The sequence below is a fragment of the Crocodylus siamensis genome, chromosome 4 (assembly GCF_052110815.1).
Source record: "Crocodylus siamensis isolate JL-2025a chromosome 4, ASM5211081v1, whole genome shotgun sequence".
In the NCBI taxonomy this organism is placed as follows: domain Eukaryota; kingdom Metazoa; phylum Chordata; order Crocodylia; family Crocodylidae; genus Crocodylus; species Crocodylus siamensis.
Window position 1 is genome coordinate 82,918,044 of NC_143398.1, and position 115,900 is coordinate 83,033,943.

Here is a 115,900-nt window from a genome sequence, read left to right on the forward strand (position 1 = left end):
AGCTACTGAGGCTGCTCCTGCAAACTACTGCATGCTGACAACCACTCCTGTGGGCCCAGGGACATGGGGGTGGAGGGGACAAGCCAGGCTGCAAAGCATGGGTTAAAATTGTGAATCCACCTGCAGCAGAGTGCTTTTAGGAGTGTGTTGGTAGGGGCCAGCAGAAGCAGGTCTCCAGTGAAGCAGCTGCAGGAGTAGGTGGAATAGGTACAAGAAAGCATTTGCTTCCTCATCACCCCAGGGAATCTTGCAGCACATTTCTGTCACACACGCAGTACCACCTTTGGGAACCACAGGCGTTGAAACTGGTATTTTTCAAGTAAGTATTTGGAACTTAGTCAGCTTTGGAAAAATTTCTTGGAGGCAGAGCTAGAAAAATCCTCAAGTCCTGTTCTAAAGCAGAAAGATACTAGAGCTTCAACAAAATGGTATGGCTTCTTTCACTATAAGCAAAACAATGTATTCCCACCCCTTCCTCATCTCATTTCTTAGAAATGGTTAAATCACATTACCTGAAAACTAACTGCATTATAGCCAAAAGCAAAGCACCAACACAAACTTCTGAACACCAATAATCCCAAATCCTTAATAGCTAGTGGTTACAGGCATTCCTTTTTCCTGGTGGAGACTAAAGTTTCCACCAACAGACATCTTACCGGGGAAAGCAGATGGATGCTCAGCATGCAGCTGCTTTCTCTCCCCTCTACTCCCTACCTTCTCCAGACCGGGGTTCCCCGAGTGGAGCAGGGAAATACTCCCACACATTCCCTAGATCAGCATTTCTCAACCCGTGGGTCACAACCCAAAAAGTGGTTTGCAAGCATATTTCAAGAAGTCGTGAACTGCAGCAGGGCAGAGGGAGGGCACCTGCCCCTTCCGGTAGGGAAAGGAAGTTGGGGGAGAGTTGGTGGCACTGGGGCCAGTGCCCATGCTCGTAGGGGCAGAGCAGCCAGGAGACAGTGGTTGGGGAGGTGGGAGGGGCCATGGCTTTCTGGCACTGCATAGCAGCCCCAGCCCAAGGCAGTGGGGACCCAGGGTGCCACAGGCCTCCTTCCTTCAGCTTATGTTGGGGGTAGACTGGCTCTGCTGCCATCTGCATGAGCCAGAGCCACCACAACAACTGTGCTCCGGCCCAAGAGAAACAGGCAGTTGAGGGCCCCTTCCAGCAGTTCAGGAGTGAGGGACACCAGAATAGCTTCGGGGGGGGGGGGTCAGGAGGTAGGGGGCGGTGCTTTTCCCTCCCCTCAGGTCCCAGACACATGGAGCCAAGTGGACCGAACCCTGCTGCAAAAAAAAAAAAAAACTTTCCATCTGGTCCATACACAAACCAGGGACTGGAAGCAGCAGTGACTTGACCCCTTGTCTACTGGACCAGTTGGGAAGGAAGGAGAGGGGAGCAGTGGGGCAGGGCCCCAATCTACTTATCACTCCAGTCTCTGTTGTGAGAAGCAGGCAAGGGGCTTACAGTGCTGCTGCCTCTGCTTGGCTACCAGTGCCCAAGAACAGCTAAGCCTTTTGCCTGCTTCACACTGGAGTCCCCAGAAAGAACAGCTGGCAAGAAATAGCTGGTGGCTGCTCTTCTCCCCCACCCCTCTCAGTCCAAGCCCCCATGCCTGCTTGAAAGCAGGGTCATCTTGGGCTGCAGAAGACATGGGAGCCTTTCCCTTGGTCCCCAGGAGGAGTTAAGGCAGGAAAGAGTGTACAAATGTCCATTCTCCTAGGAATAACTCCACCAGGATTAGCTTCTCCTTGACTGGAGTCTGCTTATTTTTGTCTCACGGTTTGTACACTTTTGGTTTCTACCAGGAGACTGGCTATTGTCAGGAGAAAACTAAACATCTGTTGGCCAGTGCTAGTGTCTCTATGAGAGCGCTTTACTACTACTGCAGTTGGCACATTAAAAAAGGACTGCAATACAGTTCTCGAACAGTATTGATTTAGCTCTTTGTCAAGTATACTTTAAACACCTACATTAACATGCCCATGGCATTAATATTCCATACAGGTATGGAACTAGTGTTATATTTTGTGCATATTATAAATGCAGAGTAGTGTGGAGAACTGTAATAAACTCCCTTACTAAGAATAACTGCAGCTTAGTTACAGAAACTACCAGTCCAAGTGCTTTTAAACACCAGGAAAAATTCCCCATGACATTACAGTCTGATTTTTGACCCCATGGTGTTTAGTCCTGGGTCCAACTGCTGGATTCCTTCCACTGTACACTTGACCACCACAATCCAACTGTTAAAAGCCTTGAACAACCAGCCTGCACCAAGGTATTTTCCTAGTACACAGGTGACAAAAGAATTAACTTATATGCATTTAACATGAATGCATCTTAAAACAGGAAGTACTGTTCTCAAAACTGAGTATTTAAGGTCCTTTTCGGAGAGACAAATAGAATACCCCCAGTATATTCCTTTCCCTAAAGGAAAGGAGAATACCGTGATCACCAAAAAAAAAAAATATATATTTCTTTGAAAGGGAGAAAGTCAGTAAAGCTTTTGAGCAGGTTGCCAATACAGTTACATAAACATATGGCACAAAATCAAACTTGAACATCTTTCCAGTTTTAAATCTGATTTTATGCTACAGATCAAAGATCAAAATTTTGCATCTAGCCAATATTGAAGTAAGGTAAGGAAACCATAAGAATACTTACCCTACTTCTGGCAATATGCCAGAGTGACAGTTCAGAAACAAGTCCTGTGGCCTAACCATTTAATTTATGGTGATTTTACAGCTGAAGTACAGTACTTTAACATTAAAGTTTATTACCACATCCACTAGCAGTTCTTACATTTTCCAGCCTTACTGAAGATCTACTATGCTGTTTGGAAAGTGGAAAAATATGCACCCTTTATAAAATAAGAACAGAAGAGGCTACTGCAACCTTAAGAGATCATATACAAGTCTAATGCAAGTGGCTTCTTATCCTTGACCAAGGAAAACCAAAATCAGTAGGTCTACCAGCTTCAAGCATGAAACATTGTCAACTGCATTCATGAGTGTCAAGCTTTCATGTGATAACTTAATTGCTAATCAGGTTTGGAGAGAGGGAAACAAACAAACAAACAAACAAACGTGGAAAAACCATACAAGAATAAATTAAATGCACCCAGTCATACATCAGGTCATATTTCAGCACAGCTACAAGTATATCATAGGCATGGCAGTTACTAACATGTACGAGATCTTTCACGATGAAAAGCATTCTAAAGCATTAAGATTCCTGTAATATTTACTGGATCCTTTAAAGAAATCCTGACACCTTTAAAGTGAATAAAATGCAGAACAGTACTCTGACAGCACATGAAATTTAGAATGGTGATATTGGTACCTTTGGGAAGACGGAATGATCCAGAGCTGGTATGTAGCCAGGACAGAGTTCTCAGGTATTTTGCTGTGTAGGAATTTACCCAATTTTCAAACCTAGTAGAACTGAGTTTCTCAGTTGAAAAAAAGCTTTCTATAAATAAATCACCATTGACAACTGTTTGCCAGATATTCTGTTCATATGTTTTTCAGATGCACCACACTTGTTTGCATTATCACATATTACTTTGTCTTTTCCCTATCCAGTAATGCTCATCATCTCACTTAGTCATTTTGGAGCATGGTTCAAATACCCAGGATGTGTGACAATTGTGACATATATGACTGAATACTTAGGAAGTGACAGGATATACACCAGAATCTTAATGCTGCAACATTAAGAATGGAATAACAGCTGCACACAGTTGGGCTTTGCCTAATTTACTGTCTGGAAGTTCCATATTAGAGGAGCATACACAATTTTAACACAGTATGTACTTGATCCCGCCATGGAATTTTGCACTTGTGGCTTAGGACAATCGTCATCCTCCTACAGGGCATTTCTACTGCTTGAGACAGTGAAAAGAAACATCTGACACCCCTGCTGATATATAAGTGTTCTATAAAATTGTAGCAGCCACCCTGAAGCCTTTATCAAAAGAAAAAAAAAAAAGTGGCTTCTCAGCCCAGTTTCATTAGTCTTCCTGACATTTGTTGAGGGGCACTGTATATTTCTGAACAATGTAGCATGGCTATTACACACGATAGATTTTATGCACTTCATATTTCACATGATTGCAGAAGAAGAGGCTTAGAATAATCAAGCTCTGTACATAGCTGTGAAGGGCTTCAAAACCACAGCAATATTCATGCTAGCATTACTGTATTGGACTAATCCTGAGAATCATATCCTTTAGATGCAAGCAGTTGTCAAAAGACAGTCCGACAGTAAGCGTTTATTTTAAAACTAGCACACAACTCCTTACCTTGTCATGGTATTTGATATAGAACCTCTGCCAAATGCTTTATGGGGAAAAGAAAGAAACCACTAACTGCATTTCCTACTTTTTCAATAGCTGTGGAACCTTTGAAGAACTTTAATGCAATGTATTGAATCTCTTTTATAAAAGTTGTATCTAATAAAATACTCTTTGATCTGTAAGTCCTGCATCCTGCACCTTAGCCATAAAGTGGTGAACAGAGGTGCCATGGGTGCAACATAATTGGGGGGGGGGGGACAAAAAACAAACAAACAAAAACATTTCTCATAGCCTTTCTTGAAGATTTGGTGTTAAAAGTTACCTGGATTCTAAATCTGTCAAATATTTTCCCAAAACAAACTAAGCCCATTTTTCTGATTTTGGAGCAAGTAGAAGGGTCAGCTACAGGCTTGTTTAATCTTTCATTTTTAAACACCTAATGAAACACACTGTACTTGCCTGAGTGTTGGCATCCACACCTCTTAGGTTACAGAGCTCCAGGCAGTCTTCTTGAGAAAATACTAGCATAACTGAGCTCACCAGAACTTGATTACTTTTACTGTTACCACAACATCTAGAAACCCATGTCTTTCTGCTGGATACTGTACAAACACGCAAGTCCCTGACTTGCAGAGAATTATTTCACAATGTTCTACATGGCTATCAAGACTACTTCAGAGGCCAGACAATTCCTCCTGAATTATAGTTTTCTTTCAAAACCCAATTTTGAGTTTTGGAAGACGGTTTTGGATTCTGGGTCAGAAAAAGCAGCCGTTTATTAGGGCTTTGTTACACCTTATGCTGCGAGCTGCACCAATGTTGATCGTTAGTGCTAGCTTAGAGTGTGGTGCAGTTGCACCTTTCCCCAAAAGCCTTCTCTGCCCATCTCCCACCTGCAGAGTTGTGACTTGCCACTATATAGTCCTTGTGAGCAGAGGCAGGACTAGGAGCTGTAGCTGTGAGTTACCACTAGAGGGCTGGTGAGCCAGGACAGACTTCTATCCCTGCTCTACTGACACTGGTAAAAGATCCTGGAATACTAAGAAACTTCAACTTGCATGGCATATTTGTGGAGAGTAGATACACCTTAATGAAACGGGTGCTGGCTACTGCAGACCAGAGATCATACTGTCCTGGAATGATACAACTAAGCTGCATGACAAGGTTTAAAAGCCAGTGGTAGTTTTTAAAACCACCACTTCAATTTAGGGAGAATTAAACTAAACCCCTGTGGCACATACACAGAGGTGGGGGCCTGACCCTTACCTGCTTTCTTGGCGGCAGGGAGGAAGGGAGGGCGATCTGCCAGTGGGCCGAACAATCCTCAAGCTCTCTCGCCACCGCCTCCCACCCACAGCCACAAAGGGAAGCACTGGGCCCCCCACTGCACAGCTCAGGCCAGCTTCAGGGAGGCAAGAAGCTAGGGGGATTCCCTACCCTTCAGTGGAACCTGCCTGCACAGGCTGCCGCTGGGTCCCACAACCCCCAAGCTGCACAGGGCCTGTCAAGCCCTGAGTATGTCAGGTTCCAGTGCCCCGTGCACAGTTGCACTTTAAGTAGCAAACTAAAAACACCTTGGAAGTATTTTATCTTGCTACATACCAAAGTCATTATATGCCATTGAACATGCAAACAGCAATGCTATTAAAGCAATGCAAAAAGGCATTTAAGCCACTTTAAAAGACAATTTTGTGGTGTGTACAAAGGCGCTGAGTGCTTAAAACCACTTTAAAAGGTGCTAATGTGCAGTCAACCCAGGAGTTAAGAGCTCCACAAGCCACCCAAAATTACTATGTGGCAAGGCCTTTAGTGCCCGAATAACTTTACTTGAATCCTTGGGTCTTTGATCATACTTGATGTTCAAAGTCAAGCCCGAGAGATTAAATCTACCATTAAATTACCATTAGCAAAAAGTAAGGACCTAAGCTGTGAGAGACTTTGTATATCAAGTCAGTTGCCATACAAACTCTCAGGAAGGGGAACAGATACAGCTAATACAAAGTTTGTGGAAATGCTATTTTCTTGAGCTTAGGTATGGTTCTACAGAACATAGGAGATGAAAGCAGAAACAGCTGTTGTAGCCTGCCTCAGATGTGACTCTTATCAAAGAGAAAGATTTGATGTACAGCAGAAGCTCGCAGATATACCGGAACAGGCAATCTGGAAGTACAGATTGTACAGCATTTGAGGGGTAGATTTCTTGGACAAATCAGAAATCACTACCACAAATGGTTGGAAGGGAAGGAAAAGCAATACTGGAACTTAGAGAACCTGATGCATTAGCGACCAATAGGGGAAGAGAATTACCAAGCAACTGAACAGGAAGTTGTAGGAAATGCATCTTGTAGTACAAAACAAGAGATCGAGAGGAGAAATTATCCATCTTAAGGTGGCAAGCAAATACTAGTAACCTAGCATTAAGAATGAAGAGAATTCAAAGAACAGGAACACTAGGACAACTTACTGTTTCCTTACAGCTGCAAAAACAAGTCACTTGACATCACTCATTCCCCTGATGAAATGCACAGAGCAATAGAGGTATTGTGGAAGACTTGAGAACACTTAACTTTGAAAAGCCAAGCTGATCTTTTCCAAGATCCCTATGGTCCCTTAAACAAGGAAAGGCAGACTTAGACTGGTGGTAAACCACTGACTGTACAATGCACCTAGTAGTCACAGGGGTATAAGAAAAGCAGCAAGTCCCTCAATCTTCTGGCACACTGGGGGGGGGGGGGCGGCGGGGGGGGAGGGGAGCAGGAGAAGAGAGGCAAGGGAGGGAGCCCTAGCTGTTTAAACACATACTGCTGAAAGCGGTTGAAGAATGATAAGTAAAATACTGTCCAAATTTGAGGAGTACTGCATACCAAAGAGGAACCCTTGAAAGAAACAGATTTAAAAAAGTGCAAACCACAGAACAAAGCATAGATCAGTATGTTACCAAAACAAAAGAGAACCGTGCCTTTTGAAATGCGACAGAATCTCCGACTAGAAACAGAATTTTGTGGTATTGTTAATCCTGCATTTCAAGGCAGTATTGCGTTAGGGAGATTGTTCCCTAGGAAACACTATCCAAAAGTACATGGCAGAAACTGTGAAGCCCCAGGCTGAATACAGTTGGCATGAAAGAACATGACCAGAAGCAGCCACCTCACAGGGTCGAGTTTTCCATTGGCAAGAAGAATGCTAAGGAAAGGGAATAAGCAAGCAGATGTACCAAGCGCAGAAGGTAAACGTGGCCCCAAACATGCTGCATTTGGAAATCTGTTTTAATTGCACCAAGAGGAACCATTTTGCCAGGTGTTGCAGATCCAAATACAATACCCTCAGGTCCATACTAGTTGAGAGGATACTAGAAGCATTTTATATAGATATGGTAGAATCAAGAAAACTCGAGGAGAGGGATTAAATTTTTGAACTGGACACTAGAGCTTCGGTTAATATTCTACCAGAACATGAATATAGATGATTAAAATAGATACCAAAAGCGAGTCCAAACAAACATCAACATACCTGGCTATTCGGAAACTAACATAACGCACATCCTTTCCACTAGTATTATATAGTGGAGAGTATAAAAACGTCTAGTCATTGCGGTACCTGGGGAGATGACAGCAAATTGAGTCTGGCAGCTTGTGAGAAGCTGAATTTTAAGTGTGTGCTTGAAGTACAAAACAACATTTGTGCTTCCTGATGATTCTCTTGGCCATGACAGCCCAAATATGCACAACCTATTTTTAAAGAAAAAACCAGTTGTTCCAGAAAACAAAGTTCTTATGGGAAGAAATGTACCTATGGACACAAATGTAAATACATGCAAATGCAAGGACTGGGGGGGGGGGAACATCCCACCAGAGCTAAATTAGGGACTGGTTCTTATACTTCAGTTTAAGAAAGAGAAGCCTCCTGAAAGACTCGGATACCTGCTAGGAGAGCTGCAGAAAAAGGGAACACAGGGAAGTGACCAGTAAAGACTCACTCCGGGGTGAAGTGCTACTAACCTCTTTGATGTACATGGGTGTCACAACTGTTGTGTTAAAAATCGATTCTTCAGTTATTGTTAAAAAGGAACTGGTAGTGATAGAACCTATAGTTAGTTTAGAGATGCTTCCTTACTTAGAAAGTTATAGAAATTGGGAGATAGTCCCTCAGTTAAGCTAGCTAGTTATAAACAGAAAGGATCTGCAGAGGTTGCATGCTCCACAATTTTTGGTTTTGGTTTGTTCTTTTCATTCGTGTGTGCCTGAATTTATTGAACCCAAACAGTCACTACAGGCTGGAGGAAGAGCCAAAGTTCCACAAGTGAGAAAAAAAAAGGACAGCCATAAACTTATCTACCAGCCTGGTTCAGTGATAACCAAGTCAGCAATTAGATGTAAAAACCAAGAAAGGAAGACCATAAATAGCAAATGATACAAGAAAAACAATGGGTAAGAAGTAGGAAGTGGAACTAAAAACCTCTGGGAAAAAGCTATGGCTGTTGGGCTAAGGCCAGTAAGAAGAAGAATGTTCTAGCAATAGCATAGTTCCAATTTTAGATGGATCACAAATTGTTAATTCTATGGACAAGGAAAAAGTCTCCAAAGAATGTTTCTTTTCTGTATCCCGGAAGCAGGATGATTGTTCTTGTATCACATGAGAATGGTGACGTATTTTCCAACTGATTAGTGTTGGTCTATACCGCACATTGCCATATAGTCTAGAAACGCTCAAACCAGCTCTAGTACTAAAGATAGTCTGGGTACATCAACATAAAAGATCTGGGATGGGCAGAACCATCCTTAGGGGTGTGCATCAGCTTGTGCAAGGCCAGGGGGTGGTGACAGCCTGCACGAGCCAGCTGCAGCAGGACCTGTATGGCACTGTCCCCAGAGCCCCCCCAAAGTACAGGGCACCTGGGGCAGTCCCCCCCATTCATGCCTGCCCCACATGGATGGGCTATTTATCACAGCTTCTCTGTACTGCTGTAATTACCAATTCTAATATTATACCTAGCAACAGTATTTCTGTAGTGCCCTTAACCACAAAAGAAGTTAAAATTATTAGCAGTAAACCTCTTTTTTTTAAAAAAAAATCTGCAAGCCCAGATATAATCTCAAAAGGGCCAGTTAACCTAAAATTTTATTTGGCCCACTGATCAATTTATCAAATAAGAACAAAAGAAGTTCCACAATACTAGGAGTGCTAAGATTCTGCAAAGGAGCAATTTGGGTAACCGTAAAACAGGTTTCATCTGACATCAGGTCACAGGGGAAGGCCAATTCCAACAAAATGCTTTAAACAGTATCAAATACAACATCAGACATTGAGAAAAGAGGTACAAGTATGCATACAAAGTCTTCATGAACATACTTATCTGTGTGTACTGCAGCGGTAATAAAATCATAACCTATGCACAAGTGTCTAAAATGCTATTCATGCAGCTAAAAAACAACCCAAAACAAAACTAATCTTTAGGCACATAAGGTAACAAAATTCCACTCTGTCTTTTGATATTTTGAGGAATTTTTTTTCTTTGCCCGAGACTTTTCTAGCTTTCCTTGCAAGCTTGTATCCTCCTCCCATTAAACGATAGTCCCTTCTTGAATGCATTCATAGTCAGTGGATTGCTAGGTTCACTTCGGTGAGGCCTGAGGCCTATTCAATTCAGCATTCTATGACTGACTCATCATTTGTGAAGTCCAATGATTGCTAATTATGAAGGGTATTAACTACACTTTACTGTTGCCTTGTAGTCAGAGCTAGGATACTGGACATCACAGGTCACACTATGTATTATGTACACCAATACAAAGCTCATTTTAAAGCAACATAAAAGTTATTTGGTAGTAAGAAGGGGCTTTTCATCCAGGGTTTTCTTTACTAGATGATTTTTTGGAGTGAGGTTTTTTTTGACTGATTTGCTAGTAGTTAACTTTTTATACAAACATCAGCCTTTTATCTGGGTCTTTTCAGGTATTCCCTTCCAAAACCAACTACACTGACTGGTTGGGGTTTTTTTTTTTTTTTTTTTGAAGTTACCAGTTTTCTTTATAGGTCATATATAGACATTGTTTGTTTGTGCTGGAAGAAAGGTTTCTCTCCCCAGAATAGAGATGTACAGATGGTAAATAACTTTCTTCCAAAAGAGAACTGGCTCTTCTGTCTAGTTAGATCGGCGACTTCCAAGGAAGATTTTCCTCCTCCCTGATCCAACTTGAACACCTCTTAGGAGACACAGATACACTCTCCTCTCAGTCCACTGTTCTCCTTACCTTCTCCAAGTAAGAAGGAAGGAGGGAGAGCACTGGCTCCCTGACAGCTGTCAGATGCCCCAGGGGAACAGGCCTGCTCCTGTCCTGCCAATCCACTAATTGGCAAGACAGTTCTCTTGGGGTTTTGGGACTGTTCCTACCACAGAAGAATTTGCACCGAGGGAGAAGATCCCCGACCTAGTGAGGCCTCCAGTTCCACACGGGCATGCTAGGCATGGGAGACAGCTATGCCACTGCTGGAAAGTTGCCCAGGCTCAGACAGCTTTGGAGCTTCCCAGAGATCAGGCTTGGGGCAGCTTTAGAACTCAGGGAGCCAGGACTTGTGGCTGGCGTAGGTATCCTCAACCCCACTTCCTCACACGTCCAGCTTTGGAATTACCCAACGTGCAGCCCATCTGGACTGCACACAAGGCAATTTAAAAACAGGAGGGCTGCCTATTGCCAGCCTGGTATCGTTCCCAAGCAGGGGACAGAACAAGCTTTCAAATAATGGGCTCCCTTAAAAGGTGTAGGTGAACCAGGCAGAAACCCTCCAACTCTCCCTGGCTGGAAAAATTGCCTAATGTAGATCTCTACCCAGGGACTGGAACATACATGGTCCAGCTCCTAGCCTAATTTTCTACTGCTAAGAAATGAATGTCTGTACCCAGCCATATTCCTGTATAGCAATTTTTGGTTCCTACAAGCAACTAACATTGTACTCTACAGTCCAGCAGACTTTTTTTGCTGACACACGGGTATGGACATGGATGAGCCAGATTTAAAAAAAAAAAAAAAAGACACCCCCCACTGGGAACTTCTGCAGGGCCAAAGTTCCAGCCGTCTCCTCTTTTGGGAATGGGGAGAGGAAAACCAAAGAGCTCTTTGCTTGCTCATCAACAGCTACCATCTTGTGGCATGAATGAATACCTTGCCTTTATTGGGACTTAAAGTTTTTTAACGTACAGTCTAAGCACCATGAGACTACCTTGATCCAGAAAGGGGAGCCTTACTTTCAGATGCCAAGCCCCCAATTTGGTATCTTTTGTGGGAAGAAACTATGGACCTTTTCAGAAGTTTCTTTGACTCATGCCTACTTCAGGACTGGCTGGATCATATATCATCCTTGGACTTGCTGGTGGCAACAATCTCTTGGTTTGAGGATGCTCTCTACTACAGCTCATTGATATGTCTTGGAGGTGACTTAAGAGTCCAATCCTTGAGCCACAGATCTATCCGCAGAACTTGCAAGTCTTTCTACACAGGAGAGTAGGCTGCAGGTCAGGATTCTTCTTTTTCCTTCTTCCACTCTTCTCTGCTTCAAGGCTGAGACAGTGCCTCAATACAGGCTGCTGCTTGGTTCAGGTTACAGCACCATTGGGAGCCAGTTGGCAGCCAGCTCCTCCCCAGTTCTTGATTTCACAATCAATGTTCTTGATGTATGCCTTCAAAGCATTCTTGTAGCATTTCCTCTGGGCACTGCAAGATCTCAGGCCATTACTAGGCTGCATATAAAATGCTCGTTTTGGGAGCTGAGTCAGGCATCCACACACAATGTCCAGTCCAGCAAGGTTGGTAACAGAATTAATAACTCCACATTGGTAACATTGCCACAGGCATGTCAGCATCTTTTGAAGCCAATCTCATCTGAATAGAGAGGATTTTACAGAGGCAATGCTGGCAATACCTCTCCTGGCTCCTGAGATGGTAGGTAACCCACATTTCACATCTGTAAAGGAGTGGAGATGGCTACTGCATTATAAGCCTGGATCTGTGCATCTTTCTGAAGATCGCAATGAATAAAAGATGTGCCAAAGAAATTAGCAAAGGAGGCACTTGCACACCAGATCCTGTGCTGGATCTCCTCAAAGTTCATTCATAGGTGGCTATCAAGTTGGGGAAATTGCTCAGCTACTTCCAGGGTCTATCCCCTCAAATGGTAATTTGGGAAAGAGGACAGTCATGGCCCAGAGCAGGCTAGTAGAACACTTTAGTCTCAATGTTGAGAGAGACCTGCCCAAAGTTCAGCAGGCTTCTTTGGAGAGGTCTAGAGCAGGCTAGAAGTTTTCCTCTATGCACAAGGCTGGCACAATGCCATCCTTATACTCAAAAAGGCCCTGAAATAGGAAGAAGCTACTGATCAGGTTTTCCTGTATTGAAGCCATGTCTCAGGAATGAGGAGGGGGTCCTCATGATAATTTAACACTGGGTTGTGATGCATGCAAGACAAATCACCCTCTCTGTCAAGCAGTAAATAAATTCATCTTCTCTCAGGTCCGTAAAGGTTCTCTCATCTGGGACTATTACTTGTTTAGGCCAGTGGTTGCAGAACAACTTTGTCATTACTGAAAGGGAGTAGAGTTCAAGAGACAGCATTGTAATAGCAGATCCAGGTAAAGATACCATCCAGCTTACTGGGAAGAGAGAAAATAAGTTGCTATGGTACAAAAGCAAAAATTGATAATTATATAGCAAAATCTTTTCTTCTCATCTCACAGTCCATTTACCATACTGTACAGTAGATAAATGCATGGTCTGCCATTTTTAAATGAGGTATTACCAGGTATCCTTTGTCTGCCACATTTCATATTCAGGCAGCCAGAGCTCCTACCTCATTGCCAGATCAACAATATTTTTTCCATGCTCCCCCCTCCCCCACTCTCCCCATCATCATAATGATGTAGTTTTGTCAACTGGCCACAAACAATTTTCTAATATTTTATTTATAAAAAAAAAAAAAAAAAAAGTCAGTAGTCTTTGTGCATTGGGCTTTTGAAGGTGAAGATCTCCCACATAGATAAGTTTTAATTCCTGCTCTCTGGAGTAGGTTGTCAAGGAAGATTCACATCTGTATGGTTTGAATTGTGGCAGTTGTCTTCCAAGATCTCATCACAGCAACTGTGACTAGATTCCCAACTAGACAGATGCCTATATTCCACACATTTTGACACTTTAAAATGCACCCCCTTACAGAAGGCCATGGGCGGCTTATCAAACTAAATTGCTGTTTGGTCCTATGGAGGAGAACCGACCCGTCTTTATGTTTAGAGAGGTCATTGGTAAAAAATCAGGCTGTTCATCTCCTTGGTATAGATAATGCTTTTCTACCCCAAAGATCTTAGGCTATCACAATTCAATTTTCCAAGAAAAATTAGGCAGGTGGAAGGTAACTGCTTGTCGCATCTCCTATCAGTCATTATGGCAACGTAGTTGCTCAGTTCACAATTGACTAGGACTGCCAGTACCACCTCTGTAAAATGGTTTTCGGTAGAGCTAGCAGCTTTTTGATCACCTCAGAACAGCCTACATTTTTTCAACTCTAAAAAGGAGTTAAATGTATTGTGTGGAACCATGGACTGACCAGCCTCTAAAATACAGGTTTTGCCAAGCCATTACTATATCCTTTTTAGAAACTAGCCTGCTGCTCTGACAGGTTTTTGTTTGTTTGTTTTTAGATTCAAAGAACACCTTTTTATTGATGAAGACCCCAAGGTGGACTTTGAAGCGAGCACCTGTCAAAGCAAGATAGTGTAGTTGATGCAGTTGCGTAAGTTTTCTTGTGTATTGCCATTAAGATTTAAAACTTCAACATTCAGGTATTTTTCCACTTTCTTCTAGGTATCTTTATCAAGCAGATATGATGTATGCAAAAGTGATCACAATAAGCTCTGCCACCCATTCTGAAACATTTTCCTTCATTCTTCTGACCAGTCCATCTTCTATCAAGAGAAAAAACACTTTTTCTAGTTACAATGGAGCTTTGATTTCTAGATCTTTGACCAGCTCCTTGTCTTTTGAGCCGTCATCCATGCAAAGGTCCTGTAAATATTCAACCCACCTCCTGACAGTTTAACGTATATTTATTTAAAATAGTGAGCATTTCTTTTTATTATAGTCTAGGCTGGTACTTCCTGGAGAAAATAAAAGGACAGTCTGCAAGAAGTTAGATACTGCAACATAGCTAAAGACTATCACAACAAATCTGAGCTGCAATGTTGGCCTTTCCACAGACCTCCTCATATCCTGAGCATGACTGCTTAATAGAATCCTCCTGCATTTAGTCTTCTGCTTTTCATTAGCCAGGTAAAGGGGATCTTAATATCTAGGCTTTTGCATCTTCCTTCCTGCTCTGCAGCATATCCAAGCTAGCCAAGTACAAGGCTTACTTGATTTTTTTTCTTGGCTGCTCTTCAGCACTCAGTTCTTGGTAACTTTCTTTAGTGCTTCCCTGTTGACCTCAGACTTTGGCATTCTCTCACATGGTACTTGACTAGCCCTTGCAGTTCACACTTCAGATGAAAAAAAGAGATGAAACAGAGCTTGATGTTGCTGAGGACAGATACTGTGATCCAATAAAAATGCTTAGCACCATTACCACACTCTGCATTTATCAAAATAAAGTCAATCCTTGTCAGGGAAATGGAGTTTCCAAGGTCCACTTTATACTCGGTGCTTCAATCTGCATTAAGGCCACACAGTTTCCAAACTAGGCAAAATGAAAAAAAGTTAACACAGAAAACTGACCCACCAATGTTTCACTAGAGAAAGAAATATTGGAGTGAGGGAGAATTTGTTGCCTAATTTAGCAATCCTTGTACGATCTCTGAGCTACTTGATGACAACTGAAACAATCCTATCCTTCTATAAGCAATCCTTTAGATGAATAGTGCCCAGAAGTGGTGTATTTGAGCTTTTGGTTTCTTCTTACTGGGGGCATCGACAAGACATTTACTGCAGAGGAGACTCCTAATTAGCTCCACAGCAAGTATCTTATGTCTACATGTGCAGCCCTAGTTTCCTGCGGCCCAGTAATCAACTCTGCTGCTGAGTAGAACTCGTAAATACTATTGTGCTGTGGAGTTGTTTTTGTTCTGTTTTTAACTCTGCAGTGCTGCACTTCAGATACCGCTGGCTGAGATGAGGCTACTTCAGTGCAGGGGCTGCCTACTTGCTATCTTTGCACTGGAGCATCCTTATGCCCAAACCAGCCCCAGGCTAGCACATTGACCCCCTGGGTCCACTGCCAGCTCGGACTGCTCCAACCCAGTTTATTGATGCATGTTAATAGCATGTGTAAACACAAACCACCACTTATCTGAAAGAAATGTAAGTATTTCCCTTTGTTCCTTTTAAGTGTTAAAAAGGACAAAGTAAATATTTGAGGTTTGAAGAGTATAATCATTTCAAAGCAAATTAAGCACTATGGACAGCCTTGGCAGAATTATATTTATTTTTGTAATTGACAGTTGATAAATTTTCCAGCATTTATTTTGCTTTTAGCAATTTAAATAAAATTAAGAAAAAGATCTTCCACCCCTGGCATGGCAAAAAGGTGGCCAAGAAAAAACAAAAACAAAAACCCCACCAATTACTTGTATCCTGAGAGAGATAAAGAAAGAACCGTCTCACCAGTAGTCTGATTTGCCTCCTTTTACAGTCTCTCCCTGCTTCTCTGCAGCTGAACTGTCCCACTCATGTCAAGAACGCCCCCACTGCTGCTTTCAGTCAGTCTCAAAAAACTACAAAAACAAAAACAGAAAACACCCTCTTCTTTGCCCCCAGCCCTCCTGGGGCTTCAAGTAAAGGTTTAAGTAGCCCATTTTCTCCTTCCAGCCTGCTTACCATACCTGTAAACAAATACCTAATTACTTAATTGATGCATCATTGGGCTGCCCTCTGTTTTCTTCTTTAAAGACTGCCCCTCACCCCTCAATTTTCTAGCTTGCAACTCCCTTCTGTTATTCCCTTTGACTGAAAAAAAATTTGGCTGGTTGGTAAGTGGGGGAGGGCAGTGGTTGGTGGAAATTGACATTTACAGATAAAAGTCATATCCTGCCAAGCCCAGCTACAGAATACAAAGTGACACTTTAAAAGAAATCAACTTTCAATTATAGCACCATTGCTTGGTATTTAGATGTATACAAAGGTGCTACCATGGCTGAAGTTCATCCTTGCATTACAAGGACAAATCATATTTAGCTCCAGAAAAGTGTAATTTTAGCCACATACTAATCAAGAAACAATTTGCATAATAAAGGAAAATTGTAATGCTCTAAAATCAGAGCACCTAGAATTTATTTGGTTTTTAATTTAAAAAACTACTTAGACAGCCAAGTTCATTATTTCTACTAGAAGTATTAGGTCATAACCAACTGCTTCCTACTTTGTTTTTCAAAAGGAAGCATTCTACAAAATAGGGAAACATTAGTTTCCCTAGTATGAGAAAATCTGGTTTTTTGCAAGGGCAGTAGAATGAGAGTAAAATTTAAGACAATGCAAGTTTGAAGGGATAAATTGAGACATTTTATCCAGAATCTCTTTAAGACTTAATATTTAGAACCAGATCTTTTCATTTGTTAGTTCTAACTTGGATGTACAGCAAAGAACAAAAACAGAGATATGCGTCTATATTCTGAAATCAGGCCAAATCCACCTCTCCCAAATACCTGTTTAACATCACCACCACCCACCCACCCTATAGACATGTTGCTTGTACACACCCTTTTGCTTCTCTTTCTATCTAACAACTTATTTGTGATGGAGAAAAAAAGTAGTCTTAATTTAAAATTGAAAAGCCATTCACTGTTTCTCCAATCCATCCATCCTCTCAGTATTAATGGGCAACCCATTATCTTTGATCAGCCCATTGTCCATTTACCTTTTTTAAAGCATCTTTGTGCTTTCTCTTCTACTCTGGCAGGATAACCCTTATAACAGCTGCCTCATTGCAACTATAAAAAGAACAAAAAAAACCACACAAATGATTGGCACAATTCAGCGCAAGTAGTTTTTTCAAACCAAATTTGCAAATCTCTTCTTTTAGCAAAGCCATTCTATAGTAATGCAAACATCATTAGCAAGGCAGACTATAATGACTAGGAGTGCTAGTGGGAGACCAGGACTCAACTGTTCTTTTTATAGCAGCCTCATAGTTTGTCTAAATTCCTCCTTTAATAGTAGTTAAGCTTCTGATGTTCAAGAACTACCAGGTACATGCCTAATAATGTTAACACATGGTCCTTTTCCCCCCTCCCACCTCCCTTTCCATATGCTTTTTCATAAAAGAATTGTAAGCTTTTTGGTGGGTACACATTCTAGTGTATAAAATGCATAGCACAGTTGAGTCGTGGTCTGACCAGGATTCCTAGTCATTATGGTAATGCAAACATTAGCAATGCAGCATTATAAGGCTAAGACTATAGAATGGCTTTGCTATATTTTATAATCAGTTTGAAAAACTTCTCGCACTTGGTTGTGCCCATCACTTGGGTGCTTTTTTGGTTTATTTGTTCTTTCTATAGCTAGAGTTGCATTACTGGGGAACTGGTAGGTTAAGGAGGTACTTTTAAAAATGTGCGACATGGAAGACTTCATGACAAGAGGTAACTGCAGCAACATAAAAAAAGTTCTTGCTTGTCACTCTCTCAAGGGCACATGTAAATTAGTTGTACAAGTTACATTCCACATGACAGGTGGGTGCGATTAGAGCTTTACTTGGCCTTAAACAGCAGACAGTGTCCATTAGAGGTCCATACAAGAGTTACAAGGGACAAACATTAAAGTCCTCTGTAAGGACGCTTGAGGAATTAATCTAGTCTTATGATGGACTTAATCTTTGTACACCAGAAAGGAGACTATAGAAGCAAACCAAGTGACCAAAAAGGAGAGTCCTGCATGATTAGTGATACTTCATTTCTTCTCCAAAGCAAGGCCTCTATTTTTGTACCTCGAACCATCAGGAGTTGAATTTAAATACACATTTTTGAAGTACAAAAGCAGAAGAGATGACTAAACTTCAAAACCAGGTGCTCTCGGGTCACTGCAGCTTAACCCAAATTGGATCTTCACTGATCACCTGGTTTTACTGTAGTCCATGCAATAGAAGTTAAAGCAAAATCAGTGACATCCTCCTTAAGAAGTCAAGCTTAAGCAATGCGCAAGCTTGCTGACTTCTGTGAAAAAGAAAGAGCTACAGATTTGTTTGTTGGCAGATAAAATTTAAGAAAAGCCGACCCATTTCTTATGCTACATCCTATAATGTTGTAACAGATCCCATATGTGTTTCTCAGGGTGCAAAAAGACTTTCCATTTAAGTATCACTGCAGTGTTACTTTACACATCTGGCAATTCTGGGATTGTGGGTGGCCTGCTGCAATAAAAAACACAAAAAAAAAAAGTCACATTACTTTCCCTGTGTAGTTTAGTGCATTACACTAAAGGCTGTTTTGGGGTTGGGGAGGGTTAGGGAGGGGACCACTAAATCTGAAATAGAAAGCTAAAGCTTCAGAAGCAGCAATAGCTGCTCATATCCAAAAGAGGTTTTGCTTTCCCTTCTTGAAAATAAACCTCATCTTGGAAGCAGAATCTTATAGTTTCTGGCCAACCTTTGTTGAGGGATCCCTTCAGATCGTAGAGAATCAAACCCTTCTCTCATTCAGGCTGCATTTGGCATGTCTAGGGCTAACAGTAGTCTGATAGCATGGGGAAGTTAGTTTTTATACCAACATAACTTTGAGGGTGTTAAAAGATCATACAATTAGCTTTCTTCTGTCCTGCTAACAAAACCCTTCAAAAGGAATGCATCATTTCCCAGCAAAGAAGTCTGAGTATTTGGATTTCTTCCAGGGTAGAACTTCACCATAAACAAAATCTAGTTCTTAAGACAATAGACACTGAATTGTCAACTACACATTCCAAGCACACTCACCTCTGTTAATGGCAGTACTCATTAGGGACGCTCAGACAAAAAAAACAAAAGCGCACAACTTAAAAATTTATTAAAATCTAAACACTAACCCCCCCCCCAAAGAGACACCAAAAACAAGAGCAAAAAAAACCTTTAAAAAATTAGGAACTTTGCAATAACTAGCCTGAGTGCCAAGGCAGTGAATCTCAACCAGGGTACTGCAGCACTGGTATCATGAGATTCTTTCAAGGGTGCCACTCACTATTAGCACCATTTGGTGTGTGAACACCTGCACACGATTCACAAGAAAGACTCAGATTTCAAATAGTAAATTCAGTGTCAAAAAAACTTTGACCTATTGTGGTCTCCAAGTTGTTTTCAAGAGAACTGCTCTATTATAGTTTCTTGCAGTCAGAAAGTGAGCAAAAGCTAAAGAAATGAAATTTTCTGAGATGTGACTTGAACCCAATGAGGTTGAAAAACACTGAGCTAAAGAGCTTGGGATAGATACACAACACTAGGAAAGAAAGGAGGAGTTTAGGTGAGAAAAAAATTAGTCTCCACAAAAATACTGACACTTCTAATTTCTCATTTCACAGTGCAAGAGGGAGTAAAAATTTTTAAAAAGTCATCCATACCAGGTGCTTAGAGGGAAAAAAAGTACTTTAAGGTTACCAGATCTCCTAAAAAAACAAAAACAAAAAACAAAAACCAAAAATCAGCAAGGTCACATACAGTTTCTAGAAGCTGCATCAGGCATTACAAGACATATTGAGGAAGAGTCTGTTAAGGGGCATGTTTATTCCCCCCACCCCCCAACATGTGCATGAATCTACAGATCCTGTTGACACAAGGAAACATTCATTCATTGAGGGCCTCCTGCCCTAGTTTTGGACGAGGTTGGAATTCTTTAGTGTTCTGTCACCACTTTTGCCAGGCAAATTTCAGAACACTCCCATCTTAAAAAAGGGACAGTAGGCACCCCCCCGCCCTTCTGGGCTGCTTTCCAAGCAAATAGCCACAGATCCCTTCTCAGTGTAGCAGTTACCACAAAAAAGGTTGTAGTCAACTTAAAAGCATTAGGAAAGGACAAAACTATGGAAGGTTTCTACAGATAGAGTACACGCTTTTACAGTGGGCTTAAGATTTGTGCATTAAGCAATGGACATCCTACTAAAATCAGGAGACAAAAAAAGGGAAGCTTTTGCAGGATTACCACACTGCTTCATTGTGTGCACACACACTCAATCAGGAATTGTCACAGGACATGGACATTACTTCCATGAGAGGTATTTTTGTCCCTCTACCAAAAGGTTTTAGCTCTGCTTCAAAGATGTACCGAATCAGGCTGAAGTATTAGTTGTTCAAGCTGTAATACTAGGTTGTCATTTGAACCAGGGTAAAATATTCCTTCAGAGATTCTAGACAGTTAATTACAGTCTACCTGGATCCAAGGGGGGGGGGAAGGGAATCCACACTTCTTTCATTAGGGGGAGTTAGGGAGGTAATAAAGGAGGCTGCTCCCTTTGCATTTTAGGAACCTATAGTTTGAGAGGACAAGGGAAGGGGGAAAATAAAAAGGCATCAAGTGATTAATGTTCCTCCTTTACCCCAGCATCTCTTGCTGTCAACCAATGAAAGTAACAGGCCCAAAAGCACAAGCGGTTCCTGGAACCCTCACTAGAAACCATGCATCATTTCTGGAAGTAGCTATGCAGTAACTCTATTAGACAGACCAGAAGGGCTTTTCTGAGAGAGGGAGAGAAGGAGAGAGAGAGATGTTTATGATCTTCTAGTAGTCATTTTTCCATTATGGCACTTGAGCAGAGAGGGAAGGGAGAAAAGACGGCACAAGTACTAAGAAAGCCATGTGCGAGACCCCAGGTCACTGAGGAATGCGCTTTACCTTTTCTGCTAGGTTTCACTGTCCTCATTGCACTCACTCTAGTGTTGCCACAGCTCCTGTAATCTGAGTCAAGTATTGGTGTTGTCAGACTCTGCCTGGGTTTTCAAATCCATCCCAGTTAGCTTGAGCTGAAGGAAAAAATAATGCCTGGCTTAGAAAAGGACTGTATGAGTGGACGAGGCCTTTACATAAGGAATATGCTTTAGCTACAAGAGATAAAGCCATATTCTTGAGAGTTGTTGGAGCAGACTCAGTTAAAACAAACAAATGATGAAAAACCACCCTTGTACTTCCTATACAACATGGAAGTAAAAATAAGATAGGAAGACATGCCAAGAATTTTCTTTGCAGTAGTTCTGTCGACTAGAAAGCTGAAGAAAAACAATTAGTCCTCCTTGCTCATCAGGGTTACTCAAAGAGCTAACTATTCAGACCAATCTCAGAAGGGACTCCAAGCAATGGGAGGATCAGCAGACAGCCCTCAAAAAAAGGGGAGGCTCATTAGAAGTAGCTGCATTAAAAAAAAAAAAAAAAAAAAAAACCACCCTGCATTTTACATTCTAGTCAGAAATTTCCTTGCCAATGGCTCCAGTTTCTCCAGAACTAAAAAGGTAATACTTAGTGTTATGACCCTTCAGACAAGCTTCTAACTAAATCCCAAACACCGTCTTGAGTCTGCAGAGACTTTTGAACAGTAAACTGACAAGTATCAGTAGAGTTTGGCATTAAAATTCACTGAATCATTTCAAACATGCTTAGTTCTAGAGGGGGGAAAAAAATTGTTCCATAAGTATTTATTTCCATTTTGGTGGACTTTAAAAACACTCCCCAGTAGCCCCAATTTCTCTGAAGAGGCTATTCCATAACTTTGATCTTAACATCATCAGGGCAAATGTACACAAAAAAATCCAGGAGGTCTCATGCAGTCACCAACTCTACTTCTGCCCCAGTTAAATACCAAATTTTAGATCAAATGCAGCTTGCTGTCTTTATATAATTCTTCGCATCCTATTTACAATTATTTAGGTTAGTAACCACTCTTCAGTGAACAGAGATATAAACATTAAAGTCTTATAAAATGCGAATACAGTACAATATACAGAGTCACTGTTGCTTGATCATGGTACAATTCACATTTTACAGAATAACCAAATTTATGTTAAACATTTCAGATACTTTTAGTAAAGCTATGCATTTCAAAAAAATATTACACAGTACTGTATTTGACATTCAGATATTCCAGTCCCCATTCAGACCGAGATGAACAGCACATTTATTTCATTTACAAATGAGCAAGACAAGTAAACCTTACAATCAGAAAGGTAATGAAGGGCTCAGCAGTCAAGTGATAACTATTTTTTCCTTTTAAAATAATCTTAGTAACATGTTATGGTTTGTTGAAATCACAGCAGTAAAAAAGGAATTCAACTCCCTTTTAAGCAAGTAGTCCCAATTTTGGGTTTCATTCATACTTGCCAGTGTTCATGTCCTGCATGTTAAACAGACTCAGACAGGATCACTGTGTGCAAGGCCTACACATCTGTGTTTTCCTCAAAAGGCATGTGTACAATCCAGTCTTAAAACAGTGTTTAACAACCATGACTACTAGACAGGAAGAAGTTACTTAGCAATACTATTAAGCAGTCATGTTCAAATGACAAGATACTCGAGAGGTCAAAACAGCTTTTTTCCAGTTTAAGTTCATCACTTCAGAGGGAATTTTTGAAAGGCTCAGAAGACATTGCCAGATAAAAAGAGTACAAATCCCATGCCTGGAAAGGAAGGCTCTCTTTCCAAGTCAGATGCATTTAGTTGACTTAAAGTAAGTTGAAGGAGTGGTTGACAGTGGGATACAGTGGCTGAAGCCCCAGGATGAATGCAAAATTGCCCACTCAAGGTCTCCAAACCCACACTTATACACATCACCCAGAGGATGAATCGTCTTCTCACTCTTAAGTTTAAAGCCTACTAAAATTGCTTCTGCAGCATGTTTTAAGTTTCTTTCTTCCCCCAATAATTAAGTTAAATCATTCAAGGCTATCTTCAAGGCTTGGGCAAAAGATGTCCTTTGTGCGGCTAGTTTAGCTATTACAGAAGTCTACAATGGTTGAAAAAGTTGGGTCAAGTGTGAACTCTTATTGTACTCGTTTCCATGGTTCTGCAAATTAAAGAGGGGAGAGGAGTGGAAGAGATGAAAGGTGAAACAAAAATAAATAAATAAATAAATAAATAAAAAGGTTCTCTTCTACTAGGCCACATCAAATGAAAATTGACAATTATCTGAGCTAATGAATATTGCTAGAATTCAGACCGATTGGTTTCCCCAACAAAAACAAGCCTAGAGAACAAGGTAAAATGTTACAGACAGAAAGAGTTAGGAAGAAATAAGATTATTCAATTATCCAATTGGTGCAGACAATGACAACTGTAGTGCTACTGGGACCAGATCAGGATTTTGGCGTCAGGGTTACTGATCAACTAAACATGCAAATACTAGTCAGATAGCTACAGCCACATTAGTTAACCCAGTTCATCTGTTATTGAGGAGTGAAATACACAATGCATTAAAGTCTCTAGATACATTTTTTTCAGCCAGAACTATTCACCAGAAGTATCCTTTTCAGCTCAAAAGAAGATTTTTGGGACATCTTAAAAATTTACTTCCATCCTGTAGGGCAGCCATCAGCATGCCAGTTTCAAAGTACTACTTTTGATGGGGCTGTTACCATCTTGAAATTCAAATTGACCAGTAATATAAAAAGTAGTCTTTCAAGAAATTCCAGTGAAGGAGCTCAGAAAAATCTGTTAGAAACCATCGCTGCATATTTATTTTAATAAAAGGGCAGATTTATTCATGTTTACAAACAGTTCAAAAACAAAAAGAAAAAAGAAAAAAAACCTTATGTAAGCTATCTACCAATAGCCTTTCAAAATGCCAACAGCCCTCATGCGGTATGAAAGGTTCTAGAAGATTAGGGGGGAAAAAAAACAACAACAAAAAAAATCACCGTTCCACTCACAGTTCAAAAGACAGCACTAAGCTAAACATGTTTAGACAAAAACAAAAAGGACTAAGGTTCTGATGTATTTTGATTTAATCCATTTTGCCTGAGATAACAAAAGTATTTCAAGCAAGTTCCATCACACTGATGTCCTGCATTAAACAATCCTACTAAGTTCGAAACAAAGTTATTCAGTAAGTTTCTCAAAATTTAAAAATTAAGCAGTTGTTTCAAAACCATTAAGTAGTAAATGTATTTAAGAAACTAATTAGGACAGAGGCCATAACTTCATTAGAACACCACTGCTCATGTTTTTACAAAGCATTAGTGTCATCTATTTGGCTATTAGTAACAGCAATTTATCTACAAATATTTAACAAGGTAAATTGCAGGCAAAATTTAGTACAGTTTCAATAGAAACACCCTTTTCCTGAAAATACAGCAGTATTTGAAGGACTAATTTTTTCTTCTTTTCTCTGCATCATTTATAAGGAAGCTTCCCATCTATGAACAGGAACAAAAAAGTATCTACAAACCTTGTAAACAGATCTGCATTATTTATAAACATAAATAATCCAAATTATTAACAGCCAACAGCAGAAATTAAAGTATTAATTCAATGATCCAGGGCCTCCTTGCCCTTCCCAGCCCCCCGCCCCGCTTCAAAAGGATCAAGATAAACTAAAGCCCTGTTAACACACTGTTCAGGACCATTCTTAAGTACAACTGATGATCCGCAGGTCACTTATGCCGAGTTACTGTTTCTGTCAAAGTTCATTATTACCCCCACCCCCAAAAAAAGCACCCTCCAGTCTGGCAGAAAGCTTCTTTAAAAAAATAAATCTACATTCATACAAGTGTGTCTTCTGTTGAAGTCCAGGACAAGAATACAATCTTGTCCATCACAACGTGTGAAAAGACCCAGTTTCAATTTCTTTACAATGCAGCTAGTGTGTTAACATTCAGCTTACAATCAGAGTGATGTTTCCAAACTATGTAGCGGGCTCCCTGGGGATGAAGAGGTAGCAGACTTGTTCATGTCTGTTGTAAGGTGAATTCCACTGTCAACCGCATTGTTATTTTTATTGGGAGAGGGTGGGGGAGTTGAGTTGCGTTTTGTTGGAGCATCATCTTCAGCATCAGTATCATCAATGAGGGGAATATGAGGCTCGGAATCTTCTATTCTAAACTCGGGATGCGTCATAAAATTGTGAATTGAACTTCGTGTCTCAGGCTTTTCTAAACCTTCATATAAGGAACTACGAAATGCATTCACCACTCGGATCTGTAAAGACAGAAAAACTCTATTAGTGGTCTGCAGGTTTGCTAGCAAAGAGCAGGGTTCTTATGAGTTTGAATCCACAAACAGCTAGACATGAGTGAATCGAATTTGTATGTGATGCAGTGGAACTTGCAATAAACTGTAAAAAATGAAGAGCGTTTCAGTAGAGCACTGCCAGTCTACTACAGGAATAAAAATTGTGTAAGTGTACTGTAAAAAATTAAAGTATCTAAAAATTCAAATTAGCACTAAAATTGCTGCATTACTTGATATGGGCTAAGACTTTTTTTTTTCTTTTTTTTTTCTTTTTTAACTCAAACAATTCTCCAATTTTTTTTTGTTTTGGTACTTATTCACAAATTCAACAAGCTTTAAAGAACATTAGGGAGGGGGAGCTAAAATAAGTTAGAGCACACAGGGTTGCTATTTCTCATGCTAGGAATCACATCAACTATGAAAAAGCCAAGCAAGTGTAAGCTGAATGTCACAACGACTGGACATTTACTCAAGTGTCATGCAAGCAATTCTACAACAGTTGTAAATATTCGAGTATATACCTGTTTACCACAAGAAACTAGTTTTCAATATTGATTCACGATCTATTTTACAGCTTAACAAATATTTAACTTGAGAATTACACAACGGACTTAATGTAAAAGCATTTTCCCTTATGCACAGAAGTTTTTCTTGATGCTTTCTGGAAAGTTAAGCCATCTGAAAGGCCTCCACAGAAACCAGGCCGCATACATTTGCTTCCTGAGGATCTTTCGTCTCAAGGATTTTTCATCCGCATGGATTACTGCATACACTATTAAAGCTACCATAAGAAACAGATATACAAAGCAAGGATACAAAGAAAAAGGGGGTGGGGAGGGGCAGAAAAGTGTCCAAGCAAGCCTGGCTAAGAAAGTATGTCTATATGTGGACACAGTCTTTTCCTCAGAAGCCAGTCTGCAAGAGATATGCACAAGTCCAAAAAAGCATCAAAGTGAGAACATACAACTTGTAGGTTGTATTACGCTGAAGTGCAAACTGCATTTCACCATAAAAGCCATGAAAGTCATTTCCACCAATCATGTGATAAACTGAAAAAGCTGAACACATTACATGCACATTTTCTTAACAGGTCACAATGATCATGGGTAACCCATGTTAAAAATTCCAGAAGTTAGCCCTTGCATTCAGAAGTAGTTTGAAATTGCTTTAACATTGCAATAAGTGTTACACTCAAGGTTGGTGCAGAACTGGTAACCTTAGCTAGAAACTGAAAAAAAGTACAATAAGATTCTCATTAAGATCAAATGCCAAATCACACAGATAGAAGGCAGATATATGTACTAAGAAAAAGTATTAGGAAATCTCCACACTTAAATCGTTTATTAAGGCTCTCTAAACACTGTAATAAGAGCTGGGTATTAACCTCACTTTATTAGCCAAACCCCTCCAAAAACCTGAGGAATGTCAGTTAAATCAATCTGTTCAAGACTACACAATAAAATGTAGAATTTTTGAAGACAGAACACCTGCCCAACCCCAAGTCCACTGAATTCACCAGTACTGTCCAAGGATTTATGGCAAAATAAGTGAATTGATGTTATGCACTTTGAAGTCTCCCCTTACCCCGCCCAAGTTTAGAGACTTCAGCATCTGTAACTGCTCATGAACAAATCCAACTTAAGCATATTCTATTCTTTTCTTTGATGTTACTAGCAATTCAGCAGTAACTTCCATCCCCTCCATTTGATGCATTTCATTTTAGGTGTAAAAACAAACAAACAAACCCAAAAACAAACAAAATCACTACTACAGCTGTACAGGTAAAAATTTACACCTGTAGAACCCAAGATGCAATTAGTGAAGTTGGCTTAATTTAAGAACTTTTGACCAAATCGTTTGTTGAAACTGAATCTGAAAATAGATACTGGTTTAAAAAAATAAATAAATAAAAAATAATCTTCTAATTGAAATTCTCAGAGGGAGAAAGTTTGGGGGGGAAAAAAGTGTCAAAATGTGATACTGAATACTTGTAAACTAAATTGCTTTGCCTGTGTCAAAGTGACTTTATATTACTTCTGTAAAAAAAATTAAAAAAGAAGATTAAAACCAAAAATGTTACCAACCCAAAAACAAGTTTCTGGATTTTGAGCTTACCAAAAGTTTGAAGCAGGACCTTTTTAAAAAAAACAAAAAAAAAAAAAAAAAAAAACAAACAAACAAACTTCAGGGAGCTTCTCAAGATTACATTTCTGTAGGACAGAACTAGCTTTAGGAGGCACTGAAGAAATGCATGCATGAGAAGTCATTTTCTAAAAGGACAAAACATACATGGGCAAGACCGACATTTCTTGCCCAGTATTATGCTCCATCTAGGTTTAGTACTAAAAAAGGATTTTTACCTAGCTGGAACAAAGATCTTCAGGCAGCTTACTGCAAGTGACAGTATCAGTAAACGCTTCAGGTAAAACCTTCCACTATTCAGTGAAGCTTTATTATTGAAAATTAAGGTATCAGGGCCCTTCATTAAAAATTAAGATTCCTGTTTACAAAAGCTTCAAGGAAAAAAATAAATCCAAGTATTTAAAACCAAGAGGCCAAAGACTGGAAAAAACATTAATAATATGCCAAAATGAAACCTAGATAATTAAAAAAGAAAAGCATATACTAGTGTACCTCAAAAAGTAACCCAATTTTTTTTTTTTTTTTTTTTTTTTTTTTTAAAACAGGATGGTAATACATTTGAATACAGGCAACAGTGCTGTTGTGCACTGCCCGTGTTGAAAGAAAAATGAGAAATATTGAACATGCTCTGTTTTATGCTGAGGATTCAAGCAGCTTCAAAACAAAAACAAAAAAATCCTTTTGATGGTGACCTTTTTCTTCAGCTGCTGTGCCTAGGTGGGGTTTTCAGATTGCAGCGTAACAATTAAGGGAAGGCCAAAGAAATATGCTGCCCCCACCTCTTTTTTTTTTTTTAAAAACCACCTAAGGTCACACTAGAGGTGAAAAAAACATTTGGCTATATGTAATGTAACTAGACCTAGATGTTACAATAACAATATTCAAGCGGATGGAATACCTTTACAAGGCAACCTCTTTGCCACAGTAAAACCCATAAACATGAAACCAATCTTCTGGCCTAGATATCAACTTATTGTAAACATTTTTACACTGATCCAAGATTAGCAGAAAAGCATGAAGCACTTAAGCATGAGGGTACAAATCAGAGAAGAAAAAAATTTTTGTACAGGCATGAATTGTCCAGGTATAAAAGGTTGTTTACTTATGGAGGTACAGCTTACTTGGGAAGCATTTCAACACAAAGGGTTTCTGGGGGAACTAAATATATATACACACCTCAAGCAGATTTCTGAGAGACAGGCATGCTGGAAGTAGTCGAATGTTGACTTCTCCATCCTTTAAGATGCAAAAGCTATCAACAGGTTTACTGGGGGAAGTACACTATACGCCTTAAAGGTATTGTAGGAAGAGATTTTTTTTTTTAATCATACGGAAGAGGTGTGCGTTCAACTAAAAAGACTACTCTGACAACGCAAAGGGCAGCTTCTCCAAACTATCATGTGCCCTAAAAGTTAGTTCATTATGTGAAATAAGAGGTTTTACCTGGCTAATAGACTAGTATCAAAGAATAGTTACCCACTAGCATTCTAAATAGCAAAATGCAATCCTGCAGATCCCAATCCCCACAAAAGTTAGGATTATACTTTATATAGCACCTTGTGAAAAACCACTTTTGAAACGCTAAATCCATGATTTAAGCCTTACAACACCACTGTGAGGTAGGGAATTAGCCTCATTTTACAGACGGCAGGTAACCCAGGCTCACATAGGAAAGCAGTGGCTGAACTCACAAAGCCAGAATAACCATCTTCCAAAACCATTCTTGAAAGCCTTTAAAGAGTGGCTTTCAGCCATTTCAGACTTTAGGTACCCCTCAAAGATGCCAGCTCTTAAAATTTTTACTCTATTACAGAAGCAAAGCAATTCTTCTGTTGCAAGGAACTCAGAAAGACCACCTCAGATTAGAATAGTTTTAATAGTATATAATCCTATTTGAAGTATCCGAGTTTCTTATAAAAGTGTGCTAACACAATTTAACAGTGCTAAGTGTGTGGCACCCTTGAAAGGATCAAGACACCCAAAAGGTGCCATGGCACTCATTGAGAATCACTGCTTTAAAAAAAGATACCTTTCCATGAGTTTCACTATTAAACTGCTCCACTATAAAAAGATACTTAGCTAGCTAGTAACAATGATCATTTAGCCAGACTGTCTTAAAGTGACATCTTGTTTAAAAACATTAAGGTCAAATCATTAGGATGGAAATAAATCCTCCTCATACCCTTTCCCCCACCCCACAACTTTTTTTTTTTTTTTAAATACACACAATTGTGTAAGTTTGTATACTACTTTATAGGCACTAAAAAGCTTGATTGTAACTGTTGTACATCTTCAATTCCCCAAGCTTCTAGATATTAGAGATTAAAATGAATGTGCTTCGTCTCAACTGAGGAAGGCTGAAACTAAAGTGCCACTTAGTTATGACAAACATCATTTCTCACTGCTGTTGAAAAAGCCTGGAGAAGTAGTCACTAAAATCTAAAGAAGGTTTTACAATTCAATGCTTGACATTTCTTAAAGTGACTTAATACATCCGTAGTTTTGCACCAAGTTTGTAATTTGTACTACTATTTTTAAGCATGCAGAGCAGGCATTTTACCAAACCCTGGAATTTCTTAAAATGTCTGTATCTAGTTAGGAAAAAAAAAAATATCACACCCAACGAAAGCAAGCCACAGTCCAGGAACAATTTTGATAGGATCTGTTTTTAGAATTTTTTTTAATATTGTCTATAGTAGTGTTATAAGCTTCAAATCAAATTTAATCATAGCAGAAGTAGGAAAAGTTAATATTGTATGCATATTTTTTCCATGTTAGTTACAGATGCTATTGCTTACTTTTGTTGGCTCAGTTATGTTCCATCAGGTATAAACATTTTAAAATAAATCACCGTTAAAGGCATATACTCGAAAATTTACAACAGTTTTCCTACTTTGTTTTTAAGATCTCCCCTGTACACAAATGGATGAAGGCACAGTATATGCAGGCTCACAGCTTTCATATTTAAGTCTTTTGTTGCAACTGTTCCACCTGTTCTCTAGCCCTCTAAGAGAAAGAATCTTGAGGACTCCACTTTGTGAAAAGAAAGCTTTATGAAAAGCCTGAACGATGAATACTAAGGAGAAAATGAGAAACATTAGGTGCGTGAATTAGGAAATGTTAATTTCATGCACTTTAGGAACACACACTCACACCCCACAGTAGTAGAAGTAGTAGTAGAGGAAAACACTACATGTGTAGGGGTAGAAATATTTGTTACATCATGATGCTGGCTGGCGATGGAGGGTTGCCGCCTTAGAGCCCCCTGAATGGTACTTCCACTCTGGAAAGCATTCACTACATCCATCTGCAAGGAATCAGAGATTGTGACAGCTTGCTCAGCAAGAGAGAGAGAACAAGAGAAAGGACCATCCCATCTATGACACACAAAAAGTAAAAGAGAAAAAGGCACTTTTTACAGAGTAGATATACAGGCAAGAATTTTATTTAGAGCTGAAGAAAGTGAGAAGAGAGAGCTTGAGGAATTACAGAGTCATCCATACGCAATCTTGAGGAGAAAAAGAAAGTCACGTAGTTTAAAAGTCACTTTACTGGGTGAAAAGGAGGGAGGGGGCAATTTATTTAGAAGTCCCTCAATCCCCAGGTCCTACCTTTTTCCAAGACCATACCTGAGTCTGTATCCTGTTCAGGCCCCTAAACCACAAGATCTGACCACGACGCAATTCTCTTTCAGCATGATCAATCTCCTCTACATCTTCTGCTAATTCTTCTTCAGGAATCTCATCCTTCTGTGTTCCATGGCCAGCTTCTTTAAGGAATTTCAACCGGCTGGTTGGAATTGTTGAAATCAACTTAAGAGGGAAAGATGCATAAAGTAGTAAAACATTTTTTCCTTCAATTTAGTTACATAATAAAAAATTGTTTCAAGTTATACTGAAGATTACTTCACTTTTACAGGCTTTGCTTAAAAAGATGCAGCTATGTTACAATATAAGAGCTAACAGCCCAATATTATTTATTCAACATTGCTGTAAACCCTCCAGAGAGCTGCAAAGCTGATGACAGAGTGAGTTAAGCATGAGAAAGCCAAAAATCAGCTTGTGCATAAGATCTTCCAACTTGCCCTGCATTTGATTTCAGTTTCTCATACTACTCCATTAGTTTAGCATACAACTGCATTCCCTTTTTTTACTGCAAGTGACCAAAGGCAAAAATATTAGATTCTATAGATTGCATGTGTTGGTCCATTTAGTTTGGGGGTGGGGCTCATTTAAAAAAAGTGAAACAGGAAGTTTCTGGCAAGTGGTAGCTCCACCCCCCCTCCACCCCCCATTTAACATGAAATGTCTAGTAGGGGGTAGTAAAAGGGACCATACGATTAAAAAAAAAATTAGATTTTGATTCCTCTGTAAACAGTTCAGAAGGTACTGAAAAAGCAAGACGCACATACAAGTTCCACTGAGAATTTGCAAGACATGACAGAGCCCAAAGCATGGAACAGCCAGAATGGCTGTCCCCAGGTAGACTGTGGTCCACAGCAGGATTTGTACCAGCTAGCACCCTGGCTGAATTGGACAGTCAAGAAGCCAACTGAGAGGCTGCTCTTGGCTTCTTTCCCTGCCTCAGACTCCCTCCTTGGACAGCTGTAAATCTAGGAAGAGCCAGATAAAAAAAATTCAGCCTGCTCTACTCTAGGCTTCCAAACTCAGAAAGGCACAAGAAAGCCAGATGCTCCTTTTTTTCCCCTTAGCCATGGAGCTCTTCAGATATTGCACCAGAAGATGGAACCTTCTGGTAGCTGTTGTCACAACCTCGCACTAAAGCTGCAAGAGGACAATGGTTGATAGCTGGGAATGTAATACACTTACCTTTCCATAGGAATATTGGTGGGAAAAGTGATATGGGAGGAAGAGGTGTGACACAAGCTTCAGTTAAAAGTGTTTCAAGGCACTCAAGAGAACAAATTCACATTTGTAAATTGAGTATAAGTAACTCAAAAACCACAATTTGATCAAGAAATTTAAGGCTTTGGTTGGACACAACTTAAAAAAAAAAAATTGTACTAGTTACATAGTTACTTTCAAGCATATAGAATGATTGTGTAGGCCAATTTTATAAAAAGATAATCATGTTCAAGTTTGGCTGAATAGTTCTCTCTTTATGCATGTTTGCAAGTATCATTGATAAATAATCAATTTTGTTATTTCTGCTCAGACTCTGGACTATAAGCCCATTAGCCCCTTTTTGAAAAAACTGATGCAATTGTGCTACATGGAGGTAAATCTTCTCATCTCCACCCACTTTGCATCAGCTGAGTAGTATCTACTGCCATTTCGTCTAGAAGTGGGCAGATGTAGTTCTCCCATGATCTTTAACGAGCCCAGTGGGTGATGGAGGTCAAAGCCAAGCGTCTTGCAAGGCAAGGTCACTAACCAAGGACAAGAAAAGGCTGAAGTGTCCAGATCCTTCATCCACAGTCACCAATTCAAGCCCCAGGAGTGCTATATGGCTCTTGTCAAGCTCATTCATACACAAGATCCTGTTCTGCTGCATAGGAATTAAGTTCTGTGCTTTGAATGCAAGGGCAAGCCATTTGTTTCCACATCATGATTGTGCATGGATAATATATGCACAGTTTATACTCAAGCACAAGTCTGTTGTATGTGAAAGTGCCCCTCGCACAATATGATCAAAGACCTGATTAAAGAACATCTTGCATGACTAGCGGGGTTAGAGTTGTAGCTGTGATGTCTAGGACATGTAGAAGAGGCAAGGTTTGTGATGCCCAACTATCTGGTTGGTGAAATAAAAAGCAAGTCAGACAATCCTTTGGGCACTTCTCCCAACTATGCAATTGGTTCAATAAAGATCACAAAAACCCTCACTTCTAGTATATGGGTAGTGAAAAGTAGAAAAGTTTTTCCAAGTTCAAAGTGTAGTCACAGTTACAGTATGATGTGGGGAGGGCAATTAGGGCAAGTTTGCTTTCTCTCAAGTACATTTATGGATATGTATGTACCATAAGAAAGCTCTCTCTTCATTAACATTCTACTCATGCAAGAAGCTTCCAAGTACTTTAAGAACAGCTATAAGGACTGAAACCTATCAACATGAAGTGCTGAAAGTTATTTTAGGTAATCATAGGAAACAAGTTTTGAAAACAGTATCTGGCTATAAAAATCAACTAAATTGTGTTGATATTTCTAGTTTAACTATTCTTAATATCAGCACAGTCCCTTGATACAAAAGGATGGTGGTCTTGCAGTAGACAGAAGAGTAGTCTGAATTGATAGAGAACTAGGGAGACTAATCCAAGAGCCACATGTTAGGAGTGTACACATGGCAAGTAGTTCTGAAAAGAGGCGTAGAACCCGGTAATGTCTGGCCACAGATTCCTTCCCTCTGTCCCTCCATAGTGATGAGGCAAGTTTGCTTGAAGTAATAATTATGGCACCTCACGGGATGATTTAGTTCCTGAGTCTCATAACATTAATCTACATCGACCTTCAAGGCATCCTCTTCTTTTGCCCACCTCCAGAGCAGTGACCATTGGTGAGTTGGGAGCATCTTTATGACACGTCCTGTCTAATGGAGCTGGTGCCATAAGAACATATTCCACATCTTGATGTGTTTGCTTAAAAATTGAGAACGCTGCTGTTCATTTTTCTGTTCTTCTAAAAAAAATTGCTGATAATAACATCTAAGAGCTTTCAGGTGGCTCCATGCTGTTCACATTTTAATATCACCCACTGTTAACTGGCATTGCCATTGGTTTTGCATACACTGATTACATTTACATACCTTGAAGCTTTGGTTCCTACATATGTTAAAGCTGTTCTGATATTTTTAGTAAACTTCAGATATTTGAGCAAGACACTACAACCGAGAGGCACACTATTCTAGATCTGGCACTGGTAAGTTATGCTTAACCTAATACTTGAACTAAAAAAAAATTGCCATTTGTTCACTCCAAGGCTATGTATATATAAATGCATAGTCTACTGCATTACATGCAACAAGCTTTAGTTTTGTTTAGATGCATTGATGTGGTGCTTATATGCAGGATAACAACCTAAACATGTTTATAAAATAAAGTTAAAAATTTAGTGACTTTCATTCTACCAGGATAGTTAGCTTGTACTAAAGGTTTACCTGGCCCCAGAGTAGTGTTCCCATACCCAGGAAAATGGACCACAGCCACTGTTCTACTGTAAGTTCTGAGCAACTAAAAGGTTTCCCACCAAACTGTACAATGATTATCTGTGGGGGGGAAAAAGGCATAGTAAGAGACCATTTGTAGAATACTGGGAATCAGTAAATCTGTGCAAGTCTTTTAAACAAAATTTCCAAAACTTTGTACATTAAAGTATTTGGAACCTTACCGTGAATACCGTCTTCAAACAAAGAACAAAACAGCCTTAAGTTTCTAAAGCTAAAAGAAAAATAATTCTCCTTCTTGTTGCTTGTACTTTTAGTTAATTTACTTTACTATTTCAAGTTAAAAAGTATTTTTTCTTCAGTCCTGAATTTGGAAACAGCTAGTGGCCAACCACCACCAGATTTTAGGCAGGTAAAAGCCTTGTGATCAGTTTTTGTTCTTCATTTCTAACGTGAAGAATTTATAGCACAGAACACAAGTAGACTTCTTTATACAAAAACAGACTGTAAGTGGACTTTGTTACTGTTACTTAGAATGAAACTGGTCTAGCTAGTTCATAATACCAGTCATAGTCCATAAGCAGGTACAAGCATTCAAACATCATTTCTGAATCTCCAAATTTGAAGCTTACCGTCACTATGCATGTACAAAAAGTTAAAGGAGTTGGTCAAAAAGCAGTGGCAAACCAGAAATGTGAACTGTGGTAGTTATTCATGCATTGTTTAGTAAAAGGGTAGCCAAATGTTTTTGCTTTAACTAAATTTTCCACAAGGCCCTAAAACAGTGACAAAGGTCAACATTTGCTTACATCTGCTCAACTGGCATTTAGTTATCCCAAATACTTTTCTTTTCCCCCCTTAATCTTCAAATTATATTTTTTTTTAAAGTTACTGCATTTCAGAACCTTCAAATGTTAAAAGAAAACAAAGGCATGAAATCATACAATGACGATTCAAGAGAAGAGCGAGCCAGCTTTGGCCTTTGTTTACCATTACATGCATTAGTTTGGAAAGAACACATTGGGACTTAGATGAAAATGTATTAAAGATGACCTATACTAAAATCTGACCAGTTCTCTATACATTTTTGTTCCACATACAAAAGTGCCTGTCATCATAAATACCAGACTAAATTAAACAGTGCTTACAATTGTAATTGCAAGACACACACTCAAATTTTGGTCTTGGCTGGGTAATTTGGTTACCATTTATTAAAATTAGAGGCGGTAAATAAAACAATGCACACAAAAAGGCTGGATTTCATCACAGCACAAGTTACTTCAAGATTCTGATGCACACTGTTCTACATAAAAGACAATAGCCAAAACCTGCCATTAAAAATCTAAAATCTTGTAAAATTCTTGTGATTTACAAGAACACAACTAAGGCCTGAAAATTACAATATTTCATTAAAAGGAATAAGTGGTTTTGGACAAAAATTAAACTCTACAAGAAGGAAGAGGCAGGGTCCTTAATTCAAGGAAGCATTTGATATTAGCTCTTTCAAGTATTATAAAATTGAATACTGCATAAAATAGGCATCTAAAGCCTGAACAGTTTACTTTTGAAATATTAATGAATGTAAGTAACAATCAAATTGAAACATTAGCAATGAACTCTTTAAAATGACCTACCTGTACAATAAATGTGCCAAGAACAATAATACAAAAGATAGCATTGTTGAAAATTCCTTCAAACACATTTCTTTCACCGTGGATTTTTCGAGCATTAATTTCGTTAAAAAGCTGCATCATCACAAATGTATTAAACACAATAGTGTAATGCTCTGAAGGAGGAGCATGAAGAGGTGCATTTCTTCCACTATCAATATCAAACATTTTCTCACCTGTTTATAAAAAACAGTATTGGAATTCAGGTGCACAAATATACACACACAACACTAGATCATAACTGTCAAAAACTGAGGTTCCATAACAAGAGCTGTACATCTAGTTTTTAGTATTGAGATAATTTAACAGCTTTAACCTATAGAAAGTTAAACCTTTACAAAAGAAAAAATATTCTTACCAGCAAACAGGAGAGTAAAGACTACCACAAGTTGATAGAACGCATGACCCAAAATATTCTTCATCATTGTACGAGAAATCAGAGGTTTATTTCTACCATAAGGTTTCCGGAGCAAGAGAGATTCAGTAGGTGGTTCCGTTGCCAAAGCAAGAGAAGCCAATGTGTCCATTATCAGATTTACCCACAACATCTGCACAGCTTTAAGTGGAGAATCCTATAAAAATATAAGTTTCCTAATAGATAATAAATATCCTAAAAACAAACAAGGTACAACCATCAAGTACATTTACTATAGAGAAGTTTGGTGGTGTGCTTTTAGAAGAAAAAACATTCTTCAGTACAACACTCAAAATAAAGGCAGTTTCAGTATGAGAGTCTTAACTACCTAGTTATAATCTTTAAATTATTTCATACTACCATCAATACCTACTTGTGTTATACATGCTCCTGTGAAAGCAACAATTACTGCTACTACATTGACAGTAAGCTGGAACTGAAGGAATTTGGAGATACTGTCGTATACATTTCGTCCCCACATAACTGCTTTAACAATGCTTGTGAAGTTGTCATCCGTAAGAATAATATCAGAAGCTTCTTTCGCTACATCTGTTCCAGCAATACCCTGTTAGAAAGATACATAACATTGTTTGTTCCATGTGTTGTCAACAAATCAGCATGATTACATGCAATATTATTATATTATTAAACTGCAATTTAACAAGAAGGATATTCTCATGCAGGCATTACATATACAAGAAATGAAGAATGTGTTGTAAGGAGAGAATCAGACTTGAGATCCAGAAAAGCTGAAGACTGTTAGTGTTCATATGGCATATCATGTTAAAAGAGGAAGGAAATTTAAACTTGATGATTGAGGCAGTCCACCTTTAGCTGACTTACAGCCAGAGTAAGGTCTGTAAGTAAATCCCCATTTAAGGCAACTTCAAGTGCTCAGAGTCATTAAATATTGTAACATGGCACTAATGTATGTTCGGGGGGGGGGGGCAGGAAAATGTATTTTGCAAGTCTACTCCCCCCCCCCCCAACTCCTAAAGCAATAAAAAGGAAATAAAAGTTCTCTACCAAGATTCAGTACAAAGCAAACTTTACTTGAAGATTTAGTAAACACTTATTTTAAAAAGTCAATCTTCAGCATGTATGCCAGCACAAGGTTTTCAAACAGAGATGACCAGTTAGCAGTTTAGGACTACTGAAGAATATTAAAAACACACCACAAAACCCAACTGAAGACAAAACAACCCTCCCCACCCAAAAACCCAGAAGCTTTACATCTTCAAATTTGCTGTCAATGAATTCACACACTGGAAAAAAGTGTCTTTACAAATTCTAAGATTTACACTACAGCACTTCCATCAAGCAGATGCTGTTGAGGTTTTGCAGTAACAATTACATCACTCTCCCATTCCTACTGTGTTATCCCTTTGAAGTGTGTTATTACAAAGCTAGTTTGGCACAGTGATTCTCAAACCAGGAAGGTGCTACTAGACACTTCTATGATGCTGCACTGCCCCTGCTCCCAGGTCACACTGTCCTGCTGCACCTCTCTCTCTAGAAGATATGGAGCAAAGCTAGAGTAGGAATCTGTTGCTGCAGTTCTGTGGACAGAATCCTCACTTTAGGCAAACACTTCCCACAAGTCCTCTTCCTTTCTCTCTTCACAGGTTAAAGTTATGACTGTGAAGGTAAGAGTGGCAGGAGCTCTCAGCTAGGGAACCTGGCCCATCTTCCCCTGTGCCCCAAGAAAGGCTGGGGGTACTGCTCCAAGGAAGTCTCTCTCAAAAAGGACTGTGACAAACTGTGCCGCACAGCATGGAGCTATACCACACCAGCTCGACCCATCCCACAAGAGGGACTCTGCAAAAGCACCACCATCCTGCAAGGAGAAGCATCCCTCTTTCCCACCCCCAACTCCCTCTTCAGGCAATATGCTGCAAATGAACAGTTTCCACCAAGCTAGGGAAGCCTGTGACCTTATGAGTCTTAAAGTGGTTTCCGCCCCCCCCCCCCCCCACACACACAAAGCCCTTCTTCCTAGACGAATCTCATTTTGCATTAAGAGAATCAACGATTTCTAGACCACACAACCTTGTAATTGATATTTAGACACAGTGAAATACAATGTGACCCTTAGTCTCTGCTTATACTATTACTTAGCTTCAGGGTACTGCTCCATAGATAAATACATTACAGATCTGGGGTGTTCAGACACCATCTGTCCAGAGTAATTATTTTTTTAAACTGGGGCACTGTCAGTCAAGTGTTACATTAATGAAAAGGTTATTCATGCATTTTTGCCCCAGATAGTTAATCAAAAAATTATGGAGGGGTACATGCTTAAAAAAAGGTCAAGAACTACTGGGTTAGCAGCTTAAAGTATACTATAATCCACCTGTGTGCAATGCTGTAGGGAGGCACCTTTTAAGCATCAATGGGTAAAATGGCTACATTAAACTCAGAGCAGGCTTTCACTACTCTGATTCTAAAGAATGTAAAAGCAGTCATTCCCCCTTGCCCCACACACAAGACAAGACATGTTTTTTATTGAGAAAGTATGAGTGTGTAACATAAGCAGAGTTCCAGTAACTTGCTAGTTGGTTAACTAGAAAGTACAGTAATAGCATCTTAATAGCTGTTTAAGAGCCACCAGATGGTGCAATACCACAATGCAGAGTGTGCTCTAAATCTGCTTATATGGGTCACAAGACATAACTCCACGTAACTATGACAGGATCCTTTGGAATACAAAGTTTGTATTACTGCAAAACTGTTTAACGTAACCCAATGCAAAATTTCATCTTTAAAAACTCATAGTACTCAAGCTCAGAGGTCTGCAAGTTTTAAAAGATGGGGGTTTATATTTAAAAGATCATGGCTACTTGAATGCCATATGGGATTTCTGGCATCAGCATTCAGTGACCTGTATTTGTACTTTTCCCAGATAAACTCTAGGTCAAGAGATTAACTATGTAGATGACTTTGTGCAGTCTAACAGATTAGAACATTTTTAAAGTTCATGTACATGAAGCTGTAGAAACTAGGTTGTACCAAAAACCCATTATGTACAGGTTAACTTTTTTAGTCAAAAAGGACCAAAAAACCTCATATGATCAATGCAATATTGAAAGCAATGCTGAAAACAAAGGGAGGCCACTTAAAATGCACAAGCCTTCCCTTGCTCTTTAACAGAAAAACACTGCTCAAGTATCTCCTCTTCTGGGAGAGAAGTGGTGATACCTTCAGCATTTGAAAAAAAATAAAAGCCCCAGGATCGTGTAAATGATCCACTGATACCAAATTCTACAGACAGGTACAAAGATAAAGTAGTATACATTCTCATCTTTAAAAAGGTGGTGTCAGGATTCTACTAAAACAAGCAGCTAGAAAGACAGACTTGAGTTCAAGTTTCTTCCAGGTACTTGCAGAGTATCAGTTTTGCATGGACCACATCTCATGGGGGTGAAAGGGGAGTACATGTGCTAGTTACACACACCCTTAAAGCCTTTATGCCCCTAAAAGTTTCAAGTGCAGGGATAGCAAATATCCTATGCTTAAGATGTTCAGCAAGCCTTCCCTCACACTCTTACAACTTGCCTGCTTTCAAGGCAATGACTATATTCCAAGTTATTTAGGAAAAGCATGTAAAATATTTCACTTAAATGGAAGTTCATTATAAATTAACATAGCTGGAAGCCAATTAAAAAGCAAACAAAGAAAGCAAGCAAGCAAGCATGGTGCCAGACAAGAGCAGGATGTTATTCCAGACAAACATTAAAAAAGTTCTGTATCAACATAGGAAGTTGCTTCAACTTTTAAGCACATTTAGTGTAGCTTTAGTCAAGAGGTATTAATTGACAGTCCTGGAAGTTAACACATTTGATCTACTGACAGAGCAGGCACAATGTCAAGCAGACAAGCGCATGTTTCTGTTCCAATGTCCCTTAAAATTAGAAGAGTAAGGCTTGCCTACAGGACACGTAATTAGTTTATTTTGCACCCATTTAGATCCTTTTTTTTTTTGCAAGGGTAATAGACAAGGACCAAAAAGGAGTTTTCAAAAAAATATAACCAAGGTAAAAAGTAAAAATTTAGCAGATCAGAACTATCCACTTATTTCTTGTCAACTAGGCCTAGCTCTACTCCACCTACAACAGGCAAAGTTCCAAAGATCAACACTATCAAGGACTCAGCATGCGCCAGGCAGCAATACAAATCCCAGTCATTAACACAAGATAGAACTAAGATTCAATAATATAACTAATAGCTAATCCTCCAAGACCTTAAAATCAGGAATTAACACCCATTCCAATTTAAATACTGAACTTAGTATAAAGTTGGTTACAGTCAGTTCACCTTAAAGAATTCAAGCCAGAAGAAAAAAAAGATAATCTCTTCTTCAGGGACAAACAAGTACAGACACCTGGTTCTAATGAGTAGAAGTACACCAATACATTGGTGTCATATTGTACCAGCACCGATAAAAAGGAAAGTAACATTATCAGCTATTGGCTTTTTTTGGCCAGTGTAGCCAATAATGTACCAATAAATATAGTGTGCTTTCTGGCTGGGGCCCCAGACATTGTGTGTGCATGCAGCCACGGCATGCCTGTGGTCGGGAAGGCAGCTGGGCAGCCTGGAGAGCAGTGCCCTGCAGGTAAGTCTGTGGAGGGGAAGGCAGATGGGGGAGGGAGATCAAGGCTCCCACTGGGAGGGAGTTGGGCAGGGAGTGCTGCCCAGCCAGGATGGTGAATGGGACCCAGGTTTGGGGCAGGGAGTGGGACAAAGCCACCAGCAGTGGCTCCCGACTGCTACTCACACCCCTGGGTGAGCCATGGGGGGGGGGGGGGGGAAAATATGTGCAATCCTAGATTTGTGCATGGGGTGAAGGTGGATGTGGGCTGCCTGCCCTGCCTTTGCCATGGGAGCTGCACATCCCCTGCCCACCCAGCAGAAGGAGGCACAAGTTGCTGTCACTATGGCTGCTGAACAGGTAGGGGAGGGCAGAGGCAGCAGGGTGGAGAGCACTGAGCCCACAGCAAGCATCTGCCCTTGCCCCACTCTGGTTAGAAGCATCCACACAAAAAAAGTAGCAGCAGTGCTTGAACTAAAGCTCATTTCATGAGCTTTAGTTCAAGCACCCCGTCATTTAAGTGCCAAGACACCGATTTCCTGAACAAGCTGCCTGTACCTCCATCTTGCTCCCTGCCCTGGGCACAGGGTCTCATCTACCACCCAGGCTGGAAAGAGCCCCCAGCCTCAGCCTCACTCCCTTCCTCACCATGGTGATTTTGATCTGCACCCCAATGCCTCTTCCCTCCCCCACAGACTTATTCACAGGGCACTACTCTCCAGTGCCCAGCTGTGCTCCTGTAAAAATCTGTTATTAGATCCGTATTGGCCACTATGCCTGGTGAATAAAATCAGCTACCTTTAAAAGGAAAAAAAAAAATGAAATGTACCCTTACTAATAAAGGATGCTCCAAGTTGGATGATTAAATCTCTCCCTTCCCACCCCTCAAAAAAAAAAAAAAAAAAAAAAAGACACCAAACATGAGTAACATAATTATTCTGATATCACAAAATTGCTATCATAATCTGGCAATTCATACTAGATTTCATTCCTGCCCAGTAAGAGCAGGTTATTTAGACAAGCCTGCAATTTAGCACAGAGCGGAAGTAGCTGCATTCAGTTCATCACTTAAAAACAAGCTTAAAAATGAGACAGTCCAGTTGCTGGATCTCAAGCAAGGTAAAATTACACTAACATTAAATGTTTCAAGTTTTCCCAATGCCAAGTGCTTCATATTGCTCTACTTTGCCAATAACTGCAATCCAACCAACTTTCAGTCCAATTTCAGGATGGTAACTCTGAATTTTATAGCCAAGGTAAGCACAGTATTTAACACTAGAAATATTACAACATGACTACTGAAAGAACTATTCCCAAGGGCTAGCACAGGCAATTTTTTTTTTTTATTTTAAAAAACACTCATAAGCCACACTACAGTATCAGAAGTTTTCATGACAGGAGCAGAAAGTAATGAACTTCTGCCTGACACCTGACCTGCAGTGACTGATTGACGATTGCAAGCATGGCATTAAAAGCAGGATGTCATTTCTCAGGTCAATGCCACAGAGACCACACATCCACTTTCTCTGGGAATGAAAGCCTGACCTTCAGGTGGGAAAGGTCAGAAAGACTGAAAGGAAAAAATGGAGTAAGAACTATGGGAAATGACAACTAGGAACTTCTAGATCAGTGGACTTCTAAAAGCTGAAAGCAAGTTGTTTTTTTTTTTTTTTTTAGTTCAGTCAAATAATATTCATCAGGTTACTCTGAAAACTGAAGGCAAAGAAATCCCTACCATAGCAAACCCAACATCTGCTTTCTTCAATGCTGGACCATCATTCGTACCATCACCAGTTACTGCCACAACTTGCCTCTGTTCTGAGACAGTGCTGTCAATTATGCCTAAAAAATTAAACATGAAATTCAATATTGAAAAGTTTGTTTAAGTATATGAGCTAATTTAGATGATAATGCTCTGCTTTAGGTCAGATGGTTCTAGCATTGTTTCACCCTTCCTAAACCCCCCCTGATCCTAAAATCTCTACTGGAGCTAGAAAGCATGGTGACCTGAACCTCCAGGCTGGTCTTAATAATAACATTAAAGCCAATACAATCAGCTATTGGCTTTTGTAGCTAAATCAGAAATAGTATTAATAGATGCCCCAACCCTTGCCCTTGGATCAATGGACTGTGAAATGGGATTAAATAGTGAACTCAAGACTTCAAGGAGTTTACTGATGCTAAAAAAGGGCAAGCTTAGCTTTATAGAATTGTAGGCTTTGTTAAAGTTACTTTGATTGATATACCACATTTACCTTTTACCAATGTATGTTTGTCAGTGGGGGAAGATCTTGCAAGCACACGCAGCTTTGGCCAAATTTTATCTATTCTCTCTTGCTCTATCTGTACAAAAAAAAAAAAGTTACTTATTCCCAAGCTACAGCTTAAGACAAGACAAAAAGCCATCTTGAAAAGAAAAGAAATGTCACCTCTCCTTTTTCGTTCCGTATTCGCCTATTAAAATCTTTGCCCTCTAAGCATAGAAAATCTTCACCCGGATTCAAAATGCCACATTTTAATGCAATAGCACGAGCAGTATTAATGTTATCACCAGTGACCATACGAACAGTTATACCAGCACGCTGACATTTCTTTATTGCATCTGGTACCTGTTTATGCAAAAAAAACAAAAAACAAACGACAGGTATGTTACTAAAGTTCACATTTACCTTGTGCTTGTTTTAATGCAACTAAAAGAAGCACTGCACTTAATTCCTTTTTTTTTTTTTTTTTTTTTTTTTTTTTAAGGGAAAACATTATTGACAACAGATGTTCTGAACTTCTGATATGACCCATGGTAACTTTAGCTTTTTGTTTTCCTCTAGGACTGAATGAGTAAAGTTAGCACTATGCAGCTGAGCTAATGGAATTGACCCTTTAACACAAGGATGGGTATAACTTTTTAAGATTCAAAGGGCATTAGTTCAGTCCAAGAGATGACCTACCCAGTATTCCATCATTAGAAGTTTATCTATAGAGTCCTGTCCATACACCCCACCCCCATGAAAAATCAAGTGAAGTATTTCTCCCCATGATACCCCACAAAAACTCCCCCATTAGTTGCCAAGCTGGCAAGTTTAAGTACTGTAGTCTACAAAATGAATTTCATTACACTGGGCATATAAGGAGCCTCATTGCAGATCAACACCCCTGACTGGAACTTGATATTGTTGCTTAAAGATGCCAGCTATGGACAGGAGCCATATCATCCAGACTGTGACACTGCTTGATACATTACTGCATGTGGTGCCCACACTAGACCAACCCTGCACACTGGATCCAGGTCTGTGGACCTGATATGGACCAGCCAAGACCTACATCCTGGATCTGGTCTGCTATGGGCAATGCATGGAGCATACACATCAGAACAGCTCCAGGCTTCATGCCAGGCTAGAGCTGACATGACATGCAGTGTGTAGGGCCAGTCTGGAGCATGTGGTGCCTACACGAGCACAGCCTTGTGAGCTGCATCTGCGGCCAGCAGAGATAGCCTGTAGACTGGCTCTGGATGCCATACCAGTTCCAGTGCACAGGGCTGATTTAGTGTGTACCAGACCAACCCTGTACACTACAAGTGGCAAGTGCAGCAAGCAGAACCCATGCCAGACCAATCTTATGGTCCCCATGGGGCCAGATGAATTGAACACCTCTCGTTTAGACCAATACCTAACTCCACATTTCAGGAAGTAAAATCACCCCCAGTTGTCAAAATGCTGCAGCTTGTTACACTCACTTTCCGAAGAGGTAGATTCAATTTCCACATGGGAGTTGGTCTTCTACACAGTACCTACCAACCACTTCACACTTCAGGAAACAGTCACGCTACATTTTGGATTTACTATCGTGTCTTTCTTTACCTTTTGCACTCTCTCCAGGTGACAGACCCCATACAATTAAATACAGGTCATTACTACTGTAGGTAATACTATTGCCTAAAAGAGATGTTTCTAGTGTTAAAAACTAATGCACTAGCAGTATTTAGGTTATTCATGTATACAGTGTTCTAACTCTGCAAGACAGGACTACCAAATAGGATTTTTGTTTTTGTAACTAGCAGGCTTAAAACTAGGTTCCTTGTATTCCTTGTGCTAAAAAGAGGTAAGTGTTAAATCCATATTAGCTATTAAGAATGCCAACAAATCTGGACTGCTAACAAACTTAAGTGAAGATTTACTTTACATTAAGCTATAAGCTTTCTATTTCAATTACTGGTTTTCCTTACCTCAGGCCTCACAGGATCTTCAATTCCTACAACAGCAATGCATGTAAGACCAGTAACAATATCATTTTCATTGTCCCATTCTGGCTCTGGTTCTCCAGCTGGGAAATCCCTGAATGCTAGACATATGGTCCTGAGCCCCTCAGAGGCCATAGGTTCAATTACAGTTTTTACAATATCATCACGATCTCTAGGTCTGAATACCTTTGGTTCACCATTAGCACTCAGTATTTTGAAGCACCTGAAAAGCAAGAACAAAAAAATTTAAGGAGGTAGTTAAACCCGATAAAAGCCACAGATTCGGCCATGGGAACTGAAAGACACCCAAGAGAGCGAAGCTAGTACTCAGACTAAAGCCAAGCAATTTTCTCAGTGTTCTTTTCCTTCAGTTTCCTTAAAAAAAAAAAAGCATCAAGGTAAAAAGTCATGTTGGCTTCATTAAAAAAAAAGTTCCATCTAACTACTCGGTACTGTGCAGGCCCTTAAGAGCAAAAGGTATTATTTGTGCTTTTATAGCACAGTGTACCTCTGGCTGTAGGTTCTACTCCTGCATACTGCAGAAAGTTAGGGTTGAAAGGGGCCTCAGGAGGTCTAGTCCAACCCCCTACTCAAAGCAGGACCACCCCCAACTAGATCGTCCTAGCCAAAACCTTTTTCTAGCCAGAGGTTTTTAAGACCTAAAGATGGAGAATTCATAACCTTTCTGGGCAACCTATTCTAGTGCTCTACTACCATCTTTGTGAAAAGTTTCTCTGAATGCATCTAGCCTAAACTTCCCTTGCTGCAGCTTGAGACCATTGCTCCTGGTTCTGTCATCTGGCACCACTGAAAACAGTCTACCTCCATTCTCTTTGGAACCAGCCCTCAGGTAGTTAAACACTACTAACAAATCCCCTCTCAGTCTTCTCTTCTGCATAGTAGTAAGCCCAGTCCTCTCAGTCTCTTAATTCATATGCCCTAGCCCCCTAGCCATTTTTGTTCCCCTCTGCTGCACTCTTTCCAGTTTGCCCACCTCTTTTCAGTGGGGCCCCAAGACTGGACACAGTACTCGTAGAGGTGGCCTCAGTGCTGAATACAGGGGAAAAGAACTACATTCCTCAATCTGTTAGCCACATGCCTATTAGTGCAGCCCAGTAGGCCGTTAGTCTTGAGAAGGGCACACTGTTGACTCATTCAGCTTCTTGTCTACTGCAACTCCCCCCAGGTTCTTTTCTGCACAGTTGCTGCTTAGCCAGTCAGTTGCCATGTCTGTACTAATGCATGGGACGTTTTGGTCTAAGTACAGGGACTTGGCACTTGTCCTTACTGAACCTCACAAGATCTCTTCTGGTCCACCCTCCGATTTGTCTAGGTCTCTGGCCACATCTACATGAGTGGCAGACTGTGTAGTCATTTAGTACTTGCATAACCAAGTACTAAATGACTGCATAGTAACCAGCATTATTGTGCAGTAGTGTTCCTGCACAGTTTTCACCCCCCACCAACACTACTGTGCAGTAGCTCATTGCTACGGTCCTGTACCATCTCGTGTAGACATGGCCTCTGAATCCTAACCTTGCCCTCCAGCATATCTACTAGTCCCCTCCACACTTGGTGTCATCTGCAAACTTGCTAAGGGAACATTTGATCCCACCTTCCAGGTTTCTGTCTACTGAACAAAACCAAATGCCAGAACCAACCCGAGGCACTCCACTTGATACTGGCTGCCAGCTAGACAGAGCCTTTGATTACTATCCTGAGCCTGACAATCCAGACAGCTTTCCATCTACTTTGTAGTCCATTCATGCAAACCATAGTTCCTTAGCTTGCTTATGAGAATGTTTAGCAAGAACAGTCTCTCTCAAGTCAAGGTAAACTATAGCCACTCGTCTCCCTGCATCCACTGAGCCAGTCATCTTATTATAGAAAGCAAATAGGGTTGGTCAGGCATGACCTGTCCTTGGTGAATCCATGCTGACTTTGTTCCTAAAAAAAAACAAAACAAAAACACAACACCGCACAAATCACCTTCCCCAAGTTTTTAGAAGTGTATTCTTTACCCACTCCACAATCTTTCCAGTGACAGAGGTGAGGCCAACTGCTTTGTGGTTCCTTGGCTCCTTCTCCTTCCCTTTCTTGAAGTTGGGCACTATATTTGCCCTTTTCCAATCATCCAGGGCCTCTCCCAACCACCACAAGTTCTCAAAAAAGTTAAAAAAAAAAAGTTAATGGCCAAAACTTCTGCAATCACATTGGTCAACTCTTAGCACACTTGGGTACACTGCATCCAGCTCTATGGACTTTTAGATGTCTGCCTTTTCTAAAAAGGTCCTAACCTTTTCTTTTACTACTGTCAGCTGCTCACCTCCTTCCCAAACTGCTGCTGGATGCAGTAGTCTGGAAGCTGACCTTGCCTGGGAAGACAGATTGGGAAAAAGAAGAGCAGACTTTCACATTTGTCACTAGGTTGCCTCCCCCATTCCGTAAGGGACACTCCTTTCTGGATCTCTCTTCTGGATCTTGCTGACATACTTGTAGAAGCCCTCGTTGCCCTTCAAGTCCCTTTCTGGCTGCAACTCCAACTGAAATTTGGACAGCCGAAGCACATGTGTGCCTGAGGAATACTCCTAAAACTCCTCCCTAGTCTAAGTATCTACTGCTTGTAAGCTTCCCTTTGCGTGTTTCAGTTCACTGACAGAGTTCCCTGTTAAGCCAAACTCGTCTTCCTCCATACTTGCTAGTCTTCCTGCGCATCAGGAGGGTTTGTTTCTGCACCCTCAATAAAAGGGTTTTGAGGTTTGACTGGCTCTCCTGGACTCCTCCCACCCCCAACACCACCTCAAAACAGGCCTCCCAGAGGATCATGCCCATTAGTTCCCTGAGGGAGTCAATTTGCTCATCTCAAGTCTAGGGTCCTTACTCTGCTGCTCTCCTTCCTTCCCCTCAATCCTGAGCACAATCATCTCATCATTGCTACTGCCGCTCAAGTCACCATCCCCTTCTACATTCCTCACCAGTTCTTCCTTGTTTATGAGCAGCAAGTCAAGAAAAAGCATTGCCCCCAATTGACTTCTCCAACACTTGGAACAGCTATTTGTCCACAACACTAAAAAAGCCAACAACAAAACTTCCTGGATTGCCTGTGCACTACTGCAATACCCTCCCACTAGATGTCAAGGTAACTCAAGTCCCCCATGAGAACTAGGACCCATGATCCAGAAACTTCTGCTAGCTGTTTGGAAACAAAAAAAAGAGAGACAGAAAGAATACTTTATCATCCTGGTCTGGTAGTTTATAGTAGGCACCTACCACAAAAAACCCCTTCTTGCTCTCCCCTCTGACCTTAACCAAGAAAGTTTCAAAAGACCCTTTTCAAGTTTCCTTCTGGAACTCTGAACAAACATACAGTTTATATATAAAGTACAACTGTTCTCCCCCACCTGTCCTTCCTGAACAGCTTGCATCCATCCATGACTATATGCCAGTCATATGAACTATCCTACTAAGTCTGTTATTTCAATCATGTCAGTTTCATGACTCTGCGAGGACTTAATTCTTCCTGCTTGTTTCCCAGGCTCCGTGCATTCACAGAGAGCCCAGAGTTCACTAGAACATTGCCTTAGTTCTTAAGGAAGAATGAGGCCTCACCTGTTGCCCTTACCTACTGAACACAGCAAAGATGCCAGTTAATTATGACTGAGTGCAGGAGCCATTACTAGGGACCTACTGAGATCACAGGAGGAGTCAGCGATGCAGCAGCACTTTTAAGCCTTGCTCTTCTCAAAAAAAACACACGCCCTCCCTCCCCTGCATTCCAAATCAAAGGCAAAAACCATGGTATTAATTGCCTCTGCCACTCAGCAGTGCAGCATCCCCCCCCCCCCCCCGGCATGGCAAACAGTAAAATTAAGGGTGCCACCAACTTCTGCTACAATTGAACTATTACCAAAATATGAAAATCTACTTTAACATGATTTAGATTGGCTTGGTTAAAAAATAAAATATCAGACCAGATGATACAGAAAGTCAAGCAGTCAACTGTGTTTATCAGCTTGGTCTAACAGCTGGCATTTCAAGCAGAGCAGATCACTAGATTACATGAAGCCTGAAAAAGGTATGCAGTCACAAGGTCACAAATAGTTTAAGAGTTTTACATCAGAAAAGCAATAAGATGATATTTCCAATATTTCTTTGAAGGAGTTTTGTTGGTTTGTTTTAGTTAAATACTGCTGCCTGAAGCTTTTTTCAGCCTAACCAGGAAAAACAAAAAATTAAGTGCAAGACCTCAAATACGTATTGCCTGCATTGCAAGATGCAGGGTATCCTTTCAGAGCTCAGAAGCTTCAATTGTAGACTTAAAAAGCCAACATACAATATTTATTATACAAAAGAACCCAGATCTGTTATATATGGGTCATTTGCAGCCTGCTTCATGTACACCGTCTGGCCAAATTAAGGATGACTCTTGGCTATTTGCAGTGGCTTTTACTTCAAGAGGTCACCATTTTTCTATTCATCTGAAATTCATCAGCAGCAGTCCCAAGCAGCTAATAAAAAAAAGCAAAAATCAGTGCCCTTAGAAAGCCATAGCAAAAGCTGGAGCACTTAAACTCTCACTTTGTAGTTTTAGGTTCTTCAACCCCACCCCTATCCTTCCACTCATGAAGTTAACCTTCTGGAAGTGAGAGCAAATCCAGGTAACTCAACTACATGTCAGTTCAGTAGATGGTCTGCTCAAAATGAAGCAATGTTAAAAAAGATATGGGAACATTCCAAATCAAAATGTTCTTTTAAAAGCATGTGGAAACTGCAAACTATATTCTTTGTGAACAGTCAACACCTCATTTTAAAAAATACACACACAGCTTGACAGTTGCCAGTGAAGGAAAATTTTGCAGGTCTCAACAAATTGTAAAAAATTCAAGCTTCAGTTAAATTGTTCCTCCTCTCTTCCTGTTAACTCTTCAAATACAACAACATATTTTAAAAAGGTACAGAACACATTTTCTTACTCGCATTAAAACTGTGAATCAGTCTAGTCCTATTTTAACTGTCTTTTTAGAAATAAGAAAAAAAAAGTTTAGCTCAGTGAAATTTAAGATCACAAAAGGAAAAAGAGTGCTTAAGTGCTGACAGAATCAAGTTTGTATGGAAAAAAAAAAGTCATAGCAGAGTAGGCAGTCACCAACATTCAAGCAATTAGACACATCTAGCACAGCCAATGGCTTTCCCTACCCATTTCCTTGTTACTTTTTCTACTTGCCCAGACAGTGGGGTAAATTTCAGATTTTCAGCTACTCCAAGTTTTGATAGTCTTACAAGAAGGCCCTGCCCTATCAGTCTGGCATTTAAAAGAAAAATGAGCAAGTACCACAAATTTTGGTGAGGAGTGAAGACGCTACCCAATTTCAAAAAAAAAAAAAAAAGTCTGATAGATGTAGATGCTGGTAAATTAACAGAGAAGGTACTGCAGTTGTTTTCTTGCTTCTGACTATTTTCCCCTTGTTGAACATCTAAAAAACACAAAACTTTATCTGTGCTGGCATTCAAACTAGCTATGAGATTGCAATACTTCAAAATGGCAAGATTAAGTCATTTGTGTCAAACAAAAAGCCATGTAAATTGATACTTCCCTATTCTGTCAAAAAATGGAGAAAAAGATGTTTTTGATGTTATTGACCCTGCAGTAACTGGAGAAAAGGATCTTGGGTTTTTTTTTTTCTTTCACTATGAGAAATCTAGACCAATTACAGGAATACCATGCTGACCTGTTTATTCACACAACTACCCTAAGACAATAAGTTAGTCTGAACATTGAGACTATCCTGATCTAGCACCAACATGACAATAAGAATATTAACTGGGTCCCCAGAACAAGCAAGATTAAAAGAGCCCATACTAGAATAAAACTGCTAAAGCAGACTGGAGTTTTCTTTAAGAGAAAAAACAAAAAAAAACTTGGCAACAGCTCAATTTCCTTCTTCTAGTACAGAGAGAGCTCAGTATCTGCTAAAAACTTCCAGAAGTATTTTTAAATTCCAGAAAAAGTATACTTAAAAAGTATTTCCTGAGGCTATATGCACACAAAGTATATGAAGCCAGTCTGGAAAAAACACTTAAAAAAAAAGTTCTGCTCACCTGTTCTGCTGAAAGGAAGAAACAAATATGCACCTACCACAAGCCTCAGTTCAAGAGAATATGGAAAGTTTGTTACTATCTTGGACTAATAAAAGTGTAACCCACAATCTGCATTGGTGGCAGCCAATGCAGAAGAGAGAGTCAGTCATTTTGCACTGTATAGCTAGTAGTTTGCCCAAAAATAAACTCAAACTAATTGATTTAATGTCAGTTTTTACATTGCTTTTAAGGAAGACAGTTTAATATATCTGCAACTAGTGACTAATACGAACACAACTTTTGGATTACTCTTACTTTTTAAGTACGATCTCAGAGGCACCTTTGCTGAATATCCGGAAGCTGCCATCAGAGTTTTTTAATACGGTACTCATTGATTTTCTAACAGAGTTGAACGTGTATACTTTGTACAGTGCCTCTTCTGGTATCTCGTTTCTTACATCCTGATAATCCCGTTTTAAATCCAAAAGCCATCCCAACAAGGCACATTCAGTTTTATTACCAACATGACGTGGTAGGCCACCTTCTCTCTCAGGAGGCTGTAAAAAAAAGAAAATATACACAACTTTTAGGAGGAATTGTTTCAGGTTTGCAAAGTACAGTCCTCCAATATTCAAAAACTGAAAGAAAGGCCAGCAGTAAAAAACTTACTCCCCATCTTTCCTCACCATCCAGTTACATATTCTTGAATAATTGAAATTTGAGAGCAAGTCATATTCCATAGGGACAAAAAACCTGGAAGCCAGAGGCCCAACATCAAGGACTGTACATCCTGTTTGACCACCTTAGCACAGGGTCAAGAACTTCAACAACAGTTTATTATTAGGTAAAGTTATGATTCAATATTTGTAATGGTATTTATTATCCAATTTAGTTCAAAGTTTGTTTTACCTTCTTCCCAACCACAATATTACTATGCCTTTCTTCTGCCAATTTAAAGCCCACTCCTACAAGGTGTCCTCCCCATAAAAAGGTGACTGATTATCTGGGAAATCTTCTCTTAGAGAATGAATTTAGAAGTCCCATCATAAAGCTGTTTTCCAAACCCTGACCTAGTTAGTATTTTAAAAGCCCTTTTTTGTTTTTCTAGCATTTTTGAACTGATATTTCAAGCGGATTCAGTGTTGAATTCCATTACTAGTCTCACTGGGCATAAGCAATAGCCCTTCATTCACACTAACAAAATATTGGAGAAGCACTAGTCTGCCCTCTTCAGCACTGCAAATAAGCTTTTACACTATGATTTTTAAATACTTTCTTGAATCACTGTTTTACATCTGGGCTGTAAATGGGCTCCATTTTGTTGGTTCCCAAGGTCTTGCATTCAGCCGTATTCAAGACATGAACATTATTCCAACTCCTATAGGAAAGAAACCATGCCTTCTTTTGTAAGTGAGGGAAACCAGATTTGTACCACTGTGTCAATATGTCAAATTTTTAACCAGTTGTATGTCTGCTATTCACTAACACCAATATTAAAGTTGTGTTGAGAAAAAGATCACTTTGAAATCCCTTAAGGTATGCAGTCAGTATATGAGGACTCCATCTCCCTGTAACCACTTGCATGCAAAAAAGGTTTAAATTTTTTCTTAAGACTATTTCTTAAAACATTTTCCAACTCAGACTTGAATGTTGTAAAAAGCAAATGAAATATACAAGACTGGTTTTAAAATTTTAGAGCTGCTTTCAAAAGATTAAGGCAATGCCTCTAATAGTTTAGAGAATATCATTTACTTCTTGTAGTCTGACATCTGGCTAAAGTCTCTCAGAGCCTCTGACAACTGTCAAAATCAGAGCACTTTAAAAATACAGCAATTTTTTTAAATGAGGTACATACAGCAGCCATAAAACTTAGTTTTCTACATCAGTGTAGAAAATGTTAGCTTAGAAGCGCCTGAATCATTCATACAAGACAAACTTGTACATTGTAGAACAATGTATATTGCTTCAAGTTGAGGACCAAGTGTGCTCACTTAATATTTCTCTTGTATCAGTTATCATTTACGTCTACAAATGTTTTAAAAGAGTTCTTCCTACACATACAAAGTTTGCAGCATACTTCTAGATGGCCTTAATTCAGAAGTGGAATTTAACATCAGAATACTGATACAACTCAAGTAATTATTAGAATAGTCGAGAAAAGCTGCAAGTGCCATCAGACTTCAGTTTGTTGACTTAAGAGGGACAAATTCTATACAGTATTGTGTAAAAATGAGTCCGAGACATCCGTATCCATCAGAACAAGCAGACTTAGGCAAAGCAAATATAGTACGGCATTTATTCATGAGTTATGTAATAAATTATGCCCCACACTATAAAAAGCGTCAATTAAATAGTAAAACTATTAACCCTTAAATCCAGTATTAACACCTGGGAATAAAAATAAAAGAGGCATTATTTATACTTGCATTTTTTTCATCACATTCTAGTAAACATTTTTCATTACATTCTAGTAAACTGCTCTCACATTTTTATATTGCAGTAGCACCCAAAATGCCCTAGATTCTTTCCAAAACAAAGAAAGCCCCCAGCCTGTAAAAACAAAAAATTCATGATGGTATCCAAGAACTAGCTTTTCATTAAAAAAAAAAAAAAAAGTTAAGCTTCCTGATGTTTCTGAAGTCACCAAAATTATGCTGACTGCAAAACTAATACCTGCATTTTAAAGTCTGATTTCACACTTACCAAAACTGGGTATTAACATTACAGTAGACTCAAAAGGTACTCTAATTTTACTTCACTGTATGAAAAGTAAGGAAGGTCTACTTACCAGTATTTTGGAAGTATAAGCACAATTAACAGAAATTCCTGTTACAAGATAAGCCATGGTGTTTTCAGGAATAGCTTCTGGTTCTGGAATTTTTTTATAATGTTTTTCATTGATGTAAGCCTGGACCACTGTCATTCTATTCATGGTCAATGTTCCAGTTTTATCTGAGCAAATAGCTGTTGCATTACCCATAGTTTCACAAGCATCCAAATGCCTCACCAAATTATTATCTTTCATCATTTTCTAAAAAGATAAAAGCAAATATGAACTAGCTGTTACTAAGGCTTTAATTTTCAGAAACTTTTCAGACTTGGGGATTAATGTACCCAAAGATAAGCACTCACCATTTCATGATGTGGCTACCTGGCAGTTTCTAAATGTGATGCATGCACATTGTGCACAGATCAACTGCATTTTGAAAACCTCCACTAACTAGTCTCCTGCAACTGTGCATCAAGACCATGTAGGTATACAAACAAGTCAGTGGGCTATATATTAATAGATTATTAAACATGTTAACGGAGAGGTTCAGTCACTGCTTAACCAGCTGAAGCTAGCATCTGCAAAGATGCCATCCTGACCCAAGCAGTTCAGACGCGAACTCTGTAGCATCTGAAAAAGTAAGTTATTGCCACCAAGCCCTACCTTCTGCCTGACTTTAGACTAAAAAACCACCACTGTGATAGATTAGCCTAGTATATGGTCTGCTCAATATTCAACGGTTCCCAACTGAGAGGAGAAATTCCCATTCCAGTTAAACTTAAGTTTCCCACCTGATCTTGTAAACCCTACTTGTACTTAACAAGTATGGAGGTAAGGAATTGTACACCACATTTTACTTTAGCTGATATTATTTGCACTGCAACATTGGACAAGAGCAGTGTTTCAGTTAAGACCTTACTTCTAACATGACACACTTATTTTGGGCACTTAAGTTGGAATTTAAACTCCAGTTCTTGGAAGATTCTGCAATGTTGGACTTCTGGCCAAGGGTGCCCAAAACAAGTAGTGTAACAGCCTGTCATTTGAGATATGATTTAACACCAAAAAAACAAAACAAACAAAAAAACCCCACACACTCCTAGGTTAGAACATTATCCTAACCTCCAAGGTGCAGTTGAGCAAGCCCACAAAAAATGGATTTGCAGCACTTTTCTGTTAATATGCAAAGCTAAGTGCAAGGAAGCAGCATACAAAGCTGTTAACTGTTGCAGCCAAATTTCAAACTAAAGTGTCCAGTCCAAAAGAACTGCCAGGAAGTTTGATATTTTGAAGCTGATCAGGAGTAGGACACCCTTTTTCAAAATTGTAGGCTCTAGATATTCTGCAATATCAACTCAGATGGCAAAGGATTCAAATAAGATGCATCTTCAAACACTGAAGGATTATCGTGTAACCATTTGACTAAATTTAGTTGTGGTTGTACAAGTGTTAGTCATGAAAGAGTTCAGTGGACAACTTGCCTAGCTCAGTTTCTAAGAGTCTTGCAGTATACAACACCTCTAAAAAATTAAATAGTGTAATTAAGGTATGTTATTTAAGTTACCAATAATAGTTGTAGTATTACATAAGCATATTAAAGTATTACACATTGAATATGGATTTTATCTTGTACAAAAATCAGAGAATGCAAGAGACATTTTGTTGCCAGCCTGCTGAAGTCTACATTGCCCTGCCCAAGACATTCATACAGTCAGGAATTTCAAGCCAGTTAGACACCAGGACCATATCCAGAAAAAAGTGCAGAGGTGTGGTATGTGGCATCATAGACCTGTGTGCAGTGCTATACACTGCACATGTAGATGTAACATGGAGAGGGGCTGACCCCAGGAGATTCCAGAGTCAAAAAAACCCCATGCCAAAAAGTAAAGAGCAGGTTGGCACATGTGGCAGTAGTGTGTACAACCCAAAACCAGAACCTGGCTGGCTGGAGCCATACTCTGGGTGCAAGCCAGGATCCCTGCTGCAGAAGAAGTGCTGCAGATGCAGCTCCAAAAAGGCCCCTAGATAAGAGTGCTGGGGCCAGCAGTTACTAGCCCCAGCCTCTCCCACCCCACCCAGAATAACCTGCTGCATACCAGAGCGCATGGGGCATGGGCATTCCCTGGGGACAAGCAGCAGTGTTACAAGGTGGGTTGCTGCTGCTGCCGCCTGTCCATAGGGAAACAGTATCCAAACTTTGTAGACCTGAGCCATGTCCACACATGCTTCTCTGAACAAAGGAGAAGGATTTTTTTTTTTTTAAATGCAAAAAAAAAAAAAAGTTATCTACTGGGCACATTTCTAGCTGTTGCATTTGTACGTACCTGCCTTTATGTATGCTAGTGTTCCCCACCACACACCTACCTTTACAGAGTAAGCCAGGGATATAGTGACTGCAAGTGGAAGACCTTCCGGTACTGCCACCACCAGGACTGTAACTCCAATAATGAAGAACTTCACAAAGTACTGAATATAAATTGGTGTGCATTCAGCAAGCCAAGGTTGCTTCTTAATGCAGAAGGTATCAATTACGAAATACAATACAAGGATAATGACCGTGATTGCAGACATCAACAAACCTTTTGTTAAAAGAAAAAAAAAAAAAAAAAAAAAAAAAAAAAAGAGAAGCAATTTTTTTAAAATAGAAAAAGCTAAAAAGCATTCTTGTTTACAGGACACATGCTTAAAATTAAAAAATTTTCCTAAAATCCTAGTCTCGGCTTCCAAAAGAACATGCAAGAGGCAGTATTTAAAAATGAAAAGATACAATTGTATGGTTAAGAAATTGAATAGGAAAAAGGTACATAGCTGATGTAGTTAAACTACAATTCAAAATGCCATTTATGCATTCAGGAACAAAAGCTAGCTTTTCACATTTATAGGAAAAAGTTTAGTTAAGGCCATTATGCTGAACAGCAAGATAACTTTAACATAGATTTAGGAACAGAAGACTAATTATCAGAACTAACTGGTAAAGGCAGATTGTTCAGGTAATCTAATGTGGGAGTGGCTGAAGAACACTGGTTAGCACTTTCAGTGAACAGAAGAAGTGGAAGCCAGAGTACAAGGGAGTATGGCAATGATTGGACATTAGGAGCAAGACACTCATGTTTAACCTTCTATTTTGTGGAAGACTGTAGATACAGGTGTGAAAGGGACCAATACTAGTGAGGTGACACGCAATTATGAAAAAGGATGGTCCTAAAATAAAGTAAAAGAGGGAACACGCAGGTATAGAAGCTAAAGAGGTTAACTGGCTAGCCGACAGCCTCGGAAAGATTAGGTAAAAATGTACAGAAATACCAATGTTTCATGTTCTAGGTATGTGCCCACAGTATATTCCCCTGAAGTGTAAGGAATTCCAGTTCCTTTTCCTACAGTCCAGAAAACCAGCTACCATGAAAGCATGTTCTTCTCCAAAAACAAGTTTTTTTTGTAGGTTTGACCTTAGAAACAGTGGTACAGTAAAAAGCTGTTATCCAGCATCCCCCGGTTATGGGGAGATGCCAGATAACAAAAATATGCTGGTTAATTGAGTGGCCCGGGCTGCCGCTTCTCCTGCGGAGTCTGCAGCATCCCCCCGCCCCTCCTGCAGAGTTGCCACCCCTCCCGTGGGCCCTGTGGGACAGGGAGGCAGGTCCCACACAGCCCATCATGCCCCTGGGCCATGGGGGCTTGGAGAAACCATGAGTGCCACAGTGGGAACTTGCCATTTTACTTTATCTTACAAGCCAGCAGGCCAGTTAATTGAGCACGCCAGCTTGTAAGATGCCGGATAACAGAACTTTAACTATAGTTGACTAGCATCAATTTGTTGAAGTAGTATTTTCAGCTACCTTCTATAGTTAAGTTACTTTAGAGCGTAATGCACCAAATTTCTCCAGTGCACAGGAATGAAGTAATACCTGCTTTGCCAATCTGAACTGCCAGCTTAGTAAGTTTGCCTTGTAGAACTGATTTTTCTTTTTTTGGCAAATTAGCTCTCTTCTTGTCTTTTTCATCTCCATCTGCACCATCTTCACTCTTCAAAGGTTGCATTTCCATGGCTGCACCATCTTGAGCTTTTGCTAGGTACAGAAATACAGAACATGGAAGTTTAAAAATCAGCAGTCTCACCAAGGCTACAAGGCAAAAGTCAGTAACCAACTGGAATGCAGCAAATACGTCTGACATGTTTTTAAACACAAACTTATTTGAATTTATCTGGGTTTTGGCTACATTTGCCTAGAAATCCTTTGTTTAGCATCATGTGTCAACTTGGTCTTTAAGCTTTAATTTTCAAAACACCCAAATTGTTATTTTTAGTTTTGCAGGAATACATTTACCTTTGTTACGGTTCTCTAAAGCTCCATCTTGTTTTTTACCTACAAGACAAAAAAAAGAAGGAGTCCCTAAATACATATAAAAAGAATTAAACATTTGTGTTCACCCCTCCCCCCAATATTCCCCATACAATTTAGTTTTTATTAGGGAAACAAGTTGACAAGGACTAGCTTTATTTTTGTTTTTCCCCCCGCACCCCCAAGATGTTACTTGGGTACAGGGGTATTAGGTTACTCCTAAAAATGGAGATTCATATTTACAGTGTATTTTTGAAGTCTTCTCTTGCAGTACTACTGCAAAAAGCTGGCAAGGCAAAATGTCAAAGACTGAAGCGTTATGCACCCAGGTCTGTATGGAGCCTGATGCTTCCTATGCACAAGTTCCTACAAGGGAGGTGGGAACTAAAGTCAGGAGCCAAAAAAGGAGGTGCTGGAAAGGTCCATGCCAGGTAAGAGGGTGCATGCATTGGGCTGGGAGGGGGGGGAAAAGAGAGAAGGTAGAAAAATTGCAGGTGTGTGGCACAGTCCAACAGGGAGGCAGAAGAGCATGGTATGCGCCAAGCAGGCAGGCACTACTGCTGCCTGCGGCACTATGCTTCTGTCTCTGCCTGTAATAGCACTGCCAACCTGGGGAGGGGGTTTGCAGTATCCCTGGATTTCCCCATGTAGTCACCCTACCCATAAAAAAAGGTGCATTTAACTTGCCAAAACCAGTTTCATGCAACTTAAATAAATATTTTCATTCCTAAGAAGGAACAAAGATTTCTACCCCCTCCCCGGTGTTATGCCACAAGAGTTCAAGATTTCAGGATGCCCTCCCTTTTTCAGACAACCTTTGATAAACACATTTTCCATGACTAAAGTATGCCATTTTCAGACAGGTGGGCATCAAGATACAAAAAAAAAAAAGTGAAGAATAAATCTGCTCTAATTAAAAGATGTTTATTGCAGCTTCCATTTGCCTGCTGCTATCCCAAGACAGAAGATCCAGTTCAGCAAGGCTTTTCTTACGTATGCTGTCAACTGCAAATTGAAGAAGTGTTTACAGAATTGATCACTCCAGTTCTTAAGCAGTTTTTAACCAGTCTACAATTTTTTTTTTTTTTTTTTTTTTTTTTTAAAACTGCTGTTCTTTACATAGTTCCTTTTAGTCAAGTAGTGCACAGCCATTGCTTCTGGAAGTTAAAGGCTACAGTACTGTGTACAAGTCAACTCCAGTCTTAAGTGGAAGTACAATAATAGCTTCTAATGAGGATACATTCTTGCAGAAAGAATGAAACAGATTAACTAAATTATTTGTGGTCTTGTCTGTTCTTTGAAGCAGTAATGAGGAAATGGTTCCAGTCATTAAATGGAAAATTTAAGTAATGCACTAATGAAGAGAAGACGATTTGGCTCTAACTTGCAACATGTCCTATACTCTGTAGATGTGCGCGCTATGTGCGCAAAGAATGAAGTTAAATTGAATGCCCTTTTATGACATTCCTTATTCTATCTTATATTACTTTTTTCCTTACGCACCATTATACAGCATGTTCAATTTTACTGCTGTTTAAGAAGTAAAACTGCACATTCTACTATGATTTTCACCAATAGCCACAAGTTAAGTAATTTTATTTCAATTGTTAATGTATCATTTTAGTAACAGCTGTAAATAAGCTACCATTAGAAACTGCTTTATGATGGCCATATGTAAAGGCAGTCCTCAATTTACAATGTTTTGAGTTGCATTTCACACTTGCAATGTATATAAACTGACACCCCATTTCAATTTTGATGTCAGTTATGACTTTACAATGCTTGATCCGATGCCATGCCATGCCAGTGAACAAGTTCACTGTTGCCCATCTCCCTGGAGAATCTGTCCAAAGTTCCTTGGACAACTTTAAGCAAGCAGAAGAGAAAAAAAAAAAAAAATCTCCAGAAAAAAATCTTGCAGCCAAGAATAAGACTACTCCAGCAAAGAACCCTTCAAAGAGTCCAGCGAAGTCACCTCAAAGAAGTCCTTCCAAATCAGTGACTGCTATATACAGTATAATACATCAAGTGTAGCTATAAGTTGATTGAGTACAAAATTTTGGGTTATTTTTGGTGTAAATAGGGTATCGGGCCTTGGTTCAAGAACCAACCCCCCATTTATAACATTGTTTCCGGGGGGGGGGGAGAGAATCTATTCCAAGTCAGAATGTTTCAACTTAAAGACTTGGTTTTCAGGAACCAATTGTGCTGCAAGTCCAATGACTGCATGTACTTAAGTTCTAGGATGCTGCTATCAAATCTTAGCAAGTTTATATATCAAGTCTTCCCAATTCATAAACCACAGTTCAGAAATGCAGGAAGTGATGATGAAAAAAAAGGTTCTGTTACAAGACAATTTTAGAAACTAAAAGTTACTCCTCATGTTTTACCCATGTTTCCTGCATCTTCTGTCTTGTGAAGATCCAACATTAGTACTGTGATTATGGTTTCAGTACGGTTGAAAAGTTAGTCTGTGAGCACTGGAAGAGGGAGAAATTGGAGGAGTTCTCCCATCTACTATGCTCAACAAGCTAGTTCAGACTCCAGGAATTAAATGCCCTCTAGAAGAGGGTGAATGAAGTACTTCCCATTGTTGCCCCACAAAAAGCTTTGATGATCCACTTTAGGACTTTAAAAACTCACTAGCCTTTACTCTGCCAAGTTCCAGAAGAAGCGTTGCTAAGTTTGGATGAGCAAGTGCTGGAAACCTGTTGGCCAGATCTACTAGGTAAAACTTCACCCTCAAACTATTTTTCTGTAAATAGCATTGGAAAAATGTTTTTTTTTTTCTCTCTCCTCCCTGCATTTTAAAAACAAGTCAGACACTAATCCCACTTGAGATCTTTGATTGTGGTGGCTACTTCTTTGATAACTGTCTTCTACTCTGATTTGTGGCAAGAGTAGGGATTAGACTCTTAAACCCAGATAGAGGAACAAAGTCATTGTATATATTCTTATTCTAGAGCAATGAATCCCAGTGTGGAGGCCTAAAGCGAGACACGTTCTTTAAAATTCATACCCTACCTTAAAAAGTCTAACAAAACAGCAAACTCAGGACTTGCCTACAGATTCAAGATAGTAACAATTAATCAATCATTAAAATTTATTAAAACTCATTTAAAATTATGAAATTTAAACTTGGCAGCATCCAAAAGTCTAGGAGAGAATCAGCTTTCCTCAGTTACCTGTGAACAAGTACAAATCTAAACTAGGATTGTCCAAACTGGATGCCTCTTTGGAAAGCAATTTTAATTTTATTTTTTTAAAGTCATGCTGCCTTTTCAAACGTTCAAGTTTGTACTGAAATCCTCTCAAAAGATTTGAGTACAACATTTCTTGTACCAGCTGCTCTCCACTTGCTTTCTTTCCTTCTTTTGTTGTGACTATGCAACTCTTGGTTTGCTCTCAGTACTGTACCCCTTCTCAGCTAGGTCAACTTGCCCCCTTTTAAATGGGTCACCATTTAAAAAACTAAAACCTTTTCTAGATTAAGACAGAAGAGAAAGGACTCTGGTAGTCTGCACTCAACTATCCACTGTAGCTGAAGCTATTTTGGATATGAGCCAGAGGTAACTTTTGAGTCAAGACAAAAAGTTTCCTGCTGTAGATATAGAAGTAGACCTCAAAAAAAAGTTAAACATGGAATTCAAAATCAAATCTGCTTTCTGCCAGAGATTTCAGGCTAAAGTGGTATATATAGTAAAAACCTAAAAAAAAAAAAAAAAAAAAAAAAAAAAAAATTCTCCCCACAGATTTCTGGAAGGACTATTTGGGTTTTCCCACATTTTCAACTGGTTGGGATCACATTTATTAGCTTAGTCCTTACATTTATATATCTGGCAGTTGGTTGACTGAATCAAATAGTGCAAGACCTAGTTACAGCTGTGGGAAAATCCTAGAAGATTAAAAATGAAGATTAAAAAGACAGCTTCCTCCAAAGAGTTATTCTGTATTCAGTTTCCCATGAGTCTTGAGACTCCATTTTTCAAACCATCTTGTCCACAAAAAAAAAGTTATATTATATCATCTATGTTTTGCAGAAGCCATGACAATGGTATGCCTTACTTGTCAGTTTTTATTATCCTGTTAGTTCTGATAGGAGGATAGCTAGTGGACAATAGGAAAAAAAAAAAAAAAACACAACCTCATCTTGATCAGCACTTGGGTTGTCACCCAATAAAAGATTAAGCTGTCCTTCACCATGGTAAGTGAAGCACTCTGCTAAAGATTGAAGATCAGAGGTTTTCCTTTCTAAGCACACAACTGTGAATCACTGCACAATATTTCACTGCAAACAGGGTGGAACTAGAAGTTGTAAGCTTGAACTAGGAAAAGGCAGAGAAATGTGTTATGATTGGTTCTTACCTCAAGACTGAAGACCCCATAGGGGAAGATTCTAAAAAGCACTAAAAAAAAACAAAAAACTAATGCTCAAGTTACCTGCAGCTATAACTCTAATTGTATCAATCTACTTCTCTTGGCAGAATGAAGTTTAGATCTAATATATAAATTGAAGGAGTTGTTTAATCAGATTAATTGTGCCATGTATAGCCTTACTTCTGAAACAGCATCAAGTTAGTGCCCCAATATGGACAAGGCTTAAGAGGTCTTAACAAAGAAACATTTGAGGTCCAAAAAAGTTCTGTAAACATGGAACTTAATTCCCAAGAGGCTTTATTATTGTAGTTAAGCAACTTAAGTGTGTATGCCTACTTTTCTTGTCCTTTTTCTCTTTTTCCTTTTCTTTCTCTTCTTCTTCTCCTCCAGCCCCAAGTAAGGTAAAGATGATTCCAGTTTGAGAGTTCACACCTACAGCAGTAACTACCATTCTTCCAGAGCCTTCCATCACATGGGTACCTGGGGGGAGAAAAAAAAAAAAAGTACACTTTTATTTTCCTTTCAGAAGTGTCGAAGTGGCTAGCAAACTTTGAGACTAACCCAGAGGTAGTTTCTAAAATTAGGACCTTCTCTAAAAACCAAGCGGTCAAGAGTCTGTCTGGTTCTTGGAACACAGGTTCAACATTGCAATAATCAACGAAAACTAGTCAACAGTTAATCACAAAGTAAAGAATAGGAACAGAGCACAAGAAAAAAAAAAATTGTACAATTTCTAGTTTTGGAAAAAGTAATGTTGACTAAAGGCAGCTCAAAGTTAACAAAAAGTTTAATTTCATCCCGAAATATTCAGTTAGAACAAGTTTGAAGAGGTTAGATTTTTCTGAATTTTTCTTCCTACTATTCAAATACTGTAAGTTAAAGAAGTATTCTCCTTCAGATGGGTCTGCAGCAATTTGAGTAATAGGTATAGTTGCACTACTACTGGGGAGCATGCAAACAGTTCAGAAGACTCTTTAAAGCAAAAGTGCAGTCTATCCATCCTGGGATCAAAGAGTCCTCTTAAAAATGTAAGTGAAGTGGACAGTGCATATGCTAGCTGAGCAAGGTACCTTAAATTGTTCAAAAAAAATTAACAGTGCAGATGTTTAGAAATTAAAGAGATCCATCCCCACTCGCATCCTCCTTACGCTTGGATACAATTCTTACATGTTACCACCATTTGCACTCAGTGACTTTAATCCAAGAAATTCAGTAACTATTTTCAACAGTAAGGAAGACTAATGTCAAGTAATTTGGCAAAATAACTCAGATCTATGAATCCAGAAATTCTTCCACTGTAGACTATTGGGAAATGTCTGTTCCCTTGGTGACCACCATGGAATGACACTACTGCAATTGAAAGTGATCAAAGTTAGTTATTACTACTGTTCTGTGACAAAGTAAAATATTTGTAACTATAAAGAAAGGTGAACGTGTACTTATGAAACAAATGAAGCTTTTCCAGATGAAGGACATTAAAGCTTCTGTATCTGTCATTAGGACATTATGCCTCAAATACTGTGGACCACAAAACCAAGAAGTCAGACCAAGTTTGATACTACTGGCATCTCAAAAGTAAGATGAAGTGAAGTGTTCGAAAAGATGCCTTTTCTATTGCAAGTGATAACAAGAAAAAAAAAAAAAAAAAGAGAAGTTTCTTACAGGTCACTGAAGGTGAAAACAGTACTAATAGCTAACATGTTGCCTCAGGTGGTATGCGTGTGTGCATAATATGTAAAAATATATTATGTCTCAATGCTATATCCTGAGAGCTTGTGCTATAAGAAACCTTTAAAACTTCTGTATTTCAATTATAGCCCATTGAAAAGTGTCCATTCTATGAAATATTAAGCCACACACCTGACAGCAGCATAGGATCTTTATCCAAAGACTTTTTAACATGATCAGATTCTCCAGTTAGTGAGCTTTCATCAATTTTAAGGTCATTTCCTTGAATAAGTACCCCATCAGCTGGCAGAAGATCACCTAAATTAAGAGCATCAACATCTGTAAACTCAGACACTCATAACAGTCAAAGAATTTTACAAGTTGAAAATACATATTTACCATATTTTACTTGTGCAATATCCCCAACAATTATGTCGGCCACTGGTATTTGGATGACTTGGCCACCCCTGATGACAGTGAACTTCTGTTCTTGTTCAATGCGGCTTTGCAACCCCCTAAACTGTTTTTCTTTACTCCAGTCATTGAAAGCTGTTACTAAAACCACACAAACTACTGATAGAAGGATTGCAGCTCCTTCAATCCAACCTGTTTCACCTTCTTCCTCTTCTTCACCAACATTCACTACTCCACACACTGTAAGAAACAAAAAAAAATTTAGAGCTCAAACCAATTTTTTAACCGTCATAAAAAACAAACAAAATCAGTATCTCAGACTGAAATCAGTGTAAAAAGATTTCCTAAGAAGGTTCAATTTAGAAGCCAGTCAAAATGTTTAAAAGTTCTTAAAAAAAAAATGCACAAGATCAAGAAAGCAATTTTGAAAAAGTAGCTGGGGAAACTCAGGACAGACCGGGAAGCTAGAAGTTACAAATAAGATTTAAAAAAAGCTATTATGCCCATGTATAGGCATTTGTCTTGGCTTATGGAGGGTTTCAACTGTTCTTTGAAGGCTGTGCAAGTTGCTACCAACTAGTAAACAGAATGGAATGTAAGAGCACCAAATTGTCGGCACTTCCCTGTATGTTGTCACAAGTCACCCTCAAGGAACAAAGCACAAGGGACCATATTAAAAGAAAAAGAGTTGCTGTGCAGCCAGTTTTTTTTTTTCCCCCCCCTCCTTAAAACACAAAACAAAAAAACAAAAAAAACAAAAAAACTTAAGAGAATCAGTGCAAAATTAAGTGTTTATAGAAAAGAAACTTGAACATGCTGCATCCCAATTGAAAAGGGCATTGCAAGCCACAGTTTAAAGAAATCCAATCTGTTTACATAAAGTTTTTGAACACAGAGCTAGATTCATGTGAAAGTATATATCGCATTGTTTATAAAAGGAAGAGCAGCAGTTCCTGCTGCTTTTTGCCTTACCGTATACAAAATCTTGTGCTTCAAGTATTTCAATCAAATGCCCAAATTCGACAAACTACTCTAGGAAAACTGGTGCTCCCATTTAGGATGCAAATTCTAGCAATATTATCCAAGTAGGGAAAGAACACACAAAAAAAGGGCAACCATACAATTTGGAGGCAGCTCTGAAATGTCACTACCTGCTGGTTAAAAACTAAGCTTATATGGCCGAGTTCTAAAAACTGGCAATGCAATGATACAAGTTTCACTTACATGCTTCATTCCCTCCTGGAGGTTGGTAAAAAGAAAGGCCCAATGATACTATGGCTGCAATTTCTAGTATTATTAGTGTAACATCCTGTAGTGCTTCCCACACTAACTGAAGAAATGTTTTTGGCTTTTTAGGAGGTATAAAGTTCTTCCCAAACACTGTTTCTCTCCTCTCAATATCCGCTGGATTTCCACTTAAACCTAGAAAAAAAAGGATCAGTGATGTTAAGCTACATGAATATTTGCCTGCATTTTACAGAAGTGAAACTTTCCATTCATTAGGGTCAGAGAGGTTCATCAATGGCCCGACCAGTAGTATGAAGCAAGATGAAGCCAACACCATATTACTTACCTCCAAGTAGCAGAAATTCACATTTGCAAGTGGGGCTCATTTATAACTGAACCAAAATAACCCATTGCAAGTGGAAACAACCCCCTAAATCCCACTATACACCAAGACATTTGTTGCCAACTCACTCAAATATACACTCATTAACATTCAAATGCAAAACAGTTCATTACGACAGCCAAAGGACAAGGCAATTTCTGGAGATCAGTTATACTTGGAGGGCAACACCACCTATACATGTCAATATCTGGTAAAAAAAACTAACAGAGCCGAAATACACGTAAATCTGCAGAGCCCTTCCCCCCCTAAAGTAGTCTTTAAGAGCTGAATTTCTCAGAACTAGATCATACCAGCCAGAGCTTTGAGCCAGGCCTTAAAACCCTCCAAGGACAGAGATTCCACCATCTCTTTAGGTAACCTATTCTAGTGCTTCACCATCTTCCTAGTGAAAAACTCTTCCCCCCCGCCCCAATATCTAACCTAAATTCCCTTTCTGTAACTTGATACCATTGGTCATCGTTTTATTATTTGCCACCACTGAGGACAGTCCAGCTCCATCCCCTCTGGAACCACCCTTCAGGCAGTTAAAGGCTGCTATTAAATCCCTTCTAAGTCTCTTTTCTGCAGACTAAATAAGCCCAGTTCTTTCAGCCTCTCCTCAGAAATCCTGTGCCTCAGTCCCCTTGCCGTTTTCACTGCCTTCCCCCAGGCTCCCTCCAGATTTGTCCACATCCTCTGTAGTGGGGGGCCCAAAACTGAACACAGTACTCCAGATGTGGCCTCACGAGTGCTGAATAGAGGGAAAGAACTGCTTCCCTTGATGTGCTGGCAATGCTCCTTCTAATGCAGCCTAGTATGCCGTTAGCCATCTTAGCAAAAGGCACATACTCATAATTCAGTCCCATCTACTGTAGCCCCCAGATCAGTTTCAACTGGATAAGCAGCAGCTCTGCAGGTCCCAAGCCTGTACTAGTACATGGTACTGTTCAGTGTTAAAGTGCAAGACTTGGCACTTGTCCTTGTTGAATCTCATGAGATCATTTGGTCCAATCCTTTAAGTTGCCTAGGTCACTCTAAATCCTAGCCCTACCCTCCAGCATATCCACTACTCACCCCAGCTTGACATCACTCACAAAACTTGCTTAGATCCGATTTCTGATACAGCTACTTCCAAGTGGTAAGTCTGGTGTGGTAGAAGGGGTGTTGGGGGGGGCGGGAACCAAATCAAATCCTTCCCTGCAGTGGAGGGGAGGCAGCAAGGGCAAGTGCTGCCTAGATGGTGCCAGGGGGCGGGGGGGCAGGGGAAGAGAACAGCAATAGCCTCCCTCACTGCAGGCAGTCTTGATCTGTGTCCCCCCCCCCCCACACACACACACACCCTCATGCCCCTCCTACCACCACAGACTTACCAGTTGCATGCAGCTCTCCAAGGTGCCAGGCTGTGTTCCTTGCCACCCATGTGCTGCGAGGTGGCTGCACGAGTTTTTTTTGTTTTTTAAAACTAGCCACATCAGGCTAGATTTCCAATAGTTTTCTTTACATCTGTGCCGATCTGATATCAGATCAATGCACTGGTGTACCTCTAATAGTCTGACTACCTGTTGTGCCCAATGATCCAGCCAGCTTTCTATCCACCTTACCAATCCATTCATTCAACTCTTACTTCCTCAGCTTGCTTGTAAGAATGCTGTGGGAGACTATCAAAAGCCTTGCTAAAGTCTAGGTATAGTCATGTCTACAGCTTTTCCTACATCCACAGAGCCAGTCATCTCATTATAGAAGGCAATCAGGTTGGTCAGACATGACTTGCCCTTGGAGACTCCATGCTGACTGTTCCCAATTGCCTTCTCCTCCTCTAAGCGCCTAGAAATGGATTCCCCAAGCACCTGCTCCATAATTTCTCTGGGGACTGAGGTCCAGGTGGCTGTGCAGGCTCTGGCTCTTCAGGTAGGCACGAGTCTGCACAAGCATAAGTTACTGTGGAACAGTGACATTATGAGTTGAGAGGATGGAGAGCTATACTTTAAAGGACAACCCTCAAAGCATCAGACAGATCCTCAAAAAGCAATACTTCAATATGAGCATCTCTTCTATGCATACTGCTAGGGGTTCCTGGTAATGATGTACCACCCCATCCCCTTTTTAAGCTTCGTGAAAGCAGCTCATGAAATTCCCCCTGCTCATGTGGCAACATTTGCCACTTCCCTAGCCTTCTGTATAAACAATCTAGGGTAATTCCCCTTCTCCAGCCTTTTATCTCCAAGTGACTAGAGTTTACAGGACCAGGTTCTATTATGTGTTGCTATCTTTCAACTATCACCCTAGGACAAGGGCAGGCACCCCCTGACATGGGTGCCAGAGTGTGGTATGCAAGAGATATTTTGCTTGGTACATGTGCCTCAGGGTGGACAGTGGGGAAGGGGCCAGGGCTTTGTTGCTACAACAAGGATCGGGCCTCTCAAGGCTTCCTTGCTGTCCACCCCGGCACACCAACATCTTACAATCTGAAGTTGTGGGAGGGTTTGGCACTGCCCAAACACACTACCAACTCCTGCCCTAGAATTTAGTCAAAAGGTAAAATGGTTACTCAACAAAAAGTTGTACAGGAAGTGCCAGTGTTGCTTCCTAAATGAAAAAAAACAGAAAAAAGTTTAAAACTCAACTAACTGGGTTAGAGAATATGAACTAGTAATTAAGCAAAGAGGTTCATTTTTGCTACATTTCCCAAACCAAAATAAGGACTAGACTAGTGGTTCCCAGTCTGTGGTACGCATACCACCACTGGTTTGCATTAAAAACAGGTTTACTATAATTATTTCATATGACACAGACTTGCTGATGGTACTTAAGGTTGTATAGTTTTAAATTGGTGGCAATTCTGTCAGAGTTTGGAAGCCACTGGACTAGAGTACTTTTGCTAAAACCTGCAACAGTTAATTTTTAGAAGGCTATATTGATTCCTTCCACTCTAGAAAGGTGTTAAAATAAACATTTAATTAAAACTAGCTTCTCTAGTTTGAGGGTGTTGATTTATTGCATTAGTACTCTGTGCATAGGTTAGTGCAGATTCATAATTCCCACAGTAGCTTGGCCCCTTTCACTGAAGGCAGAAGGGGCACCCACAGTCAACATCAAGTAACTGACAGTATACTACAACCCATGCCTTGTTCCACCCTCTCCCTTTTTATCTTGTAGTACTTGGTTTGTCTGCCTATAATCTTAAAAAAAAAAAAAAAAAGTTAACTGGTCTTCTGTTTGTGAAAAAACACAAAAAAGCCAAGGTTTTCTTAAGTTAAGAAATAATGGAGCAAAGTCCTGGCAAAGTTCAGAAGTTACTTATTATGCATTTGTGTGTATACAGGGCAGAACTGTTCAAAAGTCTTCACAAAAAGTCCAAAGAAAGTCAGCAGTATTAAGTGCCAACAAGAAAGTGATTGGTTCTGAGAACAATTACATGCCTTAAGTCAACACCTAAATTTTGAGGCAACTAAAACAGCTATTACAGGAGCAATTTTGAAACTCCATTTTGGACTGCAACATATCAAGTTCTTTAAAGCCAAACTGAAGAGTATAACATCTGTGCTTTAAAAAAAACAAAACAAATCAACTGATTATTAGAAATTCATATTCAAATACAATGTCGTCTTCTTTAAAAAACTTGAATTCACTGCTTATTTTGCTTCCCCCCCCCCCCCCGTGTGTTTTGGGTAGCTAGTGATTTTGGATTACAGTACAGTTCCGACAACTGAAATGCCTAGTGGCACTGCACAACTTTAGATGCCTATCATTTTAAAATATGGTAAAGCAGCATCAAATGACCTGATCTTCCACAGATCACAGAAGTTTGATATTAAAATGAAGAAGTGTCATTTGCTTGTGTGTGGAGTTATTCCTTGTAAAGAGACAAGGAGTGGTGGGAAGAGAAAGAACTGGAACAAATAGATGGTGTCATTTTGCTTAATGACTTTCTACTGTGCAGATTTATTTTTCATTCACCAAAAATCTTGCACTAGTGACTTAAATTCTGTGGTAGAACCCTACCTCCTTATATCCAAGTTGCTGCATGGTACACTTCAGGATCATAGGCTGAAGAGGACCCCAAGAAGTTATCAGCATGGATCAGGGTTTTCTATTTCCCCACAGAAAGGCGGAGTAAAACACTGGATTTCACCTTTTACTAGAGGCAAACATGGGTTTCTCATTTTACCGGAGAAACCTGCAGATATTGCAGTTGTGATCAGTCTTCTATAGGCTGGCAGAATTCCAGCCAGCAAGGGGCTGGGGGAAGTGGGAAGAGGGTGGTTAAGCAAGGGGCACCATGTGTGCCTATATGCATGTGGCTACCAGGAACCTGTGGGAGCTGTTCTCCAGGCCAAAGTCCCTGGTCCCATAGCCCTGGCACCTGAGGGCCCCCTCTAGCAGGGCTGGGGGAACAGAAGATGTGGGTGGGAGGTGAGGGACACCATGGGGGGGGGGGGGGGGGGGGCTTTCATTTTAAAAATTCCAGATTGGTTGGGGGGGGGGGGGTGTTGTGGGGTTTTTTGGTTTTTGGTTGTTTTTTTTTTTTTTTTTTTTTTTTTAAGATCAGGGAAAAACCCCCGAAGATCCTTGCACCCATAGATGCTTCAAGCAAATCCCAGGACGTTGTCATTCTCCCCTTGTACCTCAGCCTTGGTGAGGCTGCAGCTGGAGTACTGCATCCAGTTTTGGGCTCCACAATTCAAAAAAGGATGTAGAGAAGCGAGACAGAGAGAGAGAGAGACAGAGAGAGAGAGAGAAGAGCCATGCGCTTGATCAGAGGTCAGGAAAACAGACCTTACGATGACAGGCTGAAAGCCATGGGGCTCTTTAGCCTGGAAAAGCACAGGCTCAGGGGTGATCCGATGGCCACCTATAAATTTATCAGTATCTGGGGGAATGTTTGTTCACCAGAGCATCCCAAGGGATGATAAGGTCAAATGCTTACAAATCTACTGCAAGACCATTTCAGGCTGGACACAAGGAAGAATTTCTTTACCGTCCGAGCCCCCAGGGTCTGGAACAGCCTGCCATCTGAGGTGGTTCAAGCACCTACATTGAACACCTTCAAGAGCAAATTGGATGCTTATCTTGCTGGGATCTTATGACCCCAGCTGACTTCCTACCCCTCAGGAGGGGGGCTGGCTCCATCTTCTGAAGTCCCTCCCAGGCCTAATGCCTATAAAAATCTATGAAATCATATCCAGCCCCCTGTTCAAGTTAGAAGAATCCCTGACAATCATCCCAGCCAAATGTCTACCTGCTCTTGAAAAAGTTTCCAAGGATGGATATTCCAGTTTTTCTGGGTAACGTTTTCTAGTACTTAAGGTTAAGTTAGAAGGTTCTTCCTAAATCTCCAACTTAAGAGTTCCCTCTGCTATAGCTTGAGGCCACTGCTCCTAGTCTAGTCACTTACAGCCACAGAGAAAAATCCTCTCTCCATAAATCACTCTTCAGATATTTGAAAGACATTTTCAGTTTCCTCCTCAGTCGCATCTCCAGACTAAATAACTCTAGTTCTTTCAGCCTTTCCTTGCAAGTCTTGCCTCATTTTTGCTGTGCTCCTATGGACTTTCCACATCCTTCTTGGTGCATGGATCCTGAAACCAAATAGGAGCAGAAGAATTGCTTCCTGAGTGACCCCCCTGTTGATACAACCTAGCATGCAGTTGTTGCAAAAAGACAAGAATGTACTGTTGGTTCATATTCAGCTTATGGTCTACTGTAACCCCCAGGTCCTTCTCTGCAGTACTGTGATCTAACCAGTCATTCCTCAGTCTGTATCTGTGCATACAAATCATACCATCCCAAGTGTGGGTATTTGCAGGTAAGGCTAGGATCCAGAATGGCCTGGAAAGACCATGCTTCCACTCTACAATCAGATGAGAGACAACATGGACAAGTGCAGAGTGTGTCCATCCAACTTGGTGTCATCAGCAAGTATGCCAAGCACATACAGCTCCAACATCCATGAAACAGTATTGAATACAAGAAAGACCTTACTTAATACTTCCTCTGAACTGCACATTGAACCATTAAATTACTACTGACTTGTTAAGCATAAGGATCCAAGCAGTTCTGTATTTACAAATATTACATTTTAAAATATTACAGTATTTTCATCTAGTGCATTTCCTTAGTCTCCCATCATAGTTTTCTCCCAACATGTCATACTTTTACTTGAGCAAGGCTTTTAAATAACATCCACTGCTCTTCTCCCATCCATAGTCTGTCACCTTATGGAAGGAAGTCTGGTTGGTCAGACATGACTTGTTCTTGGTACCTTCAGTTATTAACTTCACCCAATAATAAAATAAAAAAAAAAAAAGAAAAACTTAAAAAAAAACCCAATCATTTAGTACCAAACTGAAACCAAGTCACATGTTAAGCCAGGTCTCATTGACATTTTTGGAAGAACAAATGGGAAAATCCTCAAACTACATTAGATTCCCTTTAGGTTGCAGAACCATTCAGTATGAACTGTGGTGGCTATTTTTTGGAGATAAAGTTTATTACCACGATCAGCATTTCTGATGGCCACGGACTAGAGTACATATGAGCACTGTCCAGGAGGTCAATTATTGAAATTGTGCCATCACAAATGTTAAAATGGAAGATTATACCTGTACTGTAGAGACAGTGTTTGCAGCAGAACAAAGGACAGGTACATTCCATAGTACAATTAAAGAAAGTAAATGCAAGAGTAGTAAGAATATGGCTAGTTCAATTACCTGCTGAAGCAAGCTGAATTCCTTTGTTAGCCTGATTTCCATTAAAAGAAAAAGACTTTATACAAACCACCCACTTGACTAAGAAATTATAGGAATTAGCTGTATATTAGCTACCGAGGCTCTGCTAATTATGCAGGACAACACACCACAGCAAAAGCTTCAATATGGAAACACACTGAATGTGTACCTCTAGACAGTCTGTCAAAATTCTTTATTCACCTTGGAGTCTTGTTTCACAATATTTAAAAACACTCTTCCTCCTCCCCAGTATTCTACCTTCTTTTTACCTTCCCATTTAGTGTGCATAAAGGGAAATAACACTCCTTTATATATTGATTGTATTCTGTATTACCTCAGGCATAATTTAACAGTAGTCTGGATTGTGATCTTTCAATAAACCCACTGGCAATGAAATAAGTACCAGAACCAGAAAACAAGCAAAATGCAACCGGGGAAGGAGGCAGCTTCCCCTAAAACATACATGTAGAAAGCCAATGCAGCAGAAACTTGTTTGGGAATTATGACGTGCCAAATCTTGTGCCACATTAAAACTTCATTCCCAGATTTACCAAGGGTTGACAAGTTCTGCCTTGAATTCTCAACAGTTGATAAAAAAACCTAATATAACCTTAAATGAACTACCTTACACCAAGACTAAAGGAAAAAACAAAAACCTGAATTAGTCAAAACTGTGCAATAAGGACTCCCTTTCATAGTTTTGAAAAGGAAGAATTTCAGTGCTTTAAAAAAGTAGTTTTGAAAACTGCCTATTCCTCTTACAGATAAAACCAAAATGTTTAGTATAGTTTAATTGCTTCCCATACCACTTTCATGAAGCCAGGGAAATACTGTCTAGATGAAGGTATTTGAAAAACAGGAGTATGTAACTTTTTTTTTTAATGCAAATAAAGCCACTGGCTATTCTGAGGATGATGCTTAAGAACTTGGAGGTATGGGGGGAAAAAAAAGGTTCCTTTCGTCTTGGACCCAAAACAGATGCCCAAAGTGACCATTATAAATTAGCAGCAGTGTGAATTCACAGGATGAAATTCATTCAAGGATAAGTGTAGTTCTTAGAAAGAAAGGGCACAAATACAAAAACGAGTGCCCTGGGAACAGTACTGAAGGACACCAAGATACTGCATAGCAAGCAAGGAGCAAGTATACTATTAAGAGAGCAAAACGGAATGCTGAGAAAAATGCAGCAGGCATATCAAATGCCTGTCCGGGTAAGCAATTATTCTACTTTTTAGGGTTAGTACAGGCTCACTTGGAGGCACATGGCTTACAGACAACGCATGCCTATAAGCCATGAAGTTTTGGTCACTGCACTTCATAAGAGGCAGACAGTTACTGGAAGCCTAGAAAATTTGACAAAGTGTTATTTGTTTCTTCTCTAAACAACTGAAGAGGAGGACTCAATAGGCCTTTTAAAAATGGCCATTATGAAGAGTATCATCAATTACGGTTTCTTGTCCTGTGAACATAGGCTTAAATTGCAAAAAAAAGAGAAGCAGATTTGATATTAGAAAAAAAATAATCTTAACCAATGGCAGTTTAGCAGTAGAACAGTTTATGTAAGATTGTGGGCTCACATTCAGTGTTCTAGAAGACAGACAGTTAAAACAGCTGTGGAATACTTAGAGATGATGATCCTTTCTTGAACAGAAAACTAGACTAAGAACCTCCAGAGGTCCCCTCCTTACCAGGCTTTCTCCATGGCTGAAGAATTGTACTTTATGGGAACTACTACCACCACCACTGGAAGTATGTGGGTTGTCCTGATTTCAAGATGTCCAGCAGCACTGGTGTCCTACTATAATATACACTAGCTTACTTTAAGCTTACTGGAAAGCTAAGAGCAAGGGGCATGAGACAGTTATAGCCACACTTCCAAAAGGTAGAAGCCTTTTAAAAAAGATTTAAATTTTTAAATGCATTTTGCATGCAGGTAGTGTGCCTTTCCATACAACTCCCTAGAAAAAAGTGCGCCCCAGCCTGATGTCTCATCTATAGCTCGATTACTTGAGTAAAAAAGGTCAACTTTACATTTTAGTTGCATTTAGTAGGGTTCGAGTCTATTTTCAGAAGACTACAGTTTGCTTCATGGAAGAAATTCAGTTCAGTTCTGGTGAAAAGTTTTAGGATGGGTATCGGACTTCAATTCATCATCTTCCAATAGATTATACAACATCCCCATGGGAAAACTGCTCACAGGTTAAATGGTACATTGCTTAAGAAATCCTTATTTTAACCTCAAACTAGCTTCACTTCTGCACAAACAGTTCATTTTTATGCAGAGCTTTGCTCAGATATATACTTCCTGTTTTACTTGCGTATTACTCCCATCACACAATTAGCACCAGTGGCTAGGTACAAGCATTCAAGAAGCCCAACACAGAATTGATCCAAGTTGTGCATCTGCTGCAGTCTTAGATTGTACACAGACTGGTTTAAAAATGGTGGAACCCAAACTTCTGTCCTCTGTTACAAGTATAATAGACCAGTTGTGCGCCAAAAATTTTTGTTCCGTTAAAGATTAGTTTTTGATCACTTATACTAGTAAAAAAAGTGAAGCGTCTGTACCTGGCCAGTAACTTTAGTTTGTTCTTTGGTTCCTACAGTAGGGTTTCTATTAGTAACACCAATAATTAACTGAGATTTAGTTAGAAAGACTGATCTGTCCAATATGAAGTTACCTATAATATTACTTGAATAGAACATGGCAGATAAACTGTATAGGAGTATTTGTATTCAAAGCCCCACTTCTCCCCCTCCCCGCCCCCCAACCTTTAGTCATGCACTTAAAGTGATGCTCCAAAATGAGACTATGCATAAACTGAATTATTTACAAACAAGAAATCTTGACTGACAGTTGCTGCTTAAATAGGTTACATAAGCCGAATATGCCCATTAATATGTTAGAGTTGCAACATTCATCTAGCTCCCCTCCCCGCACACCTGCAAGACAATGGGCAATAAGAATTTTTTTTTTTAAGTTATGCAACTAGGCTACAAAAATAAATAAAGTTCCTTCTCAAGACAGATCCTGTTAATCTTGTGATACAAGCCTCATCAAGGTTCTACAAAACCTGCTTAAAACAGTTAAGTAGCAATGAAAAAAAAGGAGGAGATCTGAACTCATCACTTAAGTGACTCTAAATCACCATCACAAAAGCACACTAAATATATTTACTAGCTCAAGTCAGTAATAGACAATGTTCAAAAAAAGCTACACAAATTTGAGGAGTTGCCAATAGCAAGTGGACTCTAAAAAGCTACATCTGTTAATTAAGAGTTTGATCTTTTGTTTTGAATCAATATACTCTTCAGTATGCTTCAGATGAAAAGATCCTTTTTTAAAAGTGTAGACAACACACAAAGCGTGCCTGTAAGCCAAAAAGCAACTAGATGGCAATAGAGAGACATTACTAGTAGGCATAGCATCAGAACAAAGTAGAATACGTGATTTATACTGCATAAGACTGAACTTCAAGTTACGAAATCCTCGTTACTTCTCTAAAAGCAGAAGCATAGGTTTGCACTTTGAATAAGAACCTTCACCACATGGTGTTTGACAAAAAACTATTCTACAAGTGCGGGAACACCAAAAAACTTGACTACAGTATTCCTCCTAAAAGTTCTCAAAAGCTATGTTTTACAACATTTAATACAGAAACTGATGTAGTTAACTAACCTTACTATTCACTGGATGCTGGGCAGTAAGCCTGCCCTGAAAGCATTACAAACTAAATGAAATTACTTTAAATTACCTCTTTCCCATGTGGAAGAAATCAAATCTTTTGGACCAGTATACATCATAATGACACTTACCTTCATTTGGGGAAGTTTTCAATCTTGTACAGATACCATAAACATCTCCATAACATTCTTGGATTTTATGCAATGCATCTGTAGCTCGCAGTTCCATAAGGTCACGAAGCTCAGCAAGTGTGATTCCAAAGTCTCCATGATTAGCCTCTTTTACAGCGTTTTTTACACCACTATATGCAACTGAGTTGTTAGCCATATCACCCATTATGTATTCAATCCTTAATGTGAGGAGACTGTTTCCAATAAGGAACAAAGTTTCTATTTGAAGTATTTCCAAATGGAAAAAAGGAAAATAATCCTTTAGATATAAAGACAGTCAGAGTAAATACATATCACCCGAAGAGAAGATCCTTTTCAGAGAGGTATCTTGAATGTTGTCCCATGGTGAGCTCCTTTTCTCTGGAGTTAAGGATACAAGGTGTACAATCTGGGAAAAGGAGAAAAATCAGCTATTTATTATTCCAATAACTTTAATCCATTTAAACTTTATTTAAAAAGTTTTAATATTAAAGTTACATATACAGGAAGGAAAAAGCATTGCTCAAGATCAGGTTTCATTCAGTGCATCTATATGTGCTATTAGTGCAATGCAATAAACTGTGGTGCAGTCTGAACTGGAGTCAACTGCTCCTAGGTGCAGTATCTACATGTGCACCTGGGACTGCAGAAGTCTGAGCTAGGGCAGGGCTGGACACAGGCTTGGAGGAAGGAGAGAGGGTCTGCCCCAGGCCATTGTCAGAGGTACAAGAGTGCCCAACAGAGCAGAATTGTGTAGCTAGGCAGCAGGCAGAGGTCTGGCCCCCTGATGCCTTGGCTAGCTGTGTGCAAGTTATGCCCAGGTCAGTGTTTACAAGTATATTTAGGCACAGTTAAAATTTACACCGCCATAAAATAGTGCTGTGCTTATAATGCTGAAAATCAGTTTGCTGCAGTCTAATAGCACTATATGCGTAGGCTGTAACTTATTACTGCAGCAAAATTAGTCTACTGCCCAGTTCAGCACCTGTAGATGTATCCACAGATGCCACATATGTACACAGTTTTGATGCAATCCTTTAGATCAGGAGTCGCACTACAACCCAATACTTCTTAAAAGAGTCAAATCAGTAATGACTAGTAAACTGGGCAAGAAGTTATTAGCTCCTTCTTCAGCACTTAAAGCTTTGTGTACTCTTAGCCAGCAATTCTTATACCTTGGCCCTAATTAAAGTAACAAATAAGGGTAGTAGAAAAATTAAGTCATAAACTCTTCCATTTTGTTTAGAGATAAAGCACTCAAATCTCACCTTTCCAGGACCTCAAAATAAAAACACCAGAATGCAGACCAGCTAGAAGTACAATGAAATATTAAAAGTTCTCATGGTACCCCTAAGACCACCATCTTTCACATAAGAGAAGTGTTCAAGTCTTAAAAATTTGAGGATTGGTCAATCAAAGAGGAAAACTTTTGCTTTAAATCTGAGAATAAGCCTCACTAGTGATAAATATGCATTCTTCTCTACCACATACAACCCCGTGAATTTGTCCTTTCAACATTCAGTAATTTCCTTCAGGGCCACCAAAATTTTGCAAGATTAAAATGCAACTTGCTTAGAGGGTGGGTATGCAATACAACCCAGTGCTGTCCTTAAAGCACACTTCTGTCTCTGGTATAAGCAAGCTAGAGCTGAATCAAATCTACAAGACCATTTTCTAGCTCATAGGCACTGAATGAGTGTTTTCCCTTCTTTATGGTAGTCCAAGCACAAATTATATTTTATTTGTTCAATTAAAAAGTGGGTGCAATTATTTTACTTTAGTATGCCTGTACTGTTTTACTGTAGAAAACTTCTCCAAGGGAAAAAAAAAATAAAAATAAAGATACTGCAGCCAAGCAACAACAATCTAGACACAAGGGAAAGCTTCAGTGTGTAGGCCCCTTACCTTACCTACCCCACCCCTTTCTGAAATAAAAGAACAGAACCACAACCATACAAAAAAAAAAAATTAAATCATGCATTCCAGAAATCAGATTTACAAAAAAAAAATCACTCCAGGCATTTCCTAATGCTCTGATATTTATAAAAATTAAAATTTTTAAAAAAGGGTCTCTTGTATCAAAGTCAGGCCTTAAAATGTAGCTTAGGAGTCCAATCCAGCTCCCACCCACAACAGCAACTGACAAACAAACATTGCCCTAACATGACAGCAATCTGCCTTCTATTCAAATGGCTATACTCCCATTCATCATGTACTTCTCAGACAAATTTTTTTTATATACACACATATATACACACACACACACACACACACACCCTATTTAAAAACAAACAAACAAACACAAAAACAAAACTTGAAAGCTTCAAAAGTTTCTTTTGAAGTCAGGCAAGCACTAGCTTCCCATTTGTGGAGGGAAGAGTGAAATGGTGCAATTTGACCAAAGTAGCAGACATTGGAGTTTTCTACTAAAGTAGTAAAATGAAGTCCTGGGTCTACATGTACTCCTTATGGATTACAATGATCTACTCCCACCATTGTGTTTGTTTTGTTTTTTTAAAAAAAACAAAGATAATTAAAGGGTCCTTTTTTTCCTTTAGGAGGATTCAAGATGCTAAAGAACAGAACGGAAAACAAAACAGAGGCACATGATTTCCGCAGTCTGGAGTAGCATTCATGGCAGTGTTGAGAGTTCTCTCCTTACAAAGAACTGAAGTGATTAAAGACTTGCTATATTAAGAGAGATTCTAGTAACTTGTGGACACTATGATTAGCCATTAGGCCTGTGCAAAGCAGCAAGTATTTGCTTTGGATTAGTCTGATTTCGGAGGAACAATGATTCAAATCATTGTCCCAATTTCAAAATTGGCCGATTTGGAGATTCGGCCATAGACTAAAAAAGGGGGAAAAACCCACTAAGATACCTATAACTGTCCTTTTTTTTTTTGTGCAAGATTCATATGAAAACAGCAGGGATGGTAGCCCCTTCTGAGGGCAGCTTTTTCCATGTATGGAAGATCACCCCATCCCCCTCCCTTCTCAGTTTGCTGCAAGCCTTCAGAATCTATTCAGAGCCTTCCGATTTGATCTGGACCTTTTAAACAGGTCTCCCGATTCAATTCAGATTCGGCCACCAAATCCAAAAGATTGGCTCCTGAAGTTTTGTACAACTTATTAGCCATATTAAAGCTACAGCTCCCCACTATGCCCGCCTATAAACCATCCCCTTTGCCTCCCAACCTACACCAGATATTAGAATAGGAGTCCGCATGCATATATTTTCACTGCACAGTTGGGTTGCTATGCAACAGCTGGTGACTGCCCATGTATGATCCTGGCATCCACACCATCAGAAAAGCAGCTAGACTAGGAAAAAAAAAAAAAAAAAGACATCTGTTACAATCAAGTGCTCTAATAAAATAGAAGACACCGATTATGAAATGCCCACAAGTACAGCATTTAAAAAATAAAAATAAAAATAAAAAAAGAAAGGAGGTTTCAGCCTCTGTAGTCCCAATTCAGAACTGCAGAAAGATGCCAGATGTTTGTTTTACAAGTGCTGCTCTTACGGTTTAGACAAAAGTTATGTCCTCTTCTCCCCCCACCCCCCCAAAGCAGTGTTAATATGACATGGTAGCCTCTACCAAGTAGCCAGTTTATGTTCAGCATTGGTCTTCTCAATTATGCCTTTAGTGCAGAATTAGCCCTGGCTGGCCTACAGAGGCAAGATGCCTCCACTTTCAATAACTTGGTTCAGAGCTCTGCCCGTACAGGTGTGCTTTTTCTTTAGCTGATATCCCATAGTCTATGACGCATTAGGTCTTTCTGATGCATTAAAAATAGCCATTGTTAAATTTGTTGTTGCAGTCTGCTGTACGAGAATTAGTCTGTACGCACAATAAGTCTCAATAAGAAGCTACTTTCTGGCAACACAGGATTGGATTATCTCTATTCAAATGCTATGGTTAATGCTTTGATTCCAAGCAGACAAATGAGGCAACAGTGCTATGCAGAAAAAAAAAGTTAAACAAGATTACTGTTAAACTGGAATCTATATAAAGAGTAATGATTTAAAACAGGGGTTGGCACTCTTGCTAGTGTAGGCCACCTTCTATGACCTAGCTCTTGCTGTAGGTGACAAGCATCTGTCCCTTGGAGCAAACAGCAGCCTGTGCTTACCATCACTACTGATCCATCTCCTCTGCAGCAAGGGTAAGTGCAGATACTCAACAGCAGGTTCTGCAACAGAGGAGATGGGCAGCATGGTGTCAATCCATGCCAAAATCTCCTGTGCTCAGACAGAACCTCTGCAGGCTGGATCTGGCTCAGACTGTAGGTTGCCAGGCCCTGCTTTAGAAAGTACTTGTTTATAGAATAGTAAGCCAATTAAAAATTTGTATTTTGGACACTCAAAGGCACAGGTCTACAAAAAGGATAGGATAGTTTTACCTGTGTAAAGACTGGAACAGACCGCCATACAGGATCAGTACCATTTAGTCTAGTACATGAAATAGCTTAAACCAGATGTTACTGAGAACAGCCTAGGACTCTGAAGTAGGAGACTTGGCATAGCCTGTTCCCACATCAGACTAGGAGAAGAACCAAGCATTAAAAACTCCATTCTCTGACATTACACTCTTCCAGAAATTTAGACACTTAAATCCTGACTCTAATCCTTGCCAAGTTTAGCCACAATATCCTCCTATGGCAGGGGTGGATCTGGCCAGCAGCCAGACTCCATTTCTCCAGCAGCCCTTGTCCATATGGCTCAGGCTGGTTTCCATGGAGACCCCAGCAGCCACACTGTGATAGCGCAGGGGTTTCCACGGAGACCAGCTTCAGCAGTGCTGGCAGGGTGGGGTGCTACTCTGGGGCAAGGCTTGGATCTTGCGGCACTGACAGTGTGGGTCAGAGCCAGGGAAGAGCCATTATACACAGCCTGCACACTCCTACCTGGAGCACACAGGCCACAGATCATGGCTCTGCCTCAGCTCCAGACCACACCTGTCACTGCTGCAAGATGCCAGCCTGGCCCAAGAGTAGTTCCCCACCCTGCTGCATGCCCTGCTAGAGCTGCTGGGCCCAGTCTCTATGGAAACTCCAGCCCTGCACTATCACAGTACAGCTGCTGCTGCTGCAGTCTCCATGGAAACTGGCCCCACCCATGCAGGCAGGGGCTGCTGTGAAATGGAGTCCACTGTGAGCCAGATTCAGCCCATGGCCTGCACTTTGCCCACCATCCTATGGGGGACCATCCCCTTCCCCCAAATCCTCAGCAAGATATAAAATGGGGCGCACAGCTGTTTTCTTGGGATATTCTACTATTACCATCCCCAAGGTTAAAACTTGGGAAGTCACCACTAAAAACCAGTTTTGCCTGTTAAGCTAGTAACTATGCTATGCATCTTAATACCGCACATTGGTAAAAATATACCCTAACCCAAACTGAAGTAGAAATATTTTCATGTCAGTTGACTGAACCATGACTACCACTGTACAGCTAATTCTATATTTTAGTTATTGTTAGCATTCCTGCTCTACTATTATAATTTAGCATACATTTCTAGATCTTGTTACTTTCAGAAACAACCTAAACCTTTGAAGATTCAGAGATGAGCAGTAATCATTGGGAAAATAAGAGGAATCTCCAATGAGAAAGTGTCCTGTGGCAGTACCATGCACAAGTGAAGAAAGATTAATACAGGATTTAATCTTTGCTATCATCTGACTGACTTTTCAAACATGGAATGAAAGTATAAATAATGAATAGTTATACACCAAGATTGGTTTTTATAAAAGAGTTGACAATACTTTTTTTAAAAGCATCCCTTAATTCCAGTCAAAAACTTATGGCTATGGGTACTATATTAGTAAAACAACAAAGCAGATGTTAGAAATACCATAAATACTAGGAATGCTTATTAGACAGCATGGTAAAAGCCAAAAAGCCCAGAGTTAGTCATCTGTCACAGCCCAAGTTGCATGAATGTAAAAAAACACTACCTTTCACCTTAAAAGCCAAGGGTTCCAAGATATAGTTATATAACCAAGTTCCCTGAAGCCACAGTAATATTTCTGTTTTAAGAAAAGTAACAAGGATATTCCTAAAGAGACAGGAAGGTACAATTCAAATTGCTTTTTCAAATTGAAGTATAGCACTCCAGACAGGATTCCCTAAAACAACAGCATTGAGGCCATTCCTTTGTGCCTCCAGAGGGATTAGCTACTAGATAGTGAAAAAGAGTAGGTCTACTTTGAAAGACGTCAGAATCTTCCTTTCCAGGCAAGTTTAACACTAGCCTTCAAATAGGAGTAAAAACTATGATCTGTCCCACATTTGTCAAGTTTACAGCGCTATGCTGCTCTGATCAACTGTTTTATACAAAGTACACAATTTTGCAAGAGATGCAAGTAAATCAGTACTGTACACAGAAGTAGTTTATGATACAGCGCTACAATTATGCACCATAATGCTCTGATGACCAATCTTTCTTACCCCTCAAAGTATTTGCAGTGTGCTTAGAAAAGATCCACACACTTGATTACACATAACATTTGATTCAAAGCAACATGTCAGGCTCAATGTCAATATATACACCCCAAGGAAAAAGGACAAATTCCAGATAAGTTCACTGGATCACCTCATGCACCTTGAAATAAGGAAGGTCGAGCTCATTTTCCTTTGCAATTGTGAATTAAAAGTTAAGTGACTGAAATAGTTCAATTGCTTAGATTTTAAGCTTTGGCTGGTGCTCTGTGCAAATGCATTTGACCTTCAACTGCACATTATCAGCAGCACAAGCTTCAACATGGGGGAAAAGCTCTCAAAGTGATTATCTCAGGAAAGCCTCTGCTTAATCCAATTAATTCAGTGAAGACTGGACAAATCTACAAACCAACAGGAATTGCTTCTAGACATCAATTCACTTGCCATCACCACTTGTTTTGAAGACTGCTTTGAATACTGAGCTCAACTCTGGTCCACACACCTCAGAAAAGATATAGAAGAACTAGAGAGGGCAGCTAGGGTGATTAATGGTACTGAGGGGTTTCCATATGAGGAGAGACTAAAGAGAGATTAGGCCTAGTCAGTTAAAAAGGGATGCTAGCTACTGAAGACAACTACACATACCTTGTCTATTAGGTTAAAGGTTTCCCCGATAGGATCAGTTCTCAGGATGCTCGATATATTTGTTTCAGTGATTGTCTAAATACTTCCATAACTCACTCTGAGTAAGGGTTACTCTACTATATTAAAGAGGACACTGCTGTCGACTTGAAGGATATAATATGCTCTTTAGCATCCATAAATGTATAGTTAAAAAAAAAAAATCCAATGTAAAAAAGGCATGTATGGGGTGGAGTGATGGGAGACAGGGGTGGGGAATCTAGCAAGAGCAAAAGACTCCCCATTTTAAATTTTTTAAAAAAGGGTTAAGTTTATTATGGGTCCTCAAAGCTCCTGGTGAGCATACAGTGGCATTTAAAAAGCCAGGAGACCATGCAAAGAGATTCATAAGTAATATGAAGCACATCGCAACTCAAGTCACCAACAATGTTTTGTTTTGGTAAAAATTTTGAAAAAAAAAAAAATCCAATGCCGCAGCCTTATTTTAGGTACTGCTTCTGAGGGAGCTTGCTTAAGAGGAACCAGTGAAGAAGAGAAACTAAAAAAGTTATACAGACCAAGCATCTTAAAGTGGGAGTGAGCATGGCTCAGGCCTGAAAGAGGCTACTGAAAAATCAGCAGTTTATAAAACTGTTCTAATTAGAACATGGAAAAATTGGTACCAGAGTTGTTTTATGTATGCAGTTAAGTTGCATATTTTTCCAGTATTTTTGCCTGGAATGTAGGTCCCTGTAGTGCATCAAGAACTAGAAAGATGTATTTAAAGAGTTCTCATGCATTAGACAGAAGTCTGTTACCAAGCAAGTTGGAGAGGCCCAGACAATATGCTCAGGGTCTTCAGTTTATGCAAATTTTAAAAAGGGAATTTCTTCCATTATATTAGCAAAGTAAATATTCAGATGTAGTAGTATAAAGTTCCCCCTTCCTCACAAACAAGAGCACCCTTATTCATTAGCTCCTTGTTTAGCAAACCAACAAGATGTGCAGGAAAAGAAATCCCATTGGACTTCCCCCCCTCCCCCACAATCTACCATAATGATAGCAAGAGCTTCAAATTGTAGATATAAAAAACAAAACACCACCAAAACCTGTCCCCCCCTCCCCACCCTAAGTAAGCCTCAGATAAAAGGAGAGTATTAAAAACACTGATGTTTTGTTTGCCATGTTCAATCCAGAAGCTCTACAGATGTGCAAGGTTTGGGGAAGAGGGAGAGAAAGGGAAGAGGAGAGAAGGTAGTATCCAAACATTTTTTCCTAGTTCTCCTAACCCTCAACCATACCTTTGTGTGTTACAGAGCAGTGGCATGCGGGGGGGGGGGGGGGGAGGAGAAGAAGAGAAGTTGGTCAACAGGAGCAAGGGGCAAGCAGCTGTACATGCCTACATTGTTGCTACAGAGCTGTTATTTTCAGTTAATTAGTTCCTGCAGGGGTGCTGTAGCACCTATGTGCCATAAGATGCCCAAATAAATGTACTGGTCATTAACAGCTCCGCAAGAAAAGCAGAAGCACTTCAGTTCAGCCCAGCTCTGCAATGTCTGTACAGAGATCAGGTGCTTCAGCAGGGCTTTTGGCACTTTATCCAATAGCTGATAGAATCACTTTTAGATAAGTGCAAAAAAGCCTCACTACAGCACCTGATCTATACATGTTGGGAAAGCCAAGTGCAACCAGTGTGCTGCCTCTTCCAAGCATCCACAGGGTACAGCACAGGAGCATGACAAGTTTAAAAAGGTACCCTTTTTTCTTTTTTTCCACCCTACATCTGCAAGTGACTTATGTCTCTCTCCTAGAACAATTCTACAATTGGGAAACACCCACACCAAGTGTTAGGTCTCTCATAGGAAAGCCATATATCTGCTGTACTAAGTACCTCTACTGGAATATAAGCTATAGCTAAAAAATTCACTCTACCTCAGCTTGAGAGATACCATTACAAGCTTAAGACCATTAGAGATATGTTGCTCAAGCTAATGACATGCATACCACACTTTGTGGACTTGAGAAATGAGACCAGTTTTTTTTGTTGTTGTTGATACTGCTACTGTCCAGAACTGCTTTTGAACATTTGGTTGCACACATCCATCCTGGAAGACCAACTGTACAGTACTACATTCCATATTCTGCTTTTGAGTCTTTGGTGACATCTTCATATATTGCTACTGCTCTCATATGGAATAGGTTTTAGTAGAGAAGGCCAGAGTATACAAGAACTGAAGCTCTGATGTCTTAAGTTATTTACTGCCTGCCTGGTGAAAACTGGCAAAGTACTGTAACATTAGTTTTTAGAATGCTTTTGCCCTGGTAGTAGATTCTGTTAGTTGAGACCAGAGTTAACCCCACTGCATTCTATCCAAATAAATTACTGTTCTCAGTCTCAACACCATGCTGTACAATAGTGGGACATCCTTGTTTGTACTACCATTTATTGCCTCCTATTCAATGAGACCATTAAGGGTACGTTCACATGTTTACTATATAGAATTGGCCACAATATGGTATACCATTTCTGCTAGTTATGCACCATCATGGAAACTGAGTCCTTTATGTGGTGGCTGACTGAGTTAGCCATCTTCAGATCTTGGACAAGAGAAAAACAGCAGCATAAAAATCTAGACTGATTTTAGTTCTGCCATTTTAGATATACTCTAGCATTCACCCTAGCCTACTTCACAGCTAGAATGTTGAATGTACTTTACCATTCCCTCACTGTGTCAACTTCATTCTTAAAATGGCAAAACCAACTCTGTGAATTCAGACCAACTCAATGAACTCCCTGATGGAATTAGTGAGCCCCTCATGAACCTCCATCTTACTGGCAGGGAGCCAGTATGCCCCTGTCATCAGCACATATGCCCCCAACTCTTGAGGCTGCTGGTGAAACCAAGGAGGAATTCTACACCAATGTTTATCAAGTCCTTTCTGATGCTCCAGAGGAAGACAGACTTATTTCTCTCAGCGACGTCAATGCCAGAACTAGAAAGGACTCCAACCTCTGGAATGGAACCACTGGCAAGGGAAGAGTAGGAAAGGTCAGCTTCAACGGCATCTTCTTCTTGACCAGCTGTCAAGAAGAGGATGCCATTGAAAGTGAACTGAAAGTGGACTCCCCATCACCAACACATTTCTGCCTTTTTCTAGCAGAACAAAAGGTATCATGGCAAGACCCAAGATTGAGTATTGGCACCTGACTGACCCTCATCTTCCCTGTCACTCACAAAGTGCCTGCATTACCCACAGTATATTAGGAGCTGATGTTTGCTGGAGTGATCACTGACTCATCTGCTCAGTTGTCACTCAAAACTGGCTCCTAAACAACAGCTGCAGTCAAAAGCAATGCTTATGGAAGATCAACTTTGAAGGGACCCAAGTGAAACTTCTTCCACCAATGCTTCAAAACACACCTGGTGAATTCCAAATCAGTGGGGAATTAAAAACAGCCTAACCTCCATTCCAGGGAAATAAAGTCATTAAAGAATCTATGTGTAATACACTCACTGAGGGTGATATTCTGAATGACAGCCAGCACTGCTTCACCACTGGTAAGACCAGACCTACCCATCTCATCTCCTTCTACGAACAGGTCTCTCACCCCCTAGACTCAGGAAAGAAGGTTGACATTATATACCTAGACTTCCAAAAGACTTTGATCTAGTATTCCACAATACCCTCGTTGGGAAAAAACAACAACTAGAAGACTGTGCGCTTAACTGTTCAACAGTTCAGTGAGTGGAAAAAACTGGCTGCATGGTAGGACCAGGAGTTCTTATGAACTGTCATCCTGGCAAGAAGTGGCCAGTGGTGTCCCTCAGGCGTCCATGCTTGGACTGGTGCTTTTCAACATTTTTCACCCTCACATCCAAATCATTGATAAGCTCGCTGGCCAAGTTTGCGGATGACACCAAGTTACGGGGGAGCATGTTCATGCCAGAAAATAGGTTGCAGGTACAGGTGGACTTGGACAGGCTAGAAAGTTGGCGGACTGGAACCAAATAAAGTTCAACGCTCACAAGTGTAAGGTGCTCCATCTGGAGGCAGACAATCCCCAACATGCCTACATGCTTAGTGGCAACAATTTGATTTGCACCACAGCTGAAGAGGATGTAGCAGTTAATGCCCTGGTCAAAATCACTGCATGATGAGTCAACCTGATGCTGTGGCCAGCAGGGTAAAACACCACACAGTCATGCATTAACTGTTGCAATTCATGCAAGACTAAGGAAGCAATACTCCCACTGTACTCTGCTCTGGTGAAGCTGCAGCTGGAGTACTGCATCCAGTTCTGGGCACCACACTTCAACAAGAATGTGGAAAAGCTTGAGAGAAAAATCACCCGTATGAACAGGGACTTGCAAGACAGCCTCTCCCTAAGGGACTTAGGCTGAAGAGGCCCATGGAAGAAGAGGCAGACAGGAGACTTTGTAGTAGCTTACCACTACATCAGGGAAGTACATCAAAACTGGACAGCTGTTTACCAGAGCACCTCTAGGAAAGGACTAGAAGCAGTAGATACAAGCTCCTGGAAGGCCTCTTCAGGCTCGATTCCAGGAAAAACTCCTATACAGCCAGGGTGTCCAGGCTGCACCACCTCTGGAGGGAGTTTATTCCAGTCACATACCCTGGAAGTCTTCAGAAAAGGAGACTGGACAGTCACCTTGCTTGGGTCACTTGACCCCAATTGTTTTTTCCTGCCTAATGCAGGGAAACTGGACCTGATGATATACAAAAAGGTCCCTTCCAGTCCCTAACAATCTATGATGACTGTCAGCAGCATGTGGGGTGCCCTCAAGATCACAGGCATCAGCACTTGCTAAGAGACACCTGGATTCTCTATCAGTCAACATCAAGGCTGATTTGATAAGAACGATCAGGAGATCCAAGAGAGTTGACAGACTGCAAGCATGAGGCCTTGTGTTTGGCAAATCGACACCAACTCCAAGCAAAAGGAATTGAAAGTCTTCTCAACAAGCCAAACCAGAGACACATATGACGAACAAATGGTGGAAAGACAAGGCTAAAAGGAGACTCTAGCATACTGTACTGAACAAGAATTCAGAGTACCTCATTATGAGTATACACAAGTATTTCAAGTCATAACTAAGTAAATATTTGCTTACTAGGTTGATGAAGCAAAGCGTGCCAAAAGAATATTAGTTTTGTACTGTGCCTTTGAGTTCTAGCTCAATGCTTATATCCTCAGACCAAAGATAAGTGTATCATAGAAAGGCAGCATATCAAGTTCAGTTTCTCTCAGTAACTGTAAACGATAGGATTTAGTCAAACTTATTCTTTACATTCTTGTACATCAATTTTACTCCAGATCTGCCCTGTGGCCAGATTTTCACCTAGTTGCATTCATTTAAAAGAGCAAAATTTAGTTAGACCATTCAATTTTACAGTCCACAATGTAAAAGCTCACTGCTCTTAACAAAAGAAAAACAAGAAATCCACATACAAAAATTGAGCAGGTGCACCGTCTCCCAGAAAAGATTTTTCTTATACTAGTCTAATAAAATCATTAGGGGCCAGCATGCCTATTAAATTTCACAAAAAGTGAAATGTAGAATGAAATTTAAAGTCACCACCCCTTCCTATATTCAAACTATTTAAGGCTACTAAAGAAATAAAACCCACTTTCTAGTTTCAATTACAGCAAACTTTCCCCTTCAACCTTAGTTATTTTTGACTGGAAGTGGGAAGTAAATTCAGGTTAGAGCACAGAAATCTAGGAGCTTCCTTGCTTCCCCTCCCCCACTCACCGTATTCTGGCCATTTAAAAGGCTAATCCAGTGTTGGCTATCTAATCTTACTGCCACTTGACCTTGACTCTACAGCTTTCCAACAGGAACCAACAAAGAATGAAGTGAGTGTTCCTGATGACAAGTGAGGGGGCAGGGAGAAGGAACAATGAAGTATCCCAATTACCATCTAGTTGGGAAGGAGAGGGAAATAGGGGAGAAAGACCCCCCTTTTTCAGTTAGGCCTATTTAGGCATCAAGTACATTTTCTTGACTTCCAAATCCTGAGGATCTTGCTGTGCTGCAAACTAGTCAAGGTGTGAGGACCTTGAGCATCTTTATACTACACAAAATGTCTCTCTAGTGATTAAGAAAGTATTTCAAGACCACATTATAATAATTGTCCCAAAGAGCTTGAAGCTTGTTTAGGTTTACTCAGATGTTCACTAGTCACATTTAGATGAAGCACATGACCTTACCTGCATCATTAAAGCATAGCTGTGTTATCTGCAATGCTACCCTAGGACAACTAAGCTTGTGATACTATGGGCCAAGAGACTTGAGGGGAAGCCTAGGATTCCTAGACACACAAGCCTTCAGCAGGAAATCCCAGGCACCATCCATTTCTCAATCCAATCCGTTTACCATCCGACCTTAACCTAGATTTCCTGGCCTACACAGGAATAGCAAGATTCTTCCAGGCCATCTCTGAACCTATAAAGTCTATCACATCATCCAGGCAAAGTCTTTGACCTTCCTTCCTTATAGAAGGAAACCACTGGAATGAAGAAAGCAAAACAAGTCTGCCATGCTGGTTGAACAGAAGAGTCGAGAATAGCAGAACTAATGCTTTACACTGAATCAGTTAGTTAAGACAGACAAAAGTGGCTCTTTCAGGTAATTAGTGAAGGTTTTTCTTCAAAACTTGTAAGATCAAATCCCTAGGTTGATGATACAGTTCAAGCGACTTCTTGGTGTCCTCCAATATGGAGCCATTTGAAGTAAAGGCTGAAAGAGTTGAACACTTTTTATTTGTTTCCCTCCATCTACTATTTTCCAAGGGAAAGTATAAGAAAGTACAGGGTTAAAGTGTGAAAATTCTCAATTTTTGCCCTACTGCATGGTTTCCCAAGTTACAGATTCAATAAGCTGTGGTTTTCTTTCTTGCCATTTTATACCTTAGTTCACTCTCCTCAGTTCTATACTGGTTAGAAGTTTCAGTTGTAAGGGTACATGAAAAGGCAGATTCTTAAAATACCTCCTTTATTTAGAAAAGGGGGCAAGCCTTTCACATTGAAGATTTGTTACAGAGCTGTACAGAGAGTCAATATAGTACTATTTTAGAGAGTGATATAGGCTGCAAAGGAATAGGTCTTACTGAAGCTATTAGAAGTAGGAATCAAAACCTGGGAGTATCCCTCCATCACCAAGCTATGGTCAGTAAGTCAGCCTCTTGCTCGTCTCCTGCTGGCTCCAAAAGCTTTCCTCCTTCTGTACTGCCCCGGCTTCAGACAGGAATACAGCATACCCATTAATTAGCATAACAATTAAGGCACTGTGCTACTAAAATGGAAGATGTAGAATCTGAGTAATTCAAGCTAAAGGAAGCCTAAAAACAAAGGTCTCATTTCTTGGAGAAGTGCAAGATAGCCACCACCAAGTCATTCACTTGGGAGGGGAATCTTAGGCTTAACAGTAGATGGAGGCTGGAGACTGTGAATCTTCCTCTCAGGTGCTCAAGTCTAGGACAGGGCTTTCCTCTGATTCTGTAGTGCCCGCAATGCTTTCGTAATGTTTAAGTCAATTTAAAGAACAGAAAAGTTACTCATCTCTATTCTGATCATGAAGCCGCAAATCCAAAAACTTGTGTGGTAATGCTGATCAGCTACCATTAGCGTTCCTTCCTGCATCTCCTCCACCAAATCCCCCACTATCATGGGGAAAGAAGTGTTAGGGCTTCCCCTGCCCCTCCATCAGCTAGGAGCAGCAGCAGGTGGCAAGTCTTCCTTTCCTACCCCCACACTGTAACCAAAAACAAACCCTAGTGAAAAAAAGGGGAGTGAGTCTGGCTTATTTCAGTGATTCAAGTTTAAGTCCCCAGCAGCTGTTGACAGGGCAAGGTGCGTTTACCCAGGGGCTTCAGCCACCCCTGAGGCACTGGCAGCATCTCTTGCATCCCCTCTTTGAATTCCTAAATCTGCCCATGGCCCCTGCCACCACCACAGCCCTGTCCTTTGCCTGGCAGCCTACAACTCAGCCTAGCCAAAATAAGGGAGTCAGCTTTTCTCCCCCCCCCCCCCATCCCCTCCCCCTCCCAAAGTGTAGGGTTATGTTAAAGTGTGTCCTGGCAAGACAAAAAGTTGCCATTTCAAACCTGCTACTTTGTTGCAAATTAACTAGTTTTATGGTACAATGTGACCATTCACATCTTTATACTCATCTTGCATGTGAAACAGCCTATGCCAACTGCCACTCCTTTAATAGTTTGGGGGGAAAAAAAAAGGGTGAGCACTTCTACAAGACATGACAGCCTAAGACTGCTTCTGATCCAAGGTCTTGCCCTACCACTGGATGCACCCAGAATGAATGCTACTTGGGTAGGAAGATGAGAAAAAAAGAAGTAGTATTGCAAGAAAGTAAAAATAAAAAAAATTTGGACCTGCAAGGTAATTCTGGATTTATTACAGCCCAAAATACAGATGAAAATAAAGGCCTACACATCTGCCTACTGCTCAGAATAACTTTTTCTCATCTTTCCTACTCAATCTCATTCCCTTTCCTGATCCCCTTTGGTTGGTCTGTATCTTTCCATCAGGTACTCTTTGGCACTGCTCTCTCCATTTCTACTGAAATGGCAGGTGCCTCATCTCTTCTTAGAGTAGCCTTAACCTTCTCTTGAACAGTATAGGAAAGTGGCCCACTTAACTGAATAGAAGCTTAGTCTTCAGTTTTATTGAGAACAGGAAGCAGTGCTCACTTCAACACAGTCTCATGAAAGTGACTGCTTTTTTGTATTGAATGAGTGTTAGCTGAAAGATTGGGTGCAGCTGGCAGACGTGAAAAGCCCATCAATATTAAGCCTTTCCAGAAGTGACCTACTGCATCAGGTCAAAGTTTCTGATCTCAGGTTTGTATAGATACAGTAGGAATTTCTGACTACTGTCCCCACCAAGACTGTCAGTTTTAAAAGCCCACTGGAATTTTTACAGTCTTAGACAGGCCAGGCCAAGTTTATTCTTGGTTTAAAGTTTTGTTCTGAAATTAGTAAAAATCAAATCAGCAACTGGACTGTGCGCAAGTCAACAGTTTCAAATGGACTGCTTATTAAAAAGACATGTTTATTTGCAGCTTCTGTGATCACTAAACAGCAATCCTAAATTCAACTTACGATCAAGTACAAATCAGTCACATTTATGGTTAAAAACAAAAACAAAAAACTGCTAGTCTATAAACCCCTCGTTTGGTTTCCTGTAGTGTCAGTATAAGCACAGCATCTTACTTTGCTACAGCAAGTTTCCTACCGAGTCAGCTTTCATCTTCTTCAAACAGTTTTAGTTACTACCGTTAACTACAGCCCATCCACAGTAAGTACACTAGGCAAAATGCCAAGAGAATCACAACAGTTTCCAGAATCTTAGCCTACTGTACCCATTACACCTCCTTAATACTTTAATAGTTTAAAAAAGTAAAAACCCAAATACAAGTTCGGACTTAGCCTTCTGCACAAACTATACAAAGTGAGCATGGTTAATAACTTCCCCCCCCCGCCCAAAGTGCGACTAGAAGAAAAATAAAGTCAACCTTCTTTACAAGTTCAGCTTACTTGACAAAGAACTTCCATTAAATTACTAAACAAAAAAGACCCTTCTTTTCTTCTGGTGCATTTGTTTTATGTTGGTTCATTTCAGCCATGATCCAGGGAAAGTGTTTATTTAGCCTATTAGCATTGCATAGCTCTCTACTTTTCTATAGAAAAATAGCATCAGCGACTCCAGATTCCAAAGTACAGGCTAGATATAGGAATATCATTTGTCTTTATCTGCTTAATCCCTGGAGTCTTGCAAGGATTTGGGCCAATTCCTTCAGTCAAGAAAGTGCACTTTAATCCTTTTTTTTTTTTTAAAAAAAAGACATTGCTTTATAAACTAAGATCAATAAAGATCCAGAAGCAACTTGTATTAAAAAAAAGTTAAACAGCTGGTTGTCCAGCAAGTAAAATTGATTACTTCCAAAGTTACTTATTTATGTAAATCAACTATGGCAGTCACAGGTAGAAAGAGTGGATTGAACAAGTCATCTCCAGAAGCCACAAGATAGAGTCACAGTTCTGAGAAACTGTGTACTAGTATAAATTGATAATGCATCAACAGTTTGCAGGTAGGAAGGATGTTTCTTATCAAGATACTATTAGTACAGTGGAAGCCAGGTTTTTCATCTAGGGGTGATTTGCAATGCACTTAATAGGTTGTGAAAAAGTTAGTTATAGACCTGACATTTCAAAAAAGACATTACTTTTCCAGTAAACTGTAGCAAAAGCTCCAGTCCCATGCAATCAACAGATTGTGAGCACAATGAAGGAGGTGGTGCACTTCTGCAGTCCCATGCAGCCATTTATATCTGCAGCTACGTATAGACACTGCAGGTTTTCAAATCCTTATTCCGGAGTGTAGTTAGGAGCTTACCCCTACAAAACCTGACAGGGCATGCAAGTACTTAGTATACCAAGCCTTGGTCACTTTGTCAAATTTGTGGGGACCTAGTCAATAAAGGGTTAAGTGGGTATCAGTCTACCAGTGTGCCAATGAACTAGCTGGAGACCATTTCCAGCCCTACCCCTGCCCCTGTTGTGGTGGAGAAAGAAGGCACACAACACGAGTTTTATTTCTCCTGCCTAAAGTATGTTCTTCTGAAAAGTCAAAGACAGTGTTAGATGTTAACTATAATATACTTAGACTTGTTACAGTTTCACCAGTTAAGATAATTAATTTAACTTCAAGACAGCAAGTCAACTAGTTTTTCCATTCTATTGTTCAGGGTTAGTACTGCTCCTCTAAACTAGTCCAGGAGTCCTTCATTTTCTTCTGTTACTGATTGGTACTTAAGGTAAGCTCACATATTGTGAGCTTTAAAGGTAAGCCATATAATAGCTCACAATGGAAGACTTATATAGCCAAGATGCACAGAAACTGAGACTTTAGAGCAGTTATGTACAATCCCACAGAAGGCATGTTGGCAATCTCCAGCTCAGTTGTACCCAATTAATTTTATTAAGAACAACTTATTTAGTCCAGAGAGTGGTAACAAGGTTAGAATAAAAAGCAAGTTATCATAAGTCCTCTGTCATTTGTAAGGATACCGCCAGCTCAGGAGCTCTCTGGGTATTTGTCCCCCCCAAACAAATCAGGCTTCTGGACTAGCAAATACAGATGCTGGAGCTCACCCAAGGATTTAATCAGAAACTCAAGTGGGAGGAACAGGCAGTGCTGAACACAGAATCTAAAGTCCGTTTTCATTTCAGACAGTGTTAAGGGAAAAGGGCTGACTGAAGAACTGCAGAAGGATCTCTTAAAAAATTAAAGTGAATAGATAAAACAGCATCAGCATCAAACTTAATATAAGTACAGACTAATGTAAGGGAGCGGAGGGAAAAAAAGGGAAGAGTGGTAGGGCTTAGCCCCTACCACTACATTTCTAGGAAGGTCTAGTATGAAAATGCATGCTGTTTTCATCATCAGGATGAAATGGAAGTCTTGCAGGCCTCTCATGAGATTTGCATGTTTACATTGTTACACTAGAGGTGTATTAGGGATGTGAATGCTTAAAGATTTGTTGTTTAAAGCACTAAGCCCAGCAATAACTGGTTACAGCTTACTGGTTATTTGGTGTGGGGTAGGATGCAGTGTAGCAGGAAAGGTTGGGGGGGGGGAGGAGGGAAGAAAGAGGAGGAGAGGAGCCATACAGTGCCCCAGCAGCACCTGCAAGACAGCACGGCAGGCAGAAGGGAGGAATTAAGAGGATGGACAGGTACCTACAACAAGGTCTATATATAAAAATCAGAAGTGGGGTAAAGAATAATAGGAATTTACTATTTACCATCTCTTAACTCAGAGAGAAGGGATACTTCTGTTGGTTCTTTTCTTAACCTGCTTCTTCAATTTTACAGAAGTCTTCACACAAATGTGTAATATGGAACTTCAGTCACACTGCTGTAGAAAGGTTTTGAAAGAGGATTGGCCAAATTCTCGCTGTGTACCAAACATAGTAAGTAGAGCTACAGCATTCAAAGTTAAAAATTCCCAAGTCTTTAATGCTGGAAGCTGTAAGGGGGGGAAAAGAGGAGCAGGGGACAGCTCAGTTTGGACAAGCACCAACCCTATTCTCCTTCACATCCAGTCATGTCACTATGAAATACAGAATACTAAGAGGGCTAGAAGGACATGTGATGCAATCAAGTATAGCATTTACATTCACTTTCCTGCCTTGCCTTCTCTCATGGAGAAGGAGAATTCTTAAAGAACATCCATTCTTAAGAAGTGGGAGTGTGGAAGCAAGTCATAACAACCACAGCTCACCTGGAAGCTTCTGAGAAGGAAAAGGCAAAACACCCACACACCACAACCATCTCTATTTTCTTATATCGGCCTTCCAGGACAATGGAACAATCATATCAGTAGCTACATGACACCGATACAAGCTGGTGGGATGCATATGTAGCAGAACTGCCAGAACTTTGACCCCACTTTATTCAGGGGTCAAAATTGGGGGGGGGGGGGGGGGGGGGGGGGGGGAAGGGAACGGAGGAAAAAAAAAGTAGCATGTGGTGGGGAGCTCCATAACCACCCACCCCCACAGCCTAACACATGCCCCTACAGACACACACATGCCAACCATACCCTTACACAGGAGCAAAAATTTTATTTTGTACTATTATTATGCAAACAATACAAAAATCAGGACAAATAATTTTAAAAAGTTAAAAAATAAAAGTTTAAAATGTTATTAGTAAGGGTTTGAGTTTTAGTAAGTTTTTTTCTGGTTCCAAGATGGCAAACTCCCCAGAAGTACTTCTGGGGGCAAAGGGAGGGATGTCAGGTGGCACATGTCAGGTGTTAAGGGTGTGACTTCCAGTCTTAAGATGATCAGGTGGCAGGACACTTGTCAAGGGCTGGGGCTACTTTATGGCTCTCAAGAGCTCACCAAAAGTTGCTAAGCAACCCTCCAGCAAAAATAAATTGCCCACCTCCAATATAGATCATGCAGGGCCAGGTCAAAGTAGTGCACTCCTACTTCCTGTAAAGTGTCGGTCTCCCCCACCACCCCATCTGTCAGTACCCAAGATAACTGCAAGCTGTCGAGAAACTATTTGGTTGATTAAATTATGTCACCTCAAGCCAGAGACCCAGAAGATTCCCCATGGAGCTCAACAGCAAGGCAGATATTAGGGAGGCTGCAGAGTTTGCCATTTGTAAGAATATCCTTTTACAAGATGTTATCACCGATTTCTACTTTAGTCTATACTAGTCAACCAACTTAATAAAAAAAAAAAAAAAAGCCACACTACAACCCATTTTTCAGCCATACATGCAACCCATTCTCTTTGTTATTCAAAATTGTTTTTAGAAGATCAGAATTTAAAATTTTTCCCCATTGCTTTTAATACTTCATATCAGTGGCTGTCGCCAACTCCCTCACTGTAGTGATTAGTTTTAATAGACACTGAAAACCTTAAAATGCATGAGTACAGACAGCAAGCAGAAGAAAGGGCATCCCAGAACAAGTCCATTTAAAGACTCAACCTCAAGCTTTGGATTTCTAGAACTGCACTTGAAGGACTTGGAATGAAGCCCTTCTTCCTGCATCAATATACAGTACACAAAAGTAGCAACTTGGAGCAGTTCTTGTAACCAAGAATTTAGTTACAAAAGCACCTTTTAAAAATTAAACTGTTCCCTAACTGTAGAGTAGCACGAACAAAATTAGGAGTCTAGTCAGTGATGCACTGCAGGCAAGATGGGAGTCCATGAAGGGTGGTTGCTTCTAAAGGAAGCCATCTTTTGGGCACAGAGAGAGACTATACCAGTGACAGAAAAAAATCTTCCTTGGATAAACAGGGAAATCCAGGGGAGCCTAAGGCCAAAAAAGAAGGTATATAGGCAGTGGAAGCTACCAAGGAGGAGTATACCTACTTGGCCTGCACTTGCAGGGAGACAGTCAGAAAGGCCAAAGCAACTGCAGAACTGAGGCTGGCAGCACAAGTTAAAAGATAGCAAGTCTTTTTTTTTTTTTTTTTTTTTTTTTAAAAGTATGTAGGGAGTAAGAGGAAGACACAGGGCATAGGACCCCTACTGAACAAGCAGGAGCAACTAGGTGACAGACCAGAGGGGGAGCTGAGCTCCTCAATGAGTTTTTTGCCTCCGTATTCCTTAACAAGGGTCAAGATAAGTCTCTAATGGGTTTTCAGATGTGCAGAGGGAAACCAGTCCACCAATTGTCAAAGCTGACTTGAACGCAGCCAGTCCATCCAAGTGACTATGCAGCAAGTCAGCAGGCCCAGATGAGCTGCATCCAGGGGTAGTGAAGGAATTGGCCGGTGTCATAGCAGAACTACTGGCATGGCTGTTTCAGCACTTGTGGTTCTCAGGTCAGGTCCTGGAGGACTGGAAGAGGGCCAGCATGATCCCTATTTTCAAGGGGAGGAAGGAGGATCCGAGTACCAATAGGCCAGTCAGACCTTTCCAAGGATGGAGGGGAGACTTTGAGAAGATTATACCCGTGGGAGTCCAGTGGGAAAAATAATGCAGCAGGGCAACTAGCATGGATTCATAGGAGGTAGATCATGCCTGACCAAATCTGGTTTCGTTTTATAATCAGGTCACAAAACACTTAGGATGCAGGAGTAGAGGTGGAGGTCGTTTTCTTGGATTTTAGGCAGGCCTTCAGTAAAGCATCTCATCCCATTCTCATAATGAAGTTAAGAGGCTGTGACAAATGTTTACATGGTTCAGTTGGTGGTAAGTTGGCTTAGCGGTCGCACCCAGAGAGGGGTAGTAGACAGGTTGGTATTGATCTGGAAGGATGTGGGTAGTGGGGTCCTGCAGGGTTCAGTCCTTGGACCTATATTCTTCAACATCTTCATCAGTGACTTGGACAGAGTATACCTCATGCTCACATCCAAGTTTGTGGACAATACCAAGTTGTGGGGTGAAGTACGCACTACAAAAGGGTAGGGAATAGTTGCAGGCAGACTGGACACGCTGGAAGAAGGGGCAGTATACAACAGGATGCAGTACAACAAAGACAGAGTGCAGCACCTAGGGCACAAAAAATATCTAGCTCACTTTCTGGCTGGGAAATGACGTTTTCAGTAGCACAGAATCAGATAGGGATCTCGGAGTCATAGTGGACTTCAAGATGAACATGAGTTGTCAGTGTGACAAAGTCAACATCAGCAAAACTAACCACAAAAAAAAAAAAAAAGCACAAACAGCAAAACTAACTACACATGGACAGCTCTGTGCAAAATAAAAATATGCTGGCTTCCTAGTAGGAGCCAGTGGTCCTCACCACCTCTCAGCCTTCCCAGGAAGGGAAAGCACTGCCTGGCAGGACAGCATAAAGGGCAGTCAGCAGCCAAGATGGAAGATGCCTCCTCATCCTTCCTCCTAACAGAGGATTCCTCTGCCAAGGAGCCCTGTCCCTTGCTGCTGATACCAAGTGCCCATGAAATTGCCTCTTTGCAATATTTTTTTTATTTTAGTAGTGGTAAAGAAGAAGAAAAAAAAATCATCTTTTCTGCCGTGAATTAAGTAGATCCCTAGTTGTTGGGGCACTGGCAGAATGACTCCTCAGTATTGGGAGAGAGTCACTGGTCTCCTTGCAGATTAGAAAAAAACCCAAAAGCTATTACAACTAACCCCACTCCTCCAGTAAAGAAAAATGCAAAAAAGCCTTGGTCTCTACATAGCCAACCATGGCTAAAATGACTGAGACGGTTGAAACTGGCACATTAAAAAGAGCAAAGACAAGTTCTAGTAATACTAGGCATTAAGTTCTCTCCCAGTGCAGTATCCATCCTACACTTGACAAGTCCATCAAACTTTCTGGCTAACAAGCAGCTGGTGTGCTGGCCCAAGTTATGGTCAAGTTCAGTTATCAACTTAGAAGTTGATGGGGAAGGAAAAAAAAGAAGGGTAGAAAGATATAGGAGGCTTCAGTACTACGGTTAGAGATAAGCATTTGATAATCATTCCTTTGAAGGGAAGTTAAAAAAATCCAATACTTTCCTTTGTGTTTGGTAGCAAACTGGCATACCATAGAATACGCTATTGTCAAGTTTAATCTTTGCAGTTCTTTAGATTAAGCTTGCTTTGCAAGTAAGGAGCTCATCCTTAGGCATGAGCTGGTAGAACAGGTAACAAGATCCTTCTTCCTTGCACATAATTAGCAATCTTCCCAATCACAGTTGTATTAGTTGCAATACATCTTTTGGTTTTTTGGGTTAGTTTTAAAAGAGAGCAAGACTTTAAATTGCACACTGTGGGACCAGGAACACACCATTTGCACAATACAATCCCAATCCTTACCTGGGTTCTTAATACTGCAGTACAAACAATATTGTTGAGTCAAGTATTAAGGTATTTGTGCAACAAAGTGGAGATGAATTTTTAGCATTTACTAACAGTGTAGTGATGCCATTTAATTTCTCTTGATTTAGTTCTTCCCATAACTTTAATTCCAAATTGCCACAGAATTAGAATATGGTTATCATAGGTAACAGCTAGGGTCTCTGCCACCCCACTGAATATTTAAGAGACATCCAGCAAGTTTAATTTATAAATAAAATGAAATGATATAGGAGTGGATAGGAAATGTTGTCTTAAATAAGCTGCAATTTATTACCCATTTCATTCAGGGATAAACTATTAGGCCCCCTTTACTGTGGCAGATAGAAGGGGCACACAAATTTATTGCAACTCCCTCTGCCGCAAGACAATCTTCCTCCCTTCACGTATGGATACATTTTAGGGTGGCATTACTCAGCCTATGCCCCGAGAGATTTAACATTTGAGTTAATACTTTTTGATAAAATCCTATTTAAGTAGGTTCTATCATTGCCTACAGCTTGTAAAGAAAGGTATACATCCCATTGCTAACTGACTGTGGTGAACCAAGCATTCATTCATAAAGTTAGTGCAAACTGCAGATTTGAATTAATGCTGCCTCCTCTGCATTTTCAAAATGTCTCTGCCAGCCACACAGCACTGTAGGCTGATATGATATAGTCTAAAGTTTTAAAGGGAAAGCCTCAATAATGCTGGGTAAAATTCCTGCCCATTTGCAACTTGGATGATGACAATCAACAGCTTTGGAAAAAAAAAAGTTTAATAAAATTGGAATATTTTAATTTGTTTAAAAAAAAAAAAGGTTGTGCATATGGCATTATTTTGGCTCTGGTTTAAAACACCGTTTGATTTAAGCTTTGCTTAGCCTAGTACAAGTAACACAGATCAAAATGGCCAAGCGCAGACATGGGTTACTGTAGGTTTTCTCCAGAGTTAAGTATGTTTGAGAAGTGAGACAATGCAACTTTACAAACAGACAAGCGTATGAAGGCCATTTGAAAGCTCTATGTACCTTTCAAACTGATTGAGTTCAGTCTTTGAAGAAGAAAGCATCAACTTTCTTCAAAGCCAAGTACTTTTTATGCACAGTTTTTTTAAACAGGATAGCATATACATCAATGCATTACAAAACTGCAATCATGAGCTGGTAGTTTTATGCAGATTGCTCTGACAGTATGCTAAACAACATGCATTAAGCATGGAAGATGTGCCAAATTAACCCTGTACCCTCCTTGGGTGCCACTCTAAATTGCTTTTCCTGACCAATCTACTGATCTGCTCCCTGGCCTGAATTTCTACCCTGATCCGATCCACTGCATTCTGCCCTGCCACCATGCTGACCATCTCCTCCCCAATCTGCTGCATGCCACAGATGCTGCCCATGCCACATGACAGACACCCTTGCAATGAGCTATGGAGCTACTTATTTAGACACACACTTTACCATGTTCCCAACTTAAGTTATTCTTCTTATTCCATACCCATAAAAAAGTGACAGCTAGGAACTGTGCTGCAAACTTCCATAATATCCTTCCTTTAAGAGCACTTCAGGTACAGTTTATGCTGCACTGCACTCATGGGTTGTGAAATAAAACTGTAGTGAGTACATCATAACTTTAGCAATAAGACTGTATATATTGGTAGACATGAAAAAAAAATATGGAAGATGCCTCTGTCAGCTTCTGGATTATTCGTAGGCTTTGTTCTATGTTAAGAGCTGCACACAGTTTGGGGGTTTTTTTGTTTTTGTTTGACTTTTTTTGAGATTTCTTTAACATGGACAGTAAGTAGGAGTTAATTGGTCTTCATAGCCTTGCAGTAATAATTTCTCTCATTTGGTTACATTTAAAAAAAAATGTTAGAATGGTTCCTCAACAAGAAAACAGTCAAAATTAGACTGCAGTCTAGTTAAATAACACATCACTACCTTGATACTGTTATGTTTACTTAATTTGTTACATTAGTCTACTGTATGTACCTAAGCTTTATTAAAGCTTAGAAACTACTCTCCCTCTCCAGTTAAACTCAAAATTAGCCTTCCCCCCCACCCCAAAAAAAATAAAAAAAAAATGCTACATCAATACATGAAATCCATGCTTCAGCTGTAGATTTTTATAGTCAGAACACAACGTTGACTACCTTAGAGTTTTCATCAAGGATTCTAGACATTTTTTCCATATAGTATTTAATCATTCCATAACATGAACTCAACTGCTTATTTAAGCTGCTTGGTATATTTGCAAAGATACACCCTTGCCGCAAACCAGCTCCCAGTACATTCTTCCCTCAGCTCAACAATGTACTGAAGGATAAAAGCTTGGGTCTATTTTAGGCTAGAGATGTACAATGGAGAAAGAGGTCATGAGCAATTTTGCCACCCCACCTTAAAGATCTGATAGCTCCAGCTGCTCAAAAGATGCTGGAAGAAGTCTGAATAGCATACAAAAGAAAAGTTACTCCCAGACTACATGGGCATTTATACATGCGCTGGGGGGGGGCCCCGGACACTGTCCAAGAGCCACTGTAATGAAAGCACCCAGAGCATTCTATGCATGAGTATCTGTGCTTAAAAATGGCAGCAGGGGTGCTTGATCTGAAGATGACTGAACAAGCTTTAGATAGTGCCCCCACCACCATTTTTTTCAGTACAGGAATGCTCATACACCAGACTCTTGAGTACAGTAGTTGCCATGCTTCAGAAGACTCAATCAAGTAAATACAGCACACTGGAGCAGCCTCACTGCTTGTGTATAGGTGCCCTTTGGTCCTTAATAGACTTTAGTGTCATTAATCTAAGAATACTTGAAGAAGGTGGTGCAGCTAAGGGAGATGTCATGACCAACAAGTTACTGAACTGACATGACACCACCAGCTCACTTTAAAAAGTCAATTTGGGATGCGTTCCTTTGATCATTAAAATTTCCAGCTGATGATTCCCCCCCTCCCCCAAATTCAGACTACCTTCCATATATCTTCCAAGATTCCAAAAAGCTTTCATTTATCCCCAACGTGGAGTTCAGTTTTTCCTAAACACTTGCATATTTAGGAATTTCCTATGCAATATTCATGAGTTAGAAGAAGTTGAGGGAATCCAAGATTTAGGCAGACAACACTCCCTCCCCATACATTCCTGTAATACCAGTTAAAAGCATTTGTTTCACATTTGCTTCAGTATGGAATTGACAGAAGTTCTGCATCCTCTCTATTCTGCCACTGCAGCAATTTAAGAGTAAAGATGATTAAAACATGGATCACTGTACCAACACTACTCATTCAAGATATGTCTGGGTATACAGAGAGTTAAAAAGGCTTTAATATTTATATACTAGGCCCTAAAGCAGGGGTGGGTAAAATATGGCTCTTGGACCAAATCAACCCATGAACTGACTGGATCCAACCTGTAGCTATCCTGTGGTACTCTGCATGGAGCCAGGCCCGTCTCCTCCTTTTGCAGCTTCTCTCGTGCCAGGAGTGGCAAAGTCAGGCAGATTCTGTCTCACCATATGAGGCTCCAGCTCCTAGCCACTTTCCACCCACCTGGCCTACTGCAGATGGCTGCTCACCACTAGAGGTGCACCGATAGATGGGTCCAATATTAGATCAGCACCAATATAAAAAGAAAATTGTCTGCATCGGCAACTGGCCTGATATGGCTGATAAGTGGCCCGTGCATGTGCATAGCCATAGTGCAGCATGCAGGTGGTGAGGAACACAGCCCAGCAGCTTGGAGAGCTGCATGCGGCTGGTGAGTTGTGTGCCAGAAGGAAAGGCGGAAGGCAGATCAAGGACCCTCCCCACTCCCTAAAGTGAGGGAGGAGTGGGGCTGGGGCAAGTGCTGCCTACCTGGGACAGGGGACAGCTCCTGCTCAGAGGAGGGCATGTGCCTCCAGATCTACACAGGGAAGGGAAAAGGTAGGCTGGAGCCAGGGCTCTTCCTGGCCTGCCCTACCTCAAACAGAAGAATCGGAAGATCCATTAATCTCTCCAAATCAAACACAGAGGCTTCAAAGCCAATTCAAAAGAGATTTAAAAAAAATTGGGCGGGGGGGGGGGGAGTATAAAGCCTGTGACTATGTACCTTGAGGTGCCAGGTGCAGCTCATGAAAGCAGAGATGGTGAGGTGGATGGAGCCTCTCAGCATCCAGTTCTGGTCCACTTCTGGGTCCCCCGCCAAGTATGCAGGGGACCTCTCCCACACTTCCATGAGATGCTCCATCTGTCCCACCATCTCAGCCTTCACAAGCTGCACCCAGTACTTTGAGGTACACAGAAAAAACAAAAAACACCCCAAAAAACCTAAAGCTGCATCTAAGAAATCAGCAACTTTCTTGAATCTGGAGGTTCAATTCAGATTCTGGCCAAAACAAACCAAGACAGCGATCCAAAAAAACAGTCAATCTAATCATTGTCCCCCCAAATTGGGCCAAATCTGAATCAAACACTGCTCATCTGCTCCTGGGTAAAAAGCAGCAGCCCAGCATGCTTGAAGCACACTGCTTGACACAGTACCTTATCTACACACTCTGCAAAGTGCTACAGAAAGAACAATCTACTAGTTTAGAATATCAGGAGTCTGAGTAGTAGGTTTAAAAAAAAAAAAAAAAAAGACATGCCACAATGAGAACTCTAGATGTGTTGAAGCTTACCTGATATTCCATTTTAGTAACTGACCATTTTTAGGAGGACTTTCCCTTTTAATTTTAACTAGCAAGGGCTGTAAAGCATCTAGAATACCATTAAAACTTGAATTGGCAGCAAGCTACATAGCAACAGTTCTGTGCCAATTGACCAAGCCACCCCAAACCAATACATTTCTATGCATTTCTGCCCTAGAGGAAAAAGAGCCTTACTTGCTGCATACAGTTAAGAATGGACAATGGTCTCATGAAACACCATCAGGGAAAAAAAACAAAAAACAGAGCCACCAAACCAGCCTTCCCAAAAAACACTACAAAAATAAAAAAAAGAGACAACTGTCCAGATGCAAGATGCATCAAAACAGCAGCTGTGACTCAAGTTTTGGTTACTTTACAATGTAAAGCAGAATTCTTTTCTTAAGAAAAGTTCAAGATGCTTGGCACTTTCCTACTTGTGTTACAATAGCATTGTACTATTGTCCTGACCTAGAGAGGATCACAGAACGCATGTATACTTTTTTTGCTATATAAAAAAGCACCTCACAAGCTGACCTGCAAAAAAGTTGCAGTATTAACTCGTTAAGTTAAAAGCCTTATTGTCTAGGCAGCTGTGCAAAGCTACACTAAGCCAATTTTTAGTGTATTAATAGATAGTTCTTTCGACTTGGTCTTACATACGAGTTGAGGCACTCATTTAACTATGGCATTCACTTCTGAAGAGCACCTGAAGTCCAGAGGAACCACAGCAGTTGTTTAAGGTAAACTAGCATAGGCCTCTTGCACCAAAGTCCCCCCAACCTGAAAGAGACTATAATATTTTGTTAGTTGAACTGTGTCAGTGGAATAAGCAACTACTCTTCCATGGGACTTCAGAAGTAGTTGTGACAAAAATCCAGTCAGCTTAGAGACGGGTTAATACAGATTTCATACAAATAATAGAAAATTAGGGTTGGAAGGGACATCAGGAGGTCATCTAGTCCAACCCCCTGCTCCAAGCAGAACCAGCCTTAATTAAAATCATCCCAGCCAAGGTTTTGGGGTCTTAAAAACCTCTAAGGATGGAGTTTCTACAACCTTTCTGCAATGTTTTCTGTATTAAGCACTGTACAGTGTATGGTACTGAAAGCTACCACTTTAGAGATAAGATACCGTACACCAGGTAACCAGGACTGAATAATGTAGCATTCCCTCCAGCTACCTTATCTTTCAGTGAATAAGGGCACAAGCTATGGTAGCAGATTACAAAAGATAGATTCTACAGAAGTGTGTTTGCAGGACAGCCATGTTTCCTGCACTTGTCATTGTGACATGGGCAGATATTCTTCCTGTAGGTGACAGTATTGAAGAAGATATAGGACTCATCTGTGTGGAGGGGAAAATTTCCCACTGTTCCAATTTAATAGGGTCAGGCTCATATACAAGAGTTAAAATTTTGACCAGCATAGCTTAGAAGTTCTTCAAGAACTTGTTCCAAGGATCATAAATGGAGAATTCAACAGGAGTAAGCTGAACTATCTAAACCCCACTGGAAGCTATTTTTGCCAATGCACTCAATAGTGAATGGAAATCTGTTTAGTTGGAAGCCTGTTTAGCGTGCAAGTAAAGTTGTCACTGAATAGTTTTGTAAATTATTCAAACTTTTAAAAATGTGAAATTATGCATCAAGATCTATCCCTTAAAGAAACACTGACAACAAGTCCCACGTCGATGAAACTAATTAAATTTGCAGTTTGTCAAAAAGACTGCATATTTACATACCTTCTCTAGTATCGCTAGATCACATAATAGTTGCAAGTGTCATTAAGTACTACCCTGGTCAGAATTCCAATGATATTAAAGAAATTAGCATTTCAAGGTCAGCAATAAGCCAATACATCATTCTCATGCAATGAAGCACTAAGTAGTCTTCTTTAAAAAAAAAGTGTCAAGCTTTTTGCCAAGGGGCAAGCTGTGTTCAGTTATGGTCACTTGGCCAGTGTATGAATTCACAAGTAAACCTCCTCCCAGGATGGAGGATGTCAGCAAGGGGACTGTGCGGTCCTAAAGATGCTCTGCACAAACTTGGCCTGTTTGGACAATTTAGATGCAAGGCTGTTCTCGGGTTTTTGTCAAGACATTTAGCTCACCAATGGAGTGTGGGGAAAAAAACGGGACTTGTGCACACCGTGCAGAAAACAACCAAAGAAGTCTAATTTGGAGAAACAAACCTCAGGTGCCATTCATGATTCCTGCACCAAAGAGGAAAAAAAAGAAACCCACGAAACCACTTGCTTCTTACCTCATATCTCCATGTCCAGTTCTGAGGGAAGGGTTTGATATGTGCACATGTATGTAAAACAAGCTCTATTCAAGAGTCGAAGGAATAGGGATGTTTCAACATTTGCACATTTATTTGTTACCTCATATCAGAAGGGGACAGAAGTTAAACTTCCTCAGTCATTCTCTGCTCTATCTCCAGACCTCAACCCTGTAAGCTCCACACCCATGCCATTACCTGTGATTAAGTTATTGACTGCATATCATTTGTCATTAAGAGTTAGATTTAGAAACAATGGTAGAGTTTACATTCTGTTAGACAACCTTAAATAATCATTTACTCAAATCAATGATGCCATTGTTCACATGCCACAGACCCTACCCAATGTTGATGAAGTACTAAAAGCCAATTTCTACAAAGTTTATTCCCCTTTGACAGTGTTAGACCAACTAAAGCAAGGTAGATCAGGTCCACATTTCTGATTTAAAATGAAACATCTCAGGTAGAAAAAAAAAAATGCTAAACTTAAGCCCAAGATGAACTACAAGCTCTACTCCAAGTCTGCCTGACTGCTACCTCCACTGCACATGTATTCCCCCCCCACCCATTTAAGCCTGAGCTTCTGTACAACACTACCATGCTCTGCTGATCAGTTGCTGGGTTTCAAAGATGCTGAAACTCATTTCCATGACAGTGATTCTCAACCAGGGAACTGGGATATCTGGGAGAGGGAAAGGAGGTGGAGCAGAGCTACCCTTTGAAGGGTGCTACAGGAAGTATGAGGACATAAGCATGCAAGGGCTGGCTCAGGCTCTCTCTGCTTAGCTGTTCCCCTACCCTTACTGCCTGCCCCTTCTATAAAAAGGTAAGCCCTGTAATAAAGTTTTTGAAGTGGGGTGCCACACAGTTTAATGAAGTTATATAGGGGTTTCCCCAAGTCCAAAGAGGTTCCACAGAGGCAGTTTTAAAAAAAAAAAGGGTTGTAGGTTTAAAAATTCTTATTTCACCAACTCTCCCCCCACCCCCCCAAGATATTCATATAGCTATTTACCCTTATTATAACCCCCCCAGTATTCTTCTTTAATGTTATTTACAGAAGACCCTAATAAGCAGTTAAAATAGCAATAGCTGCCTCATTCCTGGGTTATTCTAGTGACAAGGTAGCAGAAAGTAGTCCAGAAAAGCCACAATTTTCAGTGGTACAACCCAAAAGCATAAACTATAGGAAACAGTCAACTATAGTAAAGACAAATAGCCATAAGAATGGCTTGTAAATAATAGAATAGAATGAATATTTAACTTAAACCAATTACTGTACATCTTTCAAGCCAACATCTACCTATATATTAGTTTTTTGACCAGACAAGTGGCTTCTAGTATGCAGCAGCACTTACTTCATTGTAAAGCCAAGACAACAAAGTATGCCCTAGTAGATGTTTTGGATAGGGAATCCAGGAAAAAGATGACAAAGTTGAGATTATTACACTTGAAGCCAATAAAGATAACCTTTTCAAGAGTTAAGTTAACTAAGATCCTAGATTAGTGCAACAAGCCTGCTTTCTCCAATATAGCCACACAGCTCTCTACCAACTACAATCAATTAGAGACTGTTTGTTTTACTTTGCAGGTGGACAACAGTTGAGCTTTTGATCAAAAGTTCAAGAACTAGTAAAAAGTTTGTTTAAGGAATAGCAATTCAGTTGGTCTGGTTAACCCATTGTAATTAAAGGAAATTCTGAAGATTGCTCAACATCATTGTAATTAGATTTCAATAGGATTTCAATAGGATGTGTTGATTACTTTTGGAGCAAAAAAAAACTTACCAATCACTTCAATTGCAGTGATCAGGAATCATATTGGCCCTAATTTATCATAAGAAGGTTACATTAAAGTTCCCAAAAAAGTCTACACCCCTTTAAAGAAAGAAAAAAAGATTGCCAGAAATTTTCAGGCAGCAAAAATAAAAATTTATCTCCTTGTACATTTCATGTTGTGCCATTTTGCCTGTGAGCTAGTCTGTCTGCAGAAAAGATAGCACCAAGGTTATATTGAGCTGTGTAAAGAATACCCAAGTACCATTTTTATGTACTGTTAATAGCAATAGAAGTAAGAGTTGGAAAACATGATGTAACATTGCTTCTATCCACCTATGGAAGAATCCCTACTCCATTTTGAACCGATTCTGACAGCATCCAGCAGTTCCCACAAAAAAAACCCAAAATCCCCATTCTAAGCTTAGAAGATTTCTAGAAAAAGTTATTCATCTGTATATAATTTCCCCCCATACCTTAAAGGGAGTCTTAAAGAATTTTAGAAGCTTAAGACATAGTTTAGTTGCACAGAAAATACAAAGAGTGACATTAGACCACTTTGCTTTAAGAGTCAAATCATCCAAAGTTAGACAATGTCAGTTCTAGATGCCTTACAGAAGCCCCTGCAAAACAAGACACACTACCATGGCTCAGGATTCCCACCCATTAGAAGTGAGTATTCAGTTTGTATTCTCAGGCATCCATAGAAGAGAATGACTGATATTTCATGCTCAGTAGGATTTTAATTACTGTGAACATTGTAGTTCAGACTATCAAGGAAGCAGTACTGGGGGGGTAGGGCAGCAACCTCCAAGTGCTTTCATCCATGCCAACATTAGCTTGAACACAGACTACTCAAGCTAAAAGCCTAAAAAATAAAAAAAAGAAAAGAAAAAAAGGAGTCCCACCACAGTAGAAAGGAATAAGCAGGAGGTGAGCAAGAACCCCCCTCCCCACCAATGCCTACTGAGATCTGCAATTTGACATTTTTAAGAGGTTTAATTATTTTTTACTGAACTATTCAGTGACCACTTTTCCATTTGCACACTAAACAAGTTTCCATTCATTATGCCCCAAGGATTCAAGTTCTGGTACACTGGAAGCTATTTCTAACAGCAAAGTCAATGCTTTAAGATACTCCAATTTACTTTAGTTAAAAGGCTGCACTTGTGGTCCCTGGAATGAGTTCCTCAAGAGCTTAAAAGCTATAATGTCAGTTCAAAATGTAATAGCCTTATTATACCTAGTGTAAATTAAAGATAGTAGTAAGCTAAACAAGCAAAAAAATTCCAAGTCAACCTGTCAAGGTATTTTTAAAAAAAAAAAGTCAGAAGCCATTTTAAAAAAGAACCCCCTTAAACCCACTTCATATTTTTAACATTTTAAACATACAGCAATGCCCCCTTCCTCCCCAAAGATTTGCAATGCCATGTTCCTTCATACAACATGGTATTAACAGAAGATACTACTCTTTATACCAAGGGTATATTTTGCTTACACTTCAGGGTGTTAAGCTACGCTTTATAGCTCTAAGGGGCATCACTTCAACATCTTAACTGAATCCTGCAAATTCGTTACTTTAAGCTAAATACATTTATTTCTCCCTCCCACACTAACATTATAGGAGATCTGGACTACAGACCATGCAGTTTTTATGAAAAAGGAAAAAAATTACACTTTTAAAAATTTCCAGTAGCACTTAAGAAAGCTTGAAATCAAGTTGCATACTGAAGGCAGGACACAAGAGGTCAGTGCCAGGGAACTGTAGCATCACCACAAATAATCATCCTTTGGCCCCAGAAGACATCCGTCAAAGACAGCTTACAGTACGCCTTATTCCTCTTCATGAGGAGTTTACAAAAAATGAAACAGAAGCATTGAAACCAGGGGAAGGAGTAACTAGAACATTATCCTCAAAACTCATTCCCTGCTATGAATGTCATTTACCTCAACAGCTAGTCAGATGAATGCCATGGGAGATGAGCACCACTTAACCATAGATCTTCTAGCTTCAGAAAAATTAAAGCAGATGCTTCTCGTTTGTTCAACAGTAGCCACTTACATTGCTAGTGAATACCACACTAAATGAAGTGCCTCCCATGATCACGAGCACAAGTCCTGCGGGCCGGATTTCTGAGGAGAAGCCTTCTTCCCAAAAAGCTAACAGAAGCTCCTCCGGTTTCTGGGCTCTGACACCACCAGGGAAAAGAAAACTGCTCTTTGAACAGCAAGGCCAGGCATCGGCAGAGATATTCCCGCAGTCACCATCTTCTGGATGCTTCCCCCACCCTTGCAGGTGCAATCGCTCCCTAGCGCGCCAGCACTCCCTCGGGCAACTGGCAGCGCTCGGAGGCCCCCCGCGCTCAGGCCTCTCCAGCAACTCACGTGGTGCAGCATCCAAAGGTTACACACCCCGTCTGGCGGAGAGTGACAGTGTCAGTACCGCCAGCGCGGAAGGCGCTTCCTGCTTCGCAACGCGGCCAGCCCGCCGCCACCGGCTTCCGCGGGCCGCTGCCGGCGCCTGCGGCGGCCCTCGATCCATCCCGGGGGCATCTCAGGCCCGGGGGAGCGCACCCCGCCCCACCCCGCCCCGGGATGAAGCGACGCCAGGCGGAGCGCGGGGAGGGAGGGACGCGGGCGAGGAGACACCCTCCACGACCAGCTGCGGCTTCGGCTCCAGACGCAGCCCGGCGGGGGGCGACCGGCTCCCTCCTTCGCCGCCTGCAGGGGAGGATGCCGTGCAGCAGCCGCCGCCTAATCCCGGCGATTTAACCCGGCAGGGGCCCGGAGCCACCTGCATCTCCGGGCTGGCCGGGGGGGCGCTCGGTGCCTCCTACCAACCCCGGGGGCGGGGGGGGGGGCGGGTGAAGCCGCCCGCGGCCCCCACAGCGGCTCCCCTCAAGGTCACGGCCGCCAGGTGCGCGCTACGCGGGGCCTCCCCGAGCACCTGCCGACACGGCCCTGCGCGTGAATAGGGTGGGGGAGGGGACCGAGGGGCCGCAGCGCCTTACCTCGGTGCAGCCCCGCTGCAAGGAGCCGCCGGCCCGACCGCCAGCCCCGGCGCTGCCCGGCCCGCCCCGCCCCGCGCAGCGCAGCGCAGCGCCGCCCGCCGGAGGGAAGCGGCGCTCTGCGCGCAGGGGAGGGGACACGCGCAGGGGCGGGCTCCCCCCTCCCGCCCCGCCCCCGGCAGTTCCTCACGGCGCCCGTAGCCCCCGCACTCACCCACCCGCCGGGCCGCAACCGCCAGCGGGCCCCGGCCGCGCTCACGTGACAGGCCCGGTTCGCAAGCAGGGAAACAGGCGGTGGGGGGCGCCGCGCGGCGCCTTCAATGGGGGCGGTGGGGGCGGGGCCTGTGATTGGCACCGGTGCCGAGCGGGCGGGGCCCCGCCCCCTTCCTTTGCCGGGCTGTCCCATTGGCTGCGGCCTCTGACGTGTTTGTTTCCATGACGCGGGAGGCGGGCCCGGGCGTTTGATGAGGCCCGGCGGGCTCGCGCGCGGTCACTTTGCCACGAGCGTGGGGCTCTGCCCCGCCCCTCCCCCTGCGGGGCCCGGCTGTAAGGGGCCCTGGCCCGGCCCGGCCCGGCCCCGCGCGGCGGGGGGGACTCGCTGGGCGCCGACGCGGTGATGCAGCGCGGGGGGGAGCTGCGGCCGCGCGGGCTCCGTGTCGCCGCCTGCCCGGGAGCCCGCGCGCGCGCGTCGGGAGCGCCGCCCTCCCAGGCCGGCTTCGCCTGAGCGGGCTGGGAGCCCCAGCGGGGCGTCGGGCCAGGGGATAAAGGCCCGGCCCCAAGAGAAGCTGCAGGTGTTCAGTCCCTGCCTGCGGGAGGGGAAATCGCCAACCTCAGAGGTTATGAAGACTCGGCTAGACAAAGTCCTGGCGGGGGTGATATGGCCGGGGATGGCACTGCTCTCAGTAGCGGTTGGACTAGAGCAGCGGTTCTCAACCTTTTTTGTACCAGGACCCATTTGTAAATTTGATGTCTGGTCCCTTGCTTCCAGTCTGCTGTGAAGGGGGTCCAAGCAGCCCCTGGCAGGTTGGATCTCTGCCAGCCGGCAAGGAGGAACCCAGGTTCCCGTGCTTTTCTCCTTCAAAGGATACGTTTTTAAAGTTTGTTCACGACCCTTGCATATATTCTCACAACCCACTTTTGGGTTAGGTTGAGAAATGATAGACTAGACCTGCTGAGGTCATTGCCAACCCTCAGTTTCTGTGAAGACAAAGGCAGGCCCCCACCCTTTGGGCTCAAACCGTTTGTCAGGGGCCGTTGTGGCACCCAAGGGTTGAGAAAACAGTGCAGTAGTCCTGGTTCCCACTCCCGTTTCTGACATGGATCAGCCCTGTTTTGGTGAGAGAACTGCTAGCCGTAAGGCACAACTGTGCTGGATGCTCTTGGTTTGGTTCTTGGGAGTCTTTTGTTTTTGACACAAGAGCATCTACTCTGGAGGGCACTTCATTGGAACGGATGGCCAGCTGTGCTCCAGGCCCTCAGCCCTTCATAAATACCCCGTCTCACCATTGTTGGGCTCAAGTCCCGGAGCTGTTAAAGCCAGCACTGTAAAAGACATAGGGAAGCTCATATAACACGCAGAGAGAGTGAGCCTGAGGCAAGTAACTGAGCCTAGAGGGTTAAGGCAACACAGTGAAGTCAGCATAAACCAGTCCAGGAGCCCCAGCAAATAAATAAATCATTCTGACTACCTTATCATCACTGCTTGCTTGTGCTTCATTGTCACTTCCTCTATTCTCACCTGAATCTCTTTCATCTCTCCTCATTCAAGTGAAGCAATCAAACAATAAATGCTAACAGTAATTGGCTCCTGCCCATTTTGAATGCCAGCAAAAAATACTACCTTACCCCACATACCTGGAGGTCATTTGAGAAATCGGAACAACGAAACACAAATCTTTCAGAGTAATAGATCAAGATTCATTCTTGACTTTCTTCCCAGAAGAAAATAAAATCTCCAGCCACATACATCAGAAGAAATTCTCTCACTGCAACTCAGTGTCCTCATCTGCACTGATGCATTGTGGCTCAGCTAGACTTCCCCAGACACTTGAAAATTGCATTTCTGAATACAGCTTTATGAGACTGACAGATGTGTTCTGCACACTTCTGTCATGTCTCATGGCTCTTAGGCAGACAAACTAGCTTTGGTAGAGCCAAGAAAGAATGAGCTGGTTAAGGCACAAGGATCTCATTCATTTCTGGATCTGCCACAGATTTCTTGTGTGACCTTGGGAAGGTCAGCCAGTCCCGCTGGGCTTCTGTTCTCAATTCATAAAATGGGAATAATTATATTTCCCCATCTTAAAGGGATGATGTGACTATTAATTGTTGTGCGGTGCTTGGATACTGTAGTGAGAGAGGCCAGAAGAGTGGATACTTTTTCACAGACACAGAATATTAAGCTGTCACTGTTACAGTTATTGCAGTGTTAACATTTATTCTACAGTTGCATCCTAGAACAATGTAAAAGTATGCAACAAAAAAGGTGGAAATAAAAAGTTATTTTCACAGCTACTTCTCTGAAAGGTTTTCAAAATGCTTCAGAAATTTAGTTTCAGAACTAGAGTGTTTTCTACTATTTTCCCAAGAGACCTGATTTCACAAAAGATTTCGTAAGACATTCCTCTTTCCAAAGGTTAGGATTTCTGATGGGGTAACAAAAACACTTCGTCTCATTTAGGTCACAAACCTTAAATTCTCCATGCACAAATGCATACTTCTACAAACATTAACAGTTAGGAAAAATGACTATCAAGAGAATACACGTTGGTCTGCAAACAGTTTTGACAAATTGATTGTAGTAAATTAACTTTGTGTACAACACTATTAGGGTCTAGGTATCATACCTTTTTACAAATGGAGAAAGTTTTGTGCAGAGAAGTCAGATGAATTTCCAAGGTTCCCACAACTGTATCAGCATTTCCACATGCATTTAAACACCTGGAATGCTTGTACAACACTTGGGCCAAAATTATTAAAGTGATCAGTATTTCTAGGGACCTCAGTTTATGGGTACCCAATTTAGTATTTCATAAGAACTGGGCTTACTGGATAATTACTGGAGGGCTTACTGGATAATTGATTTTCCAGTAATTTCTCCAAATTGGGAACACAAAGAGCAGAGAACCCTGCTCTAGAATGGTCCAAGAAGGAACTTTCTGAGACCTTAGGTACAAAGCAAACCAATGCAGACATATTTTTTTTAAGTTCTTGCTGCTACTGAGAAAATTGAAACTGGGCCAGAACACAAATAAGTGTGAACAAGACTTTGTTGAACTTGGTGCAACTGTAAATATTAGGACAGTTTGTGA

General features: G+C 40.6%; 1 protein-coding gene across 8 annotated transcripts; it reads right to left on the minus strand.

The window, feature by feature from the left end:
- Window positions 1-24,197: 24,197 nt before the first annotated feature.
- ATP2B1 (ATPase plasma membrane Ca2+ transporting 1) lies at window positions 24,198-112,918 on the minus strand. Of its 8 annotated transcripts, none has more exons than XM_090042662.1 (22): window positions 112,804-112,918; window positions 77,415-77,841; window positions 66,486-66,683; window positions 65,247-65,501; window positions 65,040-65,165; window positions 63,516-63,659; window positions 58,788-58,826; window positions 58,368-58,529; window positions 56,827-57,041; window positions 54,481-54,723; window positions 52,008-52,249; window positions 45,600-45,837; window positions 43,807-43,986; window positions 43,633-43,720; window positions 43,113-43,219; window positions 37,160-37,351; window positions 36,730-36,943; window positions 36,336-36,547; window positions 34,696-34,803; window positions 31,212-31,394; window positions 30,803-30,889; window positions 24,198-25,407 (listed from the first exon to the last, which is right to left on the minus strand). In XM_090042662.1, the coding sequence occupies exons 2-22, from the start codon at window positions 77,617-77,619 to the stop codon at window positions 25,096-25,098; spliced, it is 3,750 nt and encodes a 1,249-aa protein (XP_089898788.1). In that variant the 5' UTR covers window positions 77,620-77,841; window positions 112,804-112,918; the 3' UTR covers window positions 24,198-25,095. The 8 variants fall into 8 exon arrangements, with proteins under 8 accessions (XP_089898788.1, XP_089898792.1, XP_089898789.1 ...); XM_090042666.1 differs by having other exon boundaries at window positions 112,808-112,886; XM_090042663.1 differs by lacking the exon at window positions 112,804-112,918 and adding an exon at window positions 112,593-112,742.
- Between the last annotated feature and the right edge of the window lie 2,982 nt (window positions 112,919-115,900).

Bases quoted from the DNA above. Each gene is read 5' to 3' on its own strand.
- ATP2B1 (XM_090042662.1), bottom strand. From the start codon at position 77,619: ATGGGTGATATGGCTAACAACTCAGTTGCATATAGTGGTGTAAAAAAC. The intron at 57,042-58,367 runs GTATTACTTCAT...TTTTAACAAAAG, and splicing joins AGTTCAGATTGGCAAAGCAG to GTTTGTTGATGTCTGCAATC. The intron at 43,220-43,632 runs GTAAATGTGGTA...TTAATTTTTTAG, and splicing joins CAAACATACATTGGTAAAAG to GCATAATTGACAGCACTGTC.